At 38.7% G+C, this 131,108-nt stretch overlaps 1 protein-coding gene across 1 annotated transcript; it reads left to right on the forward strand.

Annotated features, from left to right (window-relative positions):
• Window positions 1–18,756: 18,756 nt before the first annotated feature.
• RSPO3 (R-spondin 3) lies at window positions 18,757–93,767 on the forward strand. The gene is made up of 5 exons (XM_016212895.2): window positions 18,757–19,168; window positions 49,511–49,702; window positions 51,256–51,402; window positions 56,163–56,360; window positions 92,553–93,767. The coding sequence occupies exons 1-5, from the start codon at window positions 19,072–19,074 to the stop codon at window positions 92,738–92,740; spliced, it is 822 nt and encodes a 273-aa protein (XP_016068381.1). The 5' UTR covers window positions 18,757–19,071; the 3' UTR covers window positions 92,741–93,767.
• The last annotated feature ends 37,341 nt before the right edge of the window (window positions 93,768–131,108 follow it).

Below are 131,108 nucleotides of genomic sequence, written 5' to 3' on the forward strand. Positions count from 1 at the left end.
TGATGATATTAACACTGTGAGAAATCAAACCAGTGATGTAGTGGACATACCTGAAATATTCTCCCAAAATATTATGGGGAAAAACAACTAAATAATGGATATGTAGGCCAAGTTGCAAATATTTAAATATGCAACAATAGTTAATACAGAGCATTTTTCAAAGCACTTTACATACAGTCTACCCTCTAATTCTCTCAAGAATCCATCCCCGTGTTTATAGAAATAGAACTGAGGGGGAAAATGACTAGCTTAAGGCCACACATCTAGTAGGGAGAATTTACCAGTGTTACCCTGATAAACTCAATAAAAAGGGGAAAAAAAGATATTCAAAGGCATAGAAACATAACTTCCTTGTAACATTTATTTAAAAAATTAAGATACACTCCAAAAATGTTTGCCTTGTACAGGTTAGTGGAAAAAGTTAGATTATAAAATAGGCATCATTTAAGCCATTTTTTGAAAAAATATATATCTTTACAAATATAGTATAGAAAATGTTTTTAAAGCTGTATACAAAATGTTAACTAGTATGAAAAATTTTTTTGCTCATGGGAATTTGCATTTTTATATCATGTAATTGCTTGTGTCATAGAAGAACGATGAAAGTTAAAATAAAAATGTTTCTGGCACTAAGAAATAAATCAAAATTTAAAACTTTGTGGGCAATCATAATATTAACAACGATGGTAAGTACCGAATTCTATTAAACATAGAATCAAGTTAAAATTCTCACTTGATATTAAAATGTCTATTAAATATCTGGAAAAATGGAGATAGAAGGGAAAGTTTTTGAAGTCCCTACCTTTTGATAATCCTATGTGGCATTTATTTTAAAATAAATATGCATTTCACCCTGGCTGGGTGGCTCAGGTGGTTGGAGCATTGTCCCGTACACAGAAAGATTTTGGGTTCAGTTCTGGGTCAGGGCACATACCTAGGCTGTGGGTTCGACCCCCTGTCAGGGCACATAGGAAATGTTTATCTCTCACTGGCTGTTTCTCTCTCTCTTCCTCTCTCTCTAAAAATCAATAAACATATCCTAGGGTAAGGATAAAAAATAAATAAAGGTCAGAAGCCAAGGTAAAGCTTCGCTATTAATGGCTTACTATGGAAAGAGTGTGATCAATGGACACAAGAGTGAGAGAAACCAGAAAATGAGGCAGGGAAGCAAGGAAAGCAGGACCAGTGTGGAGCAGAATGGAGGGGCAGAGCTTCACAGGAAGGCACAGCTGGGGGCATGTCCCGGCCGGCCACATGGAACACCTGCACCTGGGAACAGTTGGGGCAGGCTCGGGAGTCCGCCAGATAATCGGCTCTCTCTCATCTGCTAGTCCTCGCTGGTCAACTGTTTTCTCACATGGTAACTTGCCAGAACGTCTGGGTTGAATTATTCATTATATGTGAAGAGCGTTTCAGAAAGACAGATCTCATGCCATCGCTCAGGGCTCATCCGAATGCAATGCCAGCAGGGAGCGAGAGAACTGCCATGCATTTGGTTGAGTTGAGCCTGGTGTAGGTGCCGCTGCAGGTCTCTCCTCATCAGGTGCAATAAAGCTCAAGTTCTTGCTAGAGGAACCTGAGATAGCAAGTGATATTTGGGGATGAGGTAACTCCACAGTGTGATGGCCAAAGATCTCCACTGAGCAAGGGGCCCAGACTCCAGGAAGTCAATGGGGCCGAGTGAAAAGGTGGAAAGGTGCATGAATGTTTAGTCCACCACAGGTGTATTAAATTATGTAAACACACTAATTATAGAATTAAAAATGAACAACTAAACAAATATTTTACCTTCAATAATAATAATTAAACAAACTGAAGTGTTTTTTGAAATTATTTTAATTCTACTAGTAAACCACTAGAAGAATTAAAAATAAAATGCTTACTTTCCAAATTCCTAGATGAGTACAAACAAAAATATAGTTCATAACAGAAATAAAAGTAGACTTCAAAGAAGCACAAAAATAAAAAGGCATAAAACAAAATACTAAAAAAGAAATACCAAACATTGAAATTATGCTAAGTAGTAAACTACCCTATTATGAGACAAGGATGCATAGTATTAAAGCAATCAAACAAATTAATACCCAAATTTATGGGCGAAACACTCAACAATTCTGAGACCTCTCAGTGCACAAACTAAGATATTACCTTCATCTAATGCAAAGTATCTCCAGCTATAAATAGAGAGCCCAAAAATGCATAGACGAATGTAGATAAATGTTCTTAGAGTCTGCGCATAAAATCTAATGGTCAGCACTGTGCAATTTGGAAGTCTGAATCTAACTGCTTCATTAAATTATTTTTAATGGCATCTGAGCTATCCATAGTGGTATAGCTATGACTCTATTTCCTTGTTTTCTAGTATGGAAAAAAAAGTATCATTTTTCTACATCACAGAAACCACAGTGGTATTGAGATTTTTTTGGTGGGTTGGGCAGAGGAAAAGTGGAGGAAGAAAATGAATCCTTACATAAGTTTTTAAAAACTAGGTTCTTCTTCATTAGCTTTCTTTTATTTGTTAGTCAGCAACTTTTTGTTGTTGTTGAGCATCTCCTATGAACAAACCAATTTCCTTAAATTAAAGAATGTAAAGTTTAGATCACTTGATCCCTACACTCAAGGAGCTTGAAGACTGTTGAAGAGCTAAGACATGACCAGAAACAACTATGATGCAAGGCAGAAGATGACCATGCCAATGGAAAAACTAAAGCAAAATGCCAGGAAGGTTCAGAGGAAGCAGAAATCATCCCCATAGTGTCGGAAGGGTCAAGGTAGTTTTCCATGGAGCACACACCAGTTGGGTCAGGCCTTGAAGAACGCTTAGGATTGCTGTAATTGTAGATAGAAGCTCTACTTGGAAGAAATTCCAAGTGAAAGAAATAGTTCGATAAAAGGGGCCAATGTGAAAAAGCCCAAGAAGTTTATGGGGGAACACATGTAGTCCCCCATACATTGTGTATGTTTAGTGATGGTACAAATATACTGAAAACAAAATTCTAGACTTCCTTGATTTTCTAGGAGCCAGTGGCTCATATTCAGATTTTCGATACACACTTTTATACAAACCACAAACTATCTCCTGTTGAAATAATATCATAAAATTTAGATCTGGGACCTTCTAGCTCAACCTTCTATTTCAACAGAATTGCAAAACTGAATTTTAAAGGGGATAAATGATATTTCCAAGTTCACAAACTAATTAATGGCAGCAGTGACTCCTGTATCAAAGTTTATTATTGCAGCCTCAGAGGAAGGATGGTCCCTGGTCCCTAAATACTCTCTTACTCCACACACTACCTCTCACTCTCTCCCCATTCATGCCAAAATATGCATTGGTTCACAGGCAAGCCCAAGCAATCTGTGACCAAGGGAGAGGTATCTTTTCTGTAAGATGCTAACTGGTTCACAGAGAGAATCAGTCTCTACCTTGGCCTCCTTAGCTGAAGATTCTAACCAAATCCTGCACTGGGCCCTTATTGAGAGGGTCAAAATAATGCTGTCACCAAGGAAAGGAATTTCTAAAAAAAGAACCAATAGAAGTTGAAATGCATTAAACATAACTTTCTTAGATTTGACTCCCTCTAGAGTATGCTAGAGGAAAAGACTTGATTCAGTGAATGCTTTTTCAATAAACAGTTTAAAGCATGGAAAGTACTTGCTACAATACTCCCCTCCCCCACAAAATCTATAAGTTTTCTTTTTTTAAAGAAGCAAAATCAATTCAGTCTGTCTTAACTTTCTTAATGAACAGAGCTGAAATGTCTCTGTTGCGTAAACTACAAAATTATGTCTTTAACTCATTCACCTAAGGATATCAGGACCAGAGATATCTAAAACCAAGTCATTAAATGCTGGCTTTGTGACTTAAAGTACTAAAGTTCCAAATTCCCAGTAATAGCTTTAGTGTGAGGCAGGTAGTGTTTTTTAATGAGCTGGCATTTAATAAATGCTGGCAAATCAAATAAACCTATCATGAAGCCTTCATTTCTACAATTTACAGTTCACTAACCAAATTCAATCAGTTCCAGCTTTTCACTTATATAATGAACACACATTCATTTGTAAATGTGCAAATGTGATATGCTCCTTTATGGCAAGATATACATGTATTAGTTCCATATTACAAACAAGAAAATTGAGGACTTTCTTAACTCTCCTAAAATCTTAACATTTGAATATATTTGAGAGATTTCTTCCACATGTTTTGCATTCTCAATCTCAGGTAGACTTATTCAACATAAAAATGTTATCAAGGTCACTGAAGCATTAAATACCATACATCAATAATAATAGGAGTATTTTTTAAATCCTTCATAAGAATAGTACCCATGCTAGGATGATCAAATTGCATCAGATCTTTTCTTGTTTTCTCCCATTCTAGCAGGGAACCTATACAAAGTGTGCGTGTATACATAAAGTGTATCTATAAAGTGTATGCATATATATATATGATGTGTGTATATACATACTTTATAAATGTGCATATATATATGCACATACATAAATATAGATGTAGTTATGGATATAGATATATGTTTTAGTGAGCTCTGTTAGTGAGCTTCTGCTAGTCAATGTTAGGTAGACTCTATTACAGTGTTATTTTAGCACCTACCACCTCAAAATTTAAATACTGTATGTATAGAAACTTGGAAGTAATATGGGAGAAGAAACCATAAATCTTATTTGAAAATATCTTAACACTCATCTGAATTTATGCAGGAATTCTACTCTGCAGAAAAACACATTCCATTTTAGGCAGCTCTCATGGTCCAAAATGCCCCCTTATGTCATTCTCTTTCAATAATGCCTCTCTCAGTAAAGAAAGCTCTCATTAAGCTTCAGGTCCCAGCTATTAGTTGATTAGTGAAGTACTTTGGCTTGTCCACTAATATTAATAATTAACTTGATTGATTAATATAAATTAAAGGGCCAGAAGTAAGTCATGCTGGTGGGAACCTGTAACAGATTGGTTATTTATTTGAACACTATGGTGCATTAAGATTCCATTTTGACTTCCTTGAATTCTGTTCTGCTGGATTGAGAATAAAAACTCCAGTTTATCACAAGTTGCAAAATGTAGTGAGTAATCTTTATTATATTGTATTACACAGTTGTGGGATGACTCCTGATGTCAATAGACCATTTCCCACTCCCAGACTGGACTCACTTGACTTTCAGTTTATTTAACTGACACTCTTGTTTGAAATTCTCGGTGCTTCTTATCCCTTTGAGTCACACACTGCGTCTGGGAACCTCTGCTCTGGCACTTTTAGCACCTCATTAATTACTAACTGTGGCAAAGTCCTGCTGTTTCGAAACTCCTCTGCCTTTGTTGGGAAATCACAACTCCTTGCTAGAATGAGAAGGCAAGACAATAGCTTTCTGCCAAATGTCCAGTTTGGGTGCATATTACAAAGACTAATTATCTCAGGGTCTTGTAATTTTCCTAGATACTCAAACTTGATAATTGATTGTGTCTCTAAGGTACCTTTAAGCTTAGCATCAGGGGAAATCCAGGAAGCATTTGTGTTCAGCTAACTAATATTCAGAGAAGTCAATCATTGTTAAAATTATAAGTGAGAATAGGTGATGAAATAGAAAACAGTCTCCTAGTTCACATAGGTACCTTTCAAGGGGGAGCCCCAAAGCACAACCCAAAGGCAAACAGCACTCTCAACTTCTTCAGCGCTTACTGTCTGAACCTCCCCATTTGATTCTCAGTATAGGCTCTTCTCCACTGTTGTTTATTTTTTGTGCATACAAATTCTGACCCACCTCAACAATGAATTTTAAGCCTTCAAGAGGCAGGGGCTGTATTCTTTAATTTTTTTATTTTTTTTTCCTTTAGCACCTAGCAGAGTGATCTATATATTTCTATATGTAGATGTTTAAAATACATGGTGATTTCTTACTATGAAATATAATAAATAAAAGTACAAACAATTCTACAAATTAGTGCAAGGTCTTGAATAACAACTAATATAACTTTATAAAGAATTAATCTATTAAACTGACCTGATGTTCTATGTCAAGATAGCAGATATATTGAGCAGATGCAGTAAGTGTAATCCACACCAGTATTGGAAATGAGTCGTTGCCATTTGTATCACATTTACCAATAAAGAGATTCCACATTTTTGAAACCTGCGTTCCTCAATGGGGGATTAAATGAGAGTAAAAGGAATCCAAAGGATAGCTTCCCACAATCCTGGAGAATACCCACTCAGTCCTTTCATATTGACCCCTAAGACTCTCAATCAAGTTAACTCTTCTGATTTGCTATCACTCTTCTTCTAAAATCTTTGGTTATCTTCCCTGAAATGGTGTTCCTTCTCAGCAACAGCCCTTTCCCAAACAAAGGTTTTGAATTGTTAAGAATCATTCACTGATCCAGGTGCAGCACTGGGTCTGGATCAAGATAAAGGGATGCAGGCTGATTTGAGCCCCACCTCCACCTATCAGCTATTTTAAACCTATATCTCTTCCCATACTCTCTCCTTTCCACGTTTCCCTCACAGCTCTGTGAGTCCGCACCCTCTCATCACCTGGTAAAAGGATATAGGGGCACTGAGACAAAAATAAGTTCCCACAAGGTCACCAGATCAAAGGACTGGGACATCATAGGATTAACAGTGTTTCTTAGTCTCACTTGTTAACAAATGGCAACTGAGATGCTTATTATACAGGTAAATAGGTGTCTTCTCTAGAAATTATATTTCTGATTTGGGAGGTTCTGAACCTAGACTGGAATCTATTTGTTAACAAGGGCTCTAAGTGATTCTTATCTTTAGGTACATTTGGGAAAGAGTAGAGCAGTGTGTTCAGCCTTGATGGCACACTAAAACTTCCTGAGAACTGTTTAAATCATACAGATGCCCAAACACCAGAGATTCTGATTTAATAGTGTTGAAATAGAGGCTATTCATCAGTGCTTTTAAAAGTTCCTTCAAATGATTAGTATATCATTGAAGCAGATTCTCAAACTTTTATGTGCATGCAAATCACCTAGGAGAATGGTTAGGATGATTAAGTAGATTGTGATTCATCAAGTCAAGGGTGGGACCCTGGCTTCTGTATTGCTAACCAGGTAATCCCAGGGCTACTGCTCTGTGGACCTCATGTGAGCCACGAGGCCAGTTTAACTGACATCACTGAGAATAGAGCCAAAGCTAGGGCCTCCCCTCTCCATCTCCCTGACTTTGCAAATACACGTATATGAAAGTCAATGAAAAATTATTAAAAGAACCAGAAGTATTTAACTCAAATGAATGAATTAATAATTATTTTAAACTATATAAAGGGTTCTTTATTTGAAAATGATGATGGGGATCAAAGACAATGCCCAGAGAAGGTAGTGAAGGAATGTTGAATGAGAGTGAGTAAGTGAATGAATGAATGAAACTGGTGAATGAATGAGCTGTTCTCAGGCTCCACTATTATGAAACGCAAGATATGGATTTCTATAGTAGCATGACTGATGAAACACTAGGTGCTGAATGAAATGGCATTCAGAATTCTGGTGTAGTCACAAGTAGAATTGGGTTTTAGTTTCAGTTTTGCCAATATGGCCTCTGGCAAACCATTTAATCTTTCAGGTCTCAGCTTACTCATCTACAAAATAAAATAATACAAACTAAATGACTTCTAAGAGTCCTTCTAGTTCTAAAATTCTGTGAATTTTGCAAGTTATAGTAAGCTAGAACTTCCATTAAGAATTAGAAGTTTTATCAGTTTTTAGACAAAGATTCCAATTTGCTTTTGAAAAGCTCATGCGGTACAGACTCCTTAGGCTGGCATAATTTGCCATTCGAGGGAAATGAAATTTGTTCTTTATTTTCTAAAGCCTGAAAAAAAGATTGGAAATTCCCTCCCCACAAGGCCTTTTAAGACAGTATACACTTTTGTCTCTCAAGGATGCTTTACATGTTCTCCTACCTCAAGATCATGTGGCAAACAGGTTTCTCTTTTGTACTCCGGCTCCCATCAGCTGTCAGTGACAGCACAGAGCCCTGCGTGTGAAGGATCCTGAACCTGGTGATTCTGAGTGTGACAATCACATTGATAATGTGCACCTCAGAAGGAGGGAGTTGTGGCACCCTGACACAAATATTTGCCAAGTGTGAAATAAATACCAAACACTTTAAGTCCTCTAAAATATGTGTGCTTCAGCTTAGTGTTAAAGGTAATCATTCTTTAACAATAGACATAAAAAACTTTTATTTAACTTTTCTTGTATATAACTTTTAAATACTTATTAATTTAATAACAGCAAATCTATCTTATCCCAAAGGATTCTAGGGCTCCATTTTTCAATCAATCTTGCCCATCATCAATAAAGACCTATCGAATCTTACCCTGTAAATTACCCATTACTCCCCTCTTTGTTATTTTGGTGGAAATTGTCTATTTTTATTCCCTAATGTATTCTCTTACACACAGGTCTTGATTTATATATGCTAGGACTATGATACTGATGGAATCAGAATCTGGCTCAGGAGAAATCTCGGTAGCCCAGTAACTGCCAAGCTGTGTTTCTCTCCTGCTGGACGTCCAGCGCAGCGAGCAGCGGGGGAGCAGGGTCCCACAGGGGCCCGGTCTGGTAAAGGATTCCTTTCCTCTGTGCGGCCACAATCATCACAGCACCAGAAAGAGAATGTTGTAAACCTGCCCCTGGCTCTTAAAGCTTTTATCTTGCAGTGACTTAGTGTCCCTTCTGCTCCTATTTCTTTCATTTTATATACTCTATGCTAAATTTAAAAAGAGGGAGGAGCATGGAAATGAAATCTCTGCAGGTGCCTGCAAAGCACAGTGAAGAGAGACAGACTATTCGTTAAACAGCCCATGGCTACCATGATAGGGAAAGCCCCTCGGGGCACTTTCACCCACGTGGGAGCGCTGTACAAGATGTCTCTGACCCCCAAGCAAATCTGCCCTTGAACTATAAATTAGGTCCCACCAATACAGGGAGAGATGTTAGTTCATCCTTGAACTTTTATTATAATTTCCCTATAGACATTTTACACAGCATCCTAGATATCCACAACAGTTCTACCCTACTGTATGAAAAGGGACATGAATGATGAACTGTGCAGAGGATGCTAGACTATGACTTCATCCTACTCCCCACTCTCTTCCCTCCAGTTCCAGAGGGTTCTCTATGTCTTCTTCCCTCTGACACAGCTATCTTTCATGTCCTGATTCCTCACTACACTGTAACTTTCAGTGGTACTCTATATTTGGACTGCCAACTTTGCTTGTATATATAAAGGAAAGTTTTGAAGTTGAGAAATTTCTTGTCTCTCAACAATTCCATGGCAAGACTACTGCTAGCTAGGGATTCAAGAAAGGTAGCTTTGAGGCTCAAGGAAGGACAATAAAAGTATGGCCTAAGTGATATCTGTCCTTACCCTCAAATAATAAATGGCCCTGGTTCAATGTATAGAGTAGCTGTAGGACCACATAATATTTGGGGAATGAAAAATGTATCTACTTAACATTTTCAAAACTATAATCTTCAAATTAAGCAATGTAGGATATTAAACTTCAGGGCAATATATTAAACAAAACGTTTTTTCATTAGCTGTGGCAGTCTTTAAATTAAAACGTGGCACAAGTACTAGTATCTAATAAAAAATATCTATGTTGTCACTGAGGGTTCCCCTAACAAAGTATTTAGAAGTCAGTCGTGTCAGAGAAAATCCTTTCGTACAATTCTCAGTAACAAGTATCAATAACGGCATGAATTTTAACAACAATTTTGTGTTATTTAACAACAACCCAAAAAGAAATGGATGAAGGGTAAAAATGTTACAGAATATTTTGCCTCACCTTTTTGTGATTGAGAGTAATACTCATCTATATAGTCATTTCACCCTTAAAATGCACTGTCTGGACAATTTTTCTTCTTTCTTATCTCGTAAGACATGCCAAGTCTTAGGTGAATGTATATCAGGGAATTTAAAATTATTTTTTACAACAACCCATTATGTAATCTTTCATACAACCTACTCCAATATTATAGAGATTGTGATGGGTGTTTAATTTTTATTTATGCTTCACAGGGCCATCCCTAGAAAACTAAGTTCATCCTTGAGACACTCACACCTTGCCTTCTGCTGCTGCTTTTTCTTGTGGTTTCTATTTCTGCTCTCACTTTTCCACTTCCCGTAGTTACTCAGCATCCTTATTAGACACAAGTCTCCCGTATACTCCCATTTCAAAATGCCCTGCACAGGTCAGACTTTCTCTCCTTGCCAAATGCCAGCGATCTGTTAAGAAGAAAACAATCTAATTAAAGTAATGTGTTCATTATTGATTTTCTTGGGAGTAATTGCATTTAAAATAAATTTCAAATTGTGATAATTTCGAGTATTATTACTTACCCATTAGAAGTTATTACTTATCTATTACTTATTACTTAAGTTATTACTTATCTATTAGAAGTCAGACTGGCCTTGAATTCTAACTTACTATATCATGTATCTTTAACAAAAACACAAAAGATATCATATTTTATATAACTTACAATGTTAGGTAAAGTATTGATTTTTATGAGTACAAATCATGAAAATTCACCATAAAGTCATGCAAAATTAATGTATCATTTTTAGGTAAATCAGAAAATCAATTAACACTGAGGCAGAAATCCACCAGTTTACCTACCTTCTTTCTTAAACCCTTAAGGTAAATTTATTTTGTAGGGCAAAATGACTGAATCTATCTTATTAAATCTTGGAATTTTGAAAATTAGTAAGATAGTGACTTTGTATTCCTGTATGCTAAAATGATAAGTTCTTCTATCAATTTTAGTAGACAAAAGAAGGCCTCCTAGCAAGAAGGCATTTACACAGTGGTTCTTTTTAATGAAGAGCCTTCTTTAAATAATGCTATCCTAGCTCTTGGGACAACAAGGAATGGGGGAGGGGAGATAACAGGCTGAAGTTACCTCTGTATAAGGGAAGCCCTGTGACGTCCCCCAAGATCAGAATGCCCCAACAATTTTTCTCAATGAGTTCCAAACCATAATGGCTTTCTACTTATGGACTTACAGCCAAAACTTCATCCTGGAAGTGGCCCGGAACTTTGTACAGATTTAATATTCTGAGGCCTCAAGACTTTACTTGAAACTCAATTCAGAGAAAAAAACTAATCTAGAAGCAGAACACTCTTTACAGAGAAGGTATAGAGTAAACTTCAGGATTGCTTTCTTATTTCTATTCAGTGTCAGTTTGCCGAGTGGCCAAGAGGCTCAAAAATGGTTTCTTAGCTCTGCAGTGGATCAAAAATTCCCAATAATTCTCTGCAGCTCCTCATATCAAAAGGTAGAGGCTATTGAATAAAACCTGGAAACTAGTATGGTCTTGTAACTTGCTCTGACCAACAGAATGTAGTGGGGATAACACTGTAGAACTTCCAGAGCATCTTTCAGCCTCCCCCTTTCATGTATCTAGAACCCAGAGAGCTCCATGCTCAGAGCATGAAAAACCACCTGGGGAGAGAGGCCTGCCTTCTCTGCCATCTCAGTCAAGTCCAGACGCAGGGACCTGAGAGCTGAATGCAGCATACGGGTGACCCGCCCATATGAGCATATGAGGGAAGACCAAGAGGATCACCAGTAAACCCAAGAAATGGTGAGGTGCCATAAGCAGTCGATATTTTAAGCCACCACATTTAGGGGTGTTTTTATAGCAATATATAATAGATAGAGGCTCCCTGGGAGGAAAGCCCTTTGTTCCCCTTCATCTTCTTGCAGAATACTTCTCACTGAGGCAATTCTACCTATAAATATAGAATTCCACCTGCCAAACTGGAACAAGTGGCAAACAGGCTGGCATCCAAATGTCAGGGCCACCTGGCAACTGGACCTTTCCTATTCCTCATAGTGGCTTGAAATCTCCTACATCTGAGGCACACCCCACGGGATAATGTGACATCAAAATATATGTCTAGGAGAGTATTAGCTGGGGGGAAAGAAGGAGGAGAGAAGAGCAGAGCTAGGCAAGCTCTTTATCTCTAATAAGGGAGCTAGGGTCGGGTTCCAGAGTAGGGAGCGTCTAATATGGGGAGGGTTACACAGCCAAAGCAGGGGACCTTCTGGTAAGGCTGGGTGCACAAAACGCTGTCTGGAGAGAACATGTGGCAAAGGAACACTAGAATGTGTGGGGAATGGTGGAGGGTGAGGGTGGGCTAGGAGAGGGAGAGCAGCGGACACCTAGGACGACCAACCTCATGTCTTTCGTTGCTCTAAATACTTGCAGGAAAGGGGAGAAATAAAACATCACTTTTCTCACATGAGAGGCATCTGCCCCACAGTGCAGTTACAGTAAATTGGTCAAATCATTAACCTACATAGACACCCACCCAGGTATCAGCCATTAACAACACTCCCACATGGTCAGCACTGAGCTCCATGGACTTGCTGGAGGAGGTGACCTGATACCAGCCCGGGGGGCTGCCTCCCCAGTGAGCAGTCAGAGAACCGTGACCACTGACCCCGCAGGACAGGACAGAAAAGCTTACCCTTCCACCTCCGAATGGGGGCCAGTCTGAGGCAAAGGAAGAAACCCTCCCTTATCTGCATTGCGACTCGCCAGCAGCCCTTTAGAAGCTGTACATCTTAGACACAGAGTTTATCTCCGCCCCACCCCACCCAGGCATTGTTCCCCTTTCCTCTTCCCGCAACACGCCGCACAGCCGGTCACGTAGCGGTCATCGGTGGGAGCTCTGGTGGCTTCTGTGCCTGCCTCCCCGCTGGGGGTGCTCTCCCCGAGGCCGAGGCCCTAATCGCCAGAGTTTTGTATCTCTAGAGCCTCGCACGGTGCATGCCACATGCTCACTGAATGTTGAAATAAGCCCACCGAAAGCAGCCACTCAAATGCACCGGGAGTAACTAACATAAACCATAAACGATGGGTAAGTATAGAGATGGAGAGAGTTTCATGGGGGGGAGGGGGTGTTTTGTTTTTTAATACAGCTGCTTTGAAGAGATGTTTCCTAAGCTTGTTATTGAGCATGATCTTATGTGCCTCTTAATGCCATTTTATTTCTGTCATAAACTATAACATTGCTTTTAACCACAGCACCAACGCAACCTATAAAGTGCTTCCTTCAATATTCTCTCTCAGAAAGAGGCCATGCATTAAACTCTGCTTCTTTGTCTAGCCGGGAATCACCCATGGTGGGCACCATCAGCAAACACTGGTGGGGTGAATGGAAGACTGATTCACCTTCCCTGCCACCCTTCACTATCCTTTCCAGTAAGGCGCCCTTACCCACCTAACAATTGTGCATGATTGGCTTGAGACCTAGCAGGACAAAATACATAAGCAAAAAGTGACTGAGTTGAAACAGCCTTAAAAATCAATGTCCTCTTTTGCTGCTGCTATATCCTTACTGCACTGTTTCTTCTCTTCTGTTTATCGCCCTGTTTCTGAGCCTGACTACGATTTTGAACATGAACTTTGCTGTGCTCCTTGGCATTCTGATCCTAGTCATTCACTCTGCTTTGGCCCACGACCTGGCTCAAGTCTGCTGTGCGCCCTCTTTATGACTTGATAAGCCTTCCTAGCTTGAAACCCTCCAGCCTCCCCTGATCCCTCCCCTTCACCCAACTCAGTTTTAATCAGAGTGCATTCCTCTGGAAAGGCCAGATGACATGGTAGAAAAAGCACTGGCTTTAAATCAGACAACCTCGTTTCAAGTCCCAGCTTGGACACTTACGTGACATTTTGGGACCCAGAAAGAATTTTTGGAAGACACTTGTACAAAAAGTTAAGGGAAACAACAGGAGATGTGAGGCACCAGGGACTAAGAGCAGTGGGTCCCGTTTCCACTCTTACACCTACCGCGGCCAGAGAGTAGTGTTATCGAAACCTGGTCGAGAGCTAGGGAATGGTTTCTGCACAAGCTCAGGTAAGTGACTTCACCTTCCTGGCTTCAGTTGTCTCATCTGTGAAACAATGTGTTTTGAGGTTGTTTTGAGATAACACCTACAGAAGCAACTGCAAAAGAATTACTCAGGAGAATTATCCCTCACCTAGCTTTGCACCTTGCATCTTATAGTATTTTTATGTCTTTGTTAGTAATCCTTCAATCCAAAGCTATGGCCACAGCCACTCGAGCTTCACTTCAAGTTGATTTTCTGAAGAGTTTCCTGGGACAAAAAAAGAGATGGATATAAATCCCCACCCAAAGATAAAGATAGGAAAAAGAAAGGAATAATGCAGAATAAAAAGAAAAGTCCTCACTCGGTGAAATCCATGGTCCTTCCTTATCTCTGATTCCTGATAACAAATGGAGATTGAGTGGTACCCCTGGGGGGTGCAAAAGTCTTTTTCCTGCTCTCCCTAGGCATCTGCCCAGAATCTGAGATTTAAAATTTGTCTTCCTCATCCCAAAGTCTAAAGACATCTCAAAAGATAAAATTAGTCCTGGACCTATTTTGCTAAGGCAGAGTCATCTAGGATTCTTTTAACGGGTTAGACATTTCCAGAAAATCAAGTATTTTCCAAGCAGATTTCTAAGTCTGAACCTATTCAATGGAACACAATTCCGTAAGTGAAAGCTGTGATGTCACATAACTAGAAATAGCTTTGACATTTGCAATTACAAGTCTGTCTTTCTTTTTTGGATATATCGTCAGTATTCTCAGAGCTAAAAGGGAGCTTGGAGATCACTTAGTTGAATTCCTTCATTTTTCAAATGAACAAACCTGAAACACAACAACAAATACAAACTGAGGGTGCAACTTGATGCCTAGGTTGCTAGCCTAGAGCCCTTCTTAATGTAACACAGAACTTCTTTATATTAAAGATCGATAATCGAACAAAATTTTCTGAGGTATTAAATTTTTTGTAGTAAGTACTATTGGATATTCACTCTTTAAATGAGCCCAGCAATTAACTGATTTGTGAAAGAAAGAAGTTATTTAAAATAGACACACCAGACAGTGCTCTCCACAATTTTATAAGCGTCTCTCAACTTCATCTGAGAGAAAGAACATTCTTTCTTGTTGACAGAAAGTAATGTATCATGGGTCTTAATTTTCTCATTTTCTTAATGCTATGGAACCATTTAATCATTTTGTAAATTGCCATAATAATTCTCTCCTTGATTTCTCTCTCTGAAAATAGCAGTTATCCTTCATCTACTAATTTCAATGGTTTTCAAATATTGCTGCCTGCTCTGGGTTTCAGGGATGACTTCTAGCTGCTTCAGTTACTCAGACCCGCCAGCAGCACCCTGTCTGACTTACTCAGATGCCTCTAGATCTGAGGAACCGTGGAGTTGAGCATTTTCAGGATCTGCATGTCAGCTCTGTGGTATAATGACTGATGTCAGCACAAACTTTGCCAAACATCTCTCATCACTACTAGTTATATCCCACTCCAAACTATGGGGCTCGCTCTCTCTTTCTGGAGCACACCCCCTTTCACATATTTGCAGTATGGATGCAACAATATGACAATCATTTTCTCTTCCTAAAGTGCCACTGCTGCAATGGACAAAAATAACTTATTACCGTTATCACTGCCCGATGGGGGGGGGGGGTAAAGAAGAGATGAGAAGTTTCACTAACTGCTTTGAATGCATGTAATCCGCTCTCATTGTCCAAAACTATTCTATTCTTCTGGCTTGACTCACTCTCTTAAACTCCTGGTTATCCAAACTGCCTGGAACTTGAATGTTTTCTGGAGAAAAAATAAGCAAATGTTGACTTCTATGCTGAGCCTATGGTTTTTAACTTGCTTTAGTCTTAGGCCCTGGAAATCATTGGCAGCCACAGGCTTCTGTGAGTGTTGCTTTCTTGATTTAAAAAAAAAAAAAAAAAAGGGAGGGGTACTATGTTGTACAAAATAGGCCATGGCATGCTTTCCATAAGCTGCTAGGACAGTTGAGGGAATGTAAGACTCAGCCAGGCAAGTAAACACACATTTAATAGCACGGTAACATGGATCAGGAAAAAGTTCTAAAGCCTAGCGTCAAGAGAGAAAGAATACACTCGCCGTTTATTTAATGTTTTCCTTATGTTTCCTCAGAGCAGCTCTTATTCCTTGACAAGCTTTTCCTGCCCACTGCATCTAGTACTTCTTTTCTGGGATGGCTCAAGCACTACAGCTTCTCACTTCACTTGTTTATTTATTTACACTGCCATTCCCATTCTCATCCAAACTAACATATGTCTGCACAACACACAGTGGAAAGTAAATGTCTTTCTTCATGTTTATTTCCCTGAAGTTGTTCACCAAATTGCTTTTTTACATCCCTTTTGCAATCTCATTCCATCCGGTTCAAGGATCCCGGATTAGAATGGCCTTCTCTGGAGTCCTTTTCAAAGGGAGCCTCCCACAGCCTTCAAATCCCCCACATTTTATGGTGCAGATATTCAGGATCTGAGGCATTAAATGAGAAGGAAAGCAAAGCTGAGTGTGAGAGGCATAGAAAAATAAAAGAGCTTCTTTTTTTGGATAATCATTATTGGAATTGTCCTGTTATCTGTAAATTTTTTGATTCAAAATGATGAACTCAGTCATTTGCAACTCAATATTATGCAACAGATAAAGGAGGGGAATGGGTTTGTGCTTGTGTGTGTGTGTGTGAGAGAGAGAGACAGAAAATTCAGTTCCACTCCAGAAAGAGACAAATTCAAATGAGAATCCTTAAAAAATAAGCCAAAAATCATAATCTCGATGGACTTCTGATAATTGTCTTCCCCGTACTATAAAACCTAAAGAAAACTATTACTACCTTTGAAATTGCAATACAGGTGTGCAAAGTAATAAATGATATTTAATTAAGAGTTAGCATGGAAAGGACAGTCTCTCAGATTCTAATTTTTAGCACCTTAGCAAGAATTCATATTTTATGTTCCATTCCTTTTGCACCCAGGCCATTTCACCTCCCCCACCCTCACTTCTGGGATGTATAAACAGCCACACCATCAAGGATCTCAGAGACACACAACAATTTGAAACATTGCAAGTTTGCAACATGGGGTGGACGGGGCCAATAATCTTTTTCTCTCCTCTCATTTATCAACATGTAAGTTGAAGGCAATTCAGTAACACGGGTCGCAAATGGAGGAAAGAGAGAGGAATACAAATCTGACTTGTTTTTCTCCAAGGCTTTAGCTATTTTCTAAACCTCAATTATTTACGCATAAAAATTAAAAAGGTATCTATGACTCAGGGACTTTTTCAAAGTGACCTCTCAGAAGTTTGGGGCCGTGTAAAACTGTAATGCTGCACAGTGTGGTCCTGCAGATATTCCATTGCAATACTTAGGGCAGGTCTGTAATAAAATCACTTTGGGGGCTTGTGACTTTCAACTAAAATTCTTCTGCAGTAATTACTGGAAGCTCATGGACTTGTGCTACCGCCGAAAGGAGGTGGGAAGCTTACCGATGACTAATAACAGCCAGGGTTCACCCCTGGGTGGACCAGCGAACCTCTTTTCCCGCTGCCCTGGGGCCCCTACCTGCGCTGGGAGCAGAAGGAAGTAGTAGACCCTCCCCTCCTCCCCCAATACCAGGAAAAATCTTTCCAAATGTCATCCCCAGTCCCCAAGATGAGAAGCCAAATTGCACAACCGATCTTCTCAAGAAGATTGGGAGGCTGAGGGCGAGAGAGCGCCGCGCAAGGGCAAGTGAGTGCGAGGGAGCCGCTGGAGGGGAGGAGGAATCTCCCAGGGCCGCAGCCAGGCTCGGTTTGGAAGAAAACCGCAGCGTAATTGAATTTCCAAAGGGACTGACCTGAGCGCGCCCACCTCTGTGTCTCACCCCCTCCGGTCAGGTCACCCGCGACCGAGGTGACCGCCAGCAACCACTGAGCTTCCTCCAGACCACCCGCCCTGCGCCCAACTGCAGCTACTTTTATTGAGAGGAAGGGAGAAAAGCGACAGAGGAGAGGCTCCAAAAAACTGGGAAGCTGTCGGCCGCCAGGAACCCTCCGCAGCTGCCAAGCGGTCAAGGGGCGAGCGGCCGGGGGCAGCGGCTGCGCGCGCCCGGGGGTGCGGCGAGCGGACGCGGCGCGTTCGGCGGGGAGAGCAGGGTGCGCGCAGCCGGAGACCTCGGCGACCCGCGGGGCGGCGGGCAGGGCGCGCGGGGTCTCTCGTCGCCCCCCACCCCCCCGCACCTCCGGCCTCACACCCCCGGGCCCAGCGCGCCCACCTCTCCGGGCGAAAGCTACCCTTTGGGGGACTCTACTCCGCTCGCAGCGCCTCCCCAGCTCCCCCCGGCTGCTGTTCTCCCGCCTCCTTTGCAGCGTCCAGAGATGCTCCGCCGCAGACCCGGGACCCCTTAGGCGCCTCTTCCCGTCCCTCTGCCAAATCTCAACGCCTGTACTTTTCCAGCTCCCTCTTTCCCTCTTGAAATTGAAAGTTATTGAGGTCGCTCAGGGTTGTTGCTCCAGCAGTTTCCTTCCCCGCCCCCGAGCTCCCCCCGCCCCCCGCAGCCATACCCCCTCCTCCGCCCTCGCCCCGTCTTTCCCTCCCTCCCTCCCTCCCTCCCTTCCTCCCTCCCTCCTCCCCTCTGGGGTGCTCCTGGCAGCCCAGCCCAACTGGAGCGGCTCCTGCTCGCGAAAGGCACACGCAGCTCGGGGTCTCTCCACCGCCCCTTGGCCATGGCCGCGGTGCCCACGGCGCCCGCTCCCCCGCGCTCCGCGGGCCTCCGCCTCTGCCGCCGCAGCCGCCGCCGCCTCTGAGCCGCGGGCCGCCGCCCGCCCGGATCCCGCCCGCGGCCGCCCAGCCGCGCACCATGCTACCTGCGGCCGCCCCGGCGAGGCCGCGCGCTGCTCCCGGAACCCCGCTCGCCCGCGGCGCTGACAGCCACCCTCGCGGAGCCGCCGCGCTTCAGGGCTCGGACTCTTGGAAAGTACAATAGTTGGTGTCCCTCTCCGCCCGGCCCGCTGCGTGTGCCCTCCCGGCACGCCCGTCGGATCCGCGTGACGTCCGCCGCGGGGCTCTCTCCCGCGTCCCCGCCGCACGCCCAACACCTACATCTATTTCTAAAACATTCACTATAACTAACAATCAAAAGAAAACGGAGAAAAGGAAGGGAAACATTACTGGGTTACTATGCACTTGCGACTGATTCCTTGGTTTTTTATCATTTTGAACTTTATGGAATACATCGGCAGCCAACACGCCTCGCGGGGAAGGCGCCAGCGGAGAAGTAAGTGCAGGCTCTTTACGCGTTTGCTCCCTCCCGCCGCGTTCACCTGTCGGGTCGCCGGCCGGGCGGAGACGGCGCCCGCCGCGGGGACCCTCCCGCCCCGCGCCCCGCGCCTCCCAAGGAGGTAACAGTTGCGGCTCCGGTGTGGACGGTGTCCCTCCCTCCTTCCTCTCCACGTCCCTCCGTGACCCCGCGAACGCGCGCGTGCCGGAGCCCGAGCGGGGCGTCCCGGGTGCTAATGAGTCTCCCGCCCCCGTGTAACTTCGGGTTCTCGGAAAAGTTCGGTCCCTCGTTTGAGCAGCTCTAGGGGTTCATGCTTTCCTTTCGAGACTCCGACGGGGGGCCTCGAATCCCAGGGATGCCCTTGACCACTGAGGGAACGTCAGGGGAGGTGCGCTCACCCTGGCGCCCGGTCACCTCGCGTCGCCACCTCGCGTGGGGAGGCCTGGCTGGGCTCCACCGGGGCGCTGGGCTGCCACGAGCCCGCGGGGCAGCCAGGGGACCTTGGACCGAGCGCCTGCGCGGCCGCTGCCCCTCGCCACGCGCGCGAGTGGAGCAGGAGGCTGGAGAGGCGCTCGGGTCCGCGGGTCCGCGCGCTCCAGAGCCGCTCGCAGCCCCAGCCCCAGGCCGTGAGGACCTCGGGACCGGCCGCTGACAGCCGGCTTCCAGTTACAACCTTGCCTGCCACGCGTGAACGCGTTCACCATCTCAGGCCCTTCAAGCGGGTCCCCTGGGGCAGACACATACGGAGGGTGGGGTTCCCCCGAAAGACTCGAGCTCGCCTCTCGCTGTCCGCTACCCCGACTCCTGTTACTCGGAAGGCTGGCTCGTGGGAGCTTCTTTAGATGGGGTCCCAGCTGGGACTGGATGGGCGCCCCCCGCACCCTCAGTCCAGGTTAGCGAAAGGGGAGTCTTCCCGAGATGAGAGGGCAGACGCTAGAATGTCACCTCCCCTGCCCGGGCCGCGCGGCGCGCCCGCCGCTCTGAAGTCTGCGCCCCGGGCGCCAGCGCCTTGGGAAACGGCAGAGCCCGGGCGACCCCAGCGCTGGTGCGGGGGCGCTGCCGCGGAGGCGGAGGGAGCGGCCGCCCGGGACTCTTGGGGCGCAGAGGGTGATGCTATTGCCTTGGCCTCTCAGACCTCCGGGGCCGGGGAGCCAAAGACGCTTGACGCCCCCGATCGCGCGCGACAAGCCCTCCTAGCGCCTCGGGACACGCGCGGCGCCGCGCGGGGGACACGGCCCCGGCTTGCGTGAGATGGAGATGAAGTAACCGCTTCCCCGCCGCTGTTTGTCTCTGCCCTACCCCCGGACTGAAGGGCCCCCTGAAAGCTGCCTTTGTGCCGCTCGCCTCGAGCAGACAAGGTTTGATTCACCTGAAAATTGCCTTTTCAAAACGCGGCTGGGCCGGAGCGCCAGGGGCTCGGGTCCGGCCTCGCCGCCTCTAGGATCGCGTGGCAGGGGGCAGGAGGACCTGAGCTAAACATGTCACGGCATCCGATTTATTATTCTTGGCTTCTGAGTGGTTTATATTCTTGTAACTCCTCCAGCCACCCTTTCACTCAAGCCCCGCCCTCCCGCCTGGCGCCCCCCCCCCCCCCGCCCCGGCCCCCGCCCAGCCCCCGCCCCAGCCTCCCCTCCTGGCGGTGTCCTGCGGGGGATTTGAGTCGCAGGTCCTTGGGAACGAGGGCGCCGGGCACGAGCGCAGCCTCCTGCTTTGCTGTCGCTCTTTCAGCCGGCGCCCACCTGGACCCCCAAAGTCCACGCCCTCCTTCACCCCACTGAGGACCCACGGGGCTAGAAGGCGCGCGGTTGCTGGGGCGGGACAGGGACCTGAGTGTCAGTGTTTTAAGAATCTCCGGTTGCAGTTTTGGGGCCCTTGATTCTGAAAGAAGAGACGGGAGAGAAAGTTGGTCCCCCGTTCGTTCCCGCCTCCCTCGGCGAGCACCGCGGTGCGGGAAGCGGCCGGGTGAGGCTGCGCCGAGGCTGCGGGGAGCTGCGGGCGGCGCACCTCCGGGAGGCGCCCGCAGAGGAGGAGCGGAGCCAGAAGGCAACGCTTCTGACCTGCCGTAGTCGTCTCAAGGCCAAGTCAAAGGCGCCCTCCGGGTGCGCAGCGGGGATGAGAGAGGGAGTGGGTGGGCTGGGCTCAAATTCCAGTGACCCCGTGGGAGCGGGGCGGCGGCGAGCCCCTAGCCGGGGATGCTCCCGGCTCCCCGCCCCGCGCGCGCCTGCGCCCGGTTTGCCGGTGCAACCCTGGGAGAGGGGCGACCCCTTGCGTCCTCCGAGGAGACGCGCCAGGTTCTCCTGGCAGGTGCAGTAGGTTTGGGGTTTTTCTTAGAATGGAGAACGGGTGGAGGGTAAGGAGAGATCTTTGTCATATGTACAGAAACTCGGGGCCCAATTGCATGTGCACATACTCATTTCTTTAAAAATCTCTGAAAGAATATAAAGGACTTTTTCTCAAATAAAGACTAGGAAGGTGGTGTGTTTTTTTTTTAATGAAAAATAAGGTAATAGTCAAAGGCGTTTTAGAAAGAAGTGGTGTCTCCCGTTTTTCAAAGAGACAACTAAAGTGAATATTTAAGAGTATCCCTTCTAGCCTATAGTTAAATAGCTTCACTTTCCTAAACTGTTAAACTCTTAACTAAAGATAGGAGAGAGAGAAAATTGAGGTGTAAGAACTTAGTGGTCTTTTGAATGTTTTAATAGAAAAGTGTCTTGCACAAAAATATACTCATTTGTAGTGGTAAATGTCAAGTTTTAGGAACCATGACTAATCATCAGATATAGCAAATTAAGCCATATCAGGTATTTCCCCGCTCCCCTAAAGCAGCTGCTAGACGATTTTCTCTATGTTGTTGCAAACTAATGATCTTGTTTCCTCTTATAAAAGAAACATTTTACACAGGAGGTTTTATACTTTAAAAAATATATATTGACTTATGGGTTGATAAATACACAATAACTTTTTTACCTATTTGGATTCCTATCCAGTTCCTAGAGATGACTAAATTGAATTCATTCACGGTAAAAATGAAATGCAATCGTTATTTTTAAATTCCTAGGCAGCCATGTTTTCGGAGACAAGCTTTAGCTTTAAGTACAGTATGCTAAATCAAGAACCTGGAACCCAGCTTTTAATTCCTTTCCAGCTCAGCCTTTGCAACTTAGTACAATCAGCTTCTGAATTTCAGCTTATCTGCTAATAAAATTAATAGTCGAATTTGCCATGATAATAATAACCACAATACCTTACTATCACACCACATGTTCACTTGAGTTATGCATTTGAGCCCCTAACTAGCCACTTGATCTAAAGAGGGAGGCATTAATATTCCCATTTTACAGAGAATGAACCCAGGAAACAGAGGCTAAGTAACCTATACAAAGCCATACAGCTAGTAAGTGTAACTTGTCCCCTGCTATTTCTATGATATGCTGATTCATGTGTGAGAGATGTCAGACGTGTTAAGTAATAAATCTTATGGTCTCCAGACCATCACTTATCCAATATGTCTGGAGAATAAGCTGTTCTGGTTGACTGGAAATTTTTGAAATGAAATTTGTATGTATTATACATTAATGACCAATGTCAAAGAATTAATTACCAAATAATAATAGTGGAGCTTGTTAAATATAAGATAATATTATTTGATTATTCAGAAGAAATTGTAGGATCATATTATGACAGAAGACTATTGTTAGAAACATCAGTCACCACCATAGCATTTTTTTGATGCCATATATTAATTGGATTTTAATTTTTTAGATTTTAGATAAATATAAGATTTGATAAGCCATCATATGCATAATAATTACAAAGTACCCATTGCACAGTTTATAAAACTCTTGACTCTTTCATAAAGGTGTTTTAAATAAAGGAGTAAGAATACAAGGGAAATATTTTTAATGATAATAAAATAAAAACCAATTTATTGGAATATACTGGTTATTGCTCATGACATTGTTTCAGATGTTGAGCCATTTGAGATTCTGATTTGCTCTTGGTGATTACACTATAATCTTGGAAAATAACAAGTTAATAAGGTGGGGAAATCTTTTATTTTGCTATGCATTTTGAAATATTACTTTTGAATGAAAGTATGGTTTGGATATTGGCTACAATGCATCTTCTCACTTTTCTATTTTGTTATCAGTTCACCTTGTTTTTGAGAGAAATTTAGTAGATGGAGACGTGAAAAAAATTTGCTGGAGAAAGTATATTCTACAACATAATATCATGTGATATCTGTGTGAATCACAAATTCAGACTCAGACAGTAATGGCAACATCTAAATATAAGCAAAACGCTTTTATTTTTGTGAACCCTAATTTAATGATCATTAGACAATCAGAATTGCATCTTAAAATATCCCTTCGCTATACTATTTTAATTCATTTATACTTCAATAGAAGGATTTTACCAAGAACATTAAGAATGAAAATTTTTAGTCCCAAGTTATTCTATGTAAAGTCATTGAGAACATAAGAATGAGTGTGAAATTGATTTAATGTCATCATTTCAATCTTACTTAAAGCATGAAATATGAACAGTATTTCAATTTGTAAGTAGGTAAGTTTTGCTAACTCATTTCTCCATTAAATATTTCCCTAGCACTTAATATTCTACAAATTAAGTCCCCAGAAAGCTATTAATGAAAATTACAGCATGTAGTTAAATTTGATTTTCAAGTTATTATGGGGGGGACCCTTGCCACACTACTACAAAACAAATTTATTAGTCAACTGATCATTTTAGACTATTTGAATCTGAACAGAGATCTTCAAATTGCTACTAACAGTCTAAAATATAAGTGATTAATCTTTCTTAATGCAAAAGTTTTCTAATTCTATGTAATGATGGTAGAATACTATGTGGGGTAGTCAGACCCTATGTAGAGTTAAGACCAAATTATCCTTCTGCAGTTATTAGAATGAACTATCAAAAATAAAACTATTCTACCTATAAGCGATTTACTCTTTATCTCCCCTTTATCTCCATCCAAATGCTTCATTTTGGACACTGTGCTAACCTCGCTCCCCACTTCCTTACTATTCACTCCCCTCACCCTACCCCCAAATCCTTTTCCAAGTAGTGAATTCTTGAAATGCCATCAGAGTGGGTATTATGTTTCATGAAATGTAAGAATCAACTTTGGTTACCGTTAGGAAAACATCATTCAGTTTTGAGAGTATGGTAAGGATCATGCAAGACAGTGTGTTGAAATTATATGTTTTACTTGGTTAGGACTATTTCTTCTCTGAACAGTGCATTGTGCACTGGCATTCTTTTGAGAATGACCATTTGAAAGAGTGTTGAATCATAAATTATATAGATTTTTTTTTTTGCCTTGTTTTTATTTTGAAGAATAATGTGGAATTGTGAATTTTTTTCTTAAGGTTGAAAATGATTAGATTATCTTAAAATTTACTATCTGGTGGACAGCCTAGTAAATTTGAAATACTTTGCAATTTATACCTTAACAAAATTATATAGAATATAAAATATACATCTGTAGAAGATGCTGCCCATTTTTTCTATTTATTTAATCCTACCCATCAGATCTTCCCATTAAGGACTATTACTAGCATTTTGATTAAAGTACTCAACCAACAATACTGAAAAGAGTAGGCTATTCCACTCTCAAGAACTGTGGCAGCGAAGAAAATCTAAGTGCCCTTGAGAGCTAAGCAGTCTCATTTTCTGCTCCAAAGGAGTTTCAGCAACATGAAACTTTTAAGCAAATTACCTTAATTCTTTTTACATGTGAAACATTTGAATAATTTCAAAATCTTATTTTTACAAATAGGGTTACAGGTGTCTCTTATCTGATAAAAGCATTTCTGCCTTATATGTAATCTTGACAAGGGACCTAGTTACCAACTTCTGTCACTAAAATTCTTCTGGAAGTTTCTCAGAGAAAACTGGTACTGAAAGATATGATCGCCCAATTAAACATATATTTTATAGCTGTCTTTATGCCTCATACAAAAATCTAATCCAGTATTCAAAACTCTCCTTTATTAAGGTTCCATCTGACCTTTGAGAATTTGATGAATAACAAACATCATGAGTTCATGGTAGAGAAGGAGACCCCCAGTGCATGTTGGGAAAAGCAGACTGGGTTCTAGATCCAGCACTGCTAATAGCTGAGTAACCCGGCCAAGTCCCTTTGCCACACTAGGTTGCAGTTCCTCATCTTTGAAATGAGATGGTTGGTTAAAAATTTAGATCTAAATGATTCCTATAGTCTCTTCAACTTCTAGTCTTTGGGGAAAAGAGCATAAGTCATGACTAGGGAGTTAAACAGCCCTTCTCAACTTAGCTGTCTTATTCTACTAAGTTTAGTGGATAAAGGTTAAAAATGAAAGCAAATATAAATATTCATTTATTATAAGTAAATTCATCATATAAAGATTAGTCAGTAACTTACCCAAGTACATAATGAATTAATTATGATACTTCCCACCCGTCACAATTTCTAGTAGTGCCTGAAGACATTAGCCACAGCGCCAATCAGTGTACTAGGTCTTCAGCAGGTCCCTCTTGTCCCTGGGCTTAATTAGTCACAGGGATCTGGTCTGAAACATCAACTAGAGAGATGCCTTAGAACTCCCCTGCCATGACAGGCTTTCAGAAGTGGCCTGTGCTGGGGTGAAAGTGGTAATTACAATGGCCCAGGTTTAGGGTAATAAGGCACTGGGCTATGACAGTTACTAATTGAGCAAGAGAACACATACAGCACATAATTTATATTGTGAACAGATCCAGAGGTCTTGGCAACAAATTAGATATTAAGGGAAAAGAGGACGTGGGCCATATTTGGCACTAAAGTTTGGAGTATAAAGACTCCGGTCGGTGTGAATGGAAAAACAATGGAGAGAAATGATAAGATGGGAAGGTAGGAGAAGACTATTTGGTAAGAAACTTATTTTTCTTTTGAGTCATTTTTACTTGAGGGCCACTATGGCATTTAGTAATTGCAAATCAAAGTTTCAGAGTGTCAAGGACTGAAGATAAGTATTTTGGAGTCACTGACTTAAAAGAGATAGTCGAACACACGAGACAAAATCTAGCGGTGCCTTGTTTGTTATTAAAAGTGTTGGCAGTGCTGACACTGATTCTCACCCTTATTGGTAGCATCAAAATAAGATGAATTACATTAACACACTTTATCTGTTTTAAAGAGCCCAATATATCATTCCCAACTGTGATTTCTCATTTTTATATGTGGTACTCTCTGTATTATATGAGAATGGTGACTGGCATTGTGAGCTGCAATTTGAACTTGCCAAATCACTGAACTGAAGATCATACCTGGAAGTCTCATTACTGCGGAACTATATTACTTTGCCACAGATCATAGGAAACTTGTAAAACTTTATGGTAAAGAAAGATAAGTTTCCTTAAGATGTCAAAACGATATTTTTTATATCGTTTCATTTAAATCTAGCATGTACTCATAACAGTGCCATTCTATGTTCAAGTACATTTCTCTGCAAAGTGTGCTCTCTCCAAATAAAAGATAGACTCCTCAGGACGGACTGAAACCGGAGGGAGCCCAGTGGAGCCCCAGGGGGCGTGGGTCACGGCTGCTACATCCCCACCGAGCCAGGGAGCGGCAGCCACTCGGCCCCACGCCCTCCCTGTCTCCCATTCGAGTCGAACCTTCTGCAGCAGAAGCAGGTTCTACTTCCCAGTGTGTCTATTCTCTTGGTTCTCTTCTGAGGCCTTGGCAGGAGCCTGGGATTGGATTTAGTTACCTTAAAACACATTTCTAAAATGAATACACAATAATGCAATGCACTATATTCACTCCCAAAAAAATTGTCCTCAGAAAACTAGCTGGTAAGCATATTTATAATTATACCCCAATACAAAGCACATTCCTGAGAGTAAGTGGTAAAGCAGCCCCCATTTTATAACCACATAATACAAACCACCACCACACAATTAAAATAACAGAATTTGTGAGCCGCCTATTTTAGAACACTGTTTTCTTAACATAGGCTTGATAAGCTGGTAAGAAAAAGAGCAGCTGCTTTCTCACTGTTATGTTTTCCTCTCATACAAAGGGGCCTCACGGGTCTGAACACAGTCGTCTCGACCAAGGCTGTCATATAAGGAGAGGCGGTGTCAGTCACATCTTGCGGAGAAGAGAGGCAAAATATTGTGCCAAAGTGTGTAAATGCTCCATGGCAAACTATAGCTCCCTTGTTCTCTAAGCCACTGTTACATCCACATACATTTTACCTTCATATGCATTTATATTTACCTTCTGAAGTGAGCGTTGCGAGAATGGCTGTTATTGAAGTAGCTGCAGTGTTGTAACCATCTGCAGGTGCCAGCCCCTGTGCTTTACGTTTTTGCAAATATTCTCTCACTTTAGGCCTCACACTCACCCCGCGAGGAAGGTGCCAGTGGTCCCAAGTTAGCTGCTCCCGATCGGCCGGTGACGATGTGGCCGCCCCGGGCTGCCAGCCCAGGCTTGACCCGTGTCCTCCCCTGATGTCTTGTCGCCTCAGCTATTGGGACAGGGAGAGAGGCCGTCAAGGAAGCGCTTGCTCAGACCTCACCTTATTTTTTCTTTCCCTTGCTCTGCTCATGAGTTCTTCCTCCACACTTAACAAGCCACAGGTCTTTCTCAAACATTTGCTGTAGAGGTTACTGCTGGAATTCTCTCCCACAGCTTTCTCTTCTTTACCCTTTCCTCTCTTTCGTTAAACCTGCCCTAGGAATGATCTTACACATAAAAAGTCGCTGATTTTTTTCATTGGGACGATAGAATAGCAGAGCTGACATGAAATGCTCCAATACTGCTCTTCCCGTCCGCGGTGTGCATGTCCAAGAGAGGATTAGCTTCAGCATGAGGATGTGGGTAAAGTCTATAATTTTGCAGTTAAATATCAAAATCTGTCTATGTAATTTACAACCACAACAGATATTTCACTGGCTAGTTCTTGTTATTCAGAAAAGTTATCTTTATGGCGCTTCATAAAATCTGTTATTTATGTTACTTTTACCATGAGCGTTAACAGTAACCTCCACTCCGAATTTTTGTTTTATGGGCCTTTGTACAGTGATTTTTGACCCCGATTTCAAATTAAAATCACCTGGGGATCTTTTAAAAAAGGCAAACCAATGCCAGACTCCACCCTCAACAAAATGAGACAATCTCTGGGGCTGGGGCCCAGACATCTGTATTTTCAAAAGTAGTCCTGGTGATTCTAATGCGCAGCCAAGACTGAGAACTACTGTTGGATCCTTATTTTGAGAATACCACTGCTGAGTAACTTGAAAACGGTGCCAGTTCACGAGGGCTAGATAGATGAAAAAGCCTTGCGTGGAGTGTGATACGAGATGAGATACATGTCATTCGAACAGGTAGTCGTGTAAAATATAAAGAAGTTTGATAGTTTATCAATAGAGTATCGTTAACTTTGTGACACTGACCAGTGCAGACAACACTAGCTGACAGAGAATTGTCTCAGCCAAAGACTCTAAGAAAAGAGAGCGAGTGCACACAGTAGGACCAATAGTGAGTTTAACAGCTACCTGCTTCATAGAGTAAGAGCACCGCTGCTGGGGGAGGTGCAATATTGGCTGAGCCTGCTTGATGCTGACTCTATACATCATGGGTGAGTGAGGCAGTAAATGGGATGGGAGGTGGGGTATAAACCATATGAAAAAGGTTTTTCAAAGCTACTTCATAATAAGCAAATGTTTTATGTTTTACCTGATGGCTGGTAATGTGCCTAGAGTCCTCTTTGTTTTTAGAAAAACGTAATGGATAGAGAACTGCTTAAAAAGAAGTAAACATCCCATTTTTTATAGTTTCTGCAATTCCTGACCAACTTTAGATCAACTACTGGTGATCAGTAAAACTGCTATAAATAGCATAGTTTTAACTCTATCTTAATGGGTTAAGTTTTGTGGTAGATTGTTTGTTTGTGAACTTACTGTTTTAATTTCTCTCCTAATGTGCTCTTCTTTGGGTGGTTATCTTCATTACATCTTGTTTATTATTTTTCCTGGTCCAGGAAGGATTTTCAAACCTTGTCGCAAACCAGGGAAAGCTCCATGTGTAGTGAGGTGGAAGCCTAGGCTTCCTGTCAGACTTAACTTTGCTTGTTAAGGGGGCTTCTTGAGAGAATTTGGGTTCTAGTGAGTCACCAGGCCAAATCCCAATAACCACAATTGCCAAAAGTAATTAGATTGAGGAAAGCCAGGCTGCCTGGGAGGAGGTCATCGCAGCACACTTGAGCCATTGCTCCGTGGTCAGACCTAGTTACTTGTCCCTGAGGACTGAGAACAATCACGAGTTACAGCGAGAAGAAAATCCACCAGAAAACAATGCTTTCCACGACTTTTTCCCCCTCAATAGGTTATTCACCCTAACCATGAAAGAGATGGAAATACGTCACTGGTATTCCTACGCAGTTCATGTCACCAGCACCATATAAACCACCTTGTCTGCCTGCGTGAGCACAAACACACACGTACAGAGCTCCCGCTGTCATCATTCCAACTTCTCCCCCTCCCTTCCTGAGTAGATAAAGGAACCCAAGGAATTTAGTTTATGTCTTTGTAAAAGAGGTGTCTGATTAGGATGGAAAGGGAAGGGAAGGGACTCTTATAAACATCCTAAGGTCAATTTACATATAGTATTACTGAATTAACCCCTGGAAATAAGAAAATAGTAGTATAATACACCAGGACTGGAGTTCTAAAATCTCTAGAGCTGGGAAAAGAGTAAACTTATGACTTCTTGTACTTAAAAGAATACCAGGTTGAAACATGGCACTGTAAGTAACTAAGTAGAAATTATCAAAAACTAAGCAGTGCTCTAATTTTAAACATTTAGTATGTTAGAAATTAGAAGAATGTTAAACCTTCCTATGGGCAAATATTCAAGTAGCATGAATATATCTAAATAACTTAAGCGAAAGTTCGCCTTTAAAACTATTGGCATTGCCTCAAATACCCAAAATAGAGATTCTGTCACTTGATGTGATAGATCGTTAATGGAACAAAGACACAGAGCTTCCACTGATCATATTCTTAGTGTGGTAAGTTTCACATTCTTTTATGACTCAGAATGACTTCAGTATATTTCAGTTTCCTTATGACCTTAGACCAGCGATTTTCAACTGGTGTGCCTCAAGAGTTTTTAAAACACGCAATACCTGGCTATTTAGTCAGGGGCACTGACCTCTTTTTCCGTAGATTGTCAAATTATAAAAAATGGCAATAGCTGTCTGGTATGAACGAATCAAAATTACAACTATCTTTTTTTTACCAGATTGGCAAAAAATATATTTTTTGACGTGCTGCAGAATTTTGGTAATTATGTGTGCCATGAGATGAAAAAGTTTGAAAATCACTAGCTCTCTTTGTCTGAACGTGTGGATAGGTGATAGTGCTTATTTTAAATTCACTGACAGGCAGGCAGGCAGATTCACTTTCTGGCCAGCTTTCTCTGGGAACTGGCAATCTCCAGCTAATATTTGGCAGATAAACCCTGACCGTGTGCACACCAAAGAGTTATCATAACCTGTTGTCAATATATTACCAATCTAATGGAAACATTCGATTTTCTTTGGTCTTGAATTTGACCATAAGATAATTTAAGAATAGAGGAATCCTAATTTTTGGAATACTAGCAGCAAAACTGTTACCTGTGTTTACCTATATCCCTACCCTTTGATGGCATGTAGTTTCTGCCATGAAATACAAAAGATATAGATGAATGCTGAGGTGGCCACAAACTAAATGAACACATACTGAGCAGCTGAATATTTCTTTCTTACAGAATTCAGTTTTATATTCCAATTTATGACTAGTTTGTTGATTTAAGTCTAAAGGGACCCTCACTATTTTTTGGTAATAAGACATAAAGCCCAAAGGTGGTATCCTCAGCCCCTCTGACCTCAGTTCACCTACTCATTTCATGCCATCTTCAAAATGGTAACTCAGCCCCCTCCACAAGGACTAATATAATTTAAAAGGGGCAGTCTCTCTCTCCTACAGCACATTTCTAACACCTCCATCCAACTTTCTGTCTAGAGCTTGATGTAGATCCAACCTTTTAACATAGATCAGTGGGATTCCCTTGGAAGCCAGTTAGGCTTGTAGCAGGACCATGAGGATGCATCCTGGGCCCTAGTATAGTCAACATGTGTCATCCACTCAGCACTGAGCTCAGGACCCAGCCCTGAATCATGTGTGTGTTCAGACTTGTGAGTACTACATGCCCACACCTCAGAATTTAATTTCTGAGACAATAAGGAGAGGGTCAAGAAGAGGTGCTCCAAACCATTTCAGGTTACCACTATCATTTTCAGCACCCATGTGGACATCTCACATTGCAGGAATTCATTATAAACTATTTGCCTCTGAACTTAATATATTGCCCATACTATGTACATGGAGAGTTTACAATCCCAGGAAACTTCATGTAATACATTTTAACCGAACTACTTAAATCACTGGCTGTGGGGCAGAAGTGCTATCATTCATCAAATAACACACTTCAAATGAAAATTGCCAGGATTTTCCAGTGCAGGATATTTTCTCCACCCTTCCTAGCCCAAACTCACTTCCTTACCCACTCCCCACATTCTAAACCACTACTCAGATGAATTGAACAGTGGTAATTTTAGAATCTTCCAAAGAAAAAACAAACACACAGATAGCCGAGTTAATTTATAAAACACGGCTGCATTTATCTTGGCAGATTTCAGGCTTCTCCTTCCTAACCTCGCACGCTGACTCTCACTGTGCAGCTCAAGGAAGGAACAAGTCATTTCTGTATATTAAGCACCTCGAGGACCATTGCACAGAATAAGTTTGGTGTTATTCACACTTCTTGAGCAAGTTTCTTTCCTCAGATACAATTTATTTACTAGGTCTCTGAAGCCTAAAATAATCCCTTTAAACCTGAGGAAATTGGAGAGTCATTTTTATAAGAGCAATAAATGAAAGTGGCTGTTCAGATACTTTCCTCGAACTCACCTGCAGGCTGAAGTACCTTTTTGTTCATGCAAATCCTTGATATTCCAGCAAACTGCTCCCTAAAGTTCTAAGGCTGCTTAATATTAGATGACCACGGGCCAGGCCTCTCCCCTCCCCACGCACCAGCTCCCTGCTCCTGGGAGTATGCCAGCAATTTTGCAGGATTCATCCTGACAACTGCTTAGGTATAAATATTTAGAGAAATCCTTCCATTAGAGATTAAACACAGTGTAACTGTTCATAAATGATAGATCTTATTAACGTTTGCAACAGCAGCCGTCAAGCTCTCTGATGAGCAGATTCCAATACTGTACGCTGAGGGAAAGACTACGGGAAAGTCACGACAAGGATGCCCTGGGCTGCGCGTAATCTGAACCACAAAATACTATTTTAAGTTACGACAGAGGCGTCATGTTTTAATGTGCATGGGTGTAGGGGAAGTGAGTTCATTTACATTGCAAATAGCAGAAGTTTGCTTCTGGCATTGTAATGGTTTTAAAATGGTGAGAGGCAATTACTGATCTTTTTATCACTGTGTCCGTTCAAATGCAGCTCTTACTGATTTCTCACCCAAAGAGGAAACACGTCTGAGATCCTGTCTGATGTAAGGTCTGGTTCTTATCTTGTTATTCAAGAGCTATTAAAAGAGATAACGGCCGGGCTCTAGTGCTTATAGCAAATGCCATTTGTTTAAATAGGGGGGGTACCCTGGCGTCAAGGGGGACGCTCACCGGCCTCCCATTCCGTGCTTTGCAGTCTGCGTGGCATTTTCAGGTGCTTATTATATCCTAGCAGTTTAAAGCATCAGAGACTTCACTGACAGAATTTCAAATTAATTCTACGCTATTAATGATGACTGTGTTACCTGAATAGAACAAGCGTCCACCCTTTAGTTATCGTTTTACCATTTAAAGATGTTAAAATATCTATAATGGGATTTTACTTCTGCTTGAAACATATAATGACAATTGTTCACTGCTGAGTCTCCAGTTAAGCCCACTTGAATCCTGTATTCATTCATGGTTTAGCAAAGAAAATTTTTATAAAAAAATTATTTAAGGGAAATGAAAGGGAAACCATAAACCTCATCACAGGAGAATAACACCTTTCTAATTGGCTTAGAATGGAGATCTTCTTGAGTTTGGACTGCAGTTAGAGAAATCCCACATTAGGGGGCAGGTGGAGTGATTTCTAATTAACACTCTGCTGTATAGTTTAATCAAATCATTTAGTCTGATATTCAGGTGTGTCCACTATAAAATGGGACTCATAATCTTTTATTTACCTGAAAGCAGGAGATTGATCTCGAAGACCCTCCAACAGTAAGATCAAAGAGCTTTTCCTTTTTCTTCTGTAGCATGCTCTAACCTTAGGTAGTTGCCAAAACTTCAAGAATGCAGAGTTAGGGCTTAAATTAAAAAGCATAAATTTCTCTTTGCACTTTTATGGATGGTTCAGAAAGCTAACAAGTGAAAAATAAGTTCTGTTGGGGGGAAAATCTTGGGAAAAATTGAAATTAAAACAGCATAAATTCATTCATTCAACAGCTGTTTACTGAACATGTAGTATGTGCTGGAATTACAAAACTGAGAAAACACAAATGAAACCTACCCTTGGAGCCTGTCACACTGGTGAAGAAAAGAAAATATAAGCCAGAATTAAATATTTGGCTTAAGAACATTAAAACTGTTAGGTACTCTTTATAAGCTGTATAACATTTTTTAAAGACTTGTTTAAATAGAATTCAAAGTTAATTAGTTTACAAATGAGCCTAATGCACACCCAGATTATTCTCTGGAAAACAAAGATACTAGACAGCGTAGGGATGAAGCAGGAAGGTGGAAGGAAGATCAACTGAAAACACTGGAATTTATTGGACCTCCCAGTATTTTCTTGCCTGAAAATTTATGACTGATGAACGGGCGTCATCATTTAGCATGACGTTTGTGACAATCATAGGAAGCATGCTATGCGCACTGTAAACGTAGTTGGCATTGTTAGGTAAAGCTTGTAATGGAGTGGCTTCGTTTGGCTGAGCTAATTTCCATTTTTAGCACATTGACTAATTTCTATAGCTGAACTTTCATACTAGTTCATTAAGTGGAATTACTTTGACCAAACAAACATTAAAATGTTTCCTATTTAAAAATAGTGCATTTTTGTCCATCTCTCCGAAGCATTTTTCAGATCTTTTTTCTCTTCGTTTTATTGTTTCCATCACCACTTACCCCCCATCCCCTTCGAGCTCCCCCACCCCCTTCCCGCCTGCAGGCACCACACCGTTGCCCAGGCCCATGAGTTGTTCTTTCATGTTAAACCCTTGGCCACTACGTGGAACAACTCTGACCTACTTAAAGCACCAATTTGGCAAACACATGTCAACAAGCTATTTGGATTTCTTATGTAAGTCTGTTGATATGACATTTCCTAACATCAAATTGATAGCTTCAAAGATGTCAGTTGCCAGACTTCAGAGTCTTGAAAATAACATGATCCTGTTCTTTTCTGTATGTTATTACTTATTTGTGAAGACTTTTGAGTAAAGAAAGGTAACTATCAGGTATTTTTATATGTTATCTCATGGAACCCTTACAGTGATCTCACGGTACGTGGCCAGAAATGGGAGCGCTAAGGCATACCCAGATCTTCGGACGCAGTGCCCAGCTTTCCCCACTGCACCCTGCTGCTCAGGGAGCCTGTTCAGTGAGAATGCCAGAGGGTTGAAGGATGGACAGTTCTCTTTCTGCAGCTCACAGTGAACTAAGGGCTCCGTAGACAAAAGGTGAGGGCGAGAGAGTACGCCAGGCCCATCGACAGCAGGGCTTGCTTGGGAAGGGCAACGAGAAGCCTTTAAACTGTTTTGAAACCGGAGCCTGATAAGATCACAACTATTGTTCTTAAAAGGTCACTCTAATTGCTGAATGGTAGCAGCAGTCCTGGTAGGAAATGGAAAGTTAGCTCCGTTAATTAAAGGGGTAGAGCCCAAAGGGTGATAGGAGATGGGGGTGAGGAGGGCTCCTCGACTTCTGGCTTTAATAACTGGATGGTGCCATTTAGTGAAACAGAAAATATTAGAAAAAGAACATGTGTGGATTAGGTGTTCAACGTGTTTCCATAGTTAGGAAGAGTTGGGGGAGTAAGGTATACAGCGTAATCCCTTCATATTACTTTAGAGCAAAAAGAGAGGCCAGAGAAGTTACTTGACTGAAGTCACTTGGCAGTGGAGCGAAGCACAGAAACACGTCTTGTGGCCATTCGGTAACACCGAGCACCGCAGAGCAGGCGGGCGGCTCAGGGACTGACATTCCAGAGAGGTGATCTGTGGAGCTTCTGGCAATCTGATTTCTAATTTAATTAATGCTTGTTTCAAAGAGATCTATCTGTTCGCCGGATGAAGATTTATTTCACCATCTCTTTATTTCCCTACTCTATGAGATCCAAATCTTAAAAAGTTACTATAACCTGTTGCCCTAGTAAAGCATAACTCATGCTAGGGCACAATTTAAAAAACACACACAAAACAACAGTTACATATACTCTCATCAAATACAAATGTCAGTTTTCTCATCAAATGAGTTCTTATTCTATTCCTGGGAATGGTTAGGTTCGACTCGGGCCCTGAGTTGATAAAGCATCATTATACCCATTATTAACAATAACATATCACTATGATTTTATACAGCTTATTTGATTTTTTTCAATACCCTTGTGAAATGGGCAGAATAGGTTTTACCATTCTCATTTTACAGATAAAGCTCCAAGACATTAAGTGACTTGTATAGTATCACAAAGCTAGTAAGGGGCAGAACTCAGCCTCAAATTTCTTATAGGGGGATATTTTTGTTTTACTAGAAGTTCATAGCTTCTGCTGCATTACCGCTATCCCACTTATCTCCTGTGAAGTTCCTACTATTAGTATAATTTCTTGGGGTTTGCCATTAACAGCATGTAAAGCAGAGAAAATCTTTGTTCAGATGAGGTTATTCTTACTGGCTGACAAGGTGAATTGGTGGATCTTTAAGGGCCTCTCCCATTTGTACCGATGTGTGAGCCCATCACGGAAAGAAGGGGATAGGAGGGATAGGGTGCCAGATAAACTATTTTAAAGACTAAGCAAAAATGTTTTCAAATCTAAGATTACAATTTTAAATTCATGGCTCCCCTAATAGTCCTTAGAAGCTAAAATAATTTTTTAAAAGAGACTCATAGTGATATATTATTTTGTAAAATTATTAAGGAAAAAACTTTTCCATTTTGTTATTTCATTGTGTGTCTCAGCATTTTTGAATTAGGATCCTCAAATAAGCTCCATAATTAAAATTGATCAGTGAGCTTTTTGGTGATGCAGAGTGTCCAAAGCAACATGCCTATTCGGGTTATGATAGAAAATGAGCCATGTTGGATCTTTCTGTAACAAAGGGCTTGGCTCTGTAGTCTCCATGTAGAATGATCCTTTATAATGGACCACAGCAAAATTTGTTTTATCCTGTGGGGAAAAGAGAAAATGAGAGGAATTACTGTCAGGTGTCTCTACTCCTAGGCTGGGCAATTTTCATGACTAGCTTTCCAGGTCCTGTGTACACAGTGAACACTTAGCCAGAACTCAACATGTGATCAGGTCAGATCAATCACAGAATGATCTCACATAGTGGAAAACATAATGGGGCATTGCTGCGTTAAGGAATTAAGTTTCACTCCTGCATTCTAGCTCTTCTTGACTTTGGAAAACTCTTAGATTCCAGACCTAACTTCATGCATCCTCAGGTGTGGTGGTTGAACTGCTGGGTTGGAAGCATCCCCCCAACTTTGTTTTCTGAGCTCCTGTAACACATGACCAACTTCTCCTAAAATGTCATCACCTTTCGAAACAGTGATGTTTTCTTCACAGTAGATTTCTTAACCTGCTGCTTATATTTTGTCTTAACCTTTTCTCCCCTCTGTTTCTCTCCATCAATTTTACATTTCAGTCAAACCAAAAAAACTCTAAAGAGTGCCACTAATGCTAAGTGATCCTAGTCAAGGCACCACAATTTCATAAGCCTCAGTTTTGATTTTGGAGGGGGGTTGAGGGTTGCTTTTTTTAAAATTAAGGGGTTTATTTTTTCTTTACGATTTATTATGAGCCTGTTGATATGCCTAGCCCTGGGCAATGTGTTTGGGATACAAAGTGGAATAAGACAAGTCCAAGCCCCTAGGACCTCAAAATAATCATTTTTACCTGCTTTTCTCCCTCTCTCTCAATTATCCTTCTGTTTTCATGTCCGATTCCCCTTTTCTCAGTTAATTACATTATTTTGTGCCTGGTCTCCCAAGTTAGAAACACCAAATCAACATTTACTACTCCTTCATTTGCCCACTTAAAGTTGATCGTCAAATCCTATTTATTCTCCTTTGCAAACAACTTTAAAATCCGTGCCCTCCGTTTTCATCTCAGCGATGCTCTGCTTCAGCCAACAGCAATGTCCGGTACAGAGCATCCCATCCCATTGACTCTGTCAACTTTCAGTCTCTCCTTCATTGATTCCTCTCTCCACCATCAGATCTTAAAAACCAAATTAAACCATGTCACTAATTTGTCCTTCAATGGTATATAAAGCTAAATTCAAACCCCCACCCAGTTGCCCCTTATTTTTCAGAATTCAGCTCAAATTTCAGGTCTTCCAAGTCGGTGCTCCCAGGCTTCCTTCCTGCCAAGCTCTTGTACCTAATATTCATCACACTGGCTTTACTTTGTGCGTGGTCTCTCTCCATCCTGGAACTCCTAGGTCTTCTCCACCTTTCCTAAAGCACCAAGCACCATCGACAAACTGTCTTAAGGAAAACAGAGAAAACGTATTGGGTGTGCTCTATGGTACCAGAACTTCCCGAAAGACAGCTTTAGGTTCGATATGAGATGTTTTAAGATGTTCGATATAAGGAGATGTTGTAAAATAATTATAGTGGCTGCCCCCACATGTCATAAGATTTGTTTTACTAGATGATTAAGTAGACTGTTCCAGGGAAGATGTTTGAACTAAATCCCTCTAAAGTTCCAAAGTTTATGACTCTATTAGCTGGAAGCTAATTAACTGCATGGACCTCAGTGTTCGAATCTGAAATTTAAGAGAAGGAAGCGCTCTAAGATCCTTTAAAATCCCACAGTCATATTCACTGTTCTCCCAGATCTTTATGTTTCTACATAAATGCACTTGTTCATAACACTCTCTTTCCCCCTTTCCATTTGTCTAAGTTATCCTTTAACTTCAAGTCTCTTAATTGTTCTTAACTGCCCTCCGTAGTCTCCAGATACCTCAACCATCAGTAATTGCCCTTGCCTATTAATTTCTGTTGCACAAAATTTCTAGTCTATGTGGCCTTTAGAATATAAACAAAGACCTTTTTTATGGACTGTATTGTAGGCTTCTTGATCAGAGACCAGTTTTTTGTGTTTCAGTCCCTAGAAGGGTATGCCCAGTAATCACTGAATAAACACGGATTTGTAAAGATGGCAGTGATGTGGTGCAGTGTGGTACCTGTATCGCCTGGCCTGCCTCACGTTTGCCTGGGGTTACTTCTTATAAATGCAGCTGGCATCACTAAAAATCAGTCCAGCTCGCCTCTCCACACAGTAACGTTTAGAGCCCTGGCACAGGCCGTCAGGTTCCATACACCATCCTGGTGTCATTTCTGCAACATGCCTCACCACTTTCCGTCTGGGTAAGCAGGGGCTTGTCTTCAGTCCCCAGAGGACCTCTTGCCCGGAATGTTGTGTGAGACCGCCACTGATACCCATTAAAAGCTGTGTCCGTGGTCCTTGAAAAGGAGCCCCTCCCTGTGGCTATTAGCGAGTCCCTGGCTCCCTGAGGTCCCCCAGATCTCCTTTGTCAGAAAGAAGCATCCCCATCTGCCCTCTCTCCTGCCTCCTTGCTTGGAGGTTTCTGAGAGAGTTATTATTGACTAAAGCTTCCAGCTACCTCCAGCGAGTGGAAATGGCTTAAGGGACTTCTTGGGTAAAACAAAATGTCTACGTCTACTGATTTGTATTAAGTGCCTGCAAGAGAGCTAGGCGCTTCCGTAGGATCTCACTTAATTCCCTTCCCACCTCAGCATCTGCAAGCAGACATCCCCACGTTACAGATGAGGAAGCCTAAGCTCAAAGAGGTAGGCAACTTTTATCTAAATAAATAGTCAGACTGTGAGCTCCAGGACACAGACCATTGGTTTTATTCATCTTTGGGTGCTCACTAACAAGCACAGCACCTGGATGTTGCATAATTTGGTTTTTTTGTTTTGTTTTTCTTTTTATTCAAATTCATTAGACAGTTTAGGTAATGGGGGTAAAATTATGGATTTCACTATGGTAAAACAGTCTTTTTATTTTTATTTTTCAGAGTAACAATATTTGTTTAAATTTATATTTTTTATTTTATCTTTATTGTCGACAGTATTACAGATGTCCCTCCCCCCCCATGGACCCCCTCCACCTCGAACCTGCCCCACCCCCAGGCCTCCCCCATACTACTGTTCGTGTCCATGGGTTATGCACATAATTGTTTAAATGGAGAGCCGGATGGAGAGATAAATTTTGGTTGTCGGCTAGTAAATGTCAGGACTGTGTGAGTCCAACGCCAGTTCTCCACCCCCAGGCCTGTGCTCCTCCGCAGCGTGCAGGCTGATTTCTGAATAAGGCAGCGATTCGGTGAGTGTGCCCGTAAGGACAAAGTGCATCACACTCGCAGAGGCGCGTGTCCGCACCTCCCATTCTCTCAGCAGTTTTGTGACTCAGTAGAAAAATCCACTTATTCTTCAGCTGCGGAGTTTAGATGTGACGCATAAAGCTGGGCTTATTTCATGGTATACCCACTGTGTGCACATCTTCCTGTGCCTGTTAAAATACCGCAAGCCCCTTGCCTGCTGTTTGCTTATGCTGAGGCTGCAGCCATCAGATATTCTCCTTCAGCATGCTATGTGGCAAGAAGATCCAAGTTTATTCATAACATAACAAAGTGGAGTTTGTTTTTAGCACAAACTGAAGTTTGTTTCATTCAAGAATGTGAACTTAGTAGTTATGGAATCACACCCATGCAGATTCATTACCATTCAACTATCACATTTTCTGTTTATGTTGATTTCTAATTAATTCTCTCCTCAAAAAAAAAAAAAGAAGGAGGAGGAATGGCTCTCTCGGCCAGACCAGAGCACATAATGATTCCCACTGTTGGATGAACACTGTTGGATCTGTCTCCTGAAAAACGCTGTTATTACCACCCACTAACTCATCAACAGGTCCTGGCTCTCTACAGAATCTGGGTCTCCGTCACCCCTGTCCACACCCTCCTGTCCTCTATTCACCTCCGCTTGGGAACAGGCCACTTGGAGAAGGGGAAGCTTTCCCTCCCTTAGCAACAGCTGGGATGCTGATTCAGTACCTTATATTTTACCCCCGGAGCAGAGTGCATTAACTTTATGATAGAATTTCTACTTGTGGTTAGGAAAAAAAACACTATGTTTGGTTCTCCAAATGCTTTTTGTTGCAGTTTCAGCTGCAGAATCAACTCTATCTGGTAGGTCATAGGAAAACTAATAGGGTTTTCAATACTTTTGAAGAATCAACTTTGGAATTAGCCCTTAGGTGATTAACTCACTTAATGGAAAAAAGAACATGACATTGAGATCCTAAAAGGACGGTTCTATCAGAAGTGAAACTACAGTGGTGTTGTTCTAAATTATTTAGACTGTGTCAATACGAGTCTCTAATGACAAGAATTCAGAAAAAATACCAAAAAAAAAGATTGTATGCAAGATTGCAAAGGGTTTTACTCTTTATTCTCTTTCTTCATTCTTATGACCTCTTTTATATATTTCATAACTTTCCTGTTTCTCCTCACCACCACCCCCACACACACTCTAGTGAAAGAGAGAATTTAAAACCCCAGAACAAATTAACATCACTGCTAGAAGGAGATGGGAGGAGCGAAGGAGAAATGAGATGTTCCCAAGAGCAAAGACCATGTAGATCAATGCAGCCTCTTCAAAGATTGTAATCTGAATGTACATTGCCAAGCTGTGGCTTGTTAGAACATTCTCCTCTAAAATAAAAATTAATAAGAGAACATGTTTTCACGGAATACAAGATGCTGGTTCCGTTCCATGACCCATAAATTTAACAAAAATTAAAATGAATAAATATATCAGACAAAATGTACCCTTGCCTTTCCTTCTGATACTTACTTAGCAACGCAGGGTCTAATGCACTTGCTCTAGAACCGTAGCTGTTTGCTTTGGCCCGTGAGGGTCAGTAGGATCTGGCTCTCGCCTTCTCTAACCTCATGTCATCTTTCTCTAGTGGTCATGGCTGACTTCGTCTCATTCTCCTGGTCTCAGATAAAGGGTAACCTTCTTAAGGGGACTTCCCTGACCACAGTATTTAAAGTAGCTCCCCAGAGCTGCCATCTGCCTTACCCATCTGTTTATTTCCTTCACACCACTCCACAATATTTAATCAGTTATTTATTTACTTGTTTATTAACTGATTAATGTCATGAGGAAAGGAACCGGATGTCTTGTTCAGTTCTACGTTTTCTGCATCTGCGATAGTTTTGGACACATAGTGAGTTATCAGAAATTTTTGTCTCCACAATGTATAAAAGATGCCCACTTTCGTCTTTTATTTCTAGTCCTGATTTTATGGCCTGTGGGTACACAAAGCACAGCCATCAGCCACAAAGTTGGCATCTAGCTACCAAATAGTCATTCTATTTTAGATTTCAGGAATTCTATATCTGCCATCATTTGCTAGCCATTTTCTTAATATGTGGATCTGGCTTGATTTTAGTGGAAAGTCTAGCTAAGTGCTACCTAATGTTAGGTCTGTTTCATTGCTGTGGTTTTATTTAAAGTATTTATAGGATATAAATATTAGACTCCCTTCAGGAAATTATTATTCAGTAAGAAAAAGAGAAAGATTTTCCAAGTTCTAAAAGAAATAGTTTCCATTAAAAACAGTATGCTTCCCCACATAATAACGGTGGAGCCCTAACTGGGCTGTATTCAGAACTGGTGAACACATTCCTCTCTGAGACTGTTAGGAATTTTGTGAAACCATTTGTGTGGGCACAAACTTTCGAGTATTCAAGGTTGATTCACTGGGACAAAAGATGTGGCGGACTCTATTATTCTAACTGCTTCAGGTCAATTAATGTCTGTGCTCTTGACTTTGATAAAAGACCAAAGAGACTGTGTATGTATCATGTGTCTGAATACACAGATATATAGGGTATCCCAAAAAATGTATACACATTTTAACAGCTGATAACTCAATTTTGAAAATGAAATATATTTTAATGAACATTGCCTTTATAATTATGCAAAGTGTGTGTCTACATTTTGGGAGGACACCCTCTATATATAAACACGTATGTATGCATGCATATATATGTATATATAAGTAGCATAGGTGAATTTTAATTTATTTAATGATTAAAATATTGGTATACTAAAACATTTAAACCATCAGATGATACACAGTATTTCAAAAAATAGCAAAATTCAGATATGTTTGCATAAATAAACATGTGGCTGTTCCAAGAAATTAGCCACCCATAATAATGGGAGACTATGGTAGATCTCTGTTCATCCAGATATCATTGTCTGAGAATGTAAAGAAGTGTTGTATGAAAATAAGCAATTGTATTCATTCAAACAACTTTTGATATTATACTGTGGATACCTACACTCCCAAACTGCCCACATGGCTGTGGAGATCTAGCCACTGTCAGTTCTGCTTGGATGATTTAACTTATAAGCAAATAAGAAACATTGGCTCTCAATGTTTCCTGGGGTTCATTCAACAGTATTTGAAAGAGACTGCCAAGTAATTCAAATTTTTAACTTTAGATTTTTCTTAAAGTATATATTGCCAAACATTCCATAGGAACCATGAAACATCTCTTTCTGTAACCATAACATTACGTTAAACTTAAAAACAATTCTATAACAGTCAAGGCCCAAAGTATGATAGAAATGTGCTGTCCTAACTCAGGCAAGAAAGAGTCTATATTTTCTCTAGGTGAATGTCTAACGGAAGTAAACAGAACCTAGAAAAACTTTCATTGTTTTATTTTGAAAGATTTATTTCATAATTAAGCATCTTCAAAGAGTATATGATTTGAAACTTGATTTTTTATCAGACGTTCATAGACACAACCCATTTACAAGTACTTCTTTAGCTACTTTCTGTTAAATATTTACTGCTTTGACACCTTTATTGTTTAAAAATATATAAATAAACAGCTTATTTTTAAAATTTATTCCCTTCATTCATTCAATAATCAAAATTTCTTTATTATTGAGAACCTATTCGGTAAGCAGCTGCCCTATGTAGTTTATCAAGAAAACTATGAAGAAATTATAGAGACCAACCAGACTCCTGCCTTCAAAAAGTTTTCAGTCAATGTGAATGTCCTTGTAAAAGGAGAAGACATGGAGGAAAGGACAGATGTAAAAATAACTTTGATTATAGAATTTCATTGGTCTCTTCTCCCTACCCTGTCTGTTAAGACCAGTGGATAGAGAAGAGCAGGCGGTGAATGTTGGGAATGTAGTGAAGGCGAGAACGCTTTAGAGTGAATCTGCGTGCTTTGTTTTGTTTTGTTTTTTGCCTAAAAATAACTTTTATCAAATTTGCTAATTTATTAATTTTTCATTATCTGAATTATAAAACCAACAAGCTAATTTCATTTATTTAGCACTTCTTGTAAACTTAGTTAAACCTGTTTTATAAGCCTAAAGTCTATTAAATTTTGTACTTCTGGAAATGCTCTAGCCACAAATAAATGACCATCAGAGGTCATTGGCAGCATGCAATAATGGATCTCTTCCACAGAGCAATTTGCAATACGTGATAGTACATTTGCAGTTGGGCTTCAGAGGGGGATTAAAATAAAGCAAATCCTTGAGGCTTGCACTTCAACTGTTTCAGAAAAAGAACTTCGATTCCAATGCTGCAATTGGTTTGGTATATCATAAACATTGACAGTAACTACCTAAACATTGTGCATTTACCAAATGCTCTAATACCGTTTAAAACTCTATGTTCTGGATGTTTTATCAAAACAAGTTGAATTAACACTCATGACAATATCCTTTAGGAACTGTTGCATCAGTCATGCATCACAAGATTATGAAATAGAGAAATAGTAGGAAGTCTTATTTATCAGCTAAAAAACAACAACAAAAAACTGATGACATTTACCCAGAGTATCGAAAGTTCAGACACTGAAAATTTGTTTGTTATGCATTAATAAATACTCTTTTCATACTTAACCTTCATATGCAAGTTAAGAAAAATATTTTCTTCTTTCCCAATTTTAGGGAAAGACATACAAACTTTACCATGTATTTGACATATTTGTAATCAGAAGATCTCAATTTAAAGTTCCCATGAATTCTGCCCATCTTCCCACTTATAATTACCCACATTACACATCTCAAGTTTACTTATATAGACAGATTGGTATGAGATATCAAAGATCTAGGTTCTAACTTTTGATTTAAACTCATCTGTCCTGTAGTTTGCAGCATTTCTTTGAGTTCTAGTTTGGGGTTTCAAAATAAATAATCGTCGTAGCTCCTCCCATTACTGACAGCAGTTACCACAGTTAATTTAGCTTTCTTTGAAAGCAAAAGTGTACCTAAATACAAAATATTATTTAAATTAGCTGATAATATATCTTTTTCTTTTACCGAATGTCCCTTGTTTGGGGCTCTGCTTCCTTCTTCCGAAATTCTCCAGCACCGCCGCTCCCCTTTCAGGATGTCTTCTCTAATTAAGTAGCTACCACCAGAGACTCACGTGTACATCTCTAGCAACCATCCCACTATAAAGCCCTTATCTATTGAGCATTGCTTTCTGGATCTTATAAAATCTACAAAATCAGTTATTCCATGTTTATATTTTTCGATCTTTTGTTCTATGTACCTTGCTCTAAACCTCCAACTGCAGGCCTTTACTCTCCCAGCCACCCCTCTCCTTTCTATTACTGGCTGGAACTCAAAACACACCCTCTCAAATCCTCTTTTTGGCTCAGGCCACATTCTGTTGGTCACCATATTTGACTTTACCTCCTAAATATCCTTAGAATATGCACCCCTTCCTCACCACATTACATTGCCCGTGATATATTTTAAGCTATTATCAATCTTTTACCTCAATCACTACCTTAGTCTCCTGGTTCCCATGCCTGCAACCTGTCAGGGAAAATCACCTTTCTAATACAAATGTGATCATATAGTTCACCAGATTGAAATTCCCATATGCACAGAACAATTTCCTTGGCCTACAAAAGGTTTCATAATCTAGATCTTCCCTGTGCTTCCAAACTCACTAATATTCCTCATGCTTCCATTACCACGGCTGAAGCATCAGTTGCGTTGAACTCATGCCAGTCTCCTTTGTGATGTGGTAATTGTGGTGTTCCCTCCTCCAGCCCCACCATGGCCACTTCCATACTGATAACTTCAGCTCATTTTCTAACATTAAGTACAAACATTTGCATAGTCTATGAGACTTCCCCACCAACAGCACCTGCATTGATCAAATAAAATAATAGTACAAAAACATTGTTTGAAAAAATGATTCGGAAATACAAAATGGAGTTATTATTAGAATGGAACAAAGAAGAAGCATGACAAAGCGGAATTCTATTTTTTCTCTTAGAATCATAAGGTTTTTAAGGCTGAAAGTTTTGTTACAGTCAATCCAGACCAAAGCTTTCTGTGGTTTCCATATAAAAAGTCAAAACTCTTGCTTTAAGATGAAGTTTGAGGAATTTGTGTCTAGTTGTGTAATACTGACTGTATAATTTGAGTGATTGTTATCCAGCTTTCAAGAAAGCAATCACTATACTACTCAACTGTAAAAAAAAAATAAATTAGAATCTTAGAATATAAACTTCATAGTCTCAATTCTTCCCACTTCTCACAGCATGACATTTAAACCTTCCTGAAGAAATAAAGTTTGCCATCAAATTTGTACCTGCCCATATTCAAAATTCCCTGATTAAGAACAAACAAAAATTTTCTTTGCCAGTTAGGACAATTATGTCTTTACTGTTTCATAAGGTATTTTGTTAAAAACTTCTGTCTACAAAGGAAATATGTTTTTAAAAAGCAAGCAAAAGAGTGACTGTAGCACAATGTGTGAGTTGTCTGTGCTGTAGTGTTTGTTTTTTGTTTGTTTTTAAATATGTTTTTATTAATTTCAGAGAGAGGAAGGGAGAGGGAGAGTTAGAAACATCAGCCCAGCCGGGCGTGGCTCAGCAGTTGAGCGTCGACCTAGGATCCAGGTGACTGGGGTTCGATTCCCGGTCAGGGCACATGCCCGGGTTGCGGGCTCGATCCCCAGTGGGGGGCGTGCAGAAGGCAGCCCATCAATGACTCTCTCATCATTCATGTTTCTATCTCTCTTTCCCTCTCCCTCCCTCTCTCCGAAATCAATAAAGATATATTTAAAAAAATAAAAAAGAAACATCAATGATGAGAATCATGCATCAGCTGCCTCCTGCACGCTCCCTACTGGAGATCTAGCTGGCAACCTGGCCATGTGCCCTGAGTGGGAATTGAACCATGAGCTCTTGGTTCATGGATCGACAATGCTCAACCACTAAGCTACACTGGCCAGGCATGTCCTGCAGTTTTAAAGAGGGAATTGGGCACCCTCATAATTTTGGTGCAAACCGTTACCAGTTGTGGGACCCATACAGCTCTCTCCTGGAGAAATTTCCAAACATCCAAAACTCTATTTTTTAAGTGAAATTTATTTTACTTTATATTGGTTTTTGAGGCTCTGAACATGTGAGTCATGTTTATTTTCATAACTGATGCCTTTAAAGTTATATCATAATTGACAAAAGTTTCAAGGTGCTCAAAAGTATATTGTGACTCCTTTGAGCAGCTGCATTTCAGAGATAGGGACAGATCAGCGTGGACCAATCCAATCCGTCTTCATTTAAGCTCGGTCACTTAGTGCCCTGGGCTCTGAATGATTTTCTTTCAAACTGAGATCCACTTTCCAGTAGAGTTTCTATGAAAAGGTTTCACAGGGGGTTGGTTGGTTGGTTGGTTGGTTGGTTGGTTGGTTGGTTGGTTGGTTGGTTTTGTTGTTGTTGTTGTTTTATCTACACCTCTTGTTTCTTAAACTGAGTCAGTCAGATTCAGAACACATGGAGCTCTCTTCACTTCTTTCCTTTTTAGGATCTTTCCCGTTTAAAACATGTACACATTTTCTGTAAGTCTCCAATGCTGAGTTACTGGCATGAAAAATTACCCTGTTACTTGGAAAGCAGTCTTCACTTACAAGTCCCCCAGGTCCTATTATGTCTAAACCTCCTGTGCCACTTTATATGTCCACCCCACCCCACAGAGGAGCATGTACAGGAAAAGCAGACTCCCCTTCCCCCACACATTTCCTCAGTTTATTTACAAAACGTCTTGGAATGAGAATAAGCTGCTTGTGGCTCCTGTGGCTGATGCAGGGACGGTTTCCTCCAGGCACAGGATGCTGGTCCACTGAGTGACTTCTCTGTAGCTGACCCGTGCACACTGTGGGAAGGCTGAGTGGGCTTACGGGTGCCCCTTCTAAGTGAACCTGGTGGGGTTTGTTTTCGTGGTTAAGAACTTAGCAATAATCAAACATGACTGAGAAACAGCCTTAAGAATGGCAAGGTCCATCAGAGCCTATCCCTCCCACCACCAGCAAAACACATCGGAAATACACTGGGATGCCTTTACATACTCATGTATCAGCCTTTGCTTCTCAGAAGGGTCAGGATTTTTCCCTTCTGGACTCCTGAAAGGACAAGAAACTATTAATATTTTATTTATTTATTTATTTATTTATTTATTTATTTATTTATTTATTTATTTATTTATCAGACAAAACTTAATATATGCACATGGTTTCATAAATAATACAGCATCACACCATGTAGGACATTTACTCTGATACATTCAAATACGTTTGAAACACTTTAGGTTACAAAACAGAACATAGAAAAATAAACAGGAATATATTCAACACTTACAAAAAGTGATACGATAAAAATATAAAGTACTATTTCCTTTCAACACTTCAAAAGACATTTATATATGTGGGGGTTTTTTACAAGTAACATCACAAATGATCACATCTTTACATGCTTTCAAAGTATTATTTGTACTTAGTGCAAGGCTATTATCATTTTTCATACTTACATTTTTTTCTAGCTCTTTAACAATCCAACTTTAATCCTTTCAAGTAAATATTGTATTTAAATAGAGAACACATTAGGAGAAGAAATCAGCCCAAACACTAACTACATGAGAGATTCATCTTAGTTAGCAATTTTTCCATCAGCTCACACACAGGTGTTGATAACCAGTTAGTCATAAGAAGGTTTAAAGTTGTGAAGATTTCATGTAGACATGACTCTTCCAAATGTTGGTTTATAGTTGTTCAGACTTGCTAATGAATTAATAGTCTTTGCACACAAATAGGTGACTCTTGGAAACCTTGGAATTCTCAGGAATATGTATAGAAGTGATCCTTCATGGGGACTGGTTAAGTCCTCACCAAATGAATATTTTGCTCGAATAAATGGAAGACAAGGGTACAAAAAATATAAGACCTCTCCCCAATGGATAAAATGTTGAACGTAAGTTATTATAAATACTCACATATGATCCACATGGAAATACTCGTAAACTAAACATCATATTTTCACCATTCTATCAGTTTGCACTGATAAATGTTAAACTCAAGTGAGAAGAAATATTTCAGGAAAGCATTGGGAGCTGGGGTGTCGAATAGCTACCCAGTTTCAGAATCAATTGGCATTGGATCAAAGAGTTAAATTGTGTACTCACACCATAGTTGAAAAAAGATACCCTAGAACACGGTGTCCGTACTCAAGTTAAGCCCCAGTCTATGTTGTCATCCTTGCTTGAAGAAATTAGAGACACGCTTATCACCTGCCACATAAATGAAAAGCAAAGCTAGTGTGTATTGATTTCAATGAATTAGCACAAAATTACCATCTCCAACCACTATTTATGATCTATAAATAGTTTGAGGCAATATCTCCTTATATTTCAAACGCTCAAATTTTAAGGACTTTTAAATCAGAAACAATGGATGTGTAAATTAAGGGAAATATTAGATCACAAAAAATAGAGGGGAAAAATCCCAACTCATTAACCCATTACCACCAAATTGAAAACTAATGAAAGAAAATGTATATCCTACCCAGAAAATGTCATGAACTTCTATACTTACAATTTAACCTTTGTTTTTGTCTTTCTACATTTGTCCTCCAGTGCATCCTAACGTCAGTCAAGGCTGCCAAGGAGGCTGTGCGACGTGTTCAGATTACAATGGATGTTTGTCATGTAAGCCCAGACTATTTTTTGTTCTGGAAAGAATTGGCATGAAGCAGATTGGAGTGTGTCTCTCTTCATGTCCAAGTGGATATTATGGAACTCGATATCCAGATATAAATAAATGTACAAGTAAGTGCCTACACAAAATTATGTTTTTATCTCATCCGTGGGGACTTTCCAGATTTGAAATGGCCTCTAGAATATTTGTGACATTCAATGTTAAGTAAATAACAATATTTACCCCATTAATTAGGCTAAATGCTACTTGGACTTCACTCTCAGGGCAGGAAAATTTTGACCACTTATAAAAATATTCAAGTTTTGTGTTTTTTGGTGTGTTTTTTCCATTCCTGGGTATAACCCATTGAACCTATAGAAAACCAGTGCAAGCATCAATGCCGTCTGAGTTCCCATTTGTCACAAAATCTAAGTATTTAATGACTTAAAGAATCAATTCAGCTATTTTCACTTCAAGAAGGATTTCAATATAGAGAGTAAAACACATCAGTTGGAAGTAAATGTTGAAAATATCATCTCACCTCTCATCTGCACCCTAAAAACCTACTCTCCACACTTTAGACTGAGTAAACTTTTAAAATGTAAATTCGGAAATATGACTCCTCTATCCTACACCACATGTATCCTGCCTACCTCTCCAACCTCATCTCCTATGACTACCCCTCAAACACTTTGCACTAGCATCAAGGGCCTTCTTACAGGATCTTCCCACCTCAAAGCCTTTGCCATTACTGTTCTACACTCAGTCCTGGAAGTTTGAAAGCAATTTTGTACACACCTTTGCTTGGCTGGCTTTCTCTTTATATCCAAGATTCTGCTCCTATGTCACCTTCTCATAGAGGCATTTTATGACCATCATATCCAAATAATTAACCCCTTCCTTGTATCAGTAATTTTTCATATCTTTTTCCTATTTTTTGTTGTTAATTTTTTCCAGGGCATTTATTACTCTGGAATCAGACTGCCTGTTTTTAAAAACAAATCTGCTCTGTGGTCCTAGGCTAGTTACATAACCTTGTTGTGTCTCAGTTTTCTTATCTGTAAAATGGGCATCATAATAGGGGCCAGCTCACTGGGTTATTATAAGGTGTAAATGACTTAATACTACAAAATTCTTCTTGCAGTGTCTGACTTACAGTATCACCATATAAGAGCCAACTTTTTTTTAATTGCGTCTCCTTTCCTTGAATGTAAGCTTTGTGAAGTCTGGGTGGGCCTTGTTTCTTTTTTGGGCACTCATGTCAATCAATACCTGGAACAGTGATTGGCACATAATAAGCAATCAAGTGTTCATTGAATGAATTAATAGACCTCAAGAACAGCAGAAAGGCAGTATCCTAGTATACTTCATTAAAGTTCTGATGAAACATTTTCACTATTACTTAATATAAAAAGATATTTGGTCTTATAAACATTCTTGACAGTAGACTTATTGCCAAAAAAATTATAAGGCAATCAGTACAACGCTCTAAAATCAGTGACTAACGTGCATCAACTAAATGACTGTAAGAGAATCCTTAGTTTAGTTTGGCATAATAATTTTGAACCCTAAATGTTTGTTTGACATGAAAGTCGCATGGGTCTATGTTGTAAGTATGCAGAACTGGACCAACAATAGTTAAGTCAAGATAATGAAAAAGTATTTCTCTTTTTTCCTCTTTCAGAATGCAAAGCTGACTGTGATACTTGTTTCAACAAAAATTTCTGCACAAAGTGTAAAAGTGGATTTTACTTACACCTTGGAAAGTGCCTTGACAATTGCCCAGAAGGGTTGGAAGCCAACAACCACACCATGGAGTGCGTCAGTATTGGTGAGGAGGAGCCCTAAGATTTAGAAAGAAGGGAAACCCCTCAGATGATAATTCAATCTCTGTGGGCGTCCTATTTCACAAGAACCTAAGGGACTGTCTCTCAGAGGCTCCCTCCATCCTTCCATCTTAATGGTGTTCCCATAGCTTTACCAGCATGGATTATGGTACAATTTAACACCCTGTGGGAGCTCAGTTATTTCTTAGGGACTGTTACTAATTGTTTCAACTATTCTTACCATTATAGATTTATTCTGTACCTTTTTTTTTAATTGATTTCAGAGAGAGGAAGGGAGAGAGAGTCATTGATCGGCTGCCTCCTGCATGCCCCCTGCTGGGGATCAAGCCCGCAACCCGAGCATGTGCCCTGACCCAGAATCGAACCTCGATCTCCTGGATCATAGGTCAATGCTCAACCACTGAGCCACACCGGCTGGGATATTCTGTATAATTCTTTAATGAAGTCTTACTTACAGTAATTCATTTATATATATATTTGGTCTTCAACTTTCTACCTTAGGGCAAAAATTTCACAACACACCTAAGTCTAATCTCATTCAGTGACAAAAGTTACTTTCCAAGGGGAGGAAAACATGCTCAGTGGGTAGATCAAATACCTAGAGAACTGGAGCTGATATAGTTAAAATTCTTCCTTTTTCCTTTCACACTGCTTTGCTGAAATGTCCAGCTATGGAGGTATTCAGGAACAAGGAGAGATTTTTGGACTTACTCAAACTGACAGAGGAGACAGTCCCAGGGTCTGATTAATTACAGGCTGAGTTTCCTGAGGGGAGGTCCCTCAGACAACTTGTTTGTCTAAATAACAGATCACTGTCAGGCTATATTTTCCTTCTTTTAAATGCTGTGGAGCTACTACAGCTACAAGTTTGATGAACACTTGGGGAGCAGATCCTCAACCAAATGGGAAAACAGCATACTAAATCTCAAAATCCCCTGGGCAAGAGCTGCAGGAACCTTTGATGCTGCCGTTGATGTTGGCATCTGCACACAAATGTCCTCTTGATTCAGTACAAGATAGTCTCCAGGACTCCCCTGGGGTCCCCACAGACAGATCCATTAGACTCTGAAGTGCTGGAGTAATAACGCTAAAGTGGTGGTTTAACCATTTCAGGTCCACACGGGACATTTATTTCTGTGACATTTATAAATGCAACATGGGGCATTTATCTATTTGTAACTGAGGGTTGATGATTGGAGGTAGTAAGTTCCAAACTGTGGAAAAAAACAGGAAACAATTCTGTGGAATATTCAAGGCCAAAACTCAGGATGAGTAGCAAAGTGTTTGTGGTATTTCTCTACCCAGGAAAAGGGACACGTGTTTAGATTTTCTTAGTTTCTGAAAGTGTAGCATTTAGTCCTTGAAAGGCTATTTATTTTAAATATATCAATGCTTTCTTAGCAGAGAGAGCACTTTTGACACCTGGAACTATTGGATTAGCCTTTAAAGCTTATTGACAATTTATACTAACATTAAGACAAAGACTATTTCTTAACACAATAAAATTAAAGAAATTATAGATATATATATTATATATTTTATTGATTTCAGAGAGAGGAAGGGAGAGGGAGAGAGAGAGATAGAAACATCAATGATGAGTCATCTATCGGCCGCCTCTCGCACGCCCCCCACTGGGGATCAAACCTGCAACCCGGGCATGTGCCCTGACCAGGAATCAAACCGAGATCTCCTGGATCCTAGGTCAATGTTCAACTGCTGAGCAACACCTGACCGGGCAGAAATTATATATTTAAGAGTAGGGGTTAGCGACCTAAAAGACATTTAGTGAATCTGGCTGGTCGAACAGGCATAAGTGACCTGGGACACACTAGCTGTGCAAATCAGCAACTTTGGTTCAGGGCTGGCTCTTGTTGCTTCTTCCACATGGGCTGTCTCCCATCACATGGTGTCTAGCCTACAAGCACTACGCAGGCCATGCCCATGGGCTTGCCCCAGAATTTCGTGAAAAATGACCTGTTTGAATATCACAAAGCACCATTAAAGTTTATTCCTTTAACAAATATGAAAACCAGGACTCAGAGCACTGAAATGATGATCTCAAGGACTCAAGTGAGTTATTGTCAGTGCTATAATTAGCACCTTGACTCTAGCTCTCTAGTTTTCACCCAACAGGTTAAAGAATGAGTGTCTCTCTACCTTTGCTAAAAACTTACACTGTATGACTTGTCTCTTACCCAGATTTTCAATTGACAGGAAAGGTAATAAACAGAGAAAACACCACTCTGATACAGAGTTGGGGTGAAAGATTTACAAACATATCCATTGCCATGGTTTGCAGGTCACATTAAGCACAAATGTCCACTGAACCCAATTTTCTAGAGGAGAGTATTTCTTCTACATTGTTCTCCAGATACTTGCTCCCTCTCTGAACTGTCATTCCACTCTGTCATCCTTACTGCTTCTCTTGGAAAGCTGGCCTTGTTCAAGTGGTCAGAGGGGAAAGATATTCAGCTCCAAAGAGTGAATAGCAAGGAACATGCCCTTGCTGTGTTCTCTGTGGAACCGTGTAGTTAGGCCCCAAGAATGAGAGCAAACAAGTCATGATGTTACAGTGCTGTCATAAGCACGGGGGGGACATCAGTTCAACTGTCCTCCCAGTTGAGGAATCCCCCTTACAGCGTTCCAGACTGATGACGATCGACCGCAGCATGACCGCTTCCTGGAACAGGGAGCTAATTACTTTTTTTGAGACACTTGCTACATTAGTGAATAGTTAATTTCCACTGTTAAGATTGTTCTTAATACAGAAGATAGAATAAACACAGAAGTGGAGTAGTCCTGTTTTTTCTTCATTACCTTTCAACCAAATAGCGCACTAGTTCTACATTGTTAATTTAATGACTTAAATATAACTTCTTGCTCTTTTTATTGTCTTTACATGTTTTCCAGAATTTCCATTTTTCTCAGAAAGATTTTTGACACTAATACTATAGATTCGTTCTAAAATATTTCTCTAAGAAAACCTTCTTCCCTCAAGGTTTTTAAATATACCATCTTATTAGAGCTTTTTACTATCTGAACCCACTAGTTTTGAATATTTTCTCTCCTTTCTCAACAGAATTATCTAATATCATTATTAGAATTTCAATGTTAGAACCATTTGTCATCTAAGGACTCACAGCTAGTAATTTTTTTAATGTTTTCCTGAAGTCTAGGTATTCATTTGCCTAGACCACCTTTACTATTGTTAAAAAGCACCAAAGTTCTGTTCACTTCCACATCATATAATTTTTTTCTCATTTAGTCCTCTTAGTTCTGGCATTAAATGAATACTAGACAAAGTGATAGCTCACAAACTTTGATTTTTATTTTTCCATGTGCTTTCTTGGCGGCCTTTTTATTTGTTGTGCTCAAAACCCACTGCTTTTTAATGATTAATATTGGGATGGAAGATATTTCCTTAGCTGGCAAGAGATTATGGTATCATTAAGTGACTTGGTTGCTCTAATAATGGTATAACTGAGCATGAAGACTATTTTGAAAGTGGTTCAATAAAGTTCATTTGAGTTCATAGAAGCTTAAATTCACTTATCTAATCATTTCCATTTAGTTCTGTGTTGCATTAAGATATCTGCGACCGAAAAAGCATGTGAAAAAAATGTATAGCAAACGGATTTAAATTTCTAAAACATTTAGGTTCTATTTCTTGAGGTTGTATGAAATACAGCATTCTGTCCTAAAGTAAGGATTCTTTAAATCAGAAGGCAGCAAGAAAATTTACTGGAAACTTGTTTTTGTGGGACTGGAGTCTTATGTCATCTGAAAGAGTTACTGTTGCAAGCTGTTACAGTTGTTGTAAGTTAGGAGGTTTTATGGACATAAATATAAAAATAGCACCTTTCAGATATTTATATTCATTAGCAGTGCAAAAATCTGACCTTGAAAAGCCATGACTGAAAGGTAAGGATTAATACATAAAGAAAATGGAACAACTCTACAAAAGAAGCTTTAGAAAAAGTCCATTAGTTGATCTTAGGAATCACTCATCAAGTTAATTTTAGAAGCAGACTATCAGCTGAAATTGACAGAGAATTCATTTAAAATAGATGTTTCCATGCCTGAGCCATATCCATTAATAAATGACAATATTTAAGTACTCAAGACCAATGAAGTAGAAGACGGAGTGAATTGTAGGCTAAGGATCTGGATTCATTTTTCGCTTTACCCTTCTGTATGTAGCAAAGAAGTTCTCAAGGTGTTCTCAGTGCCTGCAAACAGGTATTGCATGTATTGTTAGAAATGCAAATTCTCAGGCCCCATCCCAGGTGGCTGAATCAGAAACATGGGGTGAGGCGCAGCGTCCTGTGTTTTAGCGCTCCTGGGGGTTCTGTTGTACACTACAGTCTGGGAATCAGACACATAATAGTGACTATTCTACCAAGTTATGGTCAGGGTCAATTAATAATTGTTCAGTGCTCGGAAAGTGTAAAACATTGGTTAATTGTGAGGAATTGTATTAGTTGCTGGTTAATCAAATCTAAAGTGAAAAGAAAGCCTAATGCAAGAATGAGTTTACCTGATAATGTGAGTACTAAAAAACTGAAAACACTCTCTTCCTGTCTTTTCTTTCCCTTTGTTTTATCTTTGTCATCTTGCCCAACGTTGTTTAGCAGGATTGCTGCTCAGAATTTGGGCAGGTACTGATGGAGGCAAACCTTGTTTATTTAACAATCGTGAAAACATTTGCGAGCCCGCTGAGGCTGTTTCTGCTCTTCTGTTCCAGTGCACTGCGAGGCCAGTGAATGGGGCCCTTGGAGTCCATGCATGAAGAAAGGAAAAACATGCGGCTTCAAAAGAGGGACCGAAACCAGGGTCCGAGAAATCACTCAGCATCCGTCAGCAAAGGGTAACCTGTGTCCCCCAACCAGTGAGACAAGGAAGTGTACAGTGCAAAGAAAGAAGTGTCAGAAGGGGGAACGAGGTACAGTCATGCTAAAAAGTTGTGCTTGTTTGAAATGTCATAATTTGATGCAAATTTCACTTTACTTCTTAGGACACATTTAGCATTATCACTGGTGTCTAAAGCCCTAAAATGTGTACCAACCAAAGAATATGTTGGCTGTAAATTACAGAACACAGATGTGTCATTTTTTTAAATGGAGCTGATATCAGAACTTTCAAGTGCTGTAGAAGGGTGCTCACTGACTCCTGATGAAGGAGGGAGGCTGCGTCATGGGAATTTAGGCTGTTTCGGGGGAAGCGGTGGATTAGCTCCCCTCCACTCCACCTTCCTAGTGCCTAGAAAACTTTCGGAGAGCCTCATAAACGCAAGGCCTAATACCATGTGGTATGAGACCATGGCAAAGGGACACCAGAAAACAAACTTATTCTTTTCTTCATTGCCTGCAAACCCAAGTATTGCAGTTAGGGTGTAAGCTTTTGTAGCTAAACATATCTTACAGGTAACATAGGATCTTAAAAATATTTAAATGGATATATGTTTTTAACACAGACTTTACATTTGAGGTAAAGAAGCAAGCAATATTTTATATAATACCAACATTAATGACATATTATCTTCCAATTTTTATTCATATTACACTAACTTTATGTACCAGACTACAGAACCTATTAGGTCAGTATTAAATAACTGTGTCAGGGCTCGTTCTGAAATCTTATGATTGCCAAGGAGAAATAAATATACCATTTAATACAGTGTTTTAAGGTGATTAAATATATCTAGAAGTTGTTGGTCTTTAAAGTTTGATTTTTTCATCTTTCTCACTAATGTCTTCAGCACCAGTGTCTACCAATATGTTATGTAGCTTCATATAAATATTGGTAGTTATCTAATGAGTCAATAAATCATTCCCTCAATTGACTGTCCTTGAAAGGAGTTTGGCTGCCTCTGTAGTTGAGCTTCCTTTGCTTATTTCATTCTTTGTTCATTCATTCATTCAAGATCATTTCATGAATTTTTACTTTATGGTCACATGCAGTGCTAAGCCCTGAAGATTCGCAACTGAGTAGGATACATTTTCTATCCTGAAGGTTCACTCAGAGCCCTGTGGAGGGTTGAAATGTTTAAACAAATCATAGCAATATTGTATATTAAGGGAGATTATATGTGTGTGAGCAAATTCAACAGGCACACACAAGAGGTGCTGTGCAAACTTGAATATTGCTCATATAAGAAAGAACCTGGGTCACCTGTACATTGCAATGCCTTTCACTATACCCAATGAACTGGTCATCATCAGAATGTATAAAGCCTGTTGTCATTAGTCATCAAGTAGTTAATGTGATAAAATTGAAGACATGGATTATTTTAAAGGGAACTTCAAGCTTTTGCAAATTTGTAAGAGGTTTTGATTAAAACTAGGTTTAAGGAATGAAAGTTGGCTGGTGAAAAAGGCTTTTCTGGCATTTGTTACCAATTAATTTAAAACATCTTAGATTTTAAAAGTTGGATTTGGAAATCAAATATTTCTTCACTCTACTTGTTGGTAAGCTACCATAGCCGTATATTTACTTATGTTTACTAAAGTTTCCTGAAAATTAATGACTTACAGGTGGACTTTATTCATGTTAGTCTTCCTACAAAGATCCTACATTACTAATCAGTATTCAGTATACTTGGTTTTTCAAATATAAGTGAAAAAAATCTTATTCGATAGAAAATTTTAATTACGATACTAATTACATTTTATTTTTTTATTTGAGAAAGTGGTCTTCTAATATATTTTGCTAGCACTTGACTTAAACATTAACATTAAATGTGTCAGTTTTTAAAACTAAGAATGGATAAGACAAATAATGTCACAAGAAGTTTAAAAATAGTAACCTGTGACATAAGCTTGGCTTAAAAGTTTCTTTCTGGTCTTTTTTTCCTCTCCTCTGATAGGATATGTTGACATTTTATATTTACAAAGGAACTTTATACAACCATAAAAATGTATGGGCTTATTCTTTTTCAAATTTCATAATGCATAGACAACGAAGTAGGAAATGTGGATTGCACTTACAATAAATACAAGATTTAGTTTCACTTTTATTCACCTTCACCCATCTTTTTACGTCTGTCAGAAATTTTTCTCAAGTAGCCTAAAAATTTAAGATAGAAAGGGAATCAGTTCTTCCTTCATTCCTTACTTCTCTAACCTAACAGTTTTTTCTTATATTCTTTTAATGGTAATTTATAAAATATCCTATTTGAACACAGAGAAACCAAATAGGGAAGTATTTATGACCTCTGGACAGACCACTACATCACATCAAGATAATATTAACCAGAATGCTCTCATTTAGGCTCTGAGATTTTCTATGTATATGTGTCAATGTGCATATATATACATATATATATGTAATAAAGTGTTAAAGATAAGCAAAATAAGGTGAGAAAGACATGATTTCTTCTACCACTAGAATAGTTATTATTGGAGCTGCTCTTAAACACTTATAGATTAATAAGATCTTTTAGATTCATGGCTGGAGCATTTCTGGGGAGTTAGCTAAAAGATAAGGCTTTTTAAAATAAAATTTGGCCTGAAAATCTTGTATTTAAACTTACATCTATTATCCCTGCCTAAGAGGTTAACAATAGACAGAGGTAGATAAGTCATATTTGGAAAAGGTGTAGAGCATGTGTTGAGGATTTTTTCTGCTGTGTTGTACTTGCCAAAGGCAGGGTCTCCGGGGAAGAATGATAAGATCCAGAAATGACTTTTCAAAATGTACACAAAGACACTGAATAGAAGGAACTAGGTTTTAGTATCAATGGGTTATTCTAGTTGTGAGATGCACATATATATTTGAAAAATTGTTTACTAATCATACACACACACACACATTTTTCTTTACTAACATTCTTCTCATGTTTAGAATGGTTATAGCAAATGAACCTGTGAAGAAAAATGCAATTTCTGTAGCCCCAAATCTGAATTTTTATCTGATGTACTACTTTTTTGTACCATTTAGGATTATTTCCCTTTACCTGAAATGCTACCCTTTAATCAATCTTAACTTCTCCATCAAGTATTAGCTTTACTAAGTTATTGCCTTTGCAATAATTTCTAGCTTGAGCTTATCTCAAATGAATGATGTATCTAAAATGTCAAATATATGTAGCATATTTTAAGAGATTATAAAGGCTAACAAGTAGACTACCATATATGTATTTAAACAATATATTGAAATAGAAGTAAACAAGGAGAAAATGCACTTTCAATAGTTGTCAACTTATATTCATTGACTCTTTTGATTTACTAGGTGTAACCATCTTAGATAAAGGGAAGTGAAACAGGACAATGAAATATATGTATGTCTGCATTTGATGCAAAAAGATGATTTGTGTATGTTGCGGGGAGGCAGAGGAAGGAGGACCCCTAAACATGTTTCTTATTCATTTTTACATTCCTTTAATTGACTGAAGAAAATGTCATATAGATATTGGGTTTTTAGTCAATTCACAAAGAAATTTTGTTCCTTGGCTAATTGCATGAAGAACATACTAATTAATAACATGCAATGCATGATCTTGGGCTAGAAACAGAAGAGAAGAGTAGTCACAGAAGAAATAGAGTTGGGTCTACTTTCTTGGTGTAGAGAAGAAATAATATCCCTCCCACCAGAGAAAGAGAACAGGAATCCATTAAAATATAAATGAATAAAATGTCCAGATACATTTCCAGGGGAGAAACAGTGTGGGAATTATTGCATTATTTGAACATATTGCAGGTTGCCTTTTGTGCCTTCCCTAAATTAAAAGTAAAGTAATAAAGTCTAGTAGGTTTTGCACAAAGGAAATGTGTTATATGTTAACTTATAAATTGCTATTAATCACAACTTCTAATACCACTATTATAAATATATAAATATGCATTGTTTATCATGAACACTATATTTAAAATTACAGCAAAAACAGTTTTAAAAAATCAAGGAGAAAAAAAAAAAGAGTCTTCTTGGTTCCTAGGTATCCTCTTCTGTTTGTTAGTTTACTTCTTAGAATCTTTATAACAACTATTCTAGTGATGAGTAGTTGAGTTTCTACAGGAAGGATTTATATTAAATATTCATTCAAATTCAAAACAAGATATTTAGCCAATATTTTCTGAACAGTTTTCAAAATCCAAATAGATGGATTCATTAGCTCAAAACTGTAGGATGCCAACTGGCTTAGAGTATGTAGATAATGTCTCTCCCCACCTTCCCTTCATGGAGGAAGACCAGCTGGCCTGCAGGCATGCATCCTGTTTAAGCACTGGAGGGTGGGAGTTTTCTGGTCTTTCTTTATACCCAATCAGTGGACTAGCCCTTTGACATAGGTCAGAGGAAATTTGGAAAAGTGCAGAGCTGAGATAATAATAGCATTAGAGACTGTGGTTCTCGACCAGCATGATTTTGCTCCCCAGGGGACAGTTCTGATGATCACAATTTCGGGGAAGGGAATGCTATAGGAATCTAGTGGGTAAAGACCAGGGATGCTGCTAAATATCCTACATTGCACAGGACAACCCCACGCAACAAAAATTATCTGCTGGTGCCAAGGAGGAGAAACCCTCATATAAACTCAACAATCTGCCTTTGTTATCACTCCTTGAGTTCTAGGCAGTTCCCACCCAAGTGGGTGGGTTGTTCAGATTCTGGGGAGGACCGGTTGCCACCAACAAAAACCTGTACATGGTGTGAACCCTTGGTAACAAGGACAAGATGATGGGACAGAGGGGAAAATAATTTTCCCCCAATCAATATAAAAATAACTAATTTTATTAAAAATTAATTTTCTTTTAATTTAAAATATTCAGCTATGTTAAAACCTCCAAGAAAGGTAGTCCATTGCAGTAAATAACACCTTTTGCTCTCAGGGAGATGTTCCCTAATCTTAAAGGCTATTTTACAATCCCGTTGTATATTCTTAAATGTCTCAGTTTTAATGAAAAAGCTCAGCAGAAAATAAGAAGCCTTTTATTTCATGCCTTGCAATCCTAGGTACTATACCATTTTTTTAAAATTCAACCATCAGTTATCTCTCTAATAAATAGCAAATTCATATTATCTCAATTTTGTAGGCATTCTAAGATCTGGGGGACATTATTCATGGTGGTCAGAATTCATGGTGAGAAACACTGTGTTACCATTATCCATGCAGTCGCCTCCTTGCCATGTGACAGAATAATCATTTTTAGGTTTCTCGGCTGTGTTGATGTGTACCTCAACATTCCTATTCTAAAACCATCTTTATAATAAATTATCTAGACAAATGCCTGTATTTTCTCAGATTTTTTGTGATGTTTATGAGTTTCTAATGCTTTTTGGCATAACACACATGGGTCAGTTTATTAAATAGAGTGGTAGCTGAGGTACACAAAGCATTATTCAGCCGCTAAGCAAACAATGATTTTACCACTGTTTAGATCCTGTGCACGAAAGTAAAGTTGTTCAGTTAGCTTTCGCTGCATAACAAATGACCTCAAAACATAGAGGCTTAAGACAAAAATAACAATATACAAAAAATAAAAATAAATGACAATAAATGTGAATGAGCGATTTAAGCTGAGATGCCCTGTGCAGTTCTGTCTGGGCTAACCTTATGTGGTTGGCTGGCTGAAGACTAAGGAAACTGGGCTATGTTTCTATTATCACAGTGGCTATGGGTTCTATAAGGTTTGAAGAGGGAGAGGAAAAGCAGTTTCTCTTGAAGAGGCTCTAAGGGAGATAAATGGTGATGCAAAGAGACTTGACTTGGGGTGGGGAACACACAATACAATATACAGATGATGTATTATAGAATTGTACACCTGAAACCTATATAATTTTATTAACTAATGTCACCCCAATACATTCATAGCAGAGTAAAAAAAGTAAATAAAACAATGAGCCCATAATGAGAAGGTAAGGCCATTCGAAAAAGTTAAAAATGTGTCTGTATGTGAGAGAGAGAGAGAAAAAAAAATAAACAAAAAGTAAAGGGGACTGAATTGAAGATTAAATGGAAAGAGGAAAACATACAGAATGGAACAGAAACATAGTGGATTAAGAGGTTTTGCAGAATGCGCCATTTACACCCATTCTGTCCGTGTTAATAATAATAGCCTACTGGTGCCAGGCACTGTGCTAGAAACTTTGTGTTTGGATTTGTCCATCAGTGAAAAAATGCACTTCATTCTATCCGGGGTCTGCTTTGACTGTAATACATAAGGATTAAATCATTTGAGTGCTGCATTCCCATTCATGATGCTGAAAATGATAGTTTTAATGTAAACAAGTTTGAGAATGTTCCGTTCCAGCGATATCACAGAATTTAATTGTAACCTGGTTGTATTTGCTTGGTCACACCTCTTGGGAGGCCTAAGGACAAGGTCTCCAGCCCTCTCTGCCGGGCTGCAACAATCTACAAAGTTAGTCTGTAACGCTTCTATGAAGAAGTTGCTGGAGTAGATAAAAGGAGAACAAGATAATGATCTATGGAAAGAATAATTCTTTTGTGCCTTCAACTGTGGGATGTCTTCTCTGCCAAAGAGGTTTCAGCAACACCAGCAGTTTCAAGGAGTGACTGTATTAGGGAGGTGGGAAAGAGGACAGGAGCATGAAAGGAGGAAGTGTCTTTTTGCTGGAGAAATGTTTACTTAGTAATTAGCAAAGGACAAGAAGGCCCTTTTGGAAACTATACTTGGGGGTCCAAAATTTAAATTTATGCTGATGCTCTCCCAGTCTCTCTCTAGGGAAGCCTCCTAATTGGCAGGGATCTCAGCTGGCTAGAATAGGCTGCAAAGGAAGCCAAGGTCCTGGGGTCATTTCTCCAAAGGGCCCGTTAACTCAGCTCTGCTCCACAGCCACAAGCTGTATCTTTAACCCTACTTAACCATCTTGAAGACATATATCAGCACATCAACATGGTGGTTACAGAAAGAAAGACGTATATTCACCTTGACACCAAAACAGAAAGTATGCAGAGATATTTCATTTTTGCCAGGCTAAACAAATGCCTTTGTAAATGTCTTAGCAAACTCTCGTGACGACCTCAGCTACTCATGGAGCAAATTGCAAAGATAAAAACTGTCCACACAGGTATATGTGACAAGTGAGCCGATCACTGATGCTCCTTACCTTTGGGCTGACATAAACGATGATGCCAACATCTAAAATATAAGATTCACAATGGCACGGACTTTTTTTGGCTTGTTTCTTTTGTTCATTTTATATCATAGACACTTAATAGTGTCTAGCACATAACCGGTGCTTTAGTAAGTATTTGTTAAGTGTATGAAGGTATCTTGGCCTGGCCTTTTATTTATTATTCCTACTCTGCCTTTTACAGATTGGAAAATACAATAGAAACAATCTCTTACACAACATCTCCTGTATCAATTATTGAGTGTGTTTTTACAAAGGAAGAAACAGTACTTTAGATAGTAAGAGAATGTTGGATGATGAGTTCTACTCCTTTTAACTTTTGTTTAAAGCACCCCACTTTTCATGTCCTAAACTGGAAATGCTGTTTTATAATTTTCCCGTCTTTCAGTTTCTCCAAATATATTATTTCCAAATATATGTAATTATTGCTTGAACAGAAAAACAATATATCAGTAGTTATCCCCCATAAATAATCCTTTTTCACCAAGCTCACTGTTAATGCCCCCCCCCATATTCATCAGACATTTTAGTTGAAAATGACAGATTTCAAATTACCTTAAGCCAAAAGAAAACTATTGGCTTGAAGAACAGCTTGCTCTAAATGCTTAACAATATCACTTGGCTCTCTCTCGCCGTTTCAACTCATCCTGCCTGTTTCTGATTGTTTATTGGCCTTGGTCTCCCTGCCGCAGAGAGCCTTTCTCCACTCGGGGGAAAGCTGGCTCTGGGCGGCTTTAAGTCTTTATCCACATTGCTCTCAATCCAAAAGGATAGTTCTCTCTCTCTTTCAGTGTTCATTCACCCCATCTCATGAATGGACTCAAATTGACCCTGCTTGGATCTCGTGTCCACCCCTGATCCAGTCCGAGGCAGGAGCACTGGGCTACTATGGTTCGTCTGCCTAAGCTGCATGCCCCTGGTTGAAGCCAAGGAACATATGGGCCATTTTGAGCGGCAAGTCTATGTAGAAACAAGGGGGCTAGGCTGACAAAACAACAGTTGCAAATGACACCCTTCCAAGAAAAATATTCAAATTTTACAAAATTCAGAAGCATATACTTTTCTATAATTCTTCCCAATATTATTTATGGGGAAAAATTTAAGTGAGGAGTAACTAAAGTTTTTTCCCATCTATTTTAGTCTAGAGAGTCATGCACAGACAGCATAATGCTAAGAATATTTTAATCTTTATTTATTTTACTTTTTTCCTGATTTCTCTGGTTTGCTAGAAACATTTTTATGGGAGTAAACTGGCTCTGAAATGAATAGGAAAAGAATCCACCGCTCATGTGAGTGGTCTCTGGGGCTGATTCGTGCAAGCTTAAGTAAAGACACGTCCATTTCCATTTCTAGTGCTGAGTGTTCTGTGTGAAATGTACCAGTGTGGGTAATGACCTTTTGCTTGATTATGTACCAGGCCACTGGAACGTTAAAATTAACTCAAACCTAATTACTGAACTCTTGTGTTTATACTGTGTATACACCACCCGGTCATAACTCTAGCCTCTGTGAGCCCAGGCTGCCATAATTGAGAAATTTGCCTTGTAAAGGGTTGTTTTGTTTATTTGTTGTTTCTGCGAGAAAAGGCTGCTTTTCCTATTTTTGCAAAGAATCAGATTTAGGAAAGAGTTTCTGAACAGAGTCCAATTGCATTTTATATCTCAGTGCACAACGTGCATTTTAAATGAGATATTCCTTTTACTTTTGCATCATATGAAATCTAGAAGTTTAGAAGCAATGGTGCTACTTGTTTTTTACTGATGTATTATAAAATGTCACATTTTTGGCAAGAAAATATCAACATACTAAAAAAATATATCAACATACTAAATTCATACTTGTGAAATATGAATAATTGCTAATTCCAAAAATAAGGCAGACAGAAATGTATGCATACAATGTAATTAGTAGAATGCTAATTTGCCAATTATTTTTTATAGAATATGGACATATGATAGTGAAACATCCCTCAGAATAATAAGTATGCACTATAAATATCAGATATGATACATATCCATTTTCCATGCAACACCAAAATCATAAAATAATTTGGTTTTATTTCAGATTTGTTTCAATAGCTAAGACACAGTTTACTAAAGTATTTCATAGGAACTATGGTGGATTTACACTTATTCAGTGTGTCAAATTTTGCTTTGAAATGTCCAGGAAAAGGAGTTTTTAAGTGTAATTTCTCTTTCTCAGCCCTTTGGTTTCCTACTATGTGCCTTGGTGCCCCTCTTCCTGTTTAGCATCTTGCCTTATCATCTTTCCCTGCCATGCCTGTAGGTTTCCTCAATTTTCAAAGAATATCTTCTCATAGGCTCATTGTTTTTTTGTGTGTTTAAAAATCTTCAAAATATGTTTAATACTTGCAATGTCAGTTTAGTGAAGTAAAAAAGTACTGAAATAGTTTGAAAGGCAGAACCATCGTAGTTCAACTCTAGATTAGCTGTTTGTCTCTTTGTTTCGTTTTTACAAAAGCATTATTTTTAGTTTTAATAATAGTATACAAGGTATGGTATGTATACATACCATAGTGAATATACAATATACCATAATGGCAAACATGGATAGTAAATTTTCTCCTGATTTTGCTCTTACTACTATAATAAAAATCTCTATAATGTTAATAAACTGGTGCACTCATTTTCTATCAGAGGTAAGGGTTGATACATAGTATTTAGAATACAGGCTCTGGAACCATATACCTGTTTTCAAATCTCAGTTGTGCTTTTAACCAGTTCTATGACTTTAAGCAAATTACTTAGCCTTTGGATACCCTGTTTTCCTCATCTGTGAAATGGGGATGATAACAGTAACTACCCCACAGTTACCTCGAGGAGTTACGTAGTGAGGAGTTAATGAGTTTGTATAAAACTCTTAGACTTGTGTCTGGCACATGGTAAGCATCCAACAATTGTGAGATTTAATACAAAGTGGAGTCCCAAACACTGAATGGATCAATAAAAGAATGTGCACATTATAAATATTAATGTGTTCTGCCAGATTACTTTCCAAAAAGGTTTTAACAGTTCATATTTGTGGTGTATCAGAAATGCCTGTTTTCTTATATACTTGGCAGACTGGATGCTACCAGTATTTTAAACTCTTGCCAATCTGATGAACTAAACAATAGTGCCCTATTGTTTTATTATTGGCATTTTGCTGCCCACTAGTAAGGCTAATCGTGTGATTTTTAGTTATTTGTATTTCTATGGGATAGCTATTTATATGCTTTGCCTATTTTTCTATGAAATAATTTCTAAATTAGTTGTAGGAACTCTTTATGTAGAAGGTACATTAATCTTTTTTCATGTGTATAGCAAATATTTTTCTTACTGTTATTTATGTTTACAGTGGGCTTTCCTATCTTTTAAATCAACTTTTCCTTCAAGGGTGCTGATTTTTTAAAAAACTTGTTAAATACTAAAATCTTATATGTGCGGGTGTTCATTCAATAAGCATGTATTGAACAGTTGTGTGCTAAACATAGTGCTAGGCACACTAGTGTAAATGTATTTATTCATGTGTACATATGATGATCCATACATAGAAGCCTTCTTGCCCTGTATCTTTCATAAACTCACTTCTGCCTCTGCCAATGTAATTAAGAGGAGAGACATGTTAGGACCAATCCTATTTCTCTTATATAGCAATAGCAACTTATGAAACATCAAAGTGAGAGAGTCAAAGGGGATCTTAGAGATGCATAGTTCACCCGTCCTTTTTTTGGCAACAAATGACACCTACACCTAAAGAGATTAAATGACTTTGCCCAAGTGACCTTGTCCCAATCCTGGCACATTGCAGTTTCCATTATATCATGCTGCTTTATGGACACAGTATTTTCTGTAATATTGTTTAATTGCTTTCCATTGACAACTATGTTGATGTTACTAATTCACTTTGTGGAACTATACAGATATTTAATAATGTGTCACCATACTACCTTTACCTGCTTTCTCTTCCTTGGAATCACTTCTTATCACCCCTATTTTTAAACAGCAAACAGAGCCACCTACTTGAGCTATGTTTTGATGCTACAATGGAAGAGAGAGAGTCTCCCTTCAATGAAATAGGTCTTTCTCAGGGAATTTGTTCTCATTGCCTGGTGTGACGTAGGGCCAGCTATGCTGGAAAGCAGATTTGAGCCTTAGGCTAGGAGAGTTCTACCTCTTAGAACTCTCTTAGGTGATCTGGGGAGGGATATCAAAAAAGGGGACCAAAAAAAAGGTAAGGAAGAGATAGGCAAGAGGTTTCTTATAGGGAGAAGAGCAGCCTTTATAATGCACATTTTATTGAGTCTTGCTTTGCTCCTGGTAATACATTACTGGACTATCTACAGATGCTTACAAGATGAGAAGATTGGATGAGAAAAGTCATTTTAAATGGGTTTTAGTAACAGAACCCTCTGCTTTATTGAAATCTTATGCAAAGCCCAATATATAAAACAGATAAAAATAGAAGTGCACGTTGTTGGGGAGGATGTGGAGGAATTGGAACCTTTGTGCACTATCGTTGGGAATGTAAAATGGTGGCGCCGCTGTGGAAAACAGCATGGTGGTTCTGCAAAAAATTAAAAATGGAATTACCATATGATCCACCAATTCCACATCTAGCTATATATCCAAAATAATTGAAAACAGGGTCTCAAAGAGATATTTGTATACCGGTGTTCACAGCAGCATTATTAACAATAGCAAAAAGAAGGAATCAACCCAAATGGCCATTGATAGCATTTGTTTACCCAGATAAATGAATAAACAAAATGTGCTATGTATACAATGGAATATTATTCAGCGTTAAAAAGGAAAATATTATGTCACATGTTACAACATGGATAAACCCTAAAAATGTGATGCTAAGTGAGATAAGCTAGTCACCAAAAGATAAATACTGAATGATTCTGCTTCTATGAGATACATAGAACAGTCAGATTTATTGGAGACAGACAATAGGACGGTGGTTGCTAGAAGCTGGGGTGGGGGATGCGGAATTATTTAATAGGTACAGTTTCAGTTTTGCAAGACAAAAAGATTTGTAGAGATGGATGGTGCTGATGGTTGCACAGCAATGTGAATGTACTTAATTCTGAGGATCTGTGAACTTAAACATGATTAAAGTGATTTTATGCTATGTGCATTTTACCACAACTCAAAAGAATTAAAAAATATAGAAGTGCTTGTATTGAAGTAAGGGCTAACCAACCAACAGCCCTGTGCTAGAGTATTCTATATGAAACCATGAAAGAAAATGGTTTATAAAATCTCTTTTATGTTTTTCAGTTAGATTCAGATGATAAAATCTGAACTTGATATTCCCACAGACCCTTTACTACAGTAAAGCACAATATTTTTTCTTAAGAAAATGCTTGAATCTCGGGAGAAAATGTTCCAGTGTGCCCCCATGCCATCACTCAGAGGTGATGTCAGATGTCACAGTGTATATTATGCTGTAGCTGTGGGATGTTCAGGGTGACAAGAGGTAAGGATCTGTGAACACTAGCTCTCTGGGGATACATTAACATGTTGGACTTTGTTCCATTCTGGGTTTTCTCCTCAAATCTGTATTCACTTATACAAATTTATGGTAATGTCACTTCCACATTTGTCATCTGTAGGAACAACTCTATGGAAAAGAGACGTGAACTTTTGTAACATTCCTAGCACATACACTGTACACATGACCTTTCACTTGTAGTAATGTTCAACGTGTGGCACCATATAATTTTGAAGACCATCTTTTCTTGTTTGTCCCACCTAATACCCTGGTACAATGCCTTTTTTCAGGAATTCTGTCATTTATATCTCCTTTTTGATTGCTAAATGTGTAATCTAAAACACTATGTTGCAAACCAGCCTTAAATTGGCTAAGAGCTGAAGTACTCTGAACACTTTTTATATAAACTCTAAGGAGGTCAGATTTAGAAAAATCTCAGCTGCTCTACTTGGATCCCATGAGTCACTGACCATTTATAATTAATATTAATAAATGGCAGATGACAGATGTTTATTGCTTAACTAAAAATGTGTGTGCAATACTAAATTAAAAAAAAAAAAAAAAAAAGTTAAAGACCCAAAGGGCTTGAATATATGTATTTGGAGTAATGAAAAGAGTAAAACCACCAACATGTGATCCAGAATCCTCTAACTGCAGGCACCACAGTTTCATAGGAAATATAAAAGTATTTTCAATTCATCATATTAAAATTGGATTGTCGTGAAAATCTATCCATTTAACCGAAAATGCCTCTTTTACAAGCCTAGGTTTCTCTAGAAACGAGGCTTATGAATTATTAATGTGACCTTAACTATTGATCTCGCTGTCTAAAACTAAATTGTTGGACATGTACAGCTTTTATAATCAGAAATTTTTAAAACATAGTATCCAGATCCTGAGTTGGTTTAAATTTTAATGTACCATGGATTCCCACTAAATAGTATAACAACTGGAAGGGAATTTATTCACCTCTGGACATAAGAAGTTAGGACACAGTAATTTAGTTGCATAGTTGTATTATTTTGGGAACCTGATGATTAAATTGAAGATTAAGATAACTTCTGATTATTGGAGTAGTAACAACAGTTTTCTAAGGGAATTACAAAATGGACCCCAAATCATCTTACAAAAAGCCAAAAGACAGGAAAATAACTTGCTTGGGTTTCCTGTCCTTACTCAAATTCAATAACCATATCTATTGACATAAATTCTTTCCAATTGGGCTGTGGTTTAATAATATGATTTGTCTAAATCTTGGCAAGCTGCATATGTAGCCTATGTAGTCTTTTAAATATTCTGGGTATCTTTTCATTATTGTTATCAAGTCCATTTTAAAAATGAGGAAATTGAGGCATTGAGTGTAAGTAATCAGGACTAGAACGTGGATCTTTAGTCTATTAATCCAACCTTCCCATGCTTTCTTTCAACACTTCACCACATGACCATTTATTTCTATTTGTCTGACCTTTTCTAATTTTATCCACCACACATGTGGTTGGCATTAGCCATTATTTTTTATTATTGCCATTGTTGTTGCTGATAAAGTTGAGAATGTTCTATTTCTACCACAAAATCTGCTATCTTTATATTTTACAACCATTCTGATCTTCAAAAAACAAACTTGAACTTAGTGAGCAAAATGTCCAATGAGTCCCCCTTTTGCCTCAAATCACAAGGATGTTTTAAACCCAACTGGTTTTCACAAATTGCCAACATCCTATTCAAATGTAGTAAGTGGTTATGTTAGCTGTATCGTAATGTCTAAACAAAGACGCTGCCAGTCAATAGAGTCAGTGACCTTCGGGCTCTTAAGTGCTTTGTGCAGTTTTCACAGGGTTATGTTTGGATATGGGTCCTAATAAAGATCCTTGTTTAGCTTTTTAAAAGGTCATGAAAATCAATACCCCTTCCAACTACCATAAAATAACATTGAAGACATAAAAAATGAAATTCACTAAAAAATGTATTTCAAAGGTTCAGATTTTCAACTCAATTTATGAAGTACTGTATATATGGTCTCCTAAGTGTCATGTGAATCAGTGGATATGCCAGACATGGAGCAAAGTTCCAACCCCAGGAGGCTTCCAAGCTTGAGGCAAGCTGCAAGTGGACAGAGTTCCAAGAGAGAACACAATGTGCATGTGCAAGGAAAGCAGATGCAGCATGACTTTGGGTTTGTTCTTTGGGAACTCACGACTATATGGAAAATCACATGCTGCTCTCAATTGCTGTAGACATCTGCTGAAGGCACGTGAGCTCGAAGCTAAGGCAATGGTGCAAAATTCCCCTTGGAATATTACTAGAAACAAGGGACACTGACCACAGAATGAGAATTTCATTCTAACATTATAAATGTCCAGCATGCTCCTCCAAGGTGGCAAACAGGGGGCAGTAAGCTATTTGTTTTAAAAAAGATGGGAGTATTTATTCCCTGTAATAATATTGTTTGATACCTATTTACAGCCTTTAGTTTGGGATATCAAAGGCCTGCCCATTTCTAATGGTGTGTTTGTAATACCTTGCTCTTAGCAAAGGCTTAAAAATTTAAAGAGTCTTTTAAATATTTTTGAGGCATGAAATTGAGCTCACAAAACAAGCTTAATGGCAAGTTAGTCAGAAACACATGGATATGTTTCCTTTAAATTACATACAGATTTTTAGAATTAAGATGTGGTAAAACCTACTAAAAGTCTATTAAGACTTCTAAAGCACTTGAAACATAATTAAATATTTCTTTTTCAAATTCAAGGATGTTCTAATGGAAATAGCAAATTGGTGGTTGTCATTTTGGCATTGCCTGTGTATTTTTACGAACACTGAATTTAGCTTCGTTTTGGAATAGTGGATACGCTCCCATCAGGAAAAGACTAAGAGGTGTGAAGAAAGCAAACGAAACATGGGATGTTAAGAAATCAGGGTAATAGATGCATAATGAAACTGCCCCATGCTGGATTTTATTTAGCTGCTGTCGTCCTGTGGGCAGATGAGGGCCATTGCTTTTCAAGTTGACCTCACTGCCACCATATTCTCTAAGATGAATAGAATGGAACGTTCCCCTCAACGATTAAATATGTGTGTGCTACACAGTAGTTAAAAATAATACATCGGAGTCAGAGAACTGGAAATATAGTCACCAACGCATTTTTTAAAACAAAGCTTATTCTGTGATCTGTTTGTATTCATTCTAAGTTATACAGTAGGTTTCCATTTGAAGTACTCAGTAAAATTCTCCTGAGCCAGCTTTGTGGGGTGTCTGGCAGAAATAGTGTTTAGATTTATGGTGAAGCTTTCTATCTTTGGGCAGTTTTACCTTAACTTTTTAAACTAGCCATAAAATCATGTGGGTGAGGAACTCTTAGACTTCTTTCATTTGTATCTCTAACTTTAGACACAAATGCATGGAAATTTATTTGATTTTAAAACTTCCTAGTGAATAGATTTTTATATCACATTTTACATGAAAAAAGTGATTTTCCCGCTTACTATAAACACTCGATGCTCACTTCGCCATTCCCTTTACATTCTATAATCCATTTGTCCTCCAACATATACATTTTTCCAGTACATGTTTGTTGATTTGTAATTTTATCCCTATATTTGACCCTTAGTGTCTCTTCCCTTCTGGGATGGCCATTTGTCTAACTTAGAAAATAGAGTTCCTCTCTGAAGATACAGTCCCAAAGCACAGTATTTAGATTTTGTTGGCTTCGGGGTGGGAGAATGCATCCTTCTGAATATTGAATACCCAGATAATTCAGAGAAGTCAGAGCTCTGCCAGTCTGAATTACAGAATGTATTTGAAAGACATACAATTCTGTCACTTTCTTCAACTGTATACGGCTAATCTGTTCCTGCCAAGTGGATATTGGTTAGGTGACTGCTTCAGTTATCAAACAGTATTGCCCGGTAACATTTTTTTCCATACATGATATAAAGTGCTGTAAAGCTTTATACTTTTTGATACTTTAAATACCTCTAAAAACAACTGTTTCCATTTTGAATCTACTTAAAAATCTTTCTTCTCCCTGATGATACTGCAAAGGTCAATGTTAATACACCTATCGTAGTGCCTTCTCAATCATAAATTCCACGTTCGTGGATTTATAGCTGATTTTTTTTTTATTACTCAGCCTGATTTCTGCGTCTCTTGTCTCAGTCTAAAAACTAGTAAGACTAGATCTAGTATCAAACCTAGATATTCTTAAAGACTGTATTCTTTAAGACTAGTTCAAGAATTTTATAATACTGGTGAGAGAGAACACATTATATTGAATAAGGATATTGTTAACTATAGGCTAAGATTAATCTTAAATTGTCTTATTATATGCATTATGTATTTATCATCAAAAAACACCACTATTATTTTAAAATACGTATAAAGTGCCCATCTGAAAATGATATGCTGCTGGATGTTTTGTAATGTTAAGCAGATGCAGAGATAAATGCAAAAGCAAATTCCAGAGTATTTTTGTAGCCATGAAACCACCATAAAAAGAGGTTTGTGACCCCAACATTACCTTAACATTGTTTTCAGCATTTCATATTTAATTATAGTAGATTACTCACCAATATAATAAATATAGATTTATGAGATACTTTAATGTTCTTAAAACAAATGAAAACCACCCAAGAGGAGCCTCACCAACCCTGAGGTTGTCCAGATTGCATTGGCTGAGATTAAGTGGAGGATCATTCATCTCCAAGGGTCATGCAATTAATCTCAGAGTGGGAGTTAAAGCAATGACTAAGCAGAAAAGGAAGCTGAAGTACAAGCCTGTTACAAAAGGGGTTGGAGCTCCAGTGTCAGGGAACTTAATTTCCTCTTTTTCTTTTTTGTGAATAGACCTAAAATATCACTGCTTACTATCAGCTTCTTTGAGCCCTAAAATCCCACTTGTTTGGTTATTTTTCATGACTATTTTGATATGGTCAAACAGATGAAAATATTAAGTTTTTTAAAGAGCACAATGTGTTTTAATTCCTAGGGGGGATAAAGGCACTTTATCTTAGGAGTCACCAGAAAGTAATTTTAAATGAATTTATGATAATCCAGAGTTTGGACAATGAAAAAACAAACGATGTACTTTAAAGAAGAAATTTTCTACTCAAAGGTGTATATCTTTATTCAATTTCAAATAAAGTTAAAACTCATCTTCATTTAACTCAGGTGACACCTATTGGAAAAATGAATTTCTTATAGCTGAATTATTATACTCTTGATAATCTCTATGATTCCTTGTGGCGGCGCATTTTTATTTCTAATAAACATTACCTTTTCTCCCCCCTGTCCTCCACTTACTAAGATTCTCAAACCTCACATGTTAAGCAAGACTTCTTTTGAACTTGGTCCTTCCTTAATGGGAGCGTCTTTGTCTAAATGGGGAGAATTCTGACACAAGATTGGCCTGCCTTTGGGGTTTTTTATGTGATGTGCCATGGCCAATGGCTTATAAAAGTGACTGCTAAGTCTATTGTTCACGTCAGAGTTCCCACTGGATATTTTTCTCATTCTTTGGGAATTTAAAAGAATAACAAATAACTAACAAATTGTTAAAAACTATAACACGTTACCCAATTCCTGGCAATAAGCCAATGAGCCTAAAATCTGCTTAAATATCACAAATGTGAATTCCTAGCCTTTCAAGCTACCACTTGTGTCAAATGCTCACCAGTGAGAACCCGGTATCTCAGCTGCACAGAAGAGACACGCGCGCCTGGTAGCTGCCAGCTGTGAGGTTCTGCTTCCTTAAACCCGGCAGGTCATACAGCAGCCAGAAGCTACGCGTTTCCCCTGAGGGGGCAGAAGGCAGTGCCCTGTCAGAAAGAAGACGTGAATGCAAATGTAATCTTAAATCGATTTGAGGTTGGCACCAAATGTTCCATGTCAGTGTGAGTGGAACTTATCACAGTCATAAGAACTTAACTCTATATTCTATTAGAATTAGTGATCAGGTGAGAACTGAGTATGTCACAAGCTATCGGAACACATAAACAAAGCTGGGTGGGAAACTAAAGTGGTGAAATAAGAATTGAAAAGTTTTACAAAATGTAAACTGAAAAAAACTCACAAGAAGCCAAACTTTTTTTACAAATGTGTTTGTTTTTCCTCAAAAGTCAATTGTAAGTGCTGTCCAGGGAAGGGAGTCAGGGAGAGCCAAATGGTGATCTTAAAGTTTTGTTTTTGTTATTGAGGTTTTATTGTTACCTTTCTTCCCCCCAAAATAGAATGATGAAGTAAATTTTATTATGGTAGGATTAGTCTCATAATCTGTGGGATATAGTCCTTCTTTGACTCATTTCTGAAATAGAAATGAACCTGGCATTCATTGAGTATTAATAGGTATTTACTTAACTGCTTTTCTAGGGCTAGGCATCCTATGAGAGAGTCTTTATCATTGTCTTGAATCATAATATCAAAATGTTAACTAGCTATATTTCACTCTATATATTTTTTAAGAGATTATAATATAGTTGACAAGCAGAGATATTTTGTAGAATTTGGGCTACACAACAGTTATAAATGTCACAGACAACTTCTTGAGATTCTCTCAGATATCTCTCAGATACCCCTTGTCACATAATCATAGTAATTAAAAAAATAAAATGATTAAATTTAGGGCAACTTAGTTTCAGGTACCTCTTCAAAGACTTTTCTAAAATGATTGGGTGTCTGATAAACATAGTCTGTGCTACAAGTATGCTTAGTTGTAAGTCAGGATACATAGTAAATTATCGATTTCCTATGAATTTTCAAAAAAACACATTCTGTGCTAAGTGTCAGCATCAACATGATAAGCATTTACTGCCTTGGTTAAATATAGCATATAACATAGTAATGATATATATAAATATATATGCTACATATATAATCATAGGCATTTTCCAAAGGATGTTTATATTTTGTGAACTTTTATAAATGAAATCAATAAAATATATGTAGTTACACAAAATGCATATTGTTCTAGATTTCAACTAGATTTTTTCATATTATACTTCAAAAGAATGAGACTATTTCTGAGAAAGGAGCATCTGTGTCTTTTCACATATAACTTTTCTTGATTATTTCTAGGAAAGCAGACTAAACATGCAGTTCTGACATAATGCAGCATCCCATTTTGATTTCTGGTTAGCTCAGAAGCCTTCACCAGCTGAAAAAAAGTCTCTGAAAAGGGCAAAACTTTCTGACCTCAGGAGGTTCTGATAGGAAGAACTGAAGCAGTGAACACTGAGAGTAGAGAAAACATTGGAATAAATTCCCCAAAGTTCTGTAACCACACTGGTGTGGGCGCATGGAGAAAGGCATAATTTCATTCTCAAAGAATCTCCCTGTTTTCACATTCTTTCATTTCTCTCAAAGCTGATCTTACAGATGATATAGTCCAGATGAATTTCTGCTTAATAGGAATTCTTGTTCACAAATTGACACTGAGAGTGTATCCACCATGTTATCTAAAAATAAGATGGGGTGGATCCACCTTGTTTCAAAATTTGGCTAATAATTAACCAGATCATTTTCTTAAAAAAACAAATTTTTGGTTCTCATAGGAATTGAATAAGTAGTAGAGGTATGAACTTAAAAAAAATAAAATGTGGCTCTTTCGGACACTTTGGCTGCTTTTGATGAATTATTTTGCATCAGGCCATCGATAAATTTAATTTCTCCAAATTTCCTGGAATAAAATTTCCAGAAAGGAAATTAAGGTGCTTATATTTTAACACTCTGTGTAGACAAGTTAGGTGCTATTCATAACTAGGATGACCTATTCAGGTTACCTGGAACATTTGAACAGTGGTACAAAACTGTTTTTGTCCTATATTTATGAACTGAAACATAAGAAAACTGTTACAAAGTTTGAGCTCATATTAGTGCTCTATTTATTGTTATAAATTACCAAAAATTTAGTGTGTTAAACAAAACAAATTTATGATTTTATAGTTCTATAAGTCAGAAGTCCAATACATGCCTAATAAGCTAAAACTCAAGGTGTTCGCAGGGCTGCTTCTTTCTGGAGGCTCTAGGGGAGAATCCAGTTCCTTGCCTTTTCCAGCTTGCAGAGTGAGCCAATATTCCTTGGCTCATGGCCCCTCCCTCTGTCTTCAAAGCCACAAATGGCAGGTTGAATCCTTTTCACGTAACCTCTCTCTGACCCTTCCGCCTCCCACTTTTAAGCACCTTTATAATTAGACAGGGCCTGCCTGGATAATCCAGGTAATCTCTCTATCTCAAAATCAGCTGAGAAGCAACTTGCATTATATCTGCGATCTTAATTCCCTTTGCCAGGTTCCAGGATTAGGACAATGTCATTTTTGAGAAACTATTAGTCTGCCTACCATGGAGCTGTTCCAGAAAAATAGGTCATGCTTCTTAGAAATTTGAAGGGCCCCCAATTTACCTAATACTCTCCTAGTGGACCCTAGGTTGATGGTCACCAAGCCAAGGACAAACATTAACTGGCATTGCTCATTTTTGTGAACTGGACACTCACACTGATGGTTTCCTCAATGAGAAATTGTTGACAGAGTCGGTTAAGTCTGCCCAGTCTTTTCATTATTCTCTCTGTCTTTCCATACTAACTATCTCTTACTGATTTAAAAAGGAAAGTTAATTTTACTTATAAACAAACTGTAGAAAAATATGAATAAATTTATCATCCTTAATGCATGAATGCATGTGTTGTGCATATTAATCAGAGGACATACTGAAGTTTAGAAATTGGAAGCTGGATGCGATGATACTGTGAGTAAGCCTTGTATCCTCACTGCTCCCAGCTGGGATGATGTAATGACACTATGCCTCATATAGAACAATTTTATTTACTAGATCACATCATCACAAAAAGCAAGGACATCTTTACTAAGAACAGCATAAAGAAAGAGACAAAGTAATATAATTTTGACCAAGGAAAAGTAACCTAATAAAATAAATTGATGCCCAACTACAAAATCTATTTTTATGTGTAAAATTGTCACTAAACTATTTTGTTGTGTAGGCCTTATGGTATCGCCACTCATCTTGCTTTGTGTAATTCTGGCGTTCAGCATTCTGCCTTTTCCTCCTTTCACTCAAAGTTGTGTATTGAATAGCAGCTGTATGCCAGGGACTGTGCTAGATGCTCGAAGTGAAATTACAAGGAAGATATACAAATATGTGTGAGATTCATTTGAGGGTTCAGAATGTCATGGGAGAGTGGGCTGGAAACACATAATGGCAAAGCAGATGGGCGGGTATAGTGCTCTAAGACAGAGGAGTTAAATTGTTATCACCTCTTGTTGGCCAAGTAGAATTTTTCCATTAAGGAGCAGCATCTAAGGCACAAAAGCAAGAAATAGCCTGATGTGACCAGATAATAATGAGGCACGTATAACAAGAGCAAATTCAGGAGCAATAGTGCCTTATAAAATAGGCTGGAGTCGGATTCTGAAGGCCTTTGAAACCATGTTAACCAAATTGTGGGAGAACTGGCACTGGAGAGAGTTTTAAAAAGAGACCAAAAGGAACAACAGACCAGTCCTCTGCACTACAGGGAGGTAATAACTTGACAGGAAGGTGAAAAACAACAGGAAACAAACAAAAAAACGTGACCTTTGCAAAAATACATTCTAGACGTTATTGACACTTGAACTAAATGAGATAGAGGAAGGAGTAACGCATTTGAGAGATAATGTAAGAGGTGAATTTTCAAAATTTTACTAAAGCAGATGGAATTGAATGAGTTAAGGTCTTACACCAAAAGTCCTGAAGGAATTAAGTACCTCTGAGGTTTACCCTCATCAGATTAAAGCTGTTCTATTTCCAAAAGTGTCATCTTTCACTCAACTATTTTCAGAGGGCCCATCATCTTCATCATTTTAGGGGTTATTATATCACAGTTCTTTACATTTTCTAAGTACTTATATATCATTTGTTCCTCACACCTACCCCACATAGTGAGAATCACAGGAATCACCCATTCTAGTTAATAAATGTGGCAACGGAAACACAGAAAGGACTTCGCTTAAGGTCACATTGCTGATAAGTAATATAACCAAGTCTAAAATGTACATTTTCTGATACTCATTTCAGACTTTTGACATTTAATGTTACACATATTTTTTAAGCACACATTTTTTAAAAATGAGTTCTTAAGAGTAACCACCCCAAGGAGAGACAAAGACAAATGGTTTAGCAGAGAATCAGACTCAGATCTTTCTCATTCGGAATCTGTTAGAGAATGATAGGGGAAGACTTCATGGAGACAGTCACCTTAGACAAGTATCTTGAAGGATGTATATAGGCAAAGAGTAATTTTCAAAATATTTAACAGCTAGTACAGTAAATATGTTGAGTCCGTGTACAAACAAAAAAATGTTAAATATATTAACACACATAAAGAATACAGCTGCTTACCATGTGTTGTAAGTGGCAATGAAAATCATCTATTATATCATTCAGTGATCTCTGAAATATTTGCTGGTTTTTAGAAATGACCAGTATTAGTTTTTGTTAGGGCAGATTAATACACCCTCACCCAGACCTACTCATATGCAGGGAATGGTGCCCAAGAGACATTTTGTGCTGAGCTCCTCAAGGCCTCTGCATCTAAAAAGTACCAACAGAGTTTGTAGGGCCCCAAAATGTGCGTGATTAAGGGTGGCCAAGGTGTCATGGAGAAGAAAGAATTCTCCTTCCTATTTGCCCCAACCCCTAGCACAGCAGAGACAAATCTGCCAATTTTTAAATTCTTCAGATTTCCTTAAATATTTTTAATCCCCAATATTTTTGATCACCTCCTGACCACTACCCCCTTTCCTAAAATTTCCCTGGAGATAAGGGACAAGCTTATATACAATCAGTGATCACACATATTCCTCTTGCTACCCCAATATGGTCTTCAGGCACACAGGAAGATTATTCACTTTGCTTAGAAAAAAAACCAAAAACATGGGTTATCAAAAACTATCCCTTTAAGACACTTAAAAATTTTTTATTTGGCTTTTTTATCCTCAAGATCATCTTATTTGATTCTTAAATACTCAACTGAGCAATAATTATTCATTTCCATGAAGACTGATCAAGACAGAGTTCATTCCTTTAGGGATTGTCATGATTTCTTTAAATTTCATCTCATTTGCTTAAGTTTTTTCTAGCACTTTCTCTCCCCATTAATTGTACTACACATGTCATCTCTGCCCCTGCCACACCCTCTTAAATTAGAAGTTTCATCACGTATCCGATGGCCCTTCATTTGGGGGGAATTCCATTGAAAACAAAGTTCAACAGATTACAAAAAAGCCACAGCCATTCAAAACTCAAAAGGAAATGAGACTTCTGAGACTGTAGTGCCACTTCAAAAGCCCCAAGATTGGGCCCTGATGAGCCAGGGTTATATGTCATTATTTTAAAAGACGACTACATTCCCAACTCCACAAGATAAAGCATCATTTACTCGTGCAATAGAAGACAGTTTTTGGAAGAGAAGGTTATTTTGCCATCATTAAACTTTCACAATCACCCAAAGGCCCTTCTCCTCCCCTTTCTGTCCCTCTCCCTGACCACCTCTTATTTTCCAGCCTCAAAAACATTGTGCTAGGCCACTGATTTTCAGCGTTGGGCTGGGAGCTAGACTCTGGTCCAAACTCCCAACCTCTGTGAAGCTTTTAGTGCCTTTGAATCCCCAAAACTGCTCTAAAATTACAATTTCTTCTCAAAATAGGAGAAAAGAGTAGAATCCTCTGTAACCTCTCTTGCAAACTGGACTTTCTAAGCTCTCTTCTTAAGCAATCTTAGAACAATCAATTTATTCATCTTTGGTTTGGTCCCAAAGATGATCTTCTAGAGCATGACAAGTCAAAATTATTTCCCTGAGACCACAATGTAGCTCTCTGGAGTGGGCTGTAGCCACTTGAAGCGATATTGGAACAGAAATGGCTAATTGCCTAAGGACTCCACAGTAATAATGGGAGTCATTTAGACAAGTTGTTTGAAATACTGTGTAATCACAGCATGCTGGCATATGTGGAAATAGCATCCAAAGCATCTCTCTGTATGTCTGTCCTTCCCCAACTCCTTCTCAAATAAAAGGACAAATATGAGACCAAGAAAAAAGAGCAATAGTCATCCTTTCATTTAATTTCTTCAACAGATATCTTTTGATTAGCTAGTGTGTGAAGGCTCTTGCCAAAGAGAAAGGCAAAGCTACCACAGTCTTTAGAGCAATGGTATCAGTGCTGACCAGATATGTGGGCCTCATATGCTTCTGAGATTCTCTGTGCACAAAATGAATCAGTAACCTACTTCAGGAAGCCCCAGTCTTATCCACCCCACTCCACTCGAAAATAACCTGTCCTGTGAATTGTATTTTCTCTTTTAATATTTTTATAGGAAATCAAAATTAAGTTTGACTTTCTATAAAGAAAAGTTTATCATAGATGCAGTTATTACTACTATATTGTTCTTCTTAATATTACACAAAATAAAAACATGGTTCAGTATCACCTGACAAATTGCAAAAGGGCCTGGAATATACATGAAAATTCAGTAGATAATATATTATGATATACTTAGGGACCCAATCAAAACAATGGAAGGAAATGAACTAGTTAGCAAAGAAAGAGGAGGAAAATTGGGCTTCTAATGACAATGTCAGTTGAGAAAACCCACCTATAAAAAGTTGAGTACCCAAAGAATAAAAGTAAGTCTTTATTTCTTCTGCATTGATCGGGTGCTTACTAGAGGAACATATGCTATTTATCCCACAACATTTTGAAAGTTTTCAAAGAACAAAAATAGAGAAGGTGCATGGCATGACATACAGAAATAATGTTTGATAAAAAAAAGTTAAAAGTCATATAACCTAGCAAAGTCTCTTTATTTTAAGGGTTCAAATTTCTGAAGAACTCTTGTATATACGATGAATCTCCTTTCATACTTATTGAAAATTAAATTGAAAAACAGGCTCTTGGTCCTTTAATTGACATTTTTCAATCCACCAGGAAAATAGAACTTTTCCATCTGTGGTGGGAAGGGACTTATAAATAAATATGTGCATATATATTTATATATACATACACAAACATACATACACATTTGTTGCACATGTGTCTGTTCTCCCAACTCTCCTCCTCCACTCCAACATGCACCAATACAATAATAGAGGAAGCACAGTGAAAAGCTGTAAAACGAGAAACAATAAAATCTTACTAATCTTGCTTAATTATAGGGTTGATATTTCTAGATTATTAAACTTTCAACTGCCAAAAAAATTGAAGTAATTAAGTCAGTTGTATTCCATTCAAGTATATGTAACCACTATTAATGAAGTACTATAATTACAAGAAGCTCTCTTGCTGGTTATGGAAATGCATGGGGAAAGTATTTCTAACTAAGAACAGATATTTGCACCAACAAATAAGGTGGAAGAAAAAGTATTTTAAAGTTTGCATTATCTTCTAGAAGATCTCATTTATATTATGAATAAAAGTTATTTTTTACAAATTATAATATAGTAGAGGCTAAGTGAGGTATTTTATGTTTTCCAAACTAGTTAAGAAATCAAAAGTTTGAGATGGAGTTTGAACACGCACACAAAAAGAAAGAAAATACTGAAACAAAGTGAAAAAAATTGAGAATGCAATAAAGGCGCATAAAAATGTTAACTTTACATAGGCAATCAATAAATATTAAATTATAGCTATAAAAGTGTGTGACATCTTTACTAAAAATATCATGGCATAGCGCAACGCTAAGTAAGAGATTTGGTATTTGTTTTTCTCCTTGTGATGTAATTCCTGATTAGAGTTACATTCCCCCCCCCCCCCCCCAGAACAGTAAAAAGCTTCAAAGAAAAGAAAGAGTAGGCTCTGGTAGAATAAGAATTAGACAGCAGAGGCAGCTAGAGTATAAAATGATGAAAGAGACTAGAATAATATCAACATTTCTTGTATAATCAATCACTGCAAATGTGTCAGCAAGTATGAGGCCACCCCCTCCTGTCAATACAACTGAGAAGACAATTTGGGTAAGGGAGGGAGTACAGCACAGTCAAACGTGGCTATCAACACTTCTTTTTCTGTCTCAGAAGAACAAAATTCTGAGACAAGTTCTTGGAGCAAATGGAAATTTATCCAAATGAAAATCAAATGATAAATGCCAAGAGAATATTCTTTCTTTGGAATTCTTTCAGTTCTTCAATTTAACCAGCTGGAATGAATTTTCAAGTAGCATTCTGTTCAGTCTTTTGAAATGAAGGGCTTTCCTGTTAATTGAAAAGCTATATTTCATCAAAGATGAAGACAGTGCCCTTGGCTTAGTGATTCTCTTTTTCTTGGGGAAAAAAACAACGGCAGGAGGGGGAGGCACTTGGTGGATATTTACCATAAACAGATTCCAGAACATGTATTTCAAATGCGAGCCTACACATCTAACTAAAGAAAAACAGGGAAAATTCAAATACCAGTGTTATTCTAAGCTCTGCATAAAAGACTATTACTGCGCTGTCTGGTGAGAGGAAAACATTCAAACAATATTATTAACTTTCAGAATCAAATATTCATACAAGTGAGGTTTCTGGGTTTTCTAAGGTAAATGGATTCGGTAAGTCAACAAATTTAAGCATCCTTTATTGTGTTACTTTAATATGTGTTATTAGGGCTGAGGTAATGATTGCTAACTCAGGTTTAGAGTAAGAAAATAAAAATTCACCTGGAAGCAAATATTTTTAAGACTCAGATTTTCATCTATACTTTAGGCAATACTTTCAATTTCTTTGTTGATTAGTGATATGTTAAATAAAGATATATTAAATAAAGCTACATTTAAATTTTAAGTTGACACAAAATTAGGCAAACTAACTTATTACAAAGAATGCTAAGTTTTTGGTTTTTTGCTTTAATTCTTTTTTAAAGCTTTAAAAAAATATTATAATGAAATAGTAAACATATAATTTTTCCAAACTTCTTAAAGAAATCACTGACAATTGTGTATTCTGCTTTAAAATAATTTTATAGCAAACCTATCTGTGATACTACTTGCATACTTTAAGTTTGCCAATATGTGTATGATAGGAATTTTCAAAGAGGCTATTTCACTGGTTTTTATTAATATCTATATGACTGAAATAGATTTTTAAAAGATGATGTGAAAGAAATATTTAACATAAACATTTCATAGACTCACACCTATTCTCCACCTTGAGATATAAGGTAACAGCCAGCATGAGTCAGGAGTGGGCAGTGATGAGTGAGGCGAGGTAGAGTATGGGTTTCAAAAAGATAAACACATCACTTTGTTTTTTATATAATCATTAATTCTTTGAGAAAACTGGTCTAAACTCAAAATTTCAGGGAGGACACTTGACAGTGCTACTAGGCAAGCTTCCATGGCTTTTGAAGTAGAGGAGCCAGCCACACAACTGTCTAACATGAAGATAAACAGTATCACATAAGTCTCCTCGTTAGAAGTTCATAAGCAGCATATCATATAATCAAGATACATACAGAGCCATTTTTTTTTTCTTAAGGGAGCAATAATATTCATTGTACAAACTAGTCGTGAATTTTATGGCAAGAGAAATGAACAAAATTTGACTGGATTTAATAGGTGAAATTTATCAACACACCCTTTGACAGGAAGTAAAGCTCAGAATATGCCCAGGCTTATCCGATAGATACAATTGTCTAAGGCCCAAGATCTGGTTCAAAACACATTATGCAAACATGCTTAGGTCCAGAAAGTTTCAACACGTAAGTTAATGTTTGCGATTGGATTCCTGAGAGTTTTGTAATCTAGTCTAATGTGGTGGATAGAATTTCAAAGTCAAGTTAAGAGATTTTTCGCTGAAAAAAGAAACACTGAAATGACTAATTTTAAATGAACTTTTAATCAAAAGGTGGTTGATTCAAGATAAATAAGCCCACATAAAGAAATACTAAACTTTTTTTTTCATAGCACATGCTGGCTCAGTTGACAGTTAATATTTTTTAAACAGAGCTAACTAAGGATACTAAACTTAAGATTGTTATGTAATATAAATTGTAATGCTGTATGTTTTTAAAATATTATAAAATGAAATACAGGATAGCCTTTATTTTTGTAATGAGTAAATTGTACATATTGCAAATAGTAAAAAATCTTTGGGTACTTTTCCTTTTCTCACTTTTAACTAATCTTTTAATACTGATTTACAGCAGGAAGAGATTCCAGGATGCAATACTCAGTACCTTTAATGGTTTCTTTTCAACTCTAGTTAATGTCCTTTTTGAAATCAAGGGGTCCAGGCTGGAGTTCTGGGCAACAGATGCAATGAGGTAGAATGGAGTTACCTCGGTTGATAGGGCTGTGGAAACTCTGTCAGGACAGCTGACTTAGTTTTAGCTCCTAAGTCTCCACTGGGTAACAAAATTATTAAAACAACGGAGGACAAAAAATCTGAAAAGACCTATTGATATAATTGATTCATAAGGAATGTATTTGATTCAGCATAAGCAGTTCATTATCTTAATCCAGATTATGGAAGTATAGATTTTTTTTTAAATGTGATTATTGATATTTAGGATGTTTCTTATAAAAAAAATTGATAGGACTACATTTAAACCTCAGTGGGATTTTAAATTTTAAATTCATATAGTTTTTCTTTTTCCTTTTTGGTATTAAGTATGACAAAATATAAAAGTCTCTGATCATTTTATTAGGATTTCAAAATGTAATAGTGCTAATCTAAATGTAAAATAAAGTTTCTAAATTAGATATACCATATAAATAATTTCAATTTATATATATTGTATCTTACCTCTACGTGCTTGGGAGAGGGGTACAAATATGCCTGTGGCAATAAAAAAGGAGAGCGGAGAACGAGGTAACTGAATGGTGCTGCCTTTAGGTTCTGATGAGCAACTTGCTGCTCAGAAAATCCAAATTTCAAGAGGTTAAGTGTGTTCTAAACCTTAATTTTTATAAAACCCATTACTTAATAAGTTCACACCTGGACACTTTTTTCCCCTTTCAGTAGCTTAAGTGTGAAATAAAACAAGCATATCATGTCACATTGTGCTCTCTTGAGACAACGTGGAGGCAAAAGAGGACAGGGGTTAAGAGCCCTCGTTTTTTTCATCTGTTAACTGTGGTTATAATAGAGAATGCTCTTGCTTAGAAATATGCCTGGCACATATAAGTGCTCATTAAATTTTTGGTATCGTTACTCTTTCCATTTTTTAAAAATATATCTTTATTGATTTCAGAGAGAGGAAGGGAGGGAGAGAGAGGGAGTGAGAGAGAAACATCAATGATGAGAGAGTCATCATTGATCGGCTGCCTCCTGCACGCCCCCTGCTGGGGATCAAGCCCAAGACCCGGGCATGTGCCCTGACTGGGAATCCAACCCCAATCTCCTGGATCCTAGGGCGATGCTCAACTGCTGAGCCAGCGCCGGCCAGGCACTCTTACTATTTTTCAAAGCAGATCACCATGTCTTCTTCATCTTGATCATTGCAACAGGTTACTAATTGGAAATTTGTGGGGCAAAGACAAGAGAATCATACATAAGCTAGTGTAGGAAAAGATTTAGGTTAGAGCAAGGGATAGAGAATGCATTCCAGGTAAATACATCAAATATGTGAGATCAATAAATACTGTGGCTGTGGTGAGTGGAGTGCAGGGGACACTAGGAAAAGAAGTGTGAAGCTGTAGAAATGGATGTCACAGAGGGCGAGGACCCTGAGTGCATGTTAAGAAGCTTGAGTTAATCCTCTCACCTCCTAAAATTTACCCTCTGTGTCCTACCATCAGGACAGACTTATTTCAGAATTCCCAAAAGAATGTGACACAAATAGAATGCATCTCTTAAATGGGCACTTTTCAATTGGTGGCAAACTGCTATTTCCATCTTAATATGTTTTAATGATCAGAGCTATCTTTGCAAAAATAGGTTCAAGGTAATTTCCCAAATTAACAGCATCCAATAGAGTGTGTAATGACATGTCAAGTTATTTCTCTGTGAATAATTAATCAGAAGTATCTTGAAAGTTAAACAGAAATGCAATTGAATTCACATATGAAAATTATGGAGTAGATAATTCAGGTAGCTTTACATTTCTATTTGGAGAAATTAAGTGCATATTTTTAAAGTTATCTATTATTTCACTTTCACCATGTTGTTATAATTTCTAGGTTAAAATAATAGCAAGAAAATAAGTATTTCTATTTTATTAAAACAAACACTCAAACAAAAGACAAGGGGTTTGAATACATTTCTCAAATCAATTCCACTTGGTAATAATGTAGCTGAGAAGGAATTTAGCCTTGCTGACTTTCAGCTTTGTTCTTCACTCCTGTCAGGATGTTCTGTGCTTAACGCACAAGTCAAAGGCCTTTAAACGCATATCTACATATTAGCTCATATTTGCTGAAGAAGTTATACTGTAGCAATTCCCCTGAGCTTGCAAATTTCCCCTGGTGATATCTTAACTAAAAAAAAACAAAAGTTGGAATTTTCATCTTCTATACATAAAAATCAGGTCCAATTCTAGATTCAAAAATCATCACATTAACTGCATTTTCACACCATTTGTGCCTTTTTGAAGGTATAAAGCCACAGGTTTTCAACTGAATTTCATTCCATACCCAAGAAAAAGAAGACCTAGCAAAATTTTTAATTTTAATGGGATAATTATTTAATTGGTTTTAGTTGTAGATTCAGTGATATTTAGTCCTCAGATAGAGTGTGGGATGCATTTTTAGCTTTTTGAGAAAAAAAAATGTGTCTTGGAAGTGGAGCTACTTAAAGCTCAATGGCTCCTCTTAGTGGTGTCTTTTAAGAATTTCACTAAGCGGCAGTTTTTCTAAAGACCTACACACAGACATTTCTAAATATCAAAAAAATCATGCACTGATATTTATATTTTGAGTAATTCTTAATAACAAGATTCTATTTGTAATTATAGGGGAGCAACTTTTTTATTCATAACCTCATTACATTTAAAAGGGTATTGAGCATTTTCTGTAGTCACTATTTTCATTTGGAACTTAAATATGTAATATATAACCTAGGAAAAATAATTCAGGATCTTTTCCTTCTCTTTTTGTTCCCTTTACATGTTTATGCTTTTTAGTTCATATTTCTATTTGAAGAGGTTTTCAAAGGACAATCGTCAACTGATTTTTATTTTGTATCTAGGTGTTTCTTTTAAATGTACCTAATCAGAAAACTTGCCTTAAAAATTAGTAGCAACAGTGAGTCAAAAATATTTGCTATCCATTTGGAAAACATATAAGAAATTAAATGAGAAACTATATGATGTGAAATAAACTTTGAGAGTATATGTTTAAGAAAATTGGATCTTCTGGGAGTGCACATCGGAATAAACTAGGGGTGAAGTTATTAACTACAGGTTCCTGAGCCCATCATAAGAACTATTGAATTATAATCTCCAGGGGCAGGGCCTAGAACTCTGCATTTTTAAAGTCATCTATGCTTGGAAGCCTAGTCTGCTGAAGGCCCTAGGAAGTGCTTACATAATGGTTCTTTTTATATTAATGGAAAATAATTTCAGAGTCTCAGAAATGTCAACCATCTATTCAATTATGTGATAGTACTGATTACTGGTTTGCAACAAATTCTTAAATAATATTTGGCTATAGGGTCTGAACAGAGATTTTTAGCTACTATTAAAAGCTGAGGTTCAAAAATAAATTCCATCACCTCCTACACTCCCTCTATGGATTCTTATCACTTATAGAAGTGTTTCTGAAATAGGAAATAAAATTATAGGTCAAAACATCTTATTGGCCTTTCTAAACTTGTCACAGAAACACCCAAACTTTGCCCTGCTCTCAGATTCTGATACTTGCCCTTCTCCAGTTTTTAGTGCCACTGGTCCTCAGAAAAACTCCCAATATGGCAATCAAGTCCTGTATATCGTTCCAGCTTCTCTGCGTAATATGCTATATATAGACCATGATCAAACCAAGGAAGGCTGCTCTCAGTTTTCCAGATTCACCATGTCCTTGCAAGCCTTCGTGCCACTGACATATTGTTCACTGTCCACACACCCTTCTTTCCTCAGCAGCCTGGTAAACTCTCACTCATTCTTTAAGGCTCAGCTCAAACATCGCCCCATCTGGGGAGTCCTTCTCCATCTCCATTTGCAGAGTTCAGTGCTCCCCTTTCTGTACTCCCAATGGAATTCTGTGTATACCTCTATTTTAGTATTAGCTTGTGACTGTAATTGATGTGTCTGTCTCCATATCTCACTTGTATCCCCAGGTTTTAGCACAATTTTTGGCATGGAGTTGAGGTTTAATACATGTTTGCGTAATGAGTTAATAACATTAGCTTTCATTTTTCCCATGATTAATGTGTTCCAGACACTATGCTAAGTGCTTTGCAAGCATCTTGTGTAATCCTTACAAAGTTTAACAAGTAGTAATGATTATCTACATTTTAAATATCAGACAATTAATTCTGAGAGATATCAACAATGTGACAAAAGTTACACAACAGGTAGTGGCACACCTAGAATTTAAACACCATGATATTCTGACTCTGAAGACGGTTGTCTTAAACAGGACACCACAGTGCTTCCCTGTAAGAGCTCAAACTGTACTTGATTGCTAGTGGCAATTTCCCTTTTGATGGTTTCTATCCAAATACCACCCTTTAAGCTGGAACATTAAGGGAAGATGAACATTCTTTTAATCATAGGCATGATCTACAGCTCAATTCTTGGGGATGTGTGCACACGCATACACCCACAATCAGTGAATGACAATACAAAAACATATATGTAAGATCATGATAACTGAAATGCTTAGTTTGCAAAATTTCAAAAAAAAAGTATAAAAATAACTATTGACCACATCAATGAAAAGTCACCAGAATAGAAAAAGAGGGCCTCTCTAATGAAAACCTTGCAAAATTTCCCAAATTGCACATGATTTTTAATGGACTACAGCCACTCTTCTGCATTTCTATTTTATTTCTTGAACAAGAGGAAAATATATTATTTATGCAAAAGGGTAGTTAGCGTTTCCAACCACTAACACATGGCCTGTAAAAAATAATAATCCCATTTTCTATTGTGCAATAGCCCTCTGTTGGGCAACAACAATGTACAATGTGCTAGTTTCCTGTTACTTTACAAGAGCCTCCCCTCTCACTCACCGCCCAGACTAAATAGCTATTCCTTGGATAATAAAACTATAATACTGAGTTTCAAGCTACTTCCAAAAATGTTTCTGCCTGTCTTAAGAAATAATCATATCAGTTTGCTAATAAGCAGAAATGCACTGTAAGTTGAGTATGTTGTCACATGTGGCTAAAAAACATATAAATCAATCTGTGACCAGGAAAGAAACAATGTATTTCTTATGTGTTCAAAACATTATGGTTGGGATCACAGCTGTAAGATGTTGGACCATGATCAAGAGAACAATGTCAAACACTGAACTTTTGGATGATTTCCATAAAAGTAACATTTTGTTTGGGGTCAGTAGTTTTTATGAAACTTTGGAGTGATTTTCACTGACAATTTTTTTAGAGTTGATCTTGAACACCTCCAAAATGTTCCTCAAAAATGGAAATATTATGTAATCCAACCTCTGCAGCCATGTCCTTCTGAAAACCAAGCACATACCATGAAAATCAGTATTTCTCTCTTTCAGTTTGGGAGGCTTTATGAAAATTAAATTATGCTACAGGTAAACTTCACTAAGGTAAATTTACACTTCAGTTTTCTCCATTTAGTTACCAAGTGCAGGTCAACACTTCAAATGTGTAGTAATTAAAGGCAGGATGGGGCGGGGCGGGGGCAGACAAGACAAAGCAAAACATGGATTTCTTCCACAAGAATCTTATCACTCCAGCAGTCTTCTTTTCAGTGAGAAGAAAAATAGGATTGGTAAATCAGTACAACTAGTTTGGTCCTGGGCCTAATAGTCAACTCCAGTGTTTTTTGTTCGTCTTTATATATCCAAAACAATTTGATATTTGCTTCAGAAGTTTGAACTCTCATTTTTGTTAATTGTCCTTTTACAGTCCAGAATTTGGAGGTGTGTTATGTTGAGCCTAAAAGGCAGGTTTTCATAAAGTAACTGAAAGCTTTTGTAAATATAGTCTCAGACAAAGCTAGTCGTGGCATAAAATCATTAATCCAAGGAGACTGTATTGGCCGAGTACACGTATGCACTATTAATAATATTACTCCCTGGGATTCTGAAACCAGAGCTCAAGGAAAGAAAAGCCAAACCACTGAATTCAATATTTGCAGCCTATTTCAGGACATGAAAATATTTTGGTTCTTTCATGCAAATAATTTCCCCAAAATACCTTTGTCCAAAGTTACTTTTTGTAGACAGAGACTAATATCAAATTTTACATGGCTCAGTAGGGGGGAAAATGAATTATCAGAATTTGTTCCATATCAAGAAATAGTTGGCTCCTAGTTTTCATCTACTATGATATTGAATTAATTAGTAATTTCTCATTGGGTTATATGTATTAATGGATGTTACTAAAACCATGCTCTCAGAAATTATTTTACACTGTTGACTGTATATGTAAACTGTTTACATGACAGTAAAATATCCAGTTAATTCACTATTTAGAAATAAATGAAAACAATCCATCCCATTTGATGCCAGGCTCAGACACGTTAATCCAATTACTCTCTTCTAAAATTCTCAGCCATTCTCCAATACCAACAGAATGAAACTCAGTTGTTTACCCTGGCTACAGTCTACCTCGCAATATGCTTTTCCACATCAAAACCTTTAAAGTTGTGTTGGTTCCACTTTGTAAAATGCCTCATAGTGTGAACCTGACTTAAAATCTATGCCTCAAACACAGCTTAATGTCAGAGGTCTCCATGGAAGTCAGTATATATACAGTAACTATCTGCTTATTTGACTGATAGCAAGACACAAAGTTCCTGCCCTTGTAGCTTATACTCTAGGGTTATTGATATTATAGTCACCACTGCCTCTGCATGCAGAGAAATTGCAATGGAAATTAACATCAACATATAAGTATTTGTGTTAAAGTTCGTACAGTTATCCTGGTATTCCCCATGAACCATTATTTGCATATGTGTTATATAAATCAATTCTCTTCCGGTACAAGGAAGGCAGATATATTGGCAGATTGCATATATGCACTTGCTACTTGGAAAAATTTGAATACAAAATAGTGCCCCAATAATAGCCAGATAACATATACTCATTAATAAATTTGTTATGTGACAAGGAATACATTCAAAACTTTCTGTTAAATATCCATAAATACCATGTAAAACATTACCAAACTTATAATAAGAAAACACTCTAGAATTCAGCACTATTACCTACTAATTGCTTCATTACATTGTATTTTGTATGTGTTTCATATTTATATTGCTTGAAATACAACATGGACTTAATAAAGAGTAGGCGAGTGAATGACTTAAACAGTAGATATTTGGTATCTATGGATATAGTATGCAACCTAAGAGAAAATTAACTCATTTTTAAAAACTTAGAATAACCAAATAGAATATAGTTGAATGCATTTTTTAAAGGCGTATCCTTTCATTTCAGGAAAAAAAGGAAGGGAGAGGAAAAGAAAAAAACTTAATAAAGAAGAAAATAAGGACGCAGTGCCTGATAACAAAGGTCTGGAACCCAGCAGAGAAACCCCAGAACAACGGGAAAATAAACAGCAGCAGAAGAAGCGAAAGGGCCAAGACAAACAACAGAAGTCAGTGTCCGTCAGCACTGTGCACTAGAGGGTCCCGAGAGATTGTTTAGACTCGTGATGCTGCTATCTCAGCCAGATGCCCAGGACAGGTGCTCTAGCCTTAGGATCGGGAACGGACAACGTGTCAGTTACTGCTCAGTCTAAACGACATTCCAGATAGTCGCTATATCTTCATACAAGCATAGTTAACAACAGAGCCCAAAGTTCAAAGAAGGGATGCTTTCGAATTGTTACCTTACGTGCTTCTGTGCATTTTTAAGAGACAAGAAATTTTGTATATAATTATCAATAGGCTATAAGTTGTAACAACCTAATGATGACATCTGGAGGAGCAACATCTTTTCCCTATAAAATATATTTTTTCAAGCTATTGTTTTAAGAAGCAAAAGATAGTTCTGAAAATTCAAAGATACAGTATCCCTTCAAAATAAATAAGAGATCAGGGGAGATAAACATTCTTCAAAGGACAGTGTTGTTTTGTCCAGAAGATCTAGAGAGTGCTCAGATGTTAGGGCCTGGCATTTGGAATCATAAGAATTATTACTACAGAAACAATTGTTTTAAGATCGGTTCTGTTGCCCTCATCCTGTCCTACAAGAAGCATGAGAGTGCACATAGAGTTAAATATACTGTATGGGATTGGAGAAAGGCAAAATGTGGAAGAAACCATAGAGTTGGAGATGACTTCTGTGCTTTACAAAACTGTGAAGGGTTGTGATTGCCTGAAACAGGTCTCCAGTCTATGTCAGCACTGTGTGGTTCAGCCTCTGCTACCCCTTGGGTTATATAAGTCTGTAAACATGTACCTGTAACTTACTTCCAAAAGCAAAATCATACTTAGAAGAAAATTCTGATTTCGTAGAACACAAAAACTAGAGCGAGGAGAATATAACACGTTTGCAAAGTCATGTGTTTTCTTTCTCAACGAGGGAGAAACCATTTTATTACCTGCTTAATGGTCCACCTGGAACTAAAAGGGATACTACTTTCTAACAAGGTGTATCTAGTAGGGGGGAAAGCCACCACAATAAATATATTTGTTGATAGTTTTTAAAGTTTGGTTCATTTTGTTTTATTGGAAAATTGTTTCTCTTCCAGAGTCGTGAATTAGAAAGAAATCCTGTATGCTATATAATTCAGAACATATTATGTTTCTCATTGCTTTCTTTTCAGATTCACCTTTGGACATGAGCCAATGGAGATTTACTTATAGGGCATTAGGAGATATTTATTCAATTTATTTTCTTATTCTAATTAACAAAATTCTAGTTATAGATGTATAGGCCTCCCTAAATTATTTCACTGCCTCCCCTTCATTGCTTAGAAACTAACATATTTTCTTTTATGTTGGTTCCTCCTGTGTCTTGAACATTTGACTTTTCTTCTCCATTATTTTCTCAGTCTGTGGACCTCTTTTAGGGATTGAAGTCACCTTAGCTGAAAGCTTCACCAGTGTTTCACAGAAGACACAGCCAGCCCAGGGCAGGAAGAGGCACCTCAGCGTGCAGCACAGAATCGCATGACCTACCTTAACCTTCCCGTTGTGATGGAAGGGTGCACAGCCGCTCTGTCCACCACAGTTCCTAGCCCTCGAAAGATCACTGCTTTCTGAAGAATTCGCAGTGAATTGGGCTTCTGGCTGCCTATCTCTGGTCACACTTCCTCCACCACCTGCACTGCTCATGTGGACTGATTGGCTTACCTCATTTTCCACTTCTCTTTTGCTCTTCCAAAATACAAAATTTTTGCTCTTCCAGTGTAAGCAGGATATTTCCCAACACTGTCGTCTTTTCCCTGAGTCCTTGTTCAGAATTGCATTGATACAGGAAGAAACATCAACAAATCTTTTCTATTGGAAATGCCAAAACAACTTTGTTCAAATATGCCTCACTTTCTCCCAGCTACTTCAGATGGTCAACATCAGTATTTTAATCAACACACACCTTTTCTTGCCCATTCGGCCTCTCAGGTAATTCAAAGAGTAACATATCCATCATCTAAGCCAGTAAAGAAAAAACGAAAGAAAGGAAAGGAAAGGAAGGCAGGCAAAAAAATAATAACCACTTTTATTCATAGTCATTAAAATACAGTTGTAGGAGAATCTGTACTAGTAAAAATATTCCATTAGCTGGAAAATTGGCAACACTGTAATTTCAGAAGACAGAATTACATGACCATAAAACAATCTGATAAATAAACAGTTGGAAAAATATCTTACACTTCCATATCTATAGTTGTGTGAAATGGAAAATATTGTTCAAATATGGTCAGACAGTCAAAAGATTAAGTTTTACTTTTAAAAATAGATAGTTGGTGCCCAGCTGGCGTAGCTCAGTGGTTGAGAGTCAACCCATGAACAACCAAGAGGTCACTGTTCAATTCCCTATCAAGGCACATGCCCAAATTGTGGACTCGATCCCCAGTAAGAGGCGTGCAGGAGGCAGCCGATTAACGACTCTCTCATCCTTGATGTTTCTATCTCTCTCTCCCTTCCTCTCCCTGAAATCAATAAAAAAATATATATATTAAAAAAATAAAAAGTATGCCCGGCCGGGCGTGGCTCAGCGGTCAAGCATCAACCTAGGATCCAGGCGATCGGGGTTCGATTCCGGTCAGTGCACATGCCCGGGTTGCAGGCTGGGCAGCCGATCAGTGACTCTCTCATCATTGATGTTTCTATCTCTCTCTCTCCCCCTCCTTTCCTCTCTCTGAAGTCAATAAAGATATGTTTTTAAAAAAATTAAATTAAATTAAAATAGACAATTGGAAAATGCATATTAGAAACATTTTTTTAAAAAGCTGAATAATAATTTTAATTACCAATGTTTTCTGGATAATTAAGCTTTAACTGATGTACTATTGAATTATCCCCATTGAATTTTCATCACAAATAGATTTTAAGCAAGAGGCATAATCTTTTAACCAATTTAACAATGCATTAAAAATTTTACAGTCATCTGTGTTTGTAATAAAATCTGAAGTGATATAATACATTTATAAGTGCTTTAAAATTGTAAAGCACAATAAATATAAGCTAGTATTATTGCTAGTCATTCACTAACTACAGCAACAGATTTCCTTTCCTTTCCTTATTCCTCACATGTTGACCTCACTGGAGACTTTACCCTTAGAGGAAATTATCCATATCCTTCCCTAGAAGGAGTTAACAGAAGCACTAATTCCTGCATGCACAAATTTGAGAATGCGGCCTGCAGCCTTTCCCACTGGCGTATTTTTCTGTAGCTGCTGGCATTGGAACTGTGTCAACGGTGGAGCAGGAAGCACCACTTCACTTTATAAATTTTGTGGTGCCCAGACACAGTAACATAAGCTACCACTAAATCTTGATACTATACCACAGACATTTTTGAGTCAGTTGATGCTAACAAGCATGCTCTCTCTCCCCAGACCATGCACACTCTTGGTGGGTCCCAACCTTCCAAAAGACAGGAATTTCTGTAATAGCTCAGCCAACTCAAAGTTTGGGGGTAGAAAGAAAAGAAAACTTATAATCCCCAAAAGAATTGGGATCTCTTGCTTTCATCTTTACAGCTAGTCAATGACAACCTGTATTGCCTCTCCTCTACAAAAAAAAAAAAAGAAGAAGCAAGAAAAAAAAAGCCATGCTCTTAGCCTGGGGCATTGGGCTCTCCCTGGTGGCAATGTCAATCTCCTGGACTTTGCCTGCTTTGGTCCTGGACTTTGCTTGTTTATGTTCTTTCCTTGGCTAATTTGAGAGGGGAAAAAACTACCTAATGGTTTAGAAATTAATCTAGGAGTAACTTGGAGAAGAAATAATTTAGTAAGTTCCTCTATTTTTAATGAAAAACTAAGGAAAAATGCTCTTTACACTGAAAGTAGTAGTTTAACAAAACTAGAAAAACAAAAATAAAAATCCTTGGTATTCAACATCCAAGGGATTTTCCTCATGTAATTATTTAGAAGCAGGTCCCATTTATCACTAAGTTTGCCCTTACTGATTTTTTTTCCCCATAGTAAAAAATGGTTATGACTCACTTCAGGAACAGACCAAATGCTTCAGGAAAATTTATTTTAGTTTTATCCAAACCAGCAGTGAGAATAATTTATGATTCCAACAAGACAGAGACAAGCAGAGTTAGTTTAGGAAAGTGAGTCATTTTCATGCAAATGAATTCTAGCTTTCTTGATTGCCATCCTAGTCTCCTTCTAAATGTTGAAGTTTTTAGAGTGAGAGGGGGAAGAATGAATTATTGTGGTAAACCAATATTTCCGCTTGTTGACTGTAGAATGTTTAAAGCACAGCTTAATAAGCAGCATGTGAAAGGGTCCAGAGAATAAAGCTTCATTTGTATTTCCATATGATCCAGTCAAATCCAAAATGCTATTTATTTATAGAAAAGAAGAGACTATTAGAATATGCTGTTCTAGGTCTCCAGGTTTTCCACATTTATTATGAAAATGATTGTTAGACAGACATGAACAGAGCAAGGGCGATGGGCCAGGTACAGAAACTCACCAGGGCAGAAAGCCCCGGATGCCTAGCAAGGGGCAAAACTGGAAAAACAAGAGCCTTGTCGCCAGGGTGACCTATCCTCCCCTAGCATATTGCTGGTCATGTGGTTTAGACCCCCTGAGTGTTTCCTCCCTAAAGATAACATCTAGGCATCAGTTGTGTTTCAGCTCCAGGCCCAGAAAAGCAGCAAAACCAGATGCATTTCACTGTGGCTGCCTCAGGACCAGCTGCACTGACAAATGACCTCCTGCCTTGTCACCTACCAATCGTGGAGACCAGGACCCTGAAAGAGCACACTTGGAAAGTTAATGAATATTCTATTGGACCCTCCCCTGAGACCTCCCCTGAGATATTCACCTGCAAGAAAGAGATAAATATGCTCAGGACAAAGGACCCAGCTCTCTCTCCCTATCAGGGAATCTGCCAGCGCCATCTCCTTCCTCCTTCTTCCCTCTGAGGGGGACCCATGAGACTTGCAACCTGGGGAGCAATGGCCAGCAGCGGCGGGTCCCAGGCTTACCCCCTGAACCTGTCTCCAAGGCGCCCTTCTCTCTCTGACTCCTCAGTAAACCAAAGCAGCCCAGCTTAGGCTCTCCTGTTACTTCTATGCTCTTCCTTGTTTCACTGTCCTAAGTATATTTTTGCTGCCATCATGGACCCAGTACCCTTTGGCTCAGTGCTGTGTAGCCCTTCCCTTTGGATAGCCCCATCCCCTTTTCCTTAAATAAATTCAATTTTTCTTTATTCACCTCTGAGATGGCTACTTAGCCTGCCTGCGCACCACCAACCTTAACCTTTCAATTATCCTTTCCATGACCACAATCATCAAAATAGATTGTTTGCGTATAGACATTCTTACATGCCTAAGCAATTTGAAATTCAGGACCAGTACCAGCCTCTACCCTTTCCACCCACAAAAAACAAATAGTCAATTACATAATAAATCAATATAGACTAAATTGACAAATAAGAAATAATTAAAAATTAATAGAGCCCGGCCTGGCGTGGCTCAGTGGTTGAGTGTCGGCCTAGGATCCAGGCAATTGGGGTTCGATTCCTGGTCAGGGCACATGCCCAGGTTGCGGGTTTGATCCCCAGTTGGGGGCATGCAGGAGGCAGCCCATCAATGACTCTTTCATCACTGATGTTTCTATCTCTCTCTCTCCCTCTCCTTTCCTCTCTCTGAAATCAATAAAGATAATATTTTTTTAAAAAGTTAATAGGCTTAAAGAGAAATTATTATAGAAAAGCATCTCTTGTTTCAAGTTTAATACAATCACTTTGGGAAATGACTATAAAACCAGTCAGTAGAAGAACTTCCTATCTGTCTGAGCCCATTTGGGGCTGTTAGAATAAAATATCAGAGACTGAGTCACTTATAGAAAACACTTCTGGAAGCTAGAAGTCTAAGATCAAGGTGCTGGTAGGTTTGGTATCTAGTGAGAGCAAACTTTCTACTTCAGAGATGGCACCTGCTTGCTGTGTCCTCATGTGGTGAATCCTTCACGTGGCTAGGGAGCTCTATGGAGCCTCTTTTGTGAGTACACTAATCCAAATATGAGGGCTCCACCTTCATGAATTAAGTACCACCCAAAGGTCCCACCTCCTTCTACCATCAGACTGGACATTAGGATTTCAACACATGAATTGGGGGTGGGGAGACACATTCAGACGATAGCATCATCCATTAATAAGGCATCGTTTAAATAAATAAGTAATCAAACTATAGAGTCTGCCATCCTTGTTGTATAGCTAATTAGCAACAGTGTGTCAATAACCTACCCAATTAGACTTAGTATTCTCATATGCATAGGCTATATAAATATTTTCCTAAAATTTTCTATGAAGTCTCTAGTTGAAGGTTAAAGGCCTTGGGTTAGTTATTTCATAATAATTGTTGAACCACCCATGGCATCCATACAAAATGTTAAAGTGTTCTAGTCTGTAAAAGTGATAAGGAAAAGTATCGCTTTTGTAGTTTTATAACTTTATACATTTTGATACAAAAAAAAACCCAGAAAATGAGAAAATGCAGCAGTCTAACTTTTATAAAGAGATACACTGATCTAAGGATAAGTTTGAAGAAAAGTGTCTTTATTTGTAAAAGTGATCATGACTGAAATACTGAACTAGGTAGAAAAATGAAGGTCTCGACTTGCTACGCAAGCAGTGCTTCAAAGAATTGGAAAAGATAAAATAGACCTTTGAGTAGCATTTCAACTGGAGAAGCAGCCTGGTGTAAGACGATTTCAGATCCTCAAAGAAAAGGAGCATATTGTCCTGTTTTCTCTTGTGTTAGTTACTTGAAACACTATACAACACTCAACCATTAAGTTAAAAGTGAATTGAGAAGAATACTTCAGAGAACAAACCAATTGCCAGATGACTTCTTTAAATGTGCAAAGAAAAATAACACTAAAGTAGAAGAAAATAATTAAAAGTGGAATCCCCTAGGTATTCTAATTTGCAAAAAGAGGCTTCAATCTTTCTGCAAAGTATGGCTTTATGGTTCTAAGGGCCCCATAGGGCCTAGTCCAAATCTGTTCTCAGTGCTCCCCCAGCTCCCACTGGTCCTGGCACTCCTGGCTTCTATTCTGCAGTGCCCTCCCCGCACCGCCTGCGCTCCCACTAACTCCATGCTGGATGCCCCAATAGAAAGACAAAGCATCCCTAGCTGGCTTCCTCAGTGGTTAGAGCGTCGGCGGGTAGGAAGGGTCCTGGGTTCAATTCCAGTCAAGGGTCCGTACCTTGGCTTCAGGCATGATCCCTGCCCCAACACTTGCGGGAGGCAACCAGTCAACACAGATTTTTTTTCTCTCTCTCCCCTTCCCCACTTTCTCTCAAAAACAATGGAAAAATTATCCTCAGGTGAGAATTAAAAAAACAAAAACAAAAAAAATGACGAAGCACATTCTGAAGGGACTCAAGAAAGCAGAGGTAGAGACAAACAATTTTGGGGGGAAAAATGTATTATATTCCAAAATAATTTTCAAAAAGAAATGCTATTCCCTGTTACCAAAGTGGCATTGAAGGCACAATGAGGGAATTGAGAACTGTGGAACTTTCTCACCCTGGTTTTACAGTTTAATATAGTTTTATTTCGTAACACATAAAGGAAAGGGCTACCAGTACCTTTTAGTACATGTGGCCTCCAGAACCTTCATCGAACCTACTGCACAGAGCAGTGCCCACACAGCCCCTTGTCCCACAGCCAGGACCAAGCCTGGTTCCAGAAGCACCGGCGATCCTATCAGAACAAAACAAAGTGCTCTCTGTCCTGGGTGCCTTGGGAACATCTCATTCCACCCTCCACAGCACCAGATTTGTAAGCAAATGCACCCAGGCTCACCCAATCTGAGTTGTGTTTCTTTTGTTTCTTGTCAGATTAACAGCTCCGGGAGCTCAACTCTTTCTCACAGGGTAAATCATCTAAAACATTACCGGATTGAAAAAGAAAAGAAAACAACCACAACGTCCTCATAATGAAAGGAAAAACAAAACTCGCTGGAGAAAACTAGGCGCCCCCTTTCTTCCTAGTGCTGTGTCGCTTTAACCCACACACCCAAAGTAAATTGTCTTCATTTCAAGAAGCTGTCTCTCTATAAATAAACTGACCAATGTATCTTTAAAACATAAACAGCTTGGACTGTCATAATAAACATTGCAAAATAAATACGAAATAACATCTGGAGGCAAAGCTTCGGATGGGGTGGGATGACAGAGCGCTAACTTTTCTTAGTTCCATTAATAAAGTATGACTTTCATTTTTAAAATTTTAGGAAATGCTTTCTGTTATTAACCAAACACAAACCAAAAATATCCTGATTTTACTTTAAAACCCCAAAGAATGTAAGACTGTGCATAATGTCTTTTCACAAATTGGTGACTCTTCTCATTTTAATGCTCTTGTTTTCTACTATTTGAAACTAGGAAAATACGCAGTTACTAAGCCACTTCATCTAGATATGAAAATGGTTCATATTTATATCTAATTATTATTATTATTAATATATCTTTATTGATTTCAGAGAGAGGAAAGGAGAGAGAGAGAGAAAAAAAAAACATCAATGATGAGAGAGTCATTGATTGGCTGCCTCCTGCATGCCCCCTGCTGGGGATCGAGCCCACAACCCAGGCATGTGACCTGACCAGGAATCGAACCGAAATCTCCTGGATCCCAGGTCGATGCTCAACCGCTGAGCCATGCCTGGCCGGGTATGTATATCTAATTATTATTAATACTGGCAGCCAGTAAGCTACCTTTTTTTGCCTTGAAAAACTAAATTTTCCAGTGTAATGTAGTAGGAAAATACAATATTTCCAGTACAAGAGACTATTACAATAATTATTACATTTAATTGTTGTTACTCATTGCAATCACAAGCAAAAAAACGATGTTTCCTGTGCTTTTCATATGCAATCAACTTGTGTGTAGTGATCCCATTCGATTAATGCTTATAGAAAGCCTGCAGCAACTGGTCAGGCTCTCTTCCTGTGCAAAATAGTTACATGGAATGCTTCAGTCTCCTAGCAAACTGTTATGGGGATACTTGCCTAGGAGTCACTTTGCTTATTTTATGTAAGGCTCTGATAAAATGTTTGTAGGTAGTATAGTAAGCATTGTATGTCCAATGCCAAAGAAACATAAGCAGTGCATTTCTGAGTAAAACATCTTTATGCCTAATTTATAATAAATAATCATAACAATCAACTAAATTATTCCAAACTTATATTCTCTCAGTTATTTCTTGTCCCTACTTTATAAATTTTGTGTTTTTTTAAATGAAACAAACCTGTTAATTGTAATGAGATGATAAATATTTCTCATTCAGTCGGATAAATATGTAAGGATAATTAATCTAAGTGTTTTTTAAAAGTGTACTTATTGCCCTGGCCGGGTGGCTCAGATGATTAGAGTGTCATCCCATATACCAAAAAGATTGTGGTTCAGTTGGTCAGGGCACATGCCTAGGTTGTGGGTTCAATCCCTGGTCAGGCACATACTGCAGGCAACCACTCGATGTATTTCTCTCTCTCTCTCTCTCTCTCTCTCTCTCTTTCTCCCCCCCTTCTCTCTCTCTCTTCTCCCTCTTCCTCCCTTCCTCTTTCTCTAAAATCAATAAACATCCTCGGGTGAAGATTAAAAAACTTTTTAAGTGTATGTATTTTCCTTTCCACAGAGAGTAGTTCTGGGCAGAGGAAAACTACTGAGATACGATATGAGATAGCATCTCATCGGAGAACAGTCTGCTCCTCATTTCACATATTTGTTGCTGACTATATAAGCAAAATGGGGAACTCGATTTTCCTTTTAAAAAGATTCTCTTTTGGAAATAATAATTTCATAATGTTTTTTTTCTTTCTTTTTCTGATTAACCAAAATGTCAGTTGTAGCCAGGCTGCATAAAGCATCTTCTAAATTCTAAATTCCAAAATGTTCATCAGATATTGCAAGGTTGGAAATATTACAAAGGTTAGAGGCAAGTCAAATTTACCTAGGCTACAAGTCATAATAAATTTAAAAGTATCATCCTCAGCTTTGATGACTAATCATTTCCTCTCTTTCAACAAAGATTCATCAAACAAAAACAAAAATTCATTCATAGTACAAGTTTCAAAAAGAACATTTTCTTTTTATATTTCAAGGTTCTAAAAGACAAAATAAAACACATTCAGGCAAAAATAAATATTTCAGAACTCAACAGCTAGGGAGACAAAATACGGGGTGGAGGCACAGATATGCGCTTTATGGATATCCCCCCGTAAGTCTCCCTGACTTCCTTATTCTGGGACCCTTGACTCCTGTTTCCCTCCCAATCAGCCAACTCCCATTTGACTATATCATGAAACAATTCAAATGCACTTCAAAAGAACAGGCCAAGCTGAATAACTGGAGGCAACATTGGAGAACACTGGGAAATAAGTCTGGGGTTGCCTTATTGAGGGAAAGCTAATAGAAAGAGCACGAGCTTTGGGGACAGGAGGACTTAAGTTTAAATCCCTCCACCACTGACCAATTACGCAATCTTGGAAAAAGAAATTTTTTATCCTCAGTACCCTCTTATTTAGAAGGAATATATTATTACAGACTGTATAGAGTTGTAGGATTAAAGGAAAGAGAGAATATGGCAGCCAGGCACATGGTGGATGCTCTGTAAATTGTTGCTATCATCAGATTTTACATATGCTTTGTTTTAAATGTTTGTATATAATATACACATATATACACAAATATATATTTACACAGAGGTCTATAACACATACATCTTTAAATAATTAATCTTCCTATAATATTCAATTGAACAAGGATTATTCACCTACTGTTTGCCAAGCAACATGCTTGATACTGTTGATACAAATACAGAAGACAAAAAAATTCCTTATATCTGAATTGCCCTAGTGAAAGAAACACACACGGTACCCAAATGTTACTGATATGTTTTACCTAAGTATATGCCTGGTAGTGTAGGGACCAACAGGAATGAGCCTCAGGAGCGTGGTCAGGAGAGGGGGAGCGGCTAATCCCTCAAGTACAAGTAGTTCTTTGCCAGTGACACCAGGCAGGAGAGGAGCGATGGCATCCCTGTCCCAGAGGAGAGTCTGGCATAAAAGAGCATATGCTGTTTGAGCAACTCCAAGGTGGCTTTTGTGTTCTGTGGCAAGATACATGGGAGGCATGTGGACAGGGAACAGATGACAAATGGCCTCATATGCTATGCCAAGGTCTTTGGACTTTGTCTTGAAAAGAGTGATCAGTCTGTTAAGGGTTTTAAGAAGGGCAATGAATTGATTCCATTTGCCTCACAAAGATGCGTTTGGTGACAAGGAAAGGATACTCAGATGAGCAGCAGTTTTAAGTATCTGGATATAAAATTACATTATTTCACGAAGGAAAACTGTTCAAGTCAAGTTATCACTACCCACTAGAAAATTTTTACTAAGAAAAATTTAAACCTAAGTATATTTTATATGAAACAAATTTTGCTCCATATTTGCTTTCCATCTTTCAAATACGAGCAGCTGCAGTCCATTATATGCAATCCTGTTTGGTGAAAACTATTATATTTTGTTACAATTTATAACTGTCCTTCACATATTGGCACAGGTTCAGCTATTCAATTAAAAATTAGATGTTTTATTAATGTGTTCAGTCGCTGATAGGAAGCATCTTGTTCTTAGCATATTCAGTAAAAATATGGGCTAAAATATTCTCCATTAACTTATTTGACATCTAAAACCAGAAACCTAACTTAATGTCTATAGTATAGATCCAATGATAAGTATAGAATTCTAGCTTTCTGCCTGATAGAAACTCAGGAAACCAGGAAAAAATCATGAATCTTTACAGTTCCTTCTAAATAAAAAAGAGAAATATTTGCTTTCCAGTCAGATTCTAAGACATAAAATCTGGTATAAAAGGATTAGAAAATCAAGCAATTTTCTTATATCTATTATACATCTTTTTCTAAAAGATCAATTAGCCCTAGCCAGTTTTCCTCAGTGGTTAGAGCACTGCTCAGCAGACTGAAGGGTTCCAGGTTCAGTTCCAGCCAAGGGCACATACCTTGGTTGCAGACTCAATCCCTGGCCCCGAAAGCGGGTGCAGGAGGCAAACAATTGATGTGTCTCTCTCATATCAATGTCTCTCTCTCTCTCTCCCTCTCATTCCACTGTCTCTGAAAAGCAATGGAAAAAATATCCTCAGGTGAGCACTAAAAAAATAAAACAAAATTTAAAAAATAAATAAAAGACATCAATTAGGTCTTACAAACACCTCAAAATTGCTCATTTTTTAAAATTATTTTATTTTCAAAATATTTACTTTTTGCCTAAATAACAGATTCTGCCCTGAGGAATGAATGTAGATTCTGAAGGCTACCATAAAGTTGTGTGTTCATATCTGACAAAATTCTGAAACTAATATGACGCTATTGATGTAGACGCAAGGAGCCCAGGCTTTACCAACAGAGGAGACTGTGCAGGCACCTGGAATGGGCACAGCTCTCAGGCATCAGGCTCTGCCTTACAAATTACACTTTCCTGTCATGCTTCTTTGGTTTGGAAGTTTGGGTTTTTTTTAAAGAATTATGAAAGTAATAATTTAGGGAAATTTCATGAACCGTATTTTGAATTGAACACAGGATTTGACAGACTTTCTCTGGGTATTTTCATGAATAAGATTTACAGAAGTGGTTACAATTAGATGGCACTGTATTTAGCTGAGCAACACCATGTACAAATAATTGACAAAATTATTTATGCCAACTTGCAGGTTCTATAATAGTGCATCAAAGTCTTTGTCCATTCTTTACACTTACTTCATCTCAATAGCTCAGAAGAAGCTAAAGAAAGCGTCCTACCTAAATTTGAAACAATAAGGCAATGCTGAGAGAAATAACTGACACTTTGAATGAGAAAATAAAAATTGCAAAACAGCTGAACAGACTGGAATGGTAGGCTAGGATCAAAATGATAAAATCAATAAGATAAGAAAGTGTTAAAGTACGCAAACTACAAGAATCAATAAACTACAAGCCACTGGCCTGGGGGGGAAATTCAACTCTTCGAGGTGCTAGTTGACCACGAGCTTAATAGGAGCTGAATCTGATCAGGTGCCCAAAGGAGCTAATGAATCAATGGTGCTAGGGGCAGCTTGTCATCCCAGGGCTGCTGCTACTTCCTCCTCAAGGTCAGGCCCTGGGACAGAGGGACTCTGGGTGTCTGCATACCTGGGCTAGTATTTCTTCACAGGCCCCTTAATAAAATCTCATGTCAGTTAGTTTGAGATTTTGAAAAGTGACAGTTCACTCGTGTCCTCTCAAGTTCATCTCTGAGCTCTGTGGGGAAGTGTGAGGCCAGTGAGGCCCAGCCCATGAGGTGGGATTTTCCCAGGAGGGGAGAGGACTCATTTGCCTAATTAAACCCCAACACCCCTCTCCAGTCTACCCCTGTCTTTGAGAGAACTATTTAAATTTCAGCTAAAGCAAGGATATGGAGATCTCAATTTACAAAGAGCTTGGTAATATGTTGGATTCTAGGTATGGGGTTGAGAGATGAAAGTAAGGGGTTGATCATTCAGACTTGAAGGATCATAGATTAAACCAGGAAATAATACAAATTTGGGGGGATGATTAAGGATGAGAGGAGGATGCATGGAGAAAGAAGTCCCAAAAGAATGAAATTTTCTGTCACCGTTTTTAAAACCTTAACTTCTCCTTAAAATTCAGACATCTAGCATCATCATGCTTTATACTTACCTGCAACTGCCAAATGTTTTCTGACTCCCTACTCCACTCCCTGCATGCTTCTCAAAGACTTGAACGTATCTATCATAAGGTCAGATTTTCACTCATTTCTGCTACATCTTGTATAACTGCCACGACTGTGCAAATAGTATTTACAATACTCCAACCTCCATGTGTATATATCTCTATATGGACACCCTGAACCATACCACATCCAGAATTCTTCCAGTTCTGGATTTATAATTTCTGGATCACCACACTCTGTAGTGATTTTCTAAATGTTTTGTTGTATCTCTTTAATTTTCTGCTCCCTCCACCGGTAGGTCCACAAACAATATTTTTCAATCTCATTAAGAACTCTAATCCTTGGTCCTTCAATTTATCTTAATCTCTCCTTCTCTTCCTGATTTCATTAAATTATTCAGCTGAGTTTCATTTTCTTCATTTCTAAATGAAATGCAAATAATATGTGATGTGAGGATTAGAGATAAATTACATAAAACACAGAGCATTTCTCTTTGCTGAGAGTAGGCACTAAGCAGACATTGTGAACGTGGTCCACCTATACTTCATGATTTATTACTTACAAAACTATTCTGCCATAACCATTAGAGCTCTTGCCCTTTACTCTTCTGCACCTAATTAGCAAAACTCTAGCCCTGGATCAGCCAGAAGAGCCTTTTCCAGTCTCATATCTGGCTGCCGAGCACTGCTGAAAACAAATGCCACAACGGCGTGGATGGATGCCACTACAAACTCAGTCTCCCACATCAGTTGAACTATTAACACTACCCAGTAAAACTTCTAACTACCCCTAGTCTGCTTCCTCTTTCATTCCCCACAATAATATTGTCAGACCTTCCCCACCCTGATTTTCTCCATCACTCTTAGAAAATGAATTCTACTTTAGAGAGAATGTACAGACCATTATGGAAGAATGATCTCCACTCCCTGCCTCTCTCTCCACAACACAAAAAAACATATAAATATAGTTAGAGCCAGCCGTATCCCTTCTCTTCCTATTTTAGCTAAGTGGTTGTCCTTCTGAATTTCAAATGTTAATCCTTCCATCTGTTTTTTGAATCACATATGTCCATTTCTTTGGAAATTGAGTGTATCTCTTCTCTTCTGTATCTTTAACCTCTTTTTCTTTCGGCAGCTTCCATCTTGTCTCTTATCTCCTTCTGGTGATCATTTTACTTTTACTTTTCCTCTTGGAGCCATGTTTCTCCAAAGAGCAATATATACTTACCTTCTCTGTCCCATTTCCCAGGACTATCCCAACCACTGTGCTTTTTTACCCCCATTAAATCCAATCTTACAAATGTCTTTCTAGGTGCTAAAAACAACAGACATGTTTCAGTCCTTGTCTTACAGGACCTGTCTACTACTCATGATGTTTTTATCATCTTTCTTCTTAAAATTCTTTTCCTTAAGATTTTATGATATCGTTGACTCTTGACTTTGCTCCTTTATCTTCCAGAGAGAAAATCTCATTCATTTACAGAATTTTAACTACCATCTAAAATTAATATTTTGGCCTATAAATCCTCAACCCTGATCCACTTCCACTCCAGATCCATGTAGCTAATGGATAATTCAAGAAAAGCAAACAAAACTTCTTGAGTTGAATGTTCTATAGCATTTCAGACTTATTATGTTACAAATTGAACTCACCAACTTTCTCCTATCTTTAAATTTGCTTGTCTCCTGTTTTCCCTATTTTGGCAAACTACCAGTTCCCATCCATTTTCTCAAGTAAGAAACTGCATTCAACCTTCACATTTATCCAGTGATTAAGTCCTGTCAATTTTTTCCTTAATATTCCTTAAATTTGTTGTTTTGCTATTATTATTATTCCATGATCACTGCTGTACATCTGGCTTTCCTTGTAGTTTTCTACAAGACAGTTCTGATTGTGTCTGCCGAAATTCATTGGAGCTATACTCACTATCCGAACCACTGCAGGTATCCTCCCAATCTAAAATCTGCCCCCTCCCCCAATGCTCTCCATTGCTTTAAAAAAAATTGTAACAACTACCATTTATTTTTTAAAAACTTACTATGTAAGTAAGTACATATGGGCCTCTTTGCCCAGAAGCCCCTGGACCTCCACAATGGCCATACTGTACTCCTTCCATGATAAAATCCAACCTTCATAGCAGAGCATATCAATGAATTCATCCTCTGGTCTCTGTCTGTTCCAACAGCCTCATTTCTTAGAGATATTTTTCTTTGTACCTGCTGTATTTCAACGGTAAACTATTAATTGTGTATCCTCAGATGGCCATATTCTATCTCATCTTTGGCTACGATAACTTCTTTACTGGGATAATTAAATAATACCCAAGCATCAGTAGAAAAATTTAAATCAGCCAAGGTTAATAAGAGGTTAGGTAACTTTATGCTATATTCCTCAGAGGGGGCTTAAATCAATAATCATCCATTTATTCCCTCAACAAATATTTAACACATACGTTCTCTGTGTCTGGAAGTATTCCAGGTACTCCATGAAAATCCACAAATAAAACAGGTACGCACACATACACAGAATCCCCATGCTTGTGAAGCTTCATTCTAGAGGGGGATGGGATGGCAGTTGGAAATTTTAAACACAGTGGGCAGAGGAGATTTCAGGGAGCTGGCATTTGAATGAGTTTGGGATTTCACTCTGGGATAAATGAGGAGCCAACTGGAAAGTTTGAGCAGATAAGTGCCATGATTTGACCAATGTTTCCACAGAATCACTTTAGCTTCTAGGTTGAGAATAGACTTCAGGGGACAAAGGGCAAAGGGAAGAGCCAAGAAAAGGTGATGTCTTAGAGTAACTCATAGCAGAGGAGCTGAAAGAAGGTCAGATCCTGGAATTACTATAAAACGAAGCCACCAGATTTGATTATATATAGGTTACAAGTAGGGTGTGAAAGAAACAAAGGAGTTAAGGATGACCCTAATAGTTTTGGGTCTGAGCAACTAAAAGGGTTCAGTGGGCATTCACTGTAAGACCACATACAGTAAGGTCTTAGTGTTTATTCTTCTTCTTCAAACATAACCTTTCTCCTCAACGAACAGCAACTGGTATTGCACAGGGGTGGACAAAAGTAGGTTTACAGTTGTAATACAAATAAATAATACAATAATTAATAAATAATAATTCAAGAATAAACTGTATTTTGTGCATTCACAAATGTAAACCTACATTTGCCCACTCCTGTATATCAAAGCTTTGAAAAAGATATCTTGATCCCTGGAGGAAAAAAACAATTTGAACCAAGCGATCACACTTCAAATGTCAAAATAGAATAATAACAAGTTGGACGGATCAGTGTGTTCTAGACGCTCTGCTATTCCATATGGTCTGAAGAATAGTACAATCCGAACTTCATCCATAATAAATGAGCCACAAACAGGAACTGTTTAAGAGTTGCAAAATATAATAAGACCAAAGTGGCTGCTAAGATTTGTTTAAAAAATGTGTTTTTCTTTAGTTTTGTTCTACAATCCTCCTTTTTTCCTTCCCCCCTTTCTCCCTTCTCTCTCTCCTTCCATTACCTTCTACTTTGTTTTCTTTTCTCCTTTCTAAAATTGCATTTTTCTCCCCCTTGGTTCCTCTTTGGCCCTTTAAAATTTCAAGGCCTTGGTTTTATTTTGAAGGTAAAGTGTGATTTCTGGAGCATGTGTGGATTAAAGCTCATTCAAATCCATCATGTTTTATCTTCATCAACCCCTTCCTATTAGCAGTGCAAAAAAACCCAGATCTACTGTAAAGGTTAATTTGTAACAGAGGAGCACTGGTGAGTCTTTCATGGTGAGTAGGTGGAATAGATACTAGCCTCATTATTTGCCTGAGCAAGATATATACACTGCTATAAAAATAGAAAGTACTAGGATGAACAGAATTAAATATTTATGTGAGACTGAAAAAAGTTCATAAATTTTAAAACCAGAAGACTTGGGAATTACGAATTATATCTCGTAAACTGAGTGACTTTGGGCAAGACATTTAATCTCTCTGAGTCATCGTTTTCTCGGTCGCAAAGTATCCATCACTCTGTAGTTTTTTCTTTCTTTTCTTCCTGTTTATCTTATTTTATTCTCCCTTTCATCTTTACTTTCTTTCACTTCCTCTCTCTACCTCTCCTTCCCTCTCTCTTTTCCTCCCTCCCTCCCTCTCTCCCTCCCTTCCTTCCTTCCTTCCTTCCTTCCTTCCTGCCTGCCTGTCTGCCTGCCTGCCTGCCTCCTTTCTTTCTTTCTACTATACCTCATACCATACAGCATTTAAAAGAGATTTCAATAAGAATATGTCAATAAGATAATGAAAATAGGAGTAGAAACCAAAGAGTACAAATAAGTAACCTAAAAAGCACCAACAGAGCTGAAATAGTTGATCTCTAAGCCATTAAATGTTGAAAAGATTTAGCTTAGAATATTATACTTTGATTAGAATTCAGGTATTCAGTCAACACTGTCATCTGGGTAGAAGGAATCACACCACTTTATGGAGGCATTTGCATCCCCAGTTCTCAGCCTACTCCATCCTTTGCACACATGTTATAGGTATTTCCACCCCCAATATGGCTTTTCCAAAATTCTATGCACTTACTTGTTAGGTAAACATTGGTAAGTTGTTTCACTGGTAAGTTCTTTGGAATCAATTTCATTATCTGTAAACACTGAAATAAAACATAAATCTATGTATTATTATAAGAATAAAATACGTGAAAGTATTTGTACTAGTTTTCTATTGCTGTATAACAATATTGCCACAAACCTAGAGGCTTAAAACAACACAAATTTATTATCTCAAATTCTCCCTGGGTCAAGAGTCTGGGCGTGGCTGAACTGGATCCCCTGCTCAGGGTCTCACAAACCTATGATCACAATGTTGTTCGTCATAATGCTGTTCTCATTTGGAACTCAGGGTTCTCCCCCAAGCTTACTCAGATTGTTTAAAGAATTCAGCTCTTGCAGTTGCAGGACTGAGTTACCCATTTTCTTTCTGGCTTTTGGCCGGTGACCAGAAGCCGCCTGCTGTTCTTTGACATATGGCTCCCATAGTCAGTTCTCAACATAGATGTTTGTTTTTTGTGAAGCCAGGAAGAGTGTATCTTTGATGTTTCTTTTAAGAGCTCACCTAATTAGGTCAAACTCATTGAGGATAATCTTCAATTTGAGATTAATTAGTCAACTGACTAGCAGCTTAATCTTAAGAGTGATATGTACCATATTTATGGTTTCACCCACATGCATGGGGTGGAGGTTATACAAGATAATGGGTCATTGGGGGTCATCTTATAATTCTGCCTCTTGCATGTAGCATACCATGATACTCCCCATAAATAAAACAATAAAAACAAGTGTTACTTGGTTTAACCTTTTTTTTTTAAGCCAATAACTCTTTTTTTTAAATATATCTTTATTGATTTCAGAGAGAGGAAAGGAGAGGGAGAGAGAGAGATAGAAACATCAATGATGAGAGAGTCATTGATCGAGCCCGCAACCCGGGCATGTGCCCTGACTGGGAATCGAACCCCGATCGCCTGGATCCCAGGTCAACGCTCAACCTCTGAGCCACGCCCGGCTGGGTGGTTTAACCTTTTTTACACATCAGAATCTTGACTTTAATAATCACTTCATTCTAGGTACATTATAGAACAATGTTACCTCAAGGATCTAAAATCTGCCATTTATTTAACAAATATTTTTTGACTGGCTACAAATTTTATCCACATGCTGGGCACTGGTGACAGGATAAGATAGGCATGGTCTCAGCCTTGACAGAGCTTATCATTAGTCCTGAGAAAATAAAATAAATAAAATCCCCAAACAAATTTTAAAAAAATAAATAAATACAATTTTTGCTCATTATGGTAAGAGCTTTCAGACATTGAAAGGCTTTTAGCAGGGTAGTGACATTATTCAGATGGCATTTTTAGAAAATGACACTGAACAATAATATTAAAAGACGAATGTTTATTGAGAATGAATAAACCCATTGATGAAATGAGAATTCAGTACTTTTTACCACACATAAACATAAATATGTTGGCCTTAGGGAGAACTCAAGCTTCATTCATAAACCTAGGTTAAGTTCTACTCACAACAAAAAGGAACAACTCTAATTTTTTTTCTCTCACGTGGAAAAAAAGCCTGAAGAGATATGTTCTATATCTTGTAGGGGGCTTCATGATGTCGTAGACCCAGGTTCCATCAACCTCAGTTCATGACTTCTACCTTACGGTCCAAGAGAACTGGTCGAGTCCCAACTGGATTGCATTATAGCCAGCTGAAAAGGAGGTTGGAAGGAACAGGGGCATAGAACATATGCCAACTGATCTGTAAGGAAGTTATAAAAACCAAACAAAACCTTCTGCTTGCATGCCATCTATCTCATTTACCAGAACTTAGTCACATGGCCATATCTTGCTGCAAGGAAGATTAGATAATGGAGTCTTTTTTCCAGGCAGCCATATTTCCAACTAAAATCCAAGTTTTCCATTACAAAGAAGAAAAGGAGAATGGAAACTGAAATAAGCAACTAGCAATCTCTGCCATGTGGTGAAAGTCAGGAAGTAAGTTTGAATGGAGTAGGCCAAATCCACAACTTTTGGCCAGTTTTGTTCTATGCCTCTCAAGCTAACCTGATCTAGATAAAAAGGGTTCTCTACATGGGCCAGCCCCAACAACTAGAGTCCTCCCCAATATAGAATTTGAAGTTGAAGCCCCAGTTAGAACTGCTATAGCCAATTATAAATGTTAATAAAAAGGAACAAATGAGAGTCTTGGTGTACTAGTCAGGACTCTATCAGATATATGTAACAGAAGCCCACCTTGAACTAACTGAAGGAAGAAAAAAAAAGAGAGAGAGACTTTGGAAGAACAGGTGTAGAATTAGTTTTAGGGATAAACCAGATACTGAAGGGATATTCCATATATGGTAAATTTCTCACCACACCCTCTCTAATTCTTACCTCTATTTTGGGGAGTTAGCTTTATTTTCTTGGATTTCCCAATAGGGTGAACACTTCCTGTACTACTCAGTTGGGATGCTTCCCAACTACTCAGGTGAAGGTTTTTGACCACTGAGGTAATAGAAAGAGATTCAGTTCCTGGAAAGGGATTCTGGTTTGCCCAGTTTCGGGAATATTTCCATCCACAGACTAATTGTCAGTCCCCAACTGAACCAGATGGATAAAAACAGGGATGCACAGGAGCTATACATGAAAAAAGAGGAGCGCTACTGAGCAAATAAACTCAACAGAGGTCTGTTAGACTTGGAGCTGACATACGAAAGCTCTGGAAGTCCTGAGTACCACCACATCCAACAGCAGAATAAAAGGAAAAAAGAAAATAAATGTTTCTGAACATATTTTAGAATTTTAAAAATTCTTCAAAAATAATATGAAAATAAGATCCATTTAAGGGACTTTTTATTTCTTGTGGGAACAAAGGATGTTCTTGATTAAGAGAAGAGGTTCACTTTGTTTAGTTTTATAGAGAGAAAACAATTTTCAGACACTTTATGTTTCTGGCCTCATCTAACTGAGCTGGGCTTTTATCTGGTGCATGTTGCATAACCCTGGCTAGTTCTTCCACCCAGCTGCATAAGAAGAGTCAAGGGAGCTCCCCCGAGCTCCTCTCCCAGCCAACCCAAAAAAACACAGGGGAAGGGAATCCAACCAGCTCTGCCCTGTGCCTCAGGCCAAACACTTTCTTCATTTTTCTGTGCTTTCTCCCACTGTTTGTTGCTAGATGGTGTGCTTTCCTTGTCATAAAGAGTGCTGACATTCAGAACTTAGATTTAAACTTTGGCATAGAAGCAGAGAAAGCAAGCAGGCTTTCTACTAAACTTTGGTCCTATGCCTCTTAAGCTCAAGTAGCTCAGTCAAAAGAATTGGTGTATGGTCAAGGCTAGCCCAGCATGCCGGAGCTCTCCATAGGAATTTGGAGCCAACCCAGATAACAATAAAGTGTTCCTTTGTTTAATTTCGGTTTTTTTTGCATGATTTTTTTATTTGTGGGTATGAGTACCTGTTAAAAATAGAATTAAGGTACTTGTGGTGCTCTGTCCGGATTAGCCATACCTCTTTCCATAAAAATCTTTTGCAGTGCACCCATACATACCTATGCACACTCACATACTCCGATACTTATCACAGCTAAATTCATACACACACATGTGGCATTCTGATACACTAATATAGTGGGGTTTTAGATTTTTAGCTCTTTTTTACTAAGAAGCTTATGAGGCCCCTTTAGCCAGTGTAAATGAAGATTTATAGCATCGGTACTGCTTCAGTCTGGAATCCTCTCATACTCCCTTTTAAACTGTGATAGTTTTTATCAGGCCACCTACATTGGGATCTGTGTCTCTCTTTTTTAAAAGCCCTCATTACTATTTTCAGAATAGTCTTCTTTTTTTCATATCTACATGCTCAAATTTCACTATCAGTTGATTTCTATAGAGAGTTGATGTTTCTAATTTGTTCCATAAAATACTTTCAGCCTGCTTTACTTCTTAACCTTGAAATTCTCTCTTTCTCCCTCTCCTTCTTTCTCTCCCTCTCCCTCTCTCTGTGTGTCTCTCTTTCCTCCCCTCCCTCCTTCCCTCTTTATTTCTCGGATGGATGGATGGATGGATGCATGGATGAAAAGTTAGTAAGGAAATAATGAAATAATGAAGGAAGGAAGGAAGGAAGGAAGGAAGGAAGGAAGGAAGGAAGGAAGGAAGGAAGGAAGGAAGGAAGGAAGGAAGGAAGGAAGGAAGGAAGGAAGTTTTCAGAGAGCATTGGTATTATACTCCACAAACGGCAGAGTTATCCCTGATTAGGGTAATAACAACTTTCATATTGACTAACACATGAACTTCATGTATGACATGTTCTATGTCAACACTGACTATAGCAGTTGAAGATGTATCTATTTAAAAGTTTCACACAGAGCACCTCAGAGGTTACAATAAACATAGTTAACTCGGTATTGGTTCCCTTATCTTTTGGTCCAGTATAACCACAAAGGCAATGGATTCACAGGAGTCCCTGAGGGGGCAAAAGGAGGCGCAGAAGAGAGAGACTCTGGCTGCCAAATACAAATTTTACTGCCTCATTGCTTGCCCTCTTCTGTGCCTTAGGAACAAGTCAGGGGAAGGGTTTGCTGGGCCTAGCAGTGCGTCTAAGAGTCCATTTGGCACCTCTGAAATAGGGAATCAGTAAGAAATGGCCCCTCTTTTAACTCCCATTGTTTCATGGTGGACTAGGTCATGTCAAATCACCCAACACAGAAGTCAGTTATTACTGCCTCATTTAAAAGTCTCTTTGAACTGAAAAAGTTAATAAACCTGTGATATGGATTAATCTAGGAAGGGCTCCTTTCCTCTTTCGTATGTCATTATTACTTATGCTAGCTTGTAAATACAACCATAATATAAGAAAAATGAGTTTAAATTAAGGCACAGATATTCTATAGTTACTATTATAAAAAAAATAAACTAGTGTCTAAGCAAGTTAGATATAAATTGTGTTGTCCTGACACAAAGGGCATAACAACCATGTGGAAAGGGAAGATGGGAAGGTAATTAAATATGCAAAAACTGTACCATACATGAAAATAAAGAATCAGCAGAAAGGTATCAACAAAAACACAGACATGTCCCATGGAAGTAATTGAAAACTGATATAGAAAGACTCATATCATAGCACAATCACAGAAAGAGACCCATACACCAGACAAGGCATACATACTTTATAAAGACAGACCAATGTACAAACCAAGGCAGGAAAGGATGAACATATAAATAAGCAGGACTCAGGAAAAGTGGGAGAGGTCAGTTAAAGGAGCATGGAAACTGCAATTCAGGCAGACAGGTCTTTAAATGTCGCAGGAGTGGTTCTGGTGGTGTGATTTGAAGGGAACTATCCATTTTCAGGAACAGAGAGGAGGGAAACTGACAAGAACTATCCTGTAAGAAAAAATCAAGCCCAAGATTCAGAATATCTATTTCTATTATTTACTGCTGTGTAAGAACAACTCCAAAACTGAAAGACCTGGAACAATCACCATTTTATTATATGTTAACATTTTGTGAGTCTTCTAGAAATTTGAACATACTCAGTTGGGCTAGTGTTTTGCTCCACAGGGTGCTCACTCAACTGATTCTCACCTGGTGTCTGGGGTGCGCTGGAAGATCTAAGGTGGCTTCACTCTTGTGCATGAAAACTTACCCAGTCAACTGGAAGTCTGGGCTCAGCTAGACCCATTTGTTTCTCCTCCATGTATTCTCAGGTCTTTCCATGTGATGTCTTCAGCCATGTAGTCTGACTTCTTACTTTTTGGCTTGGAGTTTCAGAAGACCAAAGCAGAAGATGTTAATCTCATAAAACAAGGTCTAGAAGCGCCATAGTTTCACTCATGGCACTCTGTTTCTCAAAACAGTCTCATGCCAGCCCAGATTCAAGAAGAGGGCAAATAGACCACACCTGATAGAAGGAGTGCAGCTGTCATTTATCTGCCACACCATTCAAGCAGAAACAGCAATTGCACTCCAGAATGCAGCAACTGTCATAATGAAGCCCTTCCTCCTAATATGGATTTAGGAAGAGCAAACATCTAGGTCTTGTTCCTAACCTTAGAGGGCAATCATTTGTTCTTTCACCATCAAGTATTATGTTAGTTGTAGGTTTTTATAGATTTCCTTTTTCAGGTGGAAGGAGTATTCTTATGTTCTTTCTTTGCTGAGCATTTTCATCAGGAATAGATGTCGAATTTTGTCATGTGCTTTTTCTGTTTGTTGAGATAAGTTTTCAGGATGATTTTTCAATTTTGGCTTGTGATATACTGAATACATTGATTTATTTTCTGTAAACCAGTCATATAGTCTTAGGATAAACCCCACTTGGTTATGATGTTTTATCCATTCAATGTATTTGGGAGCTCAATTTGCTAAAGTTATTTTGAAATTTTTGTATAAGTGCTTATGGGGAATATTGTTCAGTAGTTTTTCTTACTTGGTTTGTTTTTTTGGGATGCCTTTGCCTGGTTTTTGTATTGGTTTAATGGAAGCCTTACAGAACAAGTTGGGAAGTATTCCTTACTCACTAATTTTGGAAAAGCTTATGTGAATATGTAGTTTCTCCCTTAAATATTTGTTAGAGCTCATCAAGTAAGCAATCTGAGCCTGGAGTTTTCTTTGTGAAAAAATTTATAACTACCATTTTAGTCTCTTTAACAACTATAGGGATATTCAGATTATCTATTCTTTATTGAGTTTTGTTAATTAATGTCTTTCAAGGAATTCGACAATTTCCTCCCTCCTTCACGGCCTGGAAACTTCTTCAAAGCATTATAGTTTCCCATCTGTCAGAAATCACTGTCTTTGTAGCCTTATTTATAGTATTTTGAAAATTATTGTCTCATATTATGTATACATTTTTGTTTCATATCTGTGGGTAAACCTCATCCTTGTTTCTTCACCTTAGCAAGAAGTAAAAGCCCACCATTCTTTTTTTTTTTTTTTTTTAAACATATCTTTATTGACTTCAGAGAGAGGAAGGGAGAGGGAGAGGGAGAGAGAGAGAGAAATATCAATGATGAGAGAGTCATGGATCGGCTGCAGCCCGAAGCCCCGGCACGTGCCTTGACAGGGAATCCAACCCTGATCTCCTGGATCCTAGGTCGATGCTCAACCGCTAAGCCACACCCGGGAGGGCCCATTCTTTTGATTAGCCTTTGAATGGTATATATTTTTCCGTGTATGGTATAGCTTTTCCCATGCTTTTACTTTTATCTTTTCTATTTAAATTCCATTTCTCAATAACCACATCCCAGGTGTGATCTGATCATAGCCCCATCCTGTGGATAGATCCAGCATTTCAAGAGAAAAGTAGACCAAAAGGGTAAATGGTGTTGGTAAGATCAATTTAGGATTCCAGCCTGGTAGATAGATGCAACCAAGTAACAGGAAATTTGGAGAAAAAGCATATTTCATAAAAATGCAGTCACAAGTAGAACCTATATCACTTAGGATTCTTTAGGTGCAAGAAACAGAAATCAATCCAGTCTAACAAGCACCGAGGAATATATTAGAGGATTGAACAATATGAGGCATCTTTACATAATCGCAGAGTCAGTCTCAGAAAAGTAACCAAAGTATCTATGGGGAAAATGGAAAAAATGGATAGTCATAGCCAGATGGGATGGATCAGCTCCAACTGCTTTTTCCACCTTTCTCCGCATTCCACATGAGCTTCAAATTCCAAGGAGAGGAAAACATCTGATTGGTATAGCTTGGGTCACATGCCTGTCCCTTGGCCAGGGGAAATGGAGACATCTTGATTGATAGCTGCATGGTTGTGAAGGAGTAGTTTTCCCAGTATAAGTTCAGGGCTCCATTTCAAAAGAAGAGGAAATGGATTTTTGGCAGGCATACACAACAGATGTCCATTGCACGACTGAATAACCCAGGTTTTGGGAAATGTACCAATGTAGAACAACATTGCGATTGCCAGTTGAACCTTGGTGTAAGATCATGATTTTTTAATATATAAGAGAAAGGATATCTCAAGATTGATCACTCTAAGAAGTGGTTGATCCTATAGCAGAAAATTAGGTAGCCTCTGTCTGGGATAGGAAGGGTATTTCTTCAGTCTCTGGGGATGGAGACACTATGCTGACACCAAGACACATTATTCTAGAACTACTCCTGCCTGTGGTAGCTATTGTGAATCTCTGTTTGCTCTGTGAGATACAACAGCAACAATAATAAAGAAAGATAAGCTATTTTCAGGAGCTTCCAGTGTCCATGAGAGTGGTTGTGAAATCCTCCCATGTCAAGAAAGATACCTCTAAGTAAATGGTGGATAACAGGTACATGGCAAAAACAAAAAACAAAACACACAAAAAACACCCTGCCCTCTCCAACCACAAAACAAAATCCTCCAGTCATTTGGACTACAGGAAAGTTTTCTTTGCCTAAGATCAGGATGGGGTTTCCTCAGTGGTGAGCAATGGAGGGTCTGTGACCAGCAGAGTAACACTCAAGGGAGTCAGCTGCAACGTAGGATACAAGCAAGATGAGGAGACTGGAATGAAAGAGGCTGCTTGATCCTGAGCAAGCATATGTACCCTACACATTTAGTGACAATCCATGTAACCGTTCTTGCATAAGAAGGTAACATAAAAAGAAGACAGAGGAAAACAGAAACATACACATATATAATATATAAACATGTACATTTATGTATTTGTATATATATAATAAACATGGTATATATTTTGCCTAGGAAATAATCATTACTAATATTTCCAAGTTTTTCATTCCACTTTTAAGGTATTTTTTATGTACAGAAGCTTGCCATTTTTATGGCATCAAACATTGTCCTTTTCTTCTGCAATCTCTTCCATTTCTTTTATGCTTAGAAAGTGCTTACCCACAAATGACCAGTATTATGGTGTCTCTAATTCACTTCAAAGAACTTTGGCATAGACAGCGTGCTATTATATATAAATATATGCTATTTGGCTTAAACAATGTGTTCTGTGTGTGGTCATTTGCCCTAATGAGGATTTCCCATCCAAAGGGTCATCAGCTAGCATGCAATGCTGAAGATCAGGCCAAGTGTAATGACAAGGACTACGCAACTGCAGGGCCTGGGAGGTTCACTCTAGATCTGGACAATCGGATGAGACATTTCCTTTATTATTTGGCTGTGGTGGGCCAAACATAGAAGATAGACAAACCCACACTCTCTCTCGATGGGGGCCAGCTGGGCACTCGGGGGGCACACCGCAGACCGGGTGAACAAATCCGCCCAGAGGGAACCTGCAAAACCTGCACCCCTGAAAGTCCCGGGCCAGTCTTATAGGAGCCAGGACAACAGTGGCTCTCAGCCAAAATGGGTCAGACATTAGTAAGCTAACAGGGCATCTGTTATGACTATGCTATATCATGTTTACATAACTTCGGCCTTCTACTGTGAAAAGGTGATGAGAAAGCCTAAGTGTTTTCACTTTCCCTATGTAGCATCAATCAGAAAAGCCATGCTCCAAGGACTAGGAGCGCCTCAGCTAATTTATCTCTCATCATCACCAGAACTTTTGCTAATTAAGATGCAAATAGCAGAAAAGGGTCTTTGTTGGTGAAGTGGGTTCTTATTGGTAAAATTAATGGCATTTGAGATATGTGCAGCAAATTAAAAAATTCAGAGACACTTCTACCCTTGCTTGAACAGTATACAAGAATTTAAGGTGCCTGTTGTCTTGTTTGCTTAAGGATGGCACCAAGACTTGATCCCTAATAAGACATTTTTCCTGCTTTCCAATAAAACCTTGATAAATGGCTACATGTGTGGAAGAATTTGATCTGAGAATTGCTTTCTTTATAACCTGATAGAGAGGTTGTGGGGAAGCAGTTAATCCTCACCAACTCTAGCTATTGGAAGCTACTATTGATTAACCTAAGAGGTGCACAAGATTAATTGGCTTAGGCCAATTCATAAAAACCAGTTAAAAATCCAACCATGGTTTCTTCTAATTTATTTCATGGTTTTATCTTTTCTAACTCTTGATCCATCTGGAGTTTTTAATTTCCAGAAGTGGAGCTGTTCACATAAATGTTTGAGGCAAGCTGGCACAGAGTAGGAGGTAGAAAGAACTGTGCCAAGTTGCAGAGCACCAGGGGGCCACCACGCCTCTGTTCATGCCAAATGCTGCCATCTGGGATAGTGGGTCTAGTGTTGCTATATCTTCTGAGTTACTTTTTTCCCCAAGCTACTTTTTTAAACATTTACATTTTGATAAAAATTTTCTCATTTTTAAAATACCAGTATATATTTGTGGTCCAGTTATGGTATAAGGGTGGCCAGTGTGCAATCTTTGCTTTATAGTATAAGAAGTGGATGTAATATATTCTTTTCTCCAGGTAACCAACTTTTCCTCAAAATTGTCTGTTGAAACCATAGCCTTTCTTGTAAAGAGCTAAGTCTTTCTTCAACATTGTTCTCATTTATTAGCAGCTATTATTTCCTGCATATTTGGGTACATCTAAAAGTAACTTGTCCATCTCCAACAACATCCTTTCAGATTTTGATTTAAAACTTGAATTTTAAATTAAGTCCTTATTAACACAATTTTAATAATAAAATTTTTAAAAAATATTTTCATAAAAATATTTAATTTTTGTACATTTACTCTGTATCTAAATATTTGCCTTAAGCTTTTTCTAGTTCTCATAAACTTACAATTTATTCTTTTGGGGTTTCTAAATGTATAATTAAATAACTGGTCATCATTTTCTGGGCTATGAAACATTTTATATAACATGGAGAGTTTTTATATATTGAAAGCTTGGAAGGGCTCCACAGTAAAACAATTGTGCCTTGGGACTATTTTTGAAGTAAGTCCATGACTACTGGATATATGTTTTGTGATTCTAGTCATTTTTATTTTCCTAAAAAGTTATTTTATTTAAGACTTTTATTGAAAGCAACTATGTGATCCTGCTTTATGAGCACTGGGCAATAAAAACATACAAGGCCCCTATTCTGAAGCAACTTACATTCTCAGAAGCAAAGACAGATGATAAACCAAGAAATCAATTTTTTAAATATCAAGAAAACAAAAATGCTCGGGCGAAATTAAGAGTGTGATATGATAGAGAGTAATAACACTGAAGAATGTTGGGGAATCACAAATAGTCAGAAGGGAACCACTTCAAAGAGGTGACATTTAAGATGAGGCTCATTAAGGAACCAAGGTGGCGGTACAGGGAACAGCTGCACCCGCCACCTCCCGCAACCACACCAAAATCACAACTAAAACAGAACCACCATCGCTCGGAACCTCCTGAAATCCAGCTGAACAGAAGCCCTACAGCCAGGGAGCTGAAGCAGCACCGAGACCGGGAGGAGGGGCGGAGACGCGGGCGGATCGGGGCTGACTCAGAGAGATGCAGCCGCGGGCCCACACCCGGTGCCAAGGGTTGAAACCTGGGAGGGAATCTCGGCAGCGGGGGTTTCCCGGAGGAGGGAGGGGTCCCAGCCCCACAGCAGGCCCCCAGCCCAGGACTCGAGGGCCGGGAAGAGACGGACCCACAACTCCAGGCTGTGAAACCAGAGGGGACTGTCCCTGAGGGTCGCGGAGGCTGCGGGAGCCCCAGCAGCTCCTCTAAAGGGCCCGGCACGGACTCACTCGGACGCTCCCTCTGAGCCCAGCGCCGGGCAGCAGCCGGAAAGGACCCAGGAAACTCGGGGGGAACTAACCTGCCTGAGATCCGGGCGAGAGGCGGAGGGCGGCTTCCTCCTGGGCAGAAGGGCTGGCGGAGGCCATGGCTCCTGTGGCGAGTCCTCCCCGCACACAGCCCGCAGGCAGGCGCCATGTTTGAATCACCAGCACCTGACTCTCACCTTTGGCCCCGCCCCGTGGTTCCCGGAGGCCCCGCCCCTCCCCACCTGAGGCTCATCCAGGCCATTTCCAGGGGCTTTTCTGTGCAAGTCGCTTCTCAAGCCCCATGCTCAGGGCTTTCCTAAAAGCTCTCAAACAAGCCGCAGCGGGCCCCATAGGGCTTGATAAGCGGCCCCAGGCCTGGCACTAGCAGCAGCTGCACTGGCTCATAGCTTGGCCTCTCCTGGGCACCTCCAAGCCCAGCACAAGCAGTAGCCAACTACGGTTTGCTGTGTAGCTCTTGCTGGGTGGCCCTGGGCAAGGCACTGGCAGAGGCTGACTTTGCACCTCCCTGGAGGCCCCAGTGAAAGTGCACTTGGTGGCCAGACTCGACCACGCTGGATTACAGCCCAACCACATCCACGAGTGACACACTCAAGGGGCACACTTGGTGAACAACAAAGCCCCACTGAAGTAAATCCTGCTCCATAGGGGTGTCTCCAGCACAGCAGCTCTTTGGCTGTAGTTGTAGCTGGTCCTCACAGCTGATTGGTCTGGGGGTCAGTTCCTCCCAGTGATGCCAACAGCAACCAAGGCTCAATATAACAGGACAGGGCACACAGCCCACACAGGGGAGCACCTAGAAGGCCCAGCTCAGGTGATTGGGGAGGCTGAGCCACTGGACCCTACGGAACACCTACTACACAAAGCCACTCTACAAATTCCAGGAGACATAGCAGCTCTACCTAATACATAGAAACAAACACCTGGGAGCAGCCAAAATGTGGAAGCAAAGAAACATGTAACAAAGGAAGAACAGAAGAAATCTCTAGAAAGGAACTAAATAAAATAGATCCAAGCAAGCTAACAGATACAGAGTTCAGAGTTTTGTTTATAAGGGTGCTCAAGCACATTAGTAAGAGTATTAAAAAAACAACTGAGAAAATAGATGACATAATAAAGTAGCAATTTGAAATGAAGGCTACACAAACTGAAATGAAGAATAATTTACAGGGAATCAACAGTAGAGTAGAGGACGCTGAGAATCAAATCAGCAATTTGGAACATGAGGAAACAAAAAACACCCAACCAGAAGAGCAAAAAGAAAAAAGAATCCAGACAAAAGGAAGGTAGTATAAGGAGTCTCTGGGACAACTTCAAGAGGTTCAACATTCGTATTATTGGGGTGCCAGAAGGGGAAGAAAGAGACCAAGAAATTGAAAACCTATTTGAAAAAATTACAGAAAACATCCCGTACCTAGGGAAAGAAATGGACTTACAGGTCCAGGAAGCACAGAGGGTCGCAAACAAGAGGAACCCAAAGAGGCCCACAGCAAGACACATCATAATTAAAATGCCAAAGGTTAAAGACAAAGGGAGAATCTTAAAAGCAGCAAGAGAAAAGCAATTAGTTACCTACAAGGGAGCACCCATATGACTGTCAGCTGATTTCTCAACAGAAACTTTGCAGGCCAGAAGGGACTGGCAAGAAATATTCAAAGTGATGAAAAACATGGAACTACAACCAAGATTGCTCTACCCAGCAAAGTTATCATTTAGAATTGAAGGTCAGATAAAGAGCTTCTCAGACAAGGAAAAGCTAAAGGAGTTCATCACTACCAGACCAGCACTATAAGAAATGTTGAAGGGTCTTCTTTAAGAAGCTAATGAACAAAATAATCTGAAGAACTAAATAGATCCAGAGACATTGACGCATGCAACAGACGATCATATTTCAGAGGGAAGAGGGAAGGGGGGTGGAGGGTGGGAAGAGATTAACCAAAGAAGTTATAGGCATATATGCATAACCCATGGACACAGACAATAACGGGGTGAAGGCTTGGGGAGGGGATAGGAGTGAGGTGGAGGGGGTCAATTGGGGGGAAAATGCAACACCTGTAATACTTTCAACAATAAAGATAAATTTTTAAAAAGTAAAAATAAAAAAAAATTTTAATTAAAAAAATTTAAAAAAAAAAAGATGAGACTCATTGGCTGAAGGAACTGTGAAAGATCCGGGGAAACAGATTTGTCTTAGTCCATTTGGGCTCCAGTAACAATATAACACAGACTAGGTGGCTTATACACAACAGAAATATATTGCTCACAATTCTGGAGGCTATAAATCAGAGATTAGGGTGCAGCATAGTTGGGAGAGAGCCCTCTTCCAGGTTGCAGACTTTCCTGCTCTTACGACCTAATCTCTTCCCCAAAGGGGCCCACTAGGACCATCACCTTTGGCAATCCAGGATTTCAACATGAATTTGTTGGGGTGGGGAACACGAACATTCAGAACATAGCAAGACTCCTTGCAGAAGGCACAGTTAGTTCAACGTGCAGAAACAATTTCTTTGTGTACAAAGAAGATTGGTATGGTCCAAGTTACTCGTGTCACTGGAATTTTCAAATTTATTAATACAGCATTTCCTAGCAATGTTAACTTCTATATCTATAGCTGTTTTTCTTTCTCATTTTTAATAATGCTTATTTGTATTTTACATCTTTCCATAATAAAAATTGCCCAAGATTTATCTGTTATATTGTGTATTTTAAATCAAGCAAAACTTTTGGATTATCAGTTCTACTTTGATTTTTCTATTGAGGATTTTATTCCTGTATTCTTGTGTCCTATTTTAGAATTTTTTTGTTCTTGAGTTTTAGTCATAAATTATAAGACTATGAAATTTTCTCTGAGGTAATTTTTGCTCTCATTTTAAAAATCCTAATACATTGTGTTCTTGTTATTCTTGTTTTAAGGTTGTCTCAAATTATAATATTGATTTTATTGTTGGCACAAGATGTAGATCCTTTTGAATGTTGAAATGGTAGGGAATTTTTTTTCCCACTTAATACTTTGTTTTAATGTCCATTATAATTACATTGTTATAAAAAAAAATGACCCAATGAAGTCATGATTTGAGAAATTGATTAAAATACACTTTGTAGTCTAAGTACATGAGTTTCTTCCTTTTCCTCTTTATCAAAGGTTGAGAGATGTATCAGGTGTGCAAAGCAGGTTTTTTCTCCCCACATTTACCTAATATTTATGACAGTTTAGTAGGACAAGTGTGAGAGCCAGAAATATGAAAGTTTGTAGCTAGAATATGGGACAGTTGGTGCCAGTAGGAACTGTATCATGTATTATGGTATTTCTTGTAGCAAATACCACAGGAGTTAACTCAAACTGAGTTAAACAATAAGGAGCTATATGAGCTCACACAATTGAGAAATTCGGAGAAAAGGCAGCTATTAAGTATGCTTCAACAAGGCCTGTCATTCTCTCAGTCCCGCTGTCCTCCATCTACCAGTTTGGTTTTCCATATGGTAGCAACATGGTTGAGGCAGCTCAATGTGTGACACTTGCACTTGACACCATCCAGTGGACGAGGGGCTGCCTTCCACAGCTCTCTGCAAGTCTCAGAACTTCACGACAGCAGTCTCTTAGGTCAAATGTCCACATCTTACAGCCATCATCCCAGGGTTGGCATGTACTCATTGGCTTAGTCCCGTTTACATGCTCCATTAACAGTAATGGAGTAGTGTTTCCCAGAATCTCACAGGCCCACCTATGGAAACCAGGGAAATGGGGAAGAAGAAAAAGGGAAACTTTAGACAGAGTAGCAGCAAATTCCTTGTCTATTAATGCCTAGCCTCACACTGGCTCTTCTATATCTACTTTATATCTAAGGGAGCTGGAAAATGTAATTTTCCAGAATCTACTGACCATTGGAAACCAGTCGTCCTGTGTGGTCCCACCAATGGAAGGCACTCATAAGCAAACAGCGGGGGGGGGGGGGGGGGGGGGATGATCCTTTTCTTGTTCCTGGAGCTGGAAGTGACCGGGGTAGGTGACAGCTGGTGGCCAAGAGTTCCTGGATTCCTGTAGCCTCTGTGAACATATGGTCTCCTGGCTTCCTGTTGCAGTAGTTCAAACAGAAGTGCCCCAGCAGCCTGTGAGTAGGCTTCTGGGCACCCCAGCAAACCTTGCTCCTCATAGGAGAGCTCGTGACTTTCTGCAGTTACTGACATCAGGGCACACCTAGCTTCCCTTTTTTGGCTCCTCCATTTTCTAACACTGTTGCAACCAATTCACTGCAGTAAATTCCTTTTGTTTTAAATACTTAAGGTGGTTTCTGTCTTCTTAAATAGGACTTGAAAAATATTTCAAGTTTCTAGGTTATAATTGCATTAAACTGGGATAATTAATATGCATATAAGTCCATAAATAAATAAGCCCAAACATGTGTGATTATAAAATCATTTAACATTGTTTTGCTAAATCCTAGCCACTTTGAGGAAAACGTGGCATTGAAGACGTATTTGCTGCCTGTACAACTTTAAGCTTTTTTCTTTATGTACTAGGGTGCACTTTTATTAAAATAATAAAAATAGTAAATTATTGTTAAAAAATAAAATACAGCATTTATTCTTATCTTTCAATATTATGCTCAATGAGAGGTCATATGTAATGAAATAAGCATGGACTTTGAAGATAATACAATAGATAATATTGTCAATATAAGACATCTAAAAATCAAACATATATCATGTATACATATAAAATCAGGGTTAGGAAAGGCATGCTTGACTCTACAGTCAAACTGTAAAATTTGACTCAATGACTATTTTGTGTTGGGCTATTTCCCAGGCATACAATTCTCATAACTCAGTTGTAACTTCTGGGGCTGCAGTAGGACTACTAAGAACTAGTGAAAGAGAGCATTAATTATCACATTAGGTTAAGGAAAAACACAAGGAAAATTACTACACTTATTTACAAATGAATTCTACTAGAAAAGTATATATTATTTGATTACTGTAAGTAGAACAATATCAAATGATAGGACGCAGACTCAGCTATATATCAGCTCTTAGAGCAGAATCTTCAACTGAAATGGAAAACTTTGCCTTCCAAACTCCACCTTGGCTTTATTTCTATTCATCTGCTAGCTATAATGACTGGTACATTCCTGAATCTGGTTTGTTCTGTTTCCAGACATATGAGAAAGTTGTGTCCGCAGTTATCAGATGATTGTTGGCATATGGGAAGAAATCTAGCTTAGGGTTGGTACACAAAATAGTCTCAGACCAATGTTCTCCAACTTTTTGGTCTTGGGACTATTTTAAACTCTTAAAAATTATAGAAGAGTCAAAAGAAGTGTTGTTTATATGTGTTAACCTATCAATACTTATCAAAATAGAAGCTAAAACTGGAAATTGTTTAAAATGTTAATTCATTTTAAAATATTAAGCATATTAAGTGTTCACATAAATATTTTCTAAAAAATAACTATATTTTCCAAAACAAAGAGAGGGTGCATTATTTTATGCTTTGTAAAACTCTTTAATGCCTGACAAATTCTAATATCTGCATCTATATTCAGTTTGTTGCTATATCACACATCACATCAGCTGTAGAAAACTCGACTGTACACTGGAGAGAGAGAGTGAGTGAGTGAGTGAACAAGGCAGCAAGAGTCTTAATATTATTACTGAAATAATTTTTAAGTGTGGGTCCTTCTGAAAGGATCTCAAGGACCCCAGGGAACAGTAGAAAGCCGTCTGAAAACCTCTGCCCTAGACTAGTTACACCAATGGTTTTCAATACAGTTTCCATCACTATAAAACACATAATTTTCTCATGCATGTTTTCATGGATATCTTCAGATATTAAGAAAACAAAAAGAATATTTTGATCATTAAGCAAAAAAAATAACATCAAACATTTTGGGGTGTTGAGAGGTAGTAGGGGGTTGGGGGGGCTGGAGATGTGTGGTATTCAAGAAAGCATTTTATATGCTTGTGGGAAACACACAGTGACTTATGAAACATGAGCAATTCCTAGCAGTCTGTTGGAACTCCTTTATCTTTGATTCGATGAAGCAAAACAGAATGCCAGTGACAGTAGCATTTTTGCAGAGATACCTTAAATCTGCTAGAACTGACTTATTTCTTTAAGTAAATCATTTGAAAGTTTGGGCATATTAACAATTACTGGAAACCAATTACTTTAAAAACACTTCTGACAATGTTGAGAGGTGCTGTCCTGTAATATTCACAGATAGAAACTCATCACTACTCCATACTACTCCATACATCCAAGTCTCCCTTTACATACAATTGCTGACAAATAACAAGAAGTTTTCATTCACTTATATATTATTTGGTATATAAATGCGTGTGCACATATTCATTGATGTATTCAATACATAGTTACTGAGAGCCTCTCTAAATGTGTCAGGCAATTTTCTTGGCAGTTGGGATACAAAATCGATTACAAATTCCTGTCCTTGAAAGATTTATGTTCTAGTGTGGAAAGATACACAATAAAGATGAATAAGCAAACTAAATGATCCTTTATGTCATGAAAAGGATTAGAGATAAAAAGTAAAGGAGGAGAATAAGAAATATCGGTAATGGGAGAGGTCATGATTTAAAATAGGGCAGCAGGCAGAGGACTGGACGAAAATATGGCACTTGAGCGCAGATGCGGGGGGGGGGGGGGGGCGACATTATGCAAAGAGGGTTCTAAGCAGAGGCAAAGCAACTGCCGCGACTAGACAGAGCCTGAGAGCTTGTGTAGAGTCGTCTTGAAACACTAAGCTGAGTGTGCAGTTTGCAAGGTCAGAGAGGTAAGGAGCGGAGTCTTAGAGCCGTTAAAGACTTTGGTTTTTCCTTTGTTTTGGGAAACCCGGGAAGATTCTGAACAGAGGGGTGGTAGGATCTGACTTCCTTTTTAATAAGTTTAGTTTGACCTCTGTGTAGGGAACAGACTCAAAAGAAAGCAGGACAGAAGCAAGAAAATGTGTCCCTGGGCTACGGCAATAATCCAAACAAGAGACACAGTAGGTTTTAGCAGAGGTGGTAAGCAGTTGGATTCTGGGTGTGTTTTAAAGGAAGAACCAATAGATTATTTGCAAAATGGATATGAGACATAAAAGAAAGAAGTAAAGATGGGTTTGGACAAGGAAAGATTGACCTAATTAATTGAAATGACTAAGATTATGGGCATGGCTGAGAGGGAGTTGGAAACCTGGACGGGTGTTTTACTGGAATTCCTACTGATTAATTAATTCCTTTCTTGCTTGCAGATGGATAAAGAGACAGAATATAAATTACAATGGTGAGAAATGGTAGGTTTACAGTTGTGATTACTTGAAATATGGAGCTTATCCTTATATGATTTTTTAAACAATTATTGTGTTATGTATTTGTATTACAACTGTAAACCTACTTTTCCAACCCTGTTCTAAATATGTGCCTAGAGGAACTGAGGAACTTTGAATAACTTTTCCTAAATTTAAAATATTATGGATCAGGAAACACACTTGTATTCTGATTCTGGTCCTATCTTCAACAAGAAAGTCTTTAATTTTTTTTTTTTTTAATATATCTTTATTGATTTCAGAGAGAGGAAAGGAGAGGGAGAGAGAGAGATAGAAACATCAATGATGAGAAAGTCATTGATCAAGCCAACAGCCCGGGCATGTGCCCTGACAGGGAATGAACCCTGATCACCTGGATCCTAGGTCGACGCTCAACAGCTGAGCCACACCCGGCCAGGCAAGAAAGTCTTTAAGCAAGTTATCTTATTATAGCATAGTAAGAAGCTAGGAAAATTCCAGGACAAGCAGAATGGGTAAACTGAGATGGATAAACAGTTTGCAGCTACCTAGTAAATCTTATCTCCCCTAAACCAAGGACACTTAAGGGTAAATGGTTTGCATATCTCCTCTCAGCCAGAGGGTAGATAGCTTAAATACTCTATTCATAGAGACAGATAACAGAAATCCAATTAGTGCCATTTGCCAACCACGCCCAAGGACAAATTAAGAATAAACCTCATTTTGGAACACCAGCATAAAACTGATGAATATTCAATTGATCCACCTCTAATACCTCCCCTAAATGTCCATCCTTTAAAACCCCTGAAAATGAACGAACGTCCCAATGTGCCCCCCCAGCACACCAATCAATCTCTAGCATCTTCTCACCTCTGAAGGGACTCCCCACAAGACTTGCAACCAGGGGAGCAACGGGCAGTGGCAGCTCATCTGGGGCTTACCACCTTAACCCGTCTCCAAGGCCCCATTCTCTCTGACTCCCCAGTGAGCCAAAGCACCCAGCCTACGCTCTCCTGTTGCATCTTCTATGCCCGCCCTTGTTTCACTGTCCTAAGTATATTTTTGGTGCGGCCAATAAATTCTTGCTTTCTTTTCTACACTTTGTCTCTTGATTTAAATCTTTCCCTAAAGAAGACAAGAACCGAGTTCTCCTCATTG

Source organism: Miniopterus natalensis, chromosome 5 (assembly GCF_054644295.1).
Source record: "Miniopterus natalensis isolate mMinNat1 chromosome 5, mMinNat1.hap1, whole genome shotgun sequence".
NCBI classification, from domain to species: domain Eukaryota; kingdom Metazoa; phylum Chordata; class Mammalia; order Chiroptera; family Miniopteridae; genus Miniopterus; species Miniopterus natalensis.

Bases quoted from the DNA above. Each gene is read 5' to 3' on its own strand.
- RSPO3 (XM_016212895.2), top strand. From the start codon at position 19,072: ATGCACTTGCGACTGATTCCTTGGTTTTTTATCATTTTGAACTTTATG. The intron at 51,403-56,162 runs GTGAGGAGGAGC...CTTCTGTTCCAG, and splicing joins CATGGAGTGCGTCAGTATTG to TGCACTGCGAGGCCAGTGAA. The intron at 56,361-92,552 runs GTACAGTCATGC...CTTTCATTTCAG, and splicing joins GTGTCAGAAGGGGGAACGAG to GAAAAAAAGGAAGGGAGAGG.